Raw genomic sequence first — 120,631 nt, 5'->3', positions numbered from 1 at the left:
CTTCACTTGTTAAACCTACAGCAGCAGGTGCTGTGGATCGTAGCACAACTTGTGTTGCTCTGAATATAATAAAGTTTGTAACCTTCAGCACATTTGTCTCTGTGTCCTTGCACTGAGCTCAGTGTACAAGACTCATACCGAAACTCTTCTGGGCAGCTTTTTTGCTTGTTATTAGTCATTTTGCCCATTTTGTATCCTAATCCAGGTAATGCTTTTAGTCTGTAGCCATTTCTCATTTCTGCTTAGAGTCTTATTACAGCTTAAAGCCATATGACCTGTTCACACAGATCTCTCAAAGTGTGCCATTTCATTCCGACAAAAGGTTTTAACTCGACGTCAAGATGTTTTTCAGGCAGACTTCTGGCTGACTCTTATAACTCTCCAACAAGAAATGGTGAGAACACTGGCATCCAATAGAGGCTGTGCTTCAGAGGAATCCTGATCCTTTATCATGACATATAGGTCAATAACTGTCAAGTTTTTATTTATTGATTTTCTCCCCTGCTGTGGAACATAAAGTCTTTGTCTTTGCAATGTGAAGGAATTGACACCAGAGGGCCCCTTTGAGCTGCAAACAAAGGGGAGTGAATTGCTGCTCACTGGTAGAATAAAACAGTTCAGAAACAAAATAAACACACAATAAACAACTTCTGCCACACATAAAAACAAACAAAAACAGCCTCTTAACTCATCAGCATTTGTCCAAGACACACGCCATCTACACCAATCTATCAGATCTGTCATTTCAACAGAGTGTGAATTCCTCTTATCTCTTTCAGAAGCACTTCCTCCTTCTGTAGAATGCCAGAGTACATTTATGAACATGCTTCCCCACTGTCTCCACCCATTTCTCAGTTACTATGAAATGACTCACCACACACACACAAACACACACCCACACATGCCTACACACTTGCGCTTTTATACTCCTGTGGACCCTTGTGATAAAATGCATTCCTTTACTTCTAATCTTATCCTTAATCATCACAACTACCATACTTCCCTTAAACTTAACATAAACATAATTCTAATGTCGATCCTAAAAAGCTTAAACCTTAAACAGTACTGACAAAAGTGAGGACATCCTGACTTTTCAAATATGTCCTCATTATGTATCTTTTTAATTAACACTGATTCTCAAAACGACAGACAATCACACACATTGATGTCACTATGTGAGCGAAGCTGTCAGAAAGGTTTCACTGCCGTTGTGCACTTGAATGTGTCTAGGTGAAACTATCGGGAGAAGTTAAATAAAAGGAAGAGGAAAAGAGGAACAGTATGCTCCTATGAAACACAGCTACTGTATCTGTTGGTGAATGCAAAACAAATACACACCCTCAGTTCCAAAAAGAGCAGAGACGCTGTGTACAGTGTTAATACAAACAGAGTGCAGTCATTTGCAAACAAACTGTGTTTACTGACGATGGTTTTACAAAGTAAAAGCTCATGCAGTAACATCCTTTATCCAATCATGTGTTCACAAAGCGGTAAACCTCGCTCCATCCTCGCTTGTGAACGACCGAGCCTTTCCAGGATGCCCCTTTCATACCCAATCATGATACTATCACCCGTTACCAATGAACCTCTTTACCTGTGGGATGTTCCAAACAGGTGTTTTTGGAGCATTCCACATCTTCCCCAGCCTTTAGCTGCTCCTGTCCCAACTTGTTTGAAAGGTGTTGCTGCATCAAATTCAGAATAAGCAAATATTTACTAAAATCAATGAAACTGATGAGGTCAAACATTAAATATATTGTCTTTGTGCTGTATTTAACTGAGTATATGTGGGGAAAAAAAGGATTAGCATGTTATCACCTTCTGTTTTATTTGTGTTTTACACAGCATCTCTGCATTTTAGGAATTAGGGTTGTATTTATGCAGGGGGTCTGTGACAGACTCTGTTTCAAACATATAACAGAATTACCCCTCCTCATCAACTACAGAAATGTTTTCTGTATATTTACGTACACATTGTGGTCATCTTATATAGTGACGCTTTCTTGCTGTAGACTTGAGTATGTGGGGATATGTAACTATATTACATTATTTCCAATATATGTAAAAATACATGCTATTTCCTTTGGTTTGCACATGGCCTCAGCTGAAAGACAGTGAGGCAAAGTGAACAAATGTGTCGTCCCACTTTCTGGTAGTAAATCTGTCTTCCTAATCTGCAGCCCATGACCTCAGTAATGAGCTCAGCTGCTCAGAGATCCTCTGTGGAGGATATCAGCTGAGGACCAGCATGATGATTCACTCAGTGGGCAGAGGGTCACTCTGGGTGAAAATCAGGAGAGGAGTACAGAAATGCAAAAATATCTTGCTCAAGATGACATATAAGTGCTCTTATACAGCTTTAACTGCATGGAAAGTTTCTGTTGTAAAAAGTCTGCTGAAGATCAACAAGTTCAACAACTCTTTAAGAAAACGTTTGAAATATCAGAGTTGCATAGTTTGCATCTGGTTAAATCCCTTAGGTTATGGGGAAACTGGGTCATTTGCAGGTGCTCCCATTGCAGTAGATAAAATCAAAATAGAAAATGAGAAATATATGAAAATATGTAAAAATATGTACACTATACCACAACATAATCAACAATAAGTAATAAACAGTGTGAAATATGTAAATGTAAATATGTAAACCATGTATATAATACTACAGTAAGTACATCAAGTAACAAGAATGATAAAATACTATTACTGATAATAGTAATACTAGAATAATAGCAATAATAATAATAATAATAATAATAATAATAATAATAATAATAATATATTCACTCCCCAGTTTATATTTGTGCAAGAAATATCATTTTAGAAAAAAAATAGTTGAATAAAAATAAAAATAGTTCAATAATAAATGCTTCTGCAGATTAAAAATGTCTCAAAAAAAAAAAAAAAACTAAACAAAAACACAGTTGCACAAAAAAATCTACTTAGTTACAGCAACATAAAAGTTCCTTTTACTGCCTCACAGTTCCTTGGTTTACGGGCGCAGGACAGAAGGGAACACAGGATGTGATGTAACGAACTCTTGTGCCCTAATCCAGCCCAGATGTCTAATGAACTAAACCAGAATCGGTGACTGCAGGAGGAATTGGGATTCTTTGATATGAATGAAACTGAGGAAAGGCTGCTGAGTGCTTCTCACTGCTCCTGGAGGCACAAAAGGGTTAAAAGACCTGGAGGAACTGGTCTTTTCCTTTCTTTGTTTGACTGTAATTAACTCATACATTTACCTTGTTTTGGGCCGTTGATGCTTTAGCCTCGTGTAGTTTATGAGTGTATCCAACTCTACTGGGTCATGTTAACAAATGGCAGAAACTACGTGTCGTGTATTCAAGCCTGCTGACGTGGATTTGGTCCCGATAGCCAGCCTCCACCTGCTCTCCTCAGAGACAGAAAGTATGACAGAGCTTTCTCATACGCTGCTTCTATATCCCTTCATTTTCTTCCCATTTCCCATCACTTTAGTTGTTAAAATCTGTTAAATCTTAAAATAGTTTGGCGGCCCATCGTGCTTTGGTTATGGTAATGAGCTGATATGGCTGTTGGAGGTCAATACCAAAGTAGCAATTCTGAGTTTTGTGGCAGTATTTGTTCAGATCTGCTCATTGGTTGGGGAAGAATAAAAGAAAGCACTGATCCCTGTGATGAGTGGGAAAGCCTCTGAATCACACGTTCATCATCTGAAGAGTCTAAAACCACCAAAGAGCCAGACAAATTATATTCTTTGTGGTGTATGAGTCATCTTTATAGGAGCTAAGGAGCATGGCTAATCACAATATAGCCTACATTATCCATAAAATCTAGTTATTTTATCTTTAATTTTTATCTTCCTTGTTTGTGTTTCCACTATGGGCCTTCTTTGCGTTACGAACACTTTGGAATTTGAAATTTGTGAGGCAGCTGCTGTATTGCAAGCAGCACTGTGAGGCTGTAAGGCCTACTTAGACACAGTGGTACTATGAGCTAAATACTAACACCAGCATGCTAACATGCACACAAAGTGACAAAGCTAGCAAGCTCATGTTCAGCTAGTATAATGTTAACCATGTTCACCAATCACCAGACCTATTAGTTTTTATTTTGTGTTAGCATGCTAACATTTGCTACTTATCAGTAAACACAAAGTACACCACTAGTGAGGCCATTATTTACTGTGAACTGTGGTGAACTGTATCCTCTTGTCACTGGACAACTGAACAGCCTTTTGGTGTTTTGGCAGATCCAAATCCATCATATTGAAATGATCCTCTCGTTTAAATCAGTCATGGTCTGAATTACCAGTGGAAATCTGTCCAAAGACAGTGAATGTTAATCGTTAATCGGTCCAGGACTGTCTTGTGTTCGTAGTTGTGTAATGTCAATGTTATCGTGAAATGCAAATTTACAATAGAAAAAAACAACAGCAGCCATGTGCACTTCGGTGCTTTGTGGCACTTGTGTCAACATGACTGATAACCATTTCCAGTCCAGGGTAAAGCCCACACACTTTCTGGCCATCAATACAAATGGATTTCACCCCTTTAAAGGTGTAGCCATAATGTATCGTATCAATATGACAGTATTTATAGGTGGAGTTCATGCAAGATCATCCATCACGTGGAGTACATGAGCTAAAATCTGCCAGGAATAGACCTGTGAACAGCCAGAGGTCAGAATATTAGCTTTGCTATCACTGACTTACAGTAGACAAACTATGAATAGCCTTACAGCCTTAGGTTTCACCCCTTGGTGAGCCAAATGCTATCAAGTCATGCGGCGTAATGTAAAATATAGCTGAGGACTGTCTCAACAGCCTGCCTTTCAGGCTGTGCAGGGGAACGATTCAGTTTGTACCCTTTGAAAACCAGTTTTACTCAGGTTGGCTCCAGGCTACAGGTCAAAACAGATGGGATTTTTCAAAGAAGGAAAAGAAACTAGAGGAGGGCTTAATGCTATGGTTGTCAGTTTATCAGGTACACCTAAAACTAAAGCAGTCTAAGGGGAAAGCAACAAATCCACTTTGATATGGTTATGTTTTGTCAGCCGATGTTCATCTCTGTCCTTTCAAAGGGCAGAGGCCTCTACTTTGACTACAAAGCAGCATGTTGTGTGTTGCATGTAAAAAGAGGCTTCAGTTCAGACCAACTCGGTCATGAAAAACTCATGACTGCACGCAAACACGCACAGATTCTGGTCCAACACAGTCTTTGTCTCACTGAGGACACAACAAAATGTCACGCTGTCACTGCACTGTGAGTAAAGGAGCTGAATGAGACGGTTGTGATCCTGATTACTATGGACCGCAGAGGAATGTGACAAGACAAGAATAATCTGTGCTGCCTCCCTCCGAGCCACCACACCCATGATCCCTTCACATGGTTAAAAAGAAACGTTTCTTAATCAGCTCCAGAAGATCACTCTCACCAGATACTCTGTGCTTGTTCAGAGCCTTTCGAATGAATCCTCAGTTCTTTAACACGACTTTCTCTCAACCTCGAACATGCTTCACACACAGACGCCATGTGTGAGACGTGTTTGACATTTCTCTTACAATAACCGGACTCCACGTGCAGACAAACCTCACCTTTACCCTTAAGGTCACACCTCGCCTGAGTAAAACTTGTCGGCCACGTACGGCCTACCTCTTAGACACGCATAAACGTGCAGGTTATTTTCTCTCTAATGAGATCATACATCAAATATCACTGGCCGAACAGGTAGATGCAGTCGTAGTAAGAGTCACAAAAGCTCAGACTTTAAGAAGAGGTCAAGGCGACAGTTTAAGCTCTAAGATAACTTAGTATACAGCATTTTGATCCCAATAGGCAGTTTGGAACAGCAGACATTTTCATTTTCATCTAGAAAAAGTCTGTATACAAACAAAAAGGTGATTTCTGTGATGGACACTATTCGAGCACAAGTAGCAGCTGGACAGTGCAAGTATTATATCATTTCCTGTTAGCAAAACCCCCCCCCAAAAAAAACAAGTATGTTGATTTCTTGTATGCTAACTGCAAAAACACTGCAAAAATACTGTATATGATCAGTATGGAGTGTAGAATTGGGACATGGCTGCTGTGTAAAGCCTCCTGGACTATCACACGGACTGAAGCTGTTGTTCGTTTTAGCAGTTACACCTGAGCTTTTCCTGCTGCGACAAAACTGAAAATGAGAAAAGCGTTGATTTCTAAAACGAACTTTCCCATCATCCCATTGATTGTTTAAATAACCAATGCATTATACAAATCCAAAACAGACAAGTATCCACGACACAAGATAACCAAGGACGAAAAGCAGCACGGTGCATTTCTACGTGATAATAATGTTTTTGTTGTGTAATTATCCAATGACTTGCTAACGAGAAAATCGCACTTTGTTACAATAACATAGGATCATTTTAATTAGTAGATGAAAACTTATTACCAAGACCTACTTTTTTAAACAGCTACACACACGAGAGCATTTAGAACAACTCATGTGTAGTCCACATATTAAAGTCATAATAAAGTCAGCCTTAACTCTCTGTTTCTCTCTGCCTACAGCTGGATACTCGTCTTATCTTTGTCTTCTCAGGAGGGCAAGGCCTCACTACTGTGGGATCTGTCAGGGAGGAGTGTGTGTCCGTGTGTCTGCGTGTGTGCGCACTTAAGGGTTTTTACTGCCAAGACTAAATTTACACAGCTGCTTGACAGTAGTCAGCACATTGAGCTAACTCTGAACCTACTGGTATCACTTTCAGGGAAATACTGACTTATTTTCAGTCCCAGGAGGAGAAACCTGTCCTCATCTAAAAATTGTCAGAATAAAGAAACTATGTTCACTTGTGCACCATTTAGGAACCAGTTCCACAGGCTGTCCAACTGCTTTGATAAGCAAAGTGTCTGTAAGTGTGACCACACGCACACTCAGTTGGCTGATACACACGTGGCACTCAAGACCAAACTGTGTCGCGACAGCTCTCATGTTGTGTTTCGTTCCACCCCCCCCGAGTACCGTCTGGTTTCAAAATTACAAGGGCCTTCCCATAAAACATTCGCCCAGGTGTTTCTCGCTTTCTTCCACTTCGTCTCATTTCCTGGTAGAAAGGTGCAGATTTAGCTCCAGGTAGTGACACTTCACTTTGGCTTTTTGCAGCTGAAAGTTGACCGGCTTGAACTTGTTTGTCAGGTTAAGGGAAAATGCAGACATGCTAACAAGAGCCATCAGTGATTTTGTCTGTGGACAGTTAAGGGTTAAAGAAAGCCTTCAGGAACATTTTCTGATCACTCATGTTTGTAGCGGTGATTGCTGTCTTGTCTTGCAGTAGAATTTAAAATATTTTGCAGGAATGCACTGGTTTTTCCTGTGTTCAAACCCATTTCCAGGCACCAATAAATTAGCTTTATTTTACTACTGTTCACTGCTTTGACATGCCCAAAGCTTAGGGACAGAAACTGAACGACTCATGCGTGAACATGTAAATACTAGCGCAGCACATTACTGAACGTAGTAAAACCAGTGCAACAAGATTTCAATAAATCTTGTAACCATGATACATTTCATGTGTCTCTTTCTAAGTCGCAATAATTCGTTAGGTATTTGTGTGACTGACAACTGATACGGATCAGTTTTTCACTCCTGTGCATCAAGCTGTAAACAATGTATTGCTGTCAGCTATGTCAACTATGCAGGAACAATTTCCAAACATGCATTTCACACCTGGGTAGTGACACTGCTCTTTGAGGTTACAGGTGACACCTTCATGTACTCAAACAGAGCTATATTCTTGGTTACAAACTCATCAATCAAGTGGCAATTTTTAAAATCCATGAATCCAAAAGGTTTAGCAAAAACACTTTCATTCAAGCTTATCAAAGGCTTTTGTATTTTAATATTTTTGTACTTATTATTGCCTAATTGTTATCTACTTTCTTTGAACTGCTAGTGGAAATAAAACCAGCAAATCAAATATTCAGTTCTGGGCAGCAGCAATAACCTCTCCCTCAATTTTCTTACAATGTATTGACTATTAAACTATTAAAGAAATACATTGATAACAAAAACAATCACAAGCGCTGGTCTTGAAGTGGTTTCTGGTGTACATAGAAGAAAGTTTCCCTTTCACACTTTTTCTGCTATCAGTAAAGGACATCACACACATCACTTGAGCACTGATAGATATTTATTAGAAAAAGAAAAGAAAAGCTTTTTTACAAGCCAAACAGTTGCGCTGAGAGACTGTGAGCTACTCAAGAAATTATCAGGTTTTATCTGGCATTAAATAACAAAAGCCACAATCGGCAAGTAAAGGAGGTGAAAACTATATACACACAAAAGTTGACAGTGTAACATCAAGAATTCATAAATAGGTTGAGGCCCCTTTCTGGACACGAAGCTGTTAAGAAGAAGGTCAATGGGGTGGGGTGACACTGGCTTAAAGATGAGTGGGTAAAAACAATGTAGAAGTGGTATCTCACCTTACAGACACAGCAGTTTACTGAAGCTGACCTGGGGCCTGGTGACTGATGCTGGGAGTGAGGGGAACATCTTGTCACAGGGTTAAAAGTCTACACTAGCAATGGTGACTCGTGTTTTGCATGCCTAGTCTACAAAGACAAATATACACCTGCCTGTTTGTACAAGTACTGCTAGTAAGACAGGGAAACATTACGGGGATCTAACCGGGGACTGAGAGACAAGCATGTACAGATGCTTCACCTGACTACCTCCCAGCCCCCTGCTCTACACTACTAATCTCATCAACTTCCAGAGGCTTTCCACCTTCTATCCAGCCATTCACTCTATTCTGTTCTCGGTGGCGGGTTTCATGCATCCAACCTTGCATGCCGTTCTTCCAATTGCTTGAGACATACAGCATACTTCTAAGACTGAAGTGGATTTTGTTTTGGCATGCATGTATTGGAGCAGAAATAACGCCGTCTCTACTCTACAACAGCAGGCTGTGCTTAACACGCAATCTGGTCACTAAGCCACTGAGCTGGTCTTCCCACGGCGGTGCTTCCGAACTTCCTCCATCAGGTCCTTTAGGTACTGAATTTCTCGGCTGATGGTCTCTGCCTTCTCCTTCAACTCATGATTCCTCTTCTCTAGCCCTTCAAGCTCTGTACCGAGCAACTCCTGCTCGACTCTCTTCTTCTGTCTATAGCGAGTAGCTGCTGTCTTGTTCTGCTCCATCTTCTTCAGTTTCTTCTCCACCACCTTGGGAGCACCAGACACCGATTTAACCCTGGAGGTACTGGCAGCGGGGGAGGAAGCGGCAGTGGGCTCTGGTTTGGAGTAGGGTTTGGTCCTGGAGGATCCAGCGGTGGAAGAGGGGGTGGGAGGTGAGGAGGGAAGGTGTGCAGGCGAGCTGACAACAGACTCGATGCCAGAATCACTGTCACAGTCACTTGCTGAAGGAGAGCTTTCAATCGACTGGTCAGTGAGAGATACGAGGGAGGGCTCATCCTTGTTGGCGAGCACCACCACAATGTGGCCAGAGGTGGGAAGAGAGAACACAATGGGGCTGGTGGTCTGAATGCTTCCACTGGGATCTGGAATGATGGCGGCTGTGAGGGATGTGGCAATTTTCTCTGCATCCAGGACATCCACTTCACTCCCCAGCTCCAATGTGCTGGTTGGGGAGGGGGGAGAAGGAGAGGGAACCGGGGAGGGAGGCTCAGACTTCATAACAACCGCCTGATCAGGAGCCACCTCTGTCTTCTTGGCCTCGGCTACCCCTGGGAGAGGGAGCTCCAGAGGGAGAGGGGGGATACTGGGCAGTGACAGACCCAGCCCCAGGCTATCGTGTGGAGTGGGCATGGCTGTGTCGAATGAATCTAGATCCAGATCCATGTGGGAGTCAAGGGAGGCCAGAAAATCTTCAGGGGAGCTGGGAGACTCATCAGAGGAGCAGGAGCCAATGAGGGAATCCAGGTCAAATTCACTCAGGTCGATTTTTTCTGACATCCAGTCCATCCCTGCAAAAGCATCCTCTGCAGACAGAGGAGATGTATTCATTAACATTTAACCAAAACAATGATGACAGATAAAATGAAGGAAAAAAAAAAAAAAAAAAGAGTCAGTCCAGAATCTGCTATCTATTCAACTATGATCTCAAGGACAAATGAATGTTTCAACTGCCACCCTGTATTGTAATGATAAATACTTGACACTGTATATCCAGAATACCAGAGCCTTGTGCTTAACAGATGCCAAGAGCCACAATGAGCCATCAGTGACTGAGGACACTGCAACAAAGGCATACACGTCATTGTGAAATACCACATTAAACAAAACCAGTCTGAGGCAGTTTCAACCACGGGCGTTAGAGCCACACCTGCCAGCTGCTATCCAATGAATGTTCCTCTTTACCCACCACACCCACCAATTACTCATTCGCGCCTTTAATTTTGGCATTGGAAGAGACATTTCCTCCATTCCCCATTTATAACTATAAGAATATGCATGTGGTGCTGTCTTCTACGATGTGTTCAACTTAATTTTAAACATCCACTGCATGCTGCCTGCAGGGCAACCATTTATACTTTACTAACACAAAAGCACCCATATAAAATATTTACAGCTTGCCTGAAAGCAATTAACATTCCTTACTTCAGCCCTCAGAAAAGTGGTGGAAACATTTTAGGGCTTGATGTTCTTCCTGCAAGAACTCACTGACACAAATGTGCCTCTACCCTGTGCTCAGTTTTACTTGGTACATGAGCAACATTTAAGTTACAGATTTTCCTTCCTATGTCCATCTTCATACAGTTTCTGCCCACCCCAATGGATTAATCTTGCCTTAATATTAATGCAAAGGAATTATAATTCACTCTCACCTTTACTATCGTCTGCTCCAACATGGGCGTCGAGCAGGTCGCTGGCACCCAGCCAGGGGAGTGACAGTGAGTCCACTCCGGCCTTGGTTCCCAGGAACGAGGACGAGGGAGGAGGAGAGGGAGGGGGGGAGGCAGAGGAGAGAGGGGAAGACGACAAGGTCTGATAGGGAGACAGGGAAGATGCGTAGGAGGAGAAAGAGAGAGGGGGCGAAGCTGGCACCTTCCCCTCTAGAGAGGAGGAGGGAGAAAGAGCTTCTTCTTCATCTTGGTCCAGAAGGGGCCCCATGGGGTCAGCCATCAGAAACGAGGGCCCTGTGGATAAGGACTTCCTCAATTAAAATACTTATTTAGCAATAAAATATGGATAGTTTCAACATATACTTTAGCCAAGGCTAATCATCTGGTGCACCACTAAATTTATCATGCTTAAGATCACAGACACACTGAAAGGTTCAATATAATGAGATCTGTGAAGTCAATGCCACAAAATAATCAAATTATGTTTGTCTCGAGATCAGCAAATGTTCTCAATTTCTGTTTATTCTTGATGTCAATGACAAGTCTAAGATTTGCCTCACTTCCAAGCTAGTTATCCAGACTGGGTGCTCTGTGTTTAGTAATGTTTGTGGCAGTGCTTTAGGAACATAACACCAACCTAAGTACAGGGCCTCCACGTCCTCCAAGGCCAGCTGGGAGAGTGTCATGGCTGCTGCTGGTCAGTGGTAGCCGTGAAAGGGTGAATAAAAACAAAGGAGAGTCTGGTGACGTTGGGAAGTCGAGCGGTTCGGTACTGCTGTCGACGGCAGCAAAGCTGAGGGTGGTTCTTGAGAGAGACCTGTATGGACACACAGATGTAAGATGTTATCGAGAGAAAATGAGGACTATATACACTTTGTGTGTTGATGTAAGCTGTCACTAGGCTAATGAATGGCTACCACAAAAGAAAACATCAATATCAAGGCTGAAGAACCATGGTTTAACCATAAGATAAGGGTGTAGGGACAAAGCAAATATATTGAAATTTAACAACAATATTGAGCCTCATGGCTGATAACACTTTGATGTGGGCCAAACTCGTCCGGGTATATGAAAAAAAAAATCCCCATAGTGGTTCAACTTCCTGGTAAAAGTACATATGACGTGACTACAACAGCCCGCGTGCAAACAATGCATTGGCACAACTTTCTAGTTTGCGCGCTGAGCTGTTGACGTCTCTCACACAGGGGGAGGGGGGGCTAATTTTAGCTAATCTGTTCCACTGAAGCGTCAAAACGGGGTTGATGGGAAACGCCCCGCCTTCCACCGGGGGATAATATTTCCTAATTTGGTCATGCTTTTGCTGGTAACCCCGCCCCCCCTCGCGAGTCACCGTCGAGACGTGGGAGGGCCGCCATTTTCACAACAGAGCCATCTGTGCGAGAGCTGAGCGTAGAGGACAGTGCGCGCCATTTTGGACACGCCACGTTGTCAGTGTTTAATACACACAAATACTACCAATGATGAAAAATAGTGAACAGCCTTGTTGTCGCTGTAAAACACAAGAACTTAAATAAGGAGTTTGGAAAAACTTTCACTGTTAACCGTTTACACGTCAACCGATAATGCTAACACAAAACCGCACAACACAGGCTCTCGCGCCAGCTGGGACGAACGTTAACTACTTCAGCTGATGGTCTGTAATTTGACACGACCATCAACACCAAACCAGGAACTATTTCTGCCTATCGGCATCCACTTGTAATTTCACCAGCAGTCTTGCATAGTAGTAGATAACATCTACACCCCTTAACTGTGTTCAACAAGTCTGTTAACTTTATCAACACTAGCCAGTGGGGTGGACATTATCGCCGGGTGAACCCAGGCGCACTCACGGATGGGTAACTATCAAAAATGTCAATAAAATACTTACGCCATTTTGCCAGAAATAGCCAGTGCACTTAGCCGTTGCACTGCCGGTTGTTGCCGCTGCAAGGATAGCCGCACGCCTTCACACTGCCATTTTAGCGCGGAAGAGCTTCCACGAAGAGTCGATAATCACTTGCACTATTTTGACAACGAAGAAAGGGCGGAGAGAGTCACACTATATATATAGTATATGGAGCCGAAGCACCACCGACTGCATTCCTCCGCGGTGTCACTCCGCGGGGGCGTTCGCTTTCTGTATAACAAGCAGCACGGATGAGAGGAGTTTCCGATTCAGGAAAAAAAAAAAAAATAAAAAATAAAAAATCTACCAGCAGCAACTGACAAAGCTCCCTCCTGCTCGGTAGCAGCAGTGGAGTAAAGCCAAAGACACTGCGATTACTCCGCTAGAGTCTTGTTCGTGATTGGTTAGATGTTTAGCATCTATACGGTTGACAAAATAGATCTATGTGGAGCTTCAAACACGAGCGCCTACGTCAAATGTAGGTCAAACACAGAATGTAAACATTAAGGAAGGAAGTAAGAGTTTTCGAGTACACAAATGTCAGCGACGGATGAGACAGTTTACAACAAATATTACATAGCACATAACGTTTTCGACTGTTAAAAAAATGATAATAATAATTTAGGTCTGTACTATGTTTCATATCGGATGCTTATTTGTTTTAGAAGTATATCCTGAATTGAAAATAGTCAAAACACTTAAATTTAGCCTGTTTTACTTCTTTTAAAAAAATCCTGCTTCCAGTTACACTTACTCACTCCAGTTACAAAGAAGATATATGATTTTGAACTGGTATTGATAAGAATTTTTAAAATCATGTTGATTAAGTGTTCTTGAATTTTTACCGCTGTCCCTGAAGCATAGGTATAGTATTCTAGTATTAGTTGTCAATATTTATCTGCATGAGCAACGCTCAGTGTCTGGTGAATTCATTGAAGCTGTCGGTTAAACTTGGTGAACCCGACTATAGTTCACTGAGGTGAGACCTGGACTGCCCCCTGGTGGTCAGCTGCAGGGATTTAAAACACATTTCATTCTCTTAAAATCTTAAGTCTTTACAAAACAAAGATTTAACAGAAAATTACCAATGAAAACTGAAAATTTGAATATAGAAATCATTTTAAAATAAGTTTGCACAAGTCCCAAACTAGATTAATTCAAGTCCAGTCAAAGTAGATTTGGATATCAGGTGTGTATATATGTCTTTAATGTGTATGTCTTAAAACAAACAAACAAACAAACAAACAAACAAACAAACAAACAAACAAACAAACAAGAACAGTTATCAGCAGAGAAGCATCTCTTTATTAAAACTGTAATATTTGGAGTGATACAGTCACATGATTTTGTCAGAGTCAGTATTGCTCTGTGATCCCTAACATTTTTAGTTTTTAAGAGTAAAATGAGGCCATTTAATTGGACACTGACAAACATATACACCACAATTCCCTGTTTACATCTTCTTCATACCTACTTTTTAACCATACATACCACAATGTCATATACTCTAACAGCCTTATTATAAAGGATATGTCAATATCTGGAAAAATAGCTGCAAATATAAGAGCATGAAATCAGGCGAGACAAGGCCTGTTAAAAACCATTTACTCTCCATCACAATGCTTACTGAACAATTCTTTGACTTGTATGAGCTCATCCAAAGCCTTGTTAAGGTCATCGGCTAGACAGCGGATTTTCTTTGCGAGCTTCGACTCATGGCCTTTCTTCAGCTTCTGACCATCCTTTCCTTTGGTGAAGTGGATATCCAAGCCGAGGGCGAAGCCTTGCATCAGCCCAGATGCCTTACTGTTGGCCTCTATGGCCTTGGCACTTCCTCCTCCTGTAGTGGCCAGCTGCACTACACGGGCCACTCTCACTGAACTCCTCCTGGCTTCACTCAGGACAGATAGATCGTGCTGCTTTAGCTGCTCCATGCCCTCATTGATGAACTTCAGGCAGTCCTGAATACCCACCATGACCCGCTCATACTCGTGAAAAGTTTTTTCGATTTTCTTCTTGTCCTGAGTGACATTCACCTGGAAGGATAAATTCCATAATCGTTTCAAGGGCAGCTTTAAGATCATGATGGTAAATTAAAAGAGTAAAAAAAAAAAATGCTACTCTTTGTAGATTTTTTTAATATGCTTAAGCATCTTTTGAATATTCTGATGCTATAAAAATGTCTTTGCAGAGAAATGATGGAAATTGGTGCAGTCTAAGTGGTGCTTTGAGCTCATTTGTCCTGAGCATTGCTGTCTGCCACAGTGCGTTTTTGATGCTACCACTGGGGGTGGTACACCCACTGTCTTTAGCCTAAATCATTTGCTATAATCAACACATTTTGATTTCTTTTCTCTTTGTGTACATCCTCTGTACTGTTTATTCTCTCTCTCACCGCACTTGCATGAATTTGTGTTTGTATGTATGCTTACAGGAACATTTAGCATGTACAACAGAACACAACAGGTTACATTAAATAAACACAAACAAACAAAAAGGGAGAAAAAGAGCGAAATTAAATAAAGCTGTTCCCTCCAAAAAAAACACCCTTCAGCCACCACACAGACAGACACCACAGACAGAGTCATACTTTCAGTGAGTGAAGTTTTTATCATGTCTGGTCACCTTGTTGGCGATGGCTGCTGATGCACCAGTGACGCCGCCGGCTGTGGCCACGCCAACCCCGACCACAGTCAGGGCCAGTGAGGCTCCCATTGTGAGCGGAGACAGAATCACCCCGGCAGCTGCTGCCACGCCTCCCGCCACGGTTGTAGCCCCTCCTGTGATGCCAGCAATCGTTGTACCCTTTGAAACCTTAAGATTGAAGGTGATTTGGAGACTTTAATCATAGATGTAGAAGCATACTCATGCATGATTGGTCTGAGTGAAATCACGACTGGCGAGCCAGAGTGAATTATTCTTTACATGGTTTAAATGTTGATTTACTGACTGAGTGCAACATACATGATTCCATCATGGTAAGTGGTCTTGTTACCTTGTCTAAGTTGTCAGCAATGCAGAGCAGCTCAGCAGTCTGTTCCCTCAGGAAGCCTCCATGCTCAGACAGCAGGAGGATGTAAACCTGCAGAGCTTTATAGAGGTGTTCAGCCTTAACTTTGATGATCCTGGAACGTATTGGAGAAGATTTTTTTAATCAGATTATTATAATTTAGTTTTAGGAAGCTGTCTAATCTAGTGTGAAACCAGACTGAATTTGACCCCAGTACTCAGATTAACTGGTGCTCATCCTTTGGACCAGTGCAGAGTTATGGCTTTTAAATGGTCTTTCTGAACCAGCAACACACAGAAAACTGTCTCATTTCATCAATTTGTGTTAGCCACACATCAGCGGTGTGGCTCCAGGGATGGGAATGTTGCTCGAACACTTTGGTCCTGACTGAAATATCTGAACATCTACTGAATGGACGGCCAAGGAATTTGGTTGAATGATCGACAGCGCCGAGAGGATGAATCCTAATGAGTTTGGTGAAGCCTTGACTTTTCCACTCGCATCATCAGCAGCTCAAAGTTTTCATCTATCTTATGAAATAGCTCAGCGTCTGCATAATGGATTGAATCCTGCAGGCGTTTGTGATCCGCTGACTTTGGCCCGGAGCCTCCATGAGGTTCACATTTGTGGTTTTTTGTGAGATATCTCATCAAGTATGGGATGGAGTGCCATGAAATTAAGCACAGATGTTCATGTTCCCCTCAGGAAGATCGCTCTGGTCATCCTTTGGTCTATGAGCAACTCCCTGCAACACTAAACATTCCTCAGATGCACTTCATGTTAAGGGTCAGTTAGCAAATCTTTGCATGCTAACATGCTAAAATGGCAAACATTGTATCTGCTAAACATCAGCATGGTGTTGGTGAAATATGAAAGATGTAGCAATTTACTCACTTTGTTTCTTTCTCCCCTCTAAGTTTGAGGTCTTTGCAGAGAGACTTCCAGGCTGCAGGTCAATAAAACAAGTTACCAAACACACCAAGAGCATCAAACATGATTCTTCTCAAACTGGTTTTCTGACTCACGTATCACATCCTCCCACCAATCCATCAAATAGCCGTCATCCTGGTAGAAGATGAGAGGTTCAGCTGCAAAGTCTATCATATTCTGTTGATATTATTTTAGTGAAATACCACAATGGTTGTAAAATAGTTACCAGGACTTCATATTGGTCGTCAGGCAGTTCTTTTGGAGGTTTACGAGGCAGCAGAGGAGGTTGTGCTCTACAGGTGTCATCAACGGCTTTTTCAGCCGTCACCTGAGAAAATGTGGGACAGTTTTATTAAATGACGTGTTGTTATGAGTCATCAGTCATCTCACAGGGTGGAGGCAGTCTGACGGCTTATTTTCATTCTGTTCACGTTTTACCGGCGTCATTATTCAGCAAAATTTGTAATTCCACTTGATCCCTGATCCACTCTTCACAAAGAGTTTTTACTTTTGAAGTGCACTTAAATGCAGGACTTTTACTTTTGGTGGAGTTTCAATCCCACATGAACAAATGTTCTTTTCTGTGGTCATATGCGTTTGGATAAGTTTCATGCCACTGGTTGGCTGGTTAAAAACACTAAGGGGAATATTTGTAATTTCAGGGTTTCTTGCTGTGCCCACAGTAGTCTACAATTAGCTTACCACTAACAAACAAGTAGTCACACTTCTGCAAAATCAGACGGGCATTTTTTCATTAACTTTAACTTCTTTTCCTTCAAGAGCAGATTACTTTGTCTCACGACAATTTTCAAATAAAACAGAAAATGTTACCTTTACTATTTCCAGAACTCCATCTCCAGCTGGACTCTGTTTAACAGTCCACTTCTTTGGTGGCAGCGGTGGAGGAGCTGAGCAGGCCGGACCTCCCTGAGTTTGAATGGAGATAAACACCCTACGTGAAAAGAGCCTGAGCACCTGCAGAGTGTTAAAGTGTGTTATAATATAAGACACATGGTGAGTCTTGGCCCAGTGTGAGTGACACATTATTGGGTGTCTATTTGAATGTGTGATGTTTTATATGGAAGTTTTGAATTATGCATCATGAAGTCTGGACTGAATATTAAACGAATGTGACATGGATGCAACACACAGCTAATGACAAAATGATGCCATTAGTCTCAATTTTAATTATGAATTCCATGAGAATACAGGTAGAAATATCAGCTCAATTAAAATTAAAACTATGAGCATGTGACCACAGACTATGATGAACCCTTCGTACGACAGTTTGAGCTGACGTGCAGATTTGATCTCATTGCTGAAATACTGAGCACCAACCTTTGCAGATTTGGTGGGAGACTGAGGAGTGGAGCTACATTTTAACAGCTCGCCGTCCTCACTTTTGTCTGGATTGGAAATCTGTCTCCTTGGCAAAGGCACTGGCTGCAGAAAGAGAGGGGGCGTCACTCGAGCACTTCAGTACAAACATTTAAATACAGAAGCTGCCTGGAGTACTTGACGTTCGGTAACATATTAGAATAAGTTAAGCCAATCACAGGACTGCGTGAGGACAGTTCATGAGTGCATGCATATGTCTAATTACACATGGGCCTAACTGGAGTCAAATGCATCTCTGTGCTGTGAGGGAAGCATAAATATGACCCAGACAAAACACTGTCAGTCTGCATTCCTCACCTGAATGCTGCCTGCTGAGGCTGAATTCAAGACAACTGAACCGTTAACTGATCTTCCCAAACACGCCAGAATTTATTGTTGATACACTCATGTCTTATTCGCTGGGTTCCCTTTCATTCTTCTTCTTTGGATAAGCGTCAGGATTTTAAAGTAAAAATAAAGGGCTATTTCATAACGGGCATGTGGTGTGTTTTTTTCTCACAGAAAGGTTAAACGGTTAAAAGCACATTAATTCCATCTCCATCATTAAACAAATTCTGAGTCTGTAAATATGAAAATATTTTTCAGAGCTGAACTGTGAGTCCAGTCTCAGTCTTCAAGATTGCACATCACACTTGTGTAGTTTGCATATTGAACCCTGATTTGCTCCAAATTAGTTATGATATCACATGCTGATACCAACCACTTACACTAAACTTCCAGCTGAACACAGAAACTTCCCTCCTCAAACTGATGGAAATTTTCAAATGTCACTGATTGCTGCTTCCCTCCACTGTTTTTATCATCATAAAACAGAAATCTCAAAGAACAAATCCACACTATCAGCACGGCAACACGCCACAAACAAACTCTTTCGACGTGCATTCACTCGGAATTTGTTCAAACATTCCTGTGGTTTAATACTTTATATTAAATAGCAAATTCTTGTTAAAGTTGATTTAATGATGTAATTTCTTACCCGGGACATCGTGTGACTTTCTCTGCTGTAACCGAGTTGTTCTGATCGCACTCTTCTGCTGCATTCACTTTCATTTTCACCATCTACTTATGCTGATCCCAGAATCTTAACAGGTCAGACGTGAAATTGATTGACATCTTATGACACAAACGACTTACATTCACTGCTATTCAAGCGTCTTCATTCTTGTTGACAACGCACCGGTTAAAAGCTCTGCTGTTGGAATGAAAGTTATTCTCTGAAGTCAAAACAACAAACATTTTACCGCGTGTTGATTTAATAGTTAAATCTGTTATTCTGGAAAGAGTCGCGCAAGCTGAGACCATGGCTAAACTCACACAAAGCCACCCATGTTAAAATGAACTGGTGCATGTAGATTTATTGCTGTTACACCCAGAATGAAACCAACAAAGCCAGCCTGTGATCCTTGATATTGAAAAATGTTTCTGCTCATTCATTCAGTTTTAGTACAAATTGGACGATCCTGATTGGACTTGTGACTGGATGACAACAACAGTGCAGCATAAAAAATATCAGTAAATTATGATTATGGAGAAATTGTGTAATGATTTCAAGTTTTAAAATGTTTACTGTGTCTGAATCTGTTCTTGGCAAATGTAACGTAGGTTACATTTTCCACAGGAGAACATGTGTTGTAATATGAAGCATATGAGCAGTTTCACTACAATATCAGGGACAGACCATCTGAATAAGCTGCACTTTCTCTCATAAAATAACTAGTGACTAATGATGAGTTATGAGTCATCTTCAGATGAGAAGTTTTACATGTTAACTAATGAAGCAGTGAAATATTTTCAGAATGGACACATTGTGGAGTGACATTCTCTCTTTCTCCCGGGAAAAACAGTGTCGTTCAGACATTCCCTGAATGCGAAAGTGTCAGAAAGACGTGAAGTGGAATCAACTTCCAGTACATAATCTGGTCCATGAATCCACTTTGATCCACAAAACGCTGGCCTGGCCTTTCCACTGTGGCTGCAGTGTCTTTGCGTTTCGATGCGCTTCATTTCTGCTCAACAATCCTGCCAAAGTATTCCTTCTGGAACTGCTGGAACTCCTTCTCTGTGAACAAAGACTCCGGCTCCTTGCTCTTCTTGGTGGGTCGGTCTGGGCGGTTCCTGGACTGTCTCCCGGAATTGTGGTTCAGGATCTGGGTGAGACAGAGAGCAAGTCAACACTGTATGGTAAGTTCAAAGAAAGAAAAGCCAGCTGAGCAAAAATTTCTAATAATGAATCACAAATGAATTATCGTGTTTCTGTAGTTTAAAATTTTTGACCCATTTTTTCAGATCAGTAAGGTAAAAATTCTGATTTTGGTGGGAAATGGTGAGATCCTTCTTCAAGTGTACTTAACAATTTGATAGAAAAATGGCATTACTTTATAAGCAATGCATTGCAACTGGACATGAAGTATTGCATAGGGTCATACATACTGATGACAGCTGCAACAGGGGAGTGATCTCTGCCTTTCTTACCTTTGAAGTGTCAGAATCTGTTGCTTTATAGCCAGTTTCCATGAAGTACTTGAGGTTCGCACTCATGTGGCTCTTCCCCTGCTTCTTCCTGAACTCCTCTACAATGAACACCGAAGATTAGAGACCAAAGGTGTAACAGATGTAGCAAAACTGACACCAGAGGGCTACTAATAGTGAAATGACATCACAACCACTGATATTGCTGAGATAAAAATGAGTGAAGTTATAGCAGTCTTTTATTTTTCTCTTACTGCGCACATAAAAGAGGTGGTGATTGGGGGGTGATTTAGAGTCCATATTTTAATGCTGGGCTACTGAAAGGCTGATAACTGTATAATAGAGCCATCTAGTGGTTCTGATATACACAGAGAGTAAGATCAGACCTAACCTATGCTCTACAGCATAGACAATCAGTCAGTTTTATGTCGTTTTAATACAGACTCCACTCTAAAATGAGTCACCCCTGGTCAGTTCCAATGATTGTGTACACTATGTTCAATACCTACATATACATTAACCGTCCCAAAATAAAGGTGCACATTGCTGAAATAACACACGTGAATTCTACTTCAGATGATGTATTTTCCTGAACGCTGGTGCTGACTCACCCACTGCAGACCTGATCCTCTTGTCTTTGACTGTAGCTTTGCTCTTGCCGGGACCCTGGCGACCCTGCAGCCGCTTCACCTGCTTGGTGACTCCCTGTCGCTTTGTGCTCACCAGCTTCATCACCGTGGCCGAGCTGGGTGTCTGCTGCTGCGGCTTCTTCTTCGTCTTTTTACTGGCATCTGGCAGGGTGCACAGGGCAGAGACAAGGGCAGAAAACAACCACGATGAGAGATAAGTCCTGCCCTCATAAAAGAGACTGCACATTAAGTAACCAATGTCCTATTTTAAGATAACAACAGTGATGGGGTGTAATTAAATAGGCCTGTTATCGCCAAGTTGTAACGACGAAACAACACTCAAAATCACTAACATTGGTCGGGGCTGACAGAAGGCACTGATGTTCAATGCTAATGTTAGCATTAGCTAACTGGCTGTTAACTGTAGCTTAGCTAGCAGCGAGGCAGACTGACCTTTGATATCATCGCTCAGCAGCTCCAGTCCTCTCCTGATCAACGACGCCGACATACTGATTTAATAATGTGAGGCTTGGTTGAACTGACTACAAGCTTACATGGATAAGAACTTCGACTGTGAACAGCAACGTGCGGGTGTATCAACATCCGGTGAGCCACTCTAGTGCACCATTTCAAAGCAACCGGGTGGAAAACAGTCGAAGTTCCTACATGGCAACTTGTAGCTCTTACGCCTTGTCTGCTATGTTTTCATCACTATCACTACTACTACTACTACAAACAGAACAAACGTCTTTATGTACATAAGGTGCCTCCACACTAGAATATGTTCACACAGAAGAAAAAATAAATGTTTTATATGCAGTAAGAAATTAGTCAGATTAAACTCTGTAAAAATACAGATTGAGGCAGTGCACCAAACTAGGGAGGCATGAGAATAATTACGTTGTCCAAAACTGTGCTCAATATATGAATGAGTTTAAATACCCAGTGCAGGTTGCAAACAGAAATGTCCTAATTGTGCCTTACAAAGTAATCACATTACTGTCACTAGTCACCGCCTACATTCACTTCCAGCTGTTGCCCAGGAAAAAAGTGAGGCCGGGTTGGTCTCTCTCTCTCTCTCTCTCTCTCTCTCTCTCTCTCTCTCTCTCTCTCTCGACCTTTGGCACATTAGTCTCTCTCAGCTGATTAAAGAACCGTAAACTCTGCAGCCTGTCTGCCTCCCAGAGTTAACCATGGCGCTTCAAGCGAGAGCTGTGCTCACCACCAAATTGCTTGCGGAGGCTATGAAAGTCCAGGGGAAAGTGCGCATCCTGGACGCGTCCTGGTATTTACCCAAACTGCGGCGCAACGCCAAGAGCGAGTTCAAGAAGCGGCACATCCCGGGCGCAGCTTTCTTTGACATAGACCAGTGCTGCGATAAAACGTCTCCTCTGGACCACATGCTGCCGTCAGAGGAGTTTTTTGCAGATTATGTCGGAAATTTGGGAATAGAGAACGACACGCACGTCGTGGTGTACGACGGCAGCGAGTTCGGTGCGTTCTCTGCGCCCCGCGTATGGTGGATGTTCCGGGTGTTCGGCCACAGTGCGGTGTCGCTGCTCAACGGGGGGCTCAGGAACTGGGAGCTGGAGGGACGACCGATGGGCGACCAGTTTATCAGACCAACACCGACCGAGTTTAAGGCCTCCCTGAAGCGCTCCTGGGTCAAGACCTATCAGGATGTCCTGGATAACCTGGACACCAAAGCCTTCCAGGTGGTGGACACCAGGCCCGCAAGAAGGTTCAAAGGAGTGGACCCGGAACCCAGAGACAGTGAGTAGTCTGCAACCAAGTCTTGCTGCTGGAGCCAAAGCAAACGCACAGTTTCAAAAATAATGCTCAAATAGATAAAAATCGACAAATAAAAACAAGGACAACAAAGCTGAACAAACATAATCATAGAATGAATACAAATGCGGAAAAATATATACACAACAAATATGCACAAAAAGCAACAATGAACAACATGCACCATCTTTGTAATATCTCTGTACATATAGATGTCTATACAATGACTAGAATAAATATTTATTTGAATTATGGATACACAGGAAGATTATTTAGGTGGTAGATGACAAGTAAGGTTCACCTTAACTTGGCTTTCATCTTTTCTGACAGCAGAAGGTTATAAGATAATAAAAGAATTTCAGATGAGCCGTCATTCTCTCAGCAAATGTGGCCTCAGCCTTGGACCCAGAGTACGACGGTACCTCTGTTCTCCGGTCTTATAGGGACAAAATCATTGATGATGACGCTGATGATTAAGACGTTTGGTTTGAGGTTTGACTAACACAGTCGTGGTACATCACCTCCAGAAAATTCACACCTAGGTCAGCTCGTTCAAGTCTGTGCTAACAGGCATGTCGTCAAACGCAGTCATGTTGTGTGTGAAGCTGTTGATTTCAGGAAAAACATGCAGAGTTGAATTTTCCCTAAAGTAAAGGTTGACTCTGTGATAAGTCATGCAGCTCAATGTGCTTCCAGTAAGTAACATACAGCATTCGCTTACTCAGACTTACACGAGCTGCCACCTCTGACGAAATGAGTCACAATCATTTTCAAAAAACTTCTGAAAACTGTGAACTAATGCGGAGAGGTAATTATGACAGTAACTTTTCATTATATGGTGAGATATGGTGAATTTTTATCTTAACTTGCCCATGTTTAACTAAAAATCTTTAGTGGCTGCACCTAGAAGAATTGCCCAAAGCCTGACTGATAGCCTGCGTTAAAGCCTCATTGATGGGACACTGTTCATTCACAGATCAGATCTTCCTCTGGCCGTCAGTCATGTGATGTGCTGGCACGTCCGTCTGTCGGTTTTTGCTGATTTCCTGAGGATATTGATGGTAAATCAGTGTGATTTAAAGGAGCGGTGGACTCCAGGTCACAGCTGCTACTGCTCGACAACAATTCAAATGATATTAATGAGGATATTTGATGTTGTGGCACATGTGCGCTCAATCACATATACAAAGATCAATGTTCAGCTCAATGATCTAACTGTTGCGTAACTGTTGCAATGATTCATCCATCAGTTTTTAACCGTAAAATGAATCACCAATTAGTCATTTTTTTTTTAAAGAAGAAAGCAAAAATACGCTGATTCCAGCTTCCTAAATGTGAATATTTTCTGGTATGACAGTAAACTGAATATCTTTGGGTTGTGGACAAAACAAGACATTCAATGACGTCATCTTGAGCTTTGGGAAACAGTGATCAACTTCGCACATTTTATAGTGCAAACAACCAATTAATCGAGAAAATAATCAACAGATTAACTGAAGTTAACACAGAAAAAAAACGTATCTGGTAAATGAGTCAATAAGTTTGTCAACTAATTGTTTTAAATCTTCACTGTGTGGATGCTTTGCCAAACATTCATACACACTTGGGGTCTTTAGAGCCTGTTAAGTAACACGTTAAGATACAAATTAAAATTTCATTGCTATTGCAAACATTTGTAATATCCCCAAAACACATTTTACCTTGTATTTCTTTCCATATACATGATAAAATAATGACATATTGTGCATTGTGACACAGGGACTACTGTGACTGCTTGATGACTGACATGTAACCAAACACAAATTGGTCAGCACAGTAATTGGAAATCACAGTCATTGTGTCGCGGGGCGTCGTTGTGAACCTGACACCTGAATAAATACTCTTCTTCATCCTATCCTATCCTGCGATTCCACGCTATCTATGGAAAACAGATGGGTTATATTAAGAAACAACCTAATGAACAGAGATATAACTATTGTGACAGTACGGGTTCAGCATGGCGCAGACAGACAGGGGAAAGAAAATCTGGTCCACTGAGTCCACGACTTCAGTGTACGCAGGCTTCTTGCAGAGTTTACTCCGGACAAACACACACGGGCAGGCAGCAGCCTAAACCACACAATAACACAAACACATCAGGAGAGCGCACGTACAGAACATGCGCCCATAACGATGGATTATATCTACAGTCACTGACCCATATGCGCACACACACACACACACACACACACACACACACACACACACAGAGCTGAGAGACAGTAGCTGGTAGAGTGAATGGTTTAGCTTTTAGATGTTGTCCATCCTTAGGTCGATCTTTACAGATAGCAGTCAGTATTCAGTGATAAGATGCCTATAGTACGTGCCTTATCTTATTCCATTACATTCCCACCCCGACCCACCCACCCAATCCCCACACATGTATCTGCATCCATACTGTATGTACAGTACACACAATAATGCACACAGAGAAACACTTTGATGTGCTGTTAGCAGTGAACTTTGACCTCTGTTTCTGTTGAAAAGATATGTTTGCTATGCAGTGTGTACTTTAGATTTAGATTGGAATTCTTGTCTTAGTAAAAAAAGATTTTTTGGGAACAGCGTGGGAAGACATGGTGCAACCTTTGCTCCACCACGCTGGCGAAATGGTTTGTGTCCACGTTCTCTTTGCTGTAGCCCAGACTCGACCCCCTCAGCATCTGCCATGTTTATCTGCTTTGTACTCGTGTTTATGATCACAGTGATGCTTTGCTAACTTTATCTCATCTGTTTGCACAAGTATTATCCCTTTCCACTGGTGAAATAATGCTGAGTATCTGATAGTAGAGTGTGGCTGGAGTGATGTAACACTTCCTGTGCCCTCTGACCTCTTAGTCTGTCTCATGCCTGCATCACTCACAGCTGCAAGATGTGTTTGAGAAATTCCCCAGAAACTCCAGAGAGTGGACAAAACAAAACAACAAAAGCCTTTCTGTCCTTGTGTGTCACTGTCTTTCTGTTCTCTCTTTCTGATTGGCAGACACAGAGCCAGGCCACATTCCCGGCTCCATCAGCATGCCCTTCCAGTCCTTCCTGTCCCAGTCGGGTCACTTCCTGCCCAAGGAGCAACTCCAGGCTCTGTTCGCCCGGGCTGGCGTGGACCTCAGCCGCCCAATTTGTGTCTTGTGTGGCTCAGCCGTGACTGCGTGTCACGCGGCGCTGGCGGCCCATGAATGCGGGCATCCTGGGGTGTGGGTGTACGACGGCGGCTGGTCGGAGTGGTACACCCGCGCTGTGCCTGAACTCATCATATCTGACGGACGAGGGAAACATTTGTGAAGCATTGTTGAGGAGGTAAAACTGGATCGGACTGGTACCGGATGACAAGAAGAGAAGGATGTTTGCTTGTTTTTGTGTGCTAAAGTTTAAAGGAATAGTTTGACATTTTGGGAAATACTTCCTGCTTATGCTACTTATTTGCTTTTTTGGTGAGAGTTCGATGAGAAGGTTGACACTGCTCTCATATCTGTATTCTAAATATGAAGCCACAGCTGGTTCGCCCGGCTTACCATAAAGACTGGAACCAGGGGAGAACATCTAGCCTGAAGCCATAGAGCACCTTTAAATTGTAGAAATTTTAACCTTATATTTTGTTTGATTCATCGGTGCACAAAAAGAAATGTAAAAACCACGAGTTGTGTTTGTCAGAGCCAGGCTAGCGGTTTTCCCCTGCCCCCAGTCTTAATGCTAAGCTAAGCTAACAGCCTGCTGTCATATTTAGTGTATGAGAGTGGTATCGATCGATCTTCTCATTTACTTCTCTGCAAAAAATGAATAAGAAGATCTGTAAAACTGTTCCTTCAACACTGAAAGAAAACAATGCAGAGTTAAATCATAAGGGCCGTTTCTGTCATTCCGGAGGACGTGACTAAAGCAATATGCGAACACTAAACTTGACTTTTTAGTCAGTTTTGAAGCTAAAAAAGTTTGTTTACAGCTGCAGTGCTTACGTTGGAATAAAACAGAGCTGCACTTTGAATCACAGTGAGTCTGTTGAAATCTCATGCAGGCTCCGTCTACTCCTCATGAAGCATGCTGTATGTGAGTATGAAGCTCTGACTGACTGTCAGACTTCTGACAGTTTCTCTCTCGCTCTCTCTCTCTCTCTCTCTCTCTCTCTCTCTCTCTCTCTTCACTCTAATATGTAATCATTTCCATTATGGGAATTTGCGTTTTGTCAATATGGGAACAAACACTTTGAGTCCGATAAATGCATGAAATAAAATAGAATAACAGCCAAGTTTTATTGCTTTTTAGATTATTTGTTTTCAGACTCCCCCAGATTTGATCCCGCAACCTGCTCCACAGCAATTTCAATACGCTACGTCAAAAGCTTTCTTTTTTTTATCTTTGGCAACTTTTTACAGGCTCAGACAGTGTTATGACAACAAATAATATTAGCCTACATTTTATATTACTAATAACTCAACATGCTGGTTATCCACCTCTTCTTATTCACTTTACCTTCTGCCTTAAAATAACGGTGAGCGGTGCCACCATTGAAATCATCTTGCATTGTGTTAAAAGAATGAGCAACAACACACATATTAACACTTGGTGTTTTTGCTTCGTCATTTAAGAAAAGAGAAGCTGTAAATATAAGGAAACCAAGGGATCCAAGTGATTTAAGCTGAAAATAAGTCAGGTTAACATGGCCTGAAATAAACGGGAAGTGTACCCTGTGAAGCCTTCCTCTTTTTGTTAGTGGTCACTTGTTTCTGAAAGGTGATTTCTGAGAACTATACAGCTAAACGTCCTCTTCTACGGATGTTGTATGAATAATACAAAGAGGAGTGAGTCAAAGTCTTTTCCAGCCAGAGGGAGTTGTCGTCTTGACTTGCCCCTAACTGGTGAGTGTGTTGATCTGATAAAGAAATAATTTCTGTTATCTTGCTGTGAACACGAGGTCCACTGAGGCAGATCGACCCACAGGGTAAGTCCACTGCCAAAAATGCTTCTATTTGATCCCTTTTTTTCTTAATTGAGCCATTTTTTGAAAATAATTTCAAGATTTCGAGAGTACCATGTGTACGCTCATTAGAATTGTGAAACAATATGAGAACAAGATATGAATGTCTTTCCATTTTTTAACAACAAAATCATTTAATGTCTGAATTTCAGCTGATACGAACACACAGAAACAGTGTCCACATGAGGCCAGCAAAGAATTTACTCAGCACAGGCCTGCAATACTGTTGGGAGTGTCTCAGAGATCTGTCCTCACCTGTGAGGTGTTAGTTTCTGGAAGTTTTAAGGTTCGTAAAAATGCTGCCTGTGATGTCTGGTCGGTCTTGCAAAAAACTAATAATCATTTAGATATTAATCATCCTCTGCTGCCCTGCCTGATGAACAAATGGTTTGCTAACTTTTTCAGTTTCGGAATTAAGTCAAACCAAAGCTTGTGTGAATCTGAATCAGGACACCGTGGAGTATTTTAAACACTCATGAACGAAGATATTTAGATCATAATGGATCAGTGTCTGCGGCTGCACACAAACAGAGATGTGAGAGCTGCTGTTGACAGAGCAGAAGTTTCATTTGTGTATGCTGGTTTCCAAAAAGTTGAAGTTCTCTCCACATGGAGAACTCAACATGATTGGCCGATACTACTCAGACCACAAATGGACAGCTAATGAAAACCAGAAGGCTTCTGATATCAAATTTTTGCCCCTTTCCCACAGATTCTGCATTCATATGCTGATATCTGTTTATAGACGCTATATTTACAGTGTCTGTTTTTAAAAAAAACACCGGGGGGCGCCAACGTAAAACAAATGTAATTGTATACACCGTTGGAGATGCTACAAGCAGAATCTTCTATAAACCACTTAAACCATCAGACAGAAATGTGCATGGAAAAATTAACTTGACGAAGTGTTCAAACCTGCACCTGAGTCTGACCTTGAAGGCTAATCACTGAAATGAAGCCCACAGTGTTTCACAGGGCGAGAGTTAAACAGCACGGACAAAAAGGAAAAACAAAAACAGACAAGAATAAATAGAATTTTGCAAGAGTTAAGAAAGTACAGCCCTAAAACAAAAATCAGTAACATACAATAAATACACAGAACGGATAAAAAAAGTATTAACACCAATGACTTAAACTTAAGGCAACAAATGACGAGACCTTGGATAAAAAAACAGGCTAAAAAGACATGTCTTGAGGTTTAATGATCACAGCAACAAGCCATGTGCACTCTCTTGGCTGAGAAGTAGTCCTGCACATGCCCCCCTGTTAAAGCACATGCAGTCTTTACAGCTTTTGTACAGATTAATCAAACTGGATGTAACTTGTCAACTAGGAGCAGTTTAGAGGTGCTGTAGGCAGATTTCAGCCAGAGCCAGACAAGCTGTTTCCAGTCTTTATGCTAAGGGCGGCTAACCATCTGTTGGTTATAGCTTCATATAGACCATATGAATATGTGAGTTAAATCAATCTGATCAAACTCTTGGCAGGAAAACAAATGACGGAAAAGCAGAAATGAAATTAAGGGTCCTTGAGTTTGTATTAGATGTGTTAGGGATCTGGGGTGTTTTGAGGGTTGTTTAAGGCCATTTTAAGGTCTAGTCTGGGAAAGCATACACTAGTTACTTCTCACAATCACATTTTGAAGAGTCAACAATTAACCAAACCTCAGTTTCTACTGCGCCTGAAACTACTGTTAAACAGCAATAAAAAAAAAAAGGGGAATAGAAAATAAAAAGCAGGCCAACAAAAAAAAAAGAGACCCTAAAAGGGATTTCCACCCTGTTGTTTCACGCTTGTTCTTGAAACATGGATAGCATATCACAGAGATCGTGCTGTGAGGGAAACCACGAACCACAGCCATTTTTTTTTTTTCTTCACTCTGAAACCGTTCCAATGCGTCACTTTAGGTGTTGAGGCCAGAGTGTAGTTTTTGAAGGGAAACAAAAGTTTTCAGTACACTGTGACAAGTCTACAGCCATGAACGCGACAGATCAATCCTTTTGAATGTACAAGGACAATCGCAGAAAGGGGAGAGATTGCCACAGAAAGACTCTGGATACGTAAGTTCTTGTACAGGTTTATTTTGGTCAAGAGCTATTTTCTGTTACAGCTCTGGCTTGTTTCTCGCTGTCATGAATGAATGAGTCTGTGACAGGAAATTATGCTCTAGCATAAGTGGGTATGATGACAAAGATGATAAAGTGAGCTGTGTCTGTTCAGGATGTATTTGTGATAAATGGTCTTACTGTGACGATGAAGATGATGACATTTTGCCACTAAGATAATGACCGCAGGACCTTTCTGAGAACCTTTGATTTTAACTTTTTTTTTCAAAGTGAGACATGAGTTAGCAAAATAATGATGTTTGAGAAGACCATTTGAACTCAAGGTCCTCTTTCCTCAAGCTTTCAATGGCCACTCATGGTACATTAATGAAATATGTCGATAACAGCTAATCTTTGGTGTAGTCAAGTTTGTCATTGGGGAAATTATTTAACCAAATGTTACAAAAGACAATTTAGAGGGTAAGATACAGTCATGGCTGTGAGGAGTTTCATCCCAGAAACCATCTAAAACATCTGGTGTTATGTTTTTAAAGGTTGTTTGGCATGAAATTCTTCACTCTGTGTACTGCATCAAAGTAAGAACCAGGGATTTATGAGGCTCACAGATAAACTGTGGCACCCTGCCTTACATACACTCTTACCATGCCGTAAAAATAGGGACCTGAACAAGGGAGAAAAAAAGAGAGACAGTTATGTGGGTGAACACGACTTTGCTACGTGGGGAGGTGAAAGAAGGTGAAGAAAGTGAGAGACAGAAGGTTAAGCTGTGGGTGTGAGGAGAGAGAAACTCTTCACGTTCTTCTGCTGAATAAACAAGAGTCTACAGCCACACCAGCAGCTCTGTGAGGCTGTGCTTTGAGCTAAATGCTAATGTTGCCAACCAGTACCAATAAAGTACTGGACAAATTCTGACCAGATGCTGGCAGTGGAGGAAAAGTCAGGACATCAAAGTCATTACATTTCATCCAGGACCAGAGAAAAATGTAATGAGATACATCTTCTAAATGATGAATTGTTTACAATCCAGTCCAGTAAATGTTGAACAAATAACCTGACAAGCCCACACACTTATTCTACTCATCAGCCATGATGCTGCTGCTGTTTCAGGTCGTGCTGCTTACTCCTACATGCTACATGCTGTTGTTGCAAGTTCATTTCTCACACCATCACCCCACACTTCCAGTTACGGCTTTATAACCAAACCAACAATGGCATTTTTGTGTACACCATTCTTTACACTTGTGCACTGGTGATTGCACCTCAAGCCACCTTTTCATCATGCTGCTCAAGTTTGCTGCTGATGCGTCATCAAGGATAAGAACCTCAAGCTCAATGTCTGGAAGACAATGCAGATGGTCATGGAAACAGACACGTCCGCATCCCCTATTACTCAACAGCAACACAGCTGGTTGATGACAAGGTGGTGGAGTCTGTTAAGTTTCTGGGCACCACAATCACCACCAGTGACTTGACACTATCATCAAGCGAGCTCATCAGAGGATGTTCTTCCTCAGCCTGCTCCAAAAGATGAACATCTCCCCAAAAGTTAGCACCCAGTTCTACAGAGCCACTCTCGGACACTCTCTCAGATATGTTCGCTGATGTTTGCTGGTGTTCTGCATGATGCCAGGGCCAGACAGCAGGCAGGAGGGCAGTGGTAGATCCATCAAACCCGGCTCGCTGCCTCTTCAAGCTTCCCAGCGGCCGCAGGTTCGGCCCCATCAGGACCAAAACCACCAAACACCTGAACGTCCTGACTCCTTCCCTCAACCTCTGGCTGCCTCATCGTGTCATATCAATATCAGTGAGGACACTCATTGTGTCCTCATTGATATTGATATGACACAATGGGGGTCCTTTTCAATTGGAGCCCTCATTTGACCGTGGCCTTACCTTCAGATACAAGACAAATGTTTTTTTTAGGCTGGTTTTGCTGGTTTATTTTCTGCCTGTCAGTATGACAGCTGTTAGAAGCTGTGATCTATGCAGTCCCTCCATCAGTATCAGTTTAAGAAATCATGAAAGGAAGAGGATTCTTGCTGGGTAGTATTTTTTTTTTTTTTAATTTTTTGAAACAACAGTAGCTTTCTGGGAAGAGAAGGGGGTTAGGAAGTGGTTTTCTGTGTGTTTTCTGTGTGCGTGTAGTTTGTGGTCATTTCTGTGCTTGTTTCTGTGTGAAACAGAGAAAGAAAAGAATGAAAGAAAGAGAGGAAAGAGAGAGAGAGAGAGAGAGAGAGAGAGAGAGAGAGAGAGAGAGTGTCAGCTCTTTCATTTCAGTTGGAGTAGATTAGGGGAAGTCCAAATGTCAGAAGAAGACCGATATCAACGACAAAGTATCTCGGCGAAAGCGGTTAGAAAGAGGTTGACTATCAAGTGGCTGACAACGTGAGACTAGGAGGAGTAGTTGATTTGAGAGTGTGATTCAAAGCGCTTCCCCGCTGAGGCCTTTCCCACTATCAGCTGCTGATCATGAAATGTGCAGACTCAAATCTCCAGCGTTCACTTGGGAAATGCTGGAAAAGTACAGACCCTCAGTAGGGGAAGTTGGTGGACTGTACAGCATGACTTCAAATCTCATGACATCAAGCTTGATTTGGTCACATTAAAGGGGGCTTGTAGCAGCTGCACTGCTGAGACTTCTGCACAGCAGCAGCAGAGAGATCACACATTTCTTAGTGTAAAAGCTTTATCTTTGGATTGGTATCATCTTCTGAACTATCAGCCCATCAGCCTTAAAAGACCCAGACAGTCACAATTGCGCAGACTGAGCGGAAGATTTTATTAAGTGAGAATCCACACAGTGATTTCAAATCATACAGTGGAAAATACTCATTTCTGAAACTTCAAGCAAAGCTCTGGTGAGCAGTTTAATCACTGTTATGCATCGGTTCATACGGTACGTTAACCTGTGATTAACCATGCAAACAATATTGCTGCTTGATGCTTTGTCAGATGATAACTGACCTGAAGCTGACCTAACTGTCAGTTAAACCGAAAACAGACTCTAAAAAATAGATCATCTTTCTTTCTCAATGCATCCTCATATTTGGTTGTGATTGCTGTGGTTGCATCGCACATATTTCCAGTTGATATGATTAGTGTTCTCTCATCACATGAAGTCTGATATCATTAAAGCAGAGTTAATCCTGCTTGTCCTCTGTGGGACAAAAAGCCACAACAAGCTCCCTCCATCATTTCCTTCCATCCTTGCCAACAAGTGGAGTATCCCCCAAGTTTATCTCGGCCAGCTTGTCTGAAAGTATCCATCTAAATGCAGCCTTTGTGATGTGATCTGGCCATGATAAAGTGGCCCCTGGTTTATTTTAATGATGATATTTTTGCTTTTTCTGTACAATTTCAGGCTTGTGATCTTGTTAGGCCATAAGATGCCACACCGCCTTCTCAAGCAGCCATATGTCTCAATCCTTTTCATATCGGTTTTGGTATCCAGAGCTGTAGTGTATAATAGGATGGCTTGACGCATGTGTTATACAGATGGACTTTTTGTCATAGAAAGCACCAGTTTGTGATTGATACCAATTTTAAACCTTTTGAGTCTTACAAGCAGCACCTGTTAGTGGTATACAATGCAGTGGTATACTGTGGCTTTAAGAGGATGAAGCGAGATCAGCTTCCTTTTTCTCACCTTTTTCAAAAAGTTTTTTTTAAAGAAAACAATTATATAAATAACCTCACGCCTTATTCATCTTCCTGATTGCAGTTATTTATTTAGTTTGCCTCCTATAAAGCACATAATTGCGAGGGCACACTTCACACACATTTTGACTCCCTCACTGACGATAAGTTAATAATGATGATTGCCGAGAACATGACCTGCGATCTGATTAATGCCATTTGAAGAACAGGAAGTGTCGTTAGCAGGAAGTGCACCTGTCAGAATAATGGAACATCTGAGTTCTCAGAAACACTTTGACCTTTATTAAACCACAAAAACAGTTGACCGTGGTGTCAGCAAGAACTAGTGCCGTCCCCTGCTCCTGGGGACGAAAAAAGAAAACGTATGCATATAAATGTCGTGTGTGCACTGCAAAAAACGAAAATGTATGTTTAAGAGAAAGGTATTCTTACAAATATAAAAGGTTTAAAAATCCATTAGAAAAATATTTTTCTGTTGCTGCACAGAGAGAAAGTTTTTGAATCTGGGGCTGTGGGTGTTTGTGGGTCGGTGTGCAGCGGGCTGTAATAACCACATAACACAAATCATACCCAACACACACAGACACACAGACACGCACACACACACACACACACACACACACACACACACACACACACACACATTTCTATTTTTCATCCTGTTTTTGACTGAATTTAAATGTCAGTGTGTTCACATGTAGAAGCAGCAGCGATTCATCACGTATCAACTGAGCTTTTGCCACAAAGGGCAAATGTGGAAAGAACAGGCATCAAATTTCTGATATTAAACACTGTGCTTGTAAAGTGTAAATGCATACAATATACTGGGGAAATGATGGGCTGAAGGGAAGTAAAGCGAGGTAAACAATTAACCTGTGCAGGTGTTAAAAACTGTAGCATTAACACTGAAATAGCCAGAATCCGCTCGTGTTAGGATCACGTTTTTTGTTCTTTTGCAACTGAAATCCTGTATCAGCTTCTATTAATAGAAACAGGTGCACAACAGGTATTGCCATTAGAATAAGCCCTTACTTTTTAGTTGGGAGAAGATACAAGAGGAAACTGCTCAGAGGTGTGAAAGTTCGCCTTGAACTCAATTTCCACACCTTTCACGCTTGAAGTGTTAGTCGGGAGCGGGGGTGGATTCAAACTGAGAGAAGACTCAACCGATCTTGATTTGTGATTACATTTCTTAGTACTGACCTTCAGAGAGAGCAGATGTTATCTTTTTTGTCGTTCCTCTTTACAGGGTGGCGGTTTGCCTAATCGAGGAAAACTTTCATTTGTCTGGTGTTTTTTCACAGGCCATCAAACGGAATGAAAGCAGCATTTTGCAACAGATCCTGAGCAGCTTCGCCAACAGGTAAGAGCCTGAAGTCTGTATTTCATGCTCATTTCTATGATTAAGTCTGTTAATGTCTAAGAGGTGGCATATGATGCACTGGTAGGAGTCATTTGCTTAAATTATGCAGTATTCCCCCATTTTTTACGCTGGTATGATGACTGCATGTCTATAAAGCCCACTATTGAAAGTGTTTTGCCAAAGGTTGTTGCAGAGCTAAACACTCAGATCTAATCAACTTACTACTAACAGATTATTCGTGTATCAGCTGCTGTGACTGGCACCACTGTTGGTTCTCTTTTACATGTCTAAAGAAACTTTCAAATAGCATACAAGTCCAGTTTAGTTTATTTAACATTATGAAGGAGCCTATTAAATCATTAAGACAACCACAAATATGTCAAGAATGATGCAATTAAGTCCAAGATATAGTTCTGTTATGGTCTTTGACCGACTCGTCAGCAGTTGCATCAGGTCAAAGTTGTGGTGAAGTAGTGAGTGTTGATACTTAGTTAATGCTTTGGCAGCATTTAATGCAACAAATTAACCCCAAAGGTCATTTGAAAATGTCCAACTTTTGCATCCCCCAGTGACGATATCACCCAAACAATTCGTATGCTATCGCTTATGTGAAAAAATAGAATAATCACATCAACTGCACACAAAGTAAGTGGAGCAAAAAAAAAGACCTGATTTCAAAGATTTCTGCATTCGGCCGAGGCTGGATTACCAAACAGGCAGAGAGGACGACTGCTCCAGGGTCCCAAATGTCACAAGAGCTCCTGGTTCACTGCATATCAATATCAGCTGAGCTGGGTCCCCATGGGTCAACGCAGTAGGATGAGACTAACAGTCAATTTGGCCAAATTGCTGAAGGCCATGCTCTTACTGAAGACGGTGGACTGTGAGATGTAGTGAAGCCAGTAAATGGAACTTGAGCTTAACTGAGCATCCACTAAAAATCTTTTTTTTTTTTTCTCTCACCTTGTAACAACCATAGAGGGCAGCAAAACACTGCTTATCGGGGAAGGGTTGATGAAGTAAAAGATAAAAGATGTAAATAAAAAGGTAAAATGAGATGTGATGCTGATCTTGATCAATGATGTCTGAGTTAACAGGGACTTTCTGGTAAAGCTTTATAATGCAGCACACTGTTTAATGTTTAGCTTCCCACAATTTACAGTGTAATTTGGTCTTTTGTCATGGCATTTGTGACAGTCATTACATAGGCAGTCATAGATGTGCCTACAATAGACTGGATGATTTAGAAAAACAGCAAGTTGAGCAATGTGTCTTGTGAAAACGTGCTCATAGCAGCTATATTCGTCCAGCGTGGCAGCAGCTCGTGACGTGTTGGCTTGAGCAGAAAATAAACTCATCTTTCTCAACAGCTGGTTTGCATTGTTATCTAAGGAGGAAAAACACAGTTCCACGTCACATATTGCATTATCACCGTTTCATTTATTTATGTATTTTGCAAAATAAATCTGTTACATTCTGACAGGCGTTTTATCAGGATGTGTAAGTGGAACCATAGCGAACAAGCACAGGGCAGGATCTGAAACATTTCTATTTTTGTTTCTGTTTTTTGATCACCTGTTGGCATCTCAACTGTTTCTGCCACGTTTGCGGTCAGGGTACTTAGCAGAAATGAACTCTCAAAAATAGCACAAAAATAAGGAAGCAGAGGTGCGTACATGTCGTGATCCCTCTGCCACTTTCATTTCACCACAGCATGAGAAGAAGGAGAAAGTAGTGGTTTAAAACCCAGAAGCCAGAACAAACACAAACCCCAACCCCCCCCTGGTCATCCAGCTGCGGAAACCAACCATTCCGGTGGTTTGAGATCTCCCAAAGAAGAAGCCTGATGACACAAGAAATGGGGAGAAATAAGAGAACCCATCTGCTGTTTCTTCTTCTTGCTCTGCTTCATGTCTGCACCATCACAAAAGCAGATTGCCCCAGCCTCCCAGTTAAAGGTTTTGTTTTGTTTTTTTTTTAAAGATTTTTGATGATTTTTACTTTAATATTGTCTAACTTGAAAATGACACAGTTTCATCCTTTGCATTTCGTCTCATCTGCACAGGTCTCACCTGCTACAGTGACTACAATCGTATCATCACTTGCGTGTGGAACAGCACCGTTGTGGCTGACCGTGCAGATGCTGCCTGCACAATATATGCTGAAAGGGTGCATCAGTACGAGCAAGAAAAACTTGACAAATGTGTCGTAGAAGCATATCTACAGTTATTACATATACAAATAACATTATGAGTGCAGCAATGTGAAATTTACATGAAATTTGTTTTTACAGTTACAATCCATACCACAGTTCCTGTAACCTGCAGCCCATTGACGTCTCCAGACCAGCGATACAGAAGTGCTCCATGATCTTCAGGACCGAGCAGAGGGTGAGTCTGAGAAGCTGAGATGTTGGACTGTCCTTTAAGCATTCAACACTTAAAATTTCTGTTACCTACTTCATTTAATGAAGTACTGTTATTTGTTCCAAAGTTTTCTGACACTTCTAGTGCATTTATATCTACATTTGAGGCTGTACATTTGAGCTGGAGCTTTTAATCAGAGCATCTTATGAGTTCAACTGTCCAGCAGATTATCACCTTTACTACCAAACATGTATCATCATGTTCAAAGCCTGTATACTAAATTTTTAAATAGCAATTTTCTTTTTCTTTAAATCTCCCCAGTTTCTGGACAACCATGTGTTGAACATTAGCGTGAACTGTAACCCTGTGAAGCAAAGTTTGAGCATTTCTTACAAGCCGAGTTGTCACAGTGAGTACAATAAATATATCGCCTGGTTGTGACTGACCTTGTGAGCTGCCCATGATGACCCTGAAACAAATTATGTGTGCATGGTTTTGCAGTAAAACTGAACCCTCCACCAAGACCAGAAATCAACTTTACCAGCTTTTCCTGGTCACCTCAAGTCACCAAGCCGAGAGTCGGACTTTTCCACACCCAACTGCTATGGAAACAACAGGGCCAGTCATGGAGTGTGTGTATATATATTTTTATCTATGCAAATATGTGAATGCATAAGTGTGTGAGTGTGCCTTTGTTAGAGATGAGAGAGACCTTGAATGTTAAAGGATTTGTACAAACAATTCATGCTGTGTGGTTGTTGGAAATCCAGGAAAAAGTACCTGAACGAACATGAAAATAAGCCAATTAAACATCCACTCATTTGTTTCTTCCTGATCAGGATCCCTCTGTGTGGCAAAGAATAATAGACAAGCATTGTGAGTGGGACTGCAGAGCAGAGATAGCTACAAATCTGCTGATACCAGGCGAGAGGTATGAGGCACGTGTTCGAGCGGAGACTGCTGACAGTGACTTGGGGTCAATCTGGAGTGACTGGAGCCCCACTGCAACATGGGTCTCACCCATTGGAGAAGCAAAACCAACACCAACACCAACACCAACACCAATACCACCACCTTCAGGTAAAGGAGTACATTTTTATGTACTCTTGCATAAAAATGACCATTTTAATGTGCTTTTAATTCCCTGTGATTGTGCATTAGAATAATTGCACAAGAATCACAATGGAATAAATACATACCACTTAGCTAACGTGACATATTCTGTCCTGTGTTTGCCAGATGTTACTCGGGGTGTTCTGGGCACACTTGCATGCGTGGTGCTGTTCGCCTTGTTGCTCATACTCTTTAGGACTAACAAAACCACCTGGTAAGCAGACACAACCACAAAGTACTCCTCCAAGACATATGTGCCACTTGGGAGACAAAAATATGTTTGCTTAAGAACAGTGTATTTTTTCTGGGAACTTTTAGGATTTACATCACAAAGACAATCAGAGGTCCACCCTTACCAAACCCAGAAAAGTCCAGTGTGAACTTCCAGGTGAGCTAATGAAATCGTATTTTTCTTCATGTTGCTGCAGACTAATCTTAATAAAAACACTGCATTATTTTATCTTTCACTACTTGCGGGCAGCAGAACAAGCTGTAAAACAAAACACTGATGCATTATTACAGTGACCAAAGCAGACAATTTAGACATTTAGCAGACACAAGGCATCATTAGCATTTAGATGAAGTCTTGACTTGGCCACCATACGAATGTAAGTCCAACCATTACTCTTCTTTTATCTTTGTTTTGCTGTCCTCCTGATTTTTTTGGCCATATTTTGTCAAAGTGGTACATAACATGACCAGGGGTGTGATCTTAAATGATTAAAAGGTGTTTCTCATTTCATCTTGACTTTAAAAATAGCAATACGTGTTAAAAAAGGCCAAGCACAACATGACAGAAAACAATAGCACCATGCACAGCCTGTGTAGGGTGTGAAACCAGATAGAAAAAAAATTACTCATTAGTCACAAGACACATCTTCCTTTTCATCCAAAAGGTTAAACTATGTCACTGTAGCAGCAGAGACACAAACACTTTCAGTGCTATTTATTATAAACAGTACTTGCCTGGAAGTTTCATGCAGCTTTACAATCTTATATTCTTCTGTATTTTTAACTGTTCCTATTCCTCCCCTTGCTCCTCCACCTTTGACCTCTTCTCCTCCAGAACTGGTTGAGTCCTCACTTCACCAGCGAATCCTTTCATTCTTTCTTGAGACCGGTGGATACCATCTCTGTCGAGGTAACCTCCGTTGTGGATGCCGTTGCACCCAGCGGGCCAGAGGCGGCACTGCAAGAGAAGATGAAAAGCAAGAGCAGCTATGACACAACCAGTTCCAACTTCTCCAACCCCAGTTACTCTCAGATGTCGCCTCCTCCTCCTCTTCCTCCTGTCTCCTTGCTCACTGCGGGGAATCTGGAGGCCTGTGGTACTGATACACCGTATGGACCAGTTGGTAGTCATGGTGAGGGAAAAAGCGCAGAACAGGTTGAGGATGAAGTGAGAGCAAAAGAGGAGGCGCTCCTACAGCTACTCTCCAAACGTAGCAACAACAGTGAGTCTATGCTGGTAATTTCAGATTATGAGATGGCTGAGAAGCCCCAGATCGAGCGCCTCAGGCTCCAGAGTCTAGATTCAGGTGTGTGCAGTGGTGAAGAGGTCAGTCAAGAGAGCCTGGAGGCAGATAGCATCAATGGGACTGATTGCCAAGATGACGGTCCTGAGGGCAAGGGGGAGAGGGAGGGAGGGAATGAAAAAGAAGTAAATTTTCACAAGCTGTTTGGAGGTATGTTTGACAAAGGGTCCATTCAGGTTTGTTCCGGTTACGAGCAAGTCCAGAAGCTGCAGGCTGACGGCGCTGAGCTCCCAAGCCTGGATTCAGGCATTAGCAGCGGGAGCGAGGAGCAGCTGAGTCAGGAGGAGAGCCTGGAGGATATTGATAAGCCCACTGAATCCACTAGCCTCCTGTTTCCTTCTCCTTCTCCTGCTCCTCCTTCCAGCGCATTAGCATGCTCCTCGCCCTCTTTCACACCACTGCCCTTGAACTTCTGGGCGGCAGGTTTGAGTGCAGCTCTGCCTCCTCCTCCAAGTCAAGCACTGGAGAGGATTGCACTAATGTCAACGATCAGGTCAGTGGAGCCCTCTGGTGACGGATACATGCCAGTAAGACAGGAACAGAGCTAAAAACAGGAGTTTCTTCAGTAGAAGCTGTACAGTGTAGTATGTAGCATGTGCAGGATTCATGCCAGCCTGATAGAGTCAGTTCACACACTTGTTCTCAGTAGTGTGTAACATCATATGGTCATTCTTCTAACCCAAAGATGGGTTGATTTTAATGAATGTATTTTTTCTATATGGCCTTATTATACATATTTATCACAATTATTTATCTTGTAATGTCTAATACTCATCTGCGTAGTGAGTTGCTTTGAGTGATGACAAATGGCGCAAGTTAATAAAAACCAAGCAAATCACGATAAGAAACAAAAAGAGAAATGCAAGAGGTCTAAAGCCACTCTTAATGTTTCCACCTTGTCCATTTCTTATACATTAAAAAAGTAAAAAAAAAAAAGAAAAAAAAAGTGTATATTTTATCTTGCTCATTGTGACAATCCCCAGGGAGAAATATGTAATAGGCAATGTCTACCAGTGTTCAGCTTGCAGGGTTTTCATGTTGAAGTGTTGCCGGTGACACAGTGTGCTAAATGTCTTGATGAGTTCCAGTACTATAGCTCTGGAGACATTTTTCACTTGTTCAATGTGGGCCAATGCATGCAGATATTCACATGTACGAAAGCATGGCGTCCAGGTTACTAATCTGTAAGCAAAATAACGTGACCAGCGGCAGCCATCCCTGCTCTTAAAGAGCAGCTTTACCGCTGCCTATAGAAATAAGAGTAGTATATCAGATGTTTAAAGCTATACTTAACTGTAATGTAATGTCACTTTTCTCAAATTTTAGGATTTGGTGTTGTAAATTTAGCTAAGACCACTGAGAGTATAGTCTGGCTACACTGTATTCGTCCTTGCTAAATGCATTTCCTACCTCATAAAGCATTTGCAAGCGTTTCTTTCATTTACACCAGCTTGCAGTCTTCTTTCTTCTCCTGTTTTGTTGGTGCATCAACTCTTAGTGGCCTCCTCAGTCAACATGTTTTTGAGTCTCTCCTGTTCTTATGTGTGTTTTCCTCTCGTGTGATAGGACATACAGACAATGCAGTGACCTGCTCATCGAAACATTCCTCCATATCACCAGTCATATGCAAAGTAAATGCAAATGTATGGCAGCTCTATCAAAAACTACTGACTGTGCATATGAACAGGTTGCTGACCTTTTGTACAATCTATGTTTGGACTTATCTTGTTATAGGAATATGTTTTTTAAAGGGGAAAAAAGTTTTGCGGAAGAACAGTTAGCACCCAGTGGCCATGACACTGGTTTTGTTGTTGTTTTCTCTGTATTCTGTATGCAATGATATAATAACTAAAATGAGAGATGTTTTGTAAGAAGTTTAAGTGGTGAAATTTCTGTTGAAATAAATGTGAGTATTTTGGGGCACAGGTAGTTTTGCTTGGATTTCTTTGTCACAAGTTCACTTCAACACAATGTCCTCACTGAAAGCTGAAAACTGTCAATGTGACGGATCGCCTGATGAAGGCATTAGGAGGGATTGAATTTTAGCAGACAGTTATATAAACAACTTACATGCTTACAACTCCAGTTTTGAAAAGGAGAACTCTGCATCTGAGGTAAAAATATTGAATCTTTCTTGTAAACTCAGACTCCTTCAATACACAGATCTCCCCTCAGTCTTCCTCTCTGTGCACTTCATGGCCCAATGGGATTCCCTTGTGCAGGGGAGTTGACTGAGAGCATCACTGTTGCTATAGGTAATGATGACATCAGCACACCTGTACCAACCTGACTCACCGCTGCTCCTTTAAGATGAGAAAGTGCTCTACAACATGCACACTTAGTTATGATCACGCCACCAGTTTTGACGTTGTGCATGTATTTTGGCTTTATTCCACCCTCATCAATGGCATAGAGATAACTTAACCTATCTTGAAGCAACGTGCAGATCCAAACGAGCTTTGGGAAATATTGACTGACTTTACCTTTACCTTTGGACTTACAAACAAAGGGAACCGCTTGCTTCTGTTGGAGCAACATGTCTGGCTACGTGCTTACCAGAGATGCTGAATAAAATCTGTTAAATTGGAAATTCAGACACCAGCGAGCCTCCATGGACAGTGAGATGATTTCAGAGAGAACAAAGGACAAGGAGTGATGTAATGGCGCTCGGGCACGGCTCGAAGAAGTCAGTTTCATGTGAGCAAGGGGTCACTCCAGCTTCCCTGAGCAATGGGGTCAGTAATGCTAATACTGAAATAGCCACATATGTAGTCTGATGTTTCTCCCTCAGTACGTTCAGATTAGTGTGAGTCAAACCTGCAGAGTTGTCAGAGTACACTAGTGTTGAATAAATGCACCTTTTTGAAAATGTAGTAAATAGAGGATTTGTTTTGGTTTTGAATGTTTGCTCTGGCTGTGAACTAAAAGTTGTGTTCATATGGCTTTGGGCTCATGATGGTTTCACAGACTGAAAAGCCAATTAATACAGATGTAGGAATGAAACATATATAAAACATATGATCGAAAAAGATGCTGTGTCTGTCTTAAAGGATTATGGGTGCAGCTTAAAAGAGCTTTCAGTTTCCTGCACTTAAAAGCACTTCCCCTCATGTGTTTATCACACATGGTTTAGTCTATTTCTATGCCTTTTAATACACGATGTGAGAATGGGCTGAAAGGGGAGCTCAGCTGATTTCACACATCACAGTCTTTTTACAGGCCATGGGGATCTGCTAGTGTTTAAAAGCTTGAAAAAACCTCTGGGCATGTGGAGGTAGAAAAACGTCAGCCTCTGTAGATTGAGTTACATTGTTAGTAATGGAGGTTTTTGACAGGGAAGAAGAATGCATGGAATTAAACAAACAGACTCGATCTATACTCTCAATATATAGATATATTATACAGACTTTTGTTCATTTTCAACCACATTGTTTTTAAATGATGAGCTTTCTAACAGTGAAGAAACTGCATGTTGCGACACACTGCTGGTTTGCTTGTCAGAGAACAGGATGAAAGTGACTTTGCACAACCCAATACGTGCTATTTTGCTAATAATGCAGTCATTATCATGGCTCAGTTATGCTCTGAAACAGGCATTTAAGACCTGTTGAGACACTAATAGTAGAGAAAGTGGAAACACAAATGCTTTCTTTAAAGACAAAAAAATATTTTTGTGGCGTACATGCTATTGTTTTTGCTAAAGGGAAAATCACAACAGCAGTAAGTAATGGTTAAGTCAGAAATCAGGGAAGGAATCAGATATATAAAACTAATGGGAAGAAGAATACGACTAAAACGTTAGCTGCTTTGTCGTGGCCAATGAGAAATGTTAAAGCATTCCTTAAATGTAAAGTTACTGTCAGCTGTTTAGATCATGTTGGGAAACATTTCACTAGGGGAGAGAGACAGAAAAACCATAATAGATGTGTGGCTAATTATGATCTACAGGGAACTAATTTCAGTGCCTCACATGCTCTGATGTGCCTTCATTCAGACACGGTAGTCAATCAGACTTTATTTGTATTGCATTTTTCATACAAAGCAATGTAACACAAAGTACTATACATGATAAAAACACACACAAAAAAGAAAACATTTCCCACCCAACACATCCAAACTATGCTGACAAGAAATGAAGAAACACTATGAGAACTTTTCATGAATCTGCAATGAGGAAACAGCTGAGGTGGGATAAAAAATGAAAAAATCCATAATAACCAAGTAAAATTAGATAAATGATAATAACAGATTCATAAGATATATTATATAAATACTGAAATAGTCACTATAAATAATGTGATTTAAACCAGACGTGCAAGGTGGGAAAGTAAGAGGAAAATAAAGATAAAAATAATGAACGAGAGAATCAAATAATAAAACAGCTAAGAGGAGATGTGATGATGTAAAATACATAAAAGACATTAAAAAGTAGGTTTTGAAGAGGGAAACAATCAAGAAGATAAAAATTGAGTAAAAGGGACAAACCGAGTAAATCAGGCTAAAACAATTGAATAAAGAGAAATAAATAAAATGAGTAACGTTCAATGAAAGGCCGCTACAGACTGGATTTTTCTCCATTTAAGAAAGTCAAAGTTTTGTCTTTTGTCCACAGGTTGGAGCTGGTGGACAAGCCGTGGCTCCACCCACAAGGAAGAGTCGGTCCTGCAAGTGTCTCCTGGCCTTCATCATCGTCATCATCCTCATAGCTGCATTAGCCACACTGGCCTGGTACTTCCTGGGTAGGGAGCTTTTATTAATCTATTGATCAGTTTTTAGACATGATAGCGGCATTCTGTACAGATATTCATGTTTCCCAGAGGATCAATCCTACTGACTCTCTTGGACCCCTGACTTTTCCTCTAGAGCCACCAGCAGATGTACATTTTTGGCTTTTAAAGAAATATCTTTGGTGGGTTTCCAGGTTTTTTGGTACAGATCTGTATTCAGGGTCCCCAGAGGATGAATCCTGATGAAGATGATGACTTTTATTCCCAACAGCTTGAGTTGTTTCTTGTTTCCTGCTAATTAGCAAATGTTGGTATGCTAGAACGCTAGATTAAGATGGTTAGCATGGTAAATATTAAACCTGCTAAACATGTTAACATGTCTTTGCGAGCATTTTAGCATGTTTTAGCATTTAGCTAAAAGCACTGCTGCGCCTAAGCAGCCTCACAGAGCTGCTGCATGACTGCAGGCTCTTAAGTTTTGTTTATTTATGCTGCGATGATCCTCATACCTCCCTCTGTAACAGAATACAGGGTTTGGGTGTTGGAGGATCGAGTCCAGCAGCAGTACATAGCCAACCTGTCCATCCTCAACCGGAACTTCTCTGCTGATCTGTCCTCTCACAACAACCGTGCATTCAAGAAAGAGGCCAAGGGAGTACAGAAGCTGGTGAGCAGGGACCCTGAGCTCCCCTGATGCTGATGCACACTACAATAACTTGGTTCACATCCTCAGGGACCCAGAGTGCTGCTTGTTTTTCCATGTTGTTTTCGCAACGCAATTTAAAAACTATCTGACAACAAAGAAAACCAACAGCACTCCTGAAACTGTAAGGAGAGAATCTGAGGGAGTAACTGCCATGCTGGAGTATGTCCATTAGCGCTTTAAGGTATACTATGCAGGATTTTCCTAAAAAAAATAATCTATAGGTACAAAAGCAATCCATCTTAATCATGTTATGATGTATCTAGCAGCAGAGATTCTGCCTTCTGCCTGCATTTTTTCATTTTCTATTTATTTTGCTGTGGTTGGGACGTTTTTGGGCTGCAGCCTTCGGGCAGTGGGTATGTAGCCTCCAGCCAACAACAGCAGGCAGGTGAGGTCTGGTCCTTATAGAAAGGTAGCGACCAGGTGCCAGACCGTAAGCAACATGCATCCAAGAGGAAAATGGCAGTCACAGCACAGACAAAAGGCAAATATAGTAGCGAAAGGTGAAGAGGTGAAGAGTGACATGGGGCTTGTTTTATGTTGGACTGTTAGCTTATTTAGCTTTCTAAATATCATTTTTTTCCATTACAACAAATGTGACTTTCCTTCAATAGTAGCTTGCTGTGTCCATACAAGCAGTGCACTTCTGGTTGCACTCCTGCCTAATGAACCTGAATACACCTGTGGTTGTATACTCACATGAGAACAGGTGATATTATCTTCTTCTGTCTTTCAGGTAGAGAAGATAATGAAGGGCTCAAGTCTTTCTCGCTACTTCAACTACACCACTGTCTTCGCTTTTGGGTATGTGGATCTTTTTCACACACAATACAGAATAATAAATGGGGAGAATAGTAGCAAGACTGGAGTGACAGAAGTTGTTTACAGTAAATATTCATGTCTGCTAACATCTTGTGCTTATAGTGGATACTTTTATTTGATGGAGAAGAGCAAGAAACACCTGTTCAAACATAAGACAGCTCACTCTGTTACCACATGTTGAGGCTGCTCAATATTCAAAAAACTGCAGTTGCTCAAAAGGCCACTTGAGGCTTGCTCCAAAAGCAACCCAATCTCCATAGACCCCTATATTAAAATGCCTTTATAGCAAAAATAAACATGTTTACAGGCTTGTAAAAGACACTGTTTTGGTCTTTGTAGCTAACCAGATAGAGGACTGCTTCAAACACTGCTTTTATGAATGATAATAATCATTTGCCTCACGTATTTATTTTATTGTCTTTCACTGCTGTGTGAATTTTGGTCTGGGCTTTGCTCGCTGCAGGGAGGGGAGTGTCGTGGCTCACTTCTGGATAGTGATGTCTGTGCCAGGCAGCCATGTTGGGAGGGTCACGCTGGAGAAGGTCACCAGGAGCCTGGAGAAAGGCCTGAGGTGGTACAGAGGAGGGTCACAGGATGAGGAGACGGCCTATTTCAATGGATACCTCCTCCACCTCCCCTCGCTGTCTGTCCGTGGTGAGAGTGAGACAGGAGCACACAACAATGTGTGTGTGCATGTGTGACAAATACTAAATGTATGTGAGGAAAATGAAAACATGAGACACAGGGTACGATTTGTTTTACTTTAATTTCACTTCTGCCTTTTTGTTCTGCTCCCTACAGAAACCGACTCCAGAGTTATAGAGCTTTTGAAAGCCTCATTTGGTATCACACTTTGCTTGTTCATGATTTCTTATTCTGCGTGAATCTATTAGTTTTGATTGAACTGTAATTAGCATGCACCACAAAGTGTATTTCTCTGAAAACACTGAATAAAAGCAAATGCTTTTTCACTTGTAAAATGCATTTATGGTTGTTCCATTATGGGATTACTCCAAAAATAAAAGTCAGAGTTGCAAGTGTAACACAATAGACAGTATCATCTAGTAAGAGACATTGAAAAATTCCTTGTGTTGGTCGTTGGTCTAAAGCAGCAACATGTAGAGAAATCCAAATGGTCATTTGCTGTTGAGCATTTCATTCAATTCAGTAGCTCCAAACATAAAATCAAGGTAAAGCACGTCACTGCAGCATGATGCCGTCATTCATGTCCTTCCAGCTTTGACAAATCAATGTTGTAACCTGAATCTGGCAAAAATTACTTCAACACAAATCCAATGTAAGACCAGCTCGGCTTCTAACTCAAGTTTCTTTCTTTTTTTTTTTTGGCATCCTTTCCCCAAGACTGTTACCGCTACCAAAAGGTTGTATCCCGTAGCCCTGTGGCTCTCCGTGGCCCCGACACGCAGCGCTCCTCTTGCCTGTGGCACCTCCAGGCCGCCCACGGCTCCCAGCTGGAGCTCCACATGGAGTGGCTCCTGCCGGAATGTCGAGACAGGCTGCTGGTGTACAACTCCCTCACCCCCACAGATACTCACCTCATCACATCGTGAGTTGCATCCAGCCAGTCGTATATATATTTACAGTGACATAGCAGGTCAATATTGTCCCCCTGCTGAACATGATATCAGTCAGTCCTCCTCAAAACAGAGACTGTCAGTCATTGTGTCGGTTGTGATTAAATATTTACCGTTTTTATTCATCAGACGCTTCATTTAAGACATGAACCATGCTCCCACTGTATCTGTTTGTTTCCCTCTGGCCTCCCAGTGTGTATGGCTGCAGCAGACATGAGCGTGTGGTGCGTGTGCTGTCTACAGGCGAGTGGATGACGGTGGTTTGGAAACAGGGTCTGTACAACTACAAGGACCCCTTCTCTCTGTCTGCACAGGCCTGGGACCACCAAGGTAAGAGCAGCTTTTTTTTATTGATGGACTAAAGCTGGAGGAAAGGTGCTGGAGGGAATCGTTAGATTGCTAGACAGAGACAAAGACAAGACAAAGAGTCTGCAGTGCACAGTGGTGCTTTGAGCTAAATGCTAACACTACCATGCTCTTGATGACAGTCCAAAGATGCTGATGTTTGGCAGGTACAGTGGTTAGCATTTTCCACCATTTAGCATTCAGCTAAAAGTACCAAAGTGCTAGTTCCTCTTGGACAAAGTGAAATCTGAACCTCATGATGGGACTAGAGGAGAAATTAAATAGATAGATAGATATCACCAGAGTTATTGGAGTTCCTTCTGAGGGGGCATGAATGCATTTACCAAATTTCATGGCAATCCATCCAATAGATGTGGAGTGAAGCGTGAATTTCTGGACCGAATTTCATCCAGTGGATGAGTGAGATGTTTCACAGGATCAGTTTTGACCTGCTGCTGTGTGAGAGCAGAAATAAATGGACTGCCAAAATCTGTAGGCTTCACAAAAACACATAGACTGAACATAAAAACATTGGTAGAAAGTTAATGGAAAGCACAAGGAATAAACTTTCTTGATAATGATAGTAAAATTAAGATAAAAAGATAAAAATAGAATAAAGAGAATTTCATAAAATGGAAAGTAAAACACACAGAATGCATAGAATCAAGTGAATTTAAGTCAGTTTAGCTAAGATTTTAAAAGGCGTGTTGCAGTGAATAAGTGCGAGGCAGAGTGCAAAGGTTCCAGGGGAAGTCACAGCTAGTTCAAGGCTAAATTGAAGAGATAAGTTTAGTGACATTGACGGGGCTTTTTTCTTTTTTCAGTCTTGACATTCAGCAGAGGTGTAAAACTTTCCACTCAGCCAGACGCTTTTTTTTTTTTATTATTTAAGTGTTTTCTCAGCAGCTGCGCCCACTTAAGTTTAACCAGACTTAGTTAATGACATTTATTCTGCCAAAAAATGCAGCCTAGTAAAGCATCCCCAACATAGCCTATTAAAAACCACTTTGGACCTGATCAGGCGAGGCTGGATCCAGTCCTGCAGGCTCTGTTTTCCAGTAGCAGGTGGCATTCTGTCAAAGCCTGGATGCCACAGTAAATCATCCTTTGTCCTCTCAGTTTTCATCTTAAGTTCTGGAGTTGAAAATTCATTGATCCCACAGCACACAATGGTTTTATATTATGGATTCAAACACTCTCTTTTTCAGAGTGTAACTCCACTATAGAGCTCAGGGCAGTACAAGGGGTCCAGGGGACACTGAGGACACCTTTCTTCCCCAGCTACTACCCCCCTGACACCAACTGTACCTGGAGCTTTACTGTAAGACACTCATTATTGTGATTTATTAATTCCTTATCAACCCCTCATATTAATGATAAATGCATGTTTGCATGTGCACTTCAGTGCCATTTCTGTTTATTTTCTCGTGTGATTTCAGATGCCCAGTCTGGGAATGGGCTTGTCTCTGGAATTTGAGGGCTACGAGCTGAGCAGAGCCAGCTACAACCAGGTCTGCACCCAGGGACAGTGGATCATCCAGAACCGCAGGTAGGCTGTCCTGTAGTGAGTCTAGCTGGTCTGAACTGAGGGTGTCTTGGTCTTGATGGTCAGATTAAGCTGCAGAGTGAATGGATCTAACTTGCCGTCCAAGCCTCACTAAGCGGCTGACTTTTCTTTCTACAAAAAACAAAACAAAACACAAACTTTTGAATTTCAGATTGCTTTTATTTCCCAAAATGTCTGATGTGCAAATATTTTTTTTTAAAACTCTTTTTTTTTATCTGCCCTGTACATACGTGCTAGACTTTCAATAGTGAACAACTGAAAAGTCTGCACACCACAATTTATAAATAGAAAACCTTTATATCTGCACAGGTGTCTTAGGTCAAACCCTACTTTCTTCAGTCAGCTTACCGTCAGACACCAAACCAGATGCAGGCGGCAGCAATAAATAGAAGATATATTCATCAACAGACATGACACTGCTGCTACGATTAAGAGCTGAGTGGGCAGGAAAGGTTGTGTGCTGATGTCAATCTGTCACCTGTGTGTGGTTTGGTATCTGACAGGAAGCGTCTTTGCACGTAAAAGCTATCCACGCAGGTCACGATGTGCAGACTTTTCAGTTCATTTCGTACTGGATAAAAACACAAATGGACCAAATTACACAGTAAAAAAAAAAAAAAATGCTCATATCATCACATTATTCTATTCTGTACTGAACGACAGGGGGCAGCAGCGTTCCACATGAGCTTCCTGTTGAAACGCCCATACAAATGTTTTATTTTTTTTATTTCAATTTAGAGGCATTTTACATTTTTATTTCTATCAAATCTGACAAATCTTGTGTTTTTCTAACCAGTATTTAACCAGGATAGCTTTGTCATGAGTGCCTTAGACAAACTGAGAGTCAAACTCTTGTTACTGTCCCTGCAGGGAAACATTTCCACATTTTATTGTCTCTGTCCTTCTCTCAGACTGTGTGGCACCAGGGGCCTGCAGCCATACAATGAACGCCTCTTCCTGCTCTCCATGACGGCCACTGTTGTCATGACATCAGAGGTGTCACTCACAGGACCGGGCCTTCTGCTGCACTACAGTGTCTTCAACCTATCAGACCGTACGATGTGCATGCAGTAGAGACATTTGGAGAACTTAACTGCCAAGCAATGCTTCTGCAGTGTTCCCCTTATGTTTATGAACAGATCTGTGAAGTGCATATGTTCATGTGTGTGTCGCAGCTTGTCCAGGCCAGTTTCTGTGCACCATGAATGGGCTGTGTGTTCCTGCCTGTGATGGAATCAAGGATTGTCCCAACGGACTTGACGAGAGGAACTGTGGTATATGTTTATCTTTTAAATGAAGTCACACATAATTTGTTGCATCTTATGTTGGAACAGGAAATTGGCACATTATGCGGGAAGAAGGAAAAAAAAAAACCCCCGAATAGGTCAGACCACCAGACAAAGTCAGTGAAGCCCAAAGCATTTACATGTTGATGAATTCACTCTCAAATAACGTTGAGCTTGTCACAGATTTTGCAAAACCTCATCAGCATGCTGCTCACGTTAGCTGGCGGGTCTAAAAGTCAGAGGATGATGCTGATCTGATCTGATGGGCCTGTTCTTTCTAATTCTTCCGAATCCATTTCGATGCCAGACAGTATCTCACAATTTGAAACTTGTGAGATTTGGCAGCTTGTCAAGATACGATGCTATTACTGGTTTGGCTTTTTAGCTCTGGGCACTGGTAGGTCATGGATTAGCCATTCATTGGATACTATTTAATAGGGACTAACAGCATTTATTGTGTGATAGAAACAAATCAGAAAGTTTAAGATTTTTACATTTTGTTTGCATGCTTTGGTAAGTGGGCGTATGATAAGAAATTATGTATCATAAAAGCATAGATTGTATATAACAACAAGGGTAAAAACACTTTTATTTCAATATACTGTTTCATGACAAAACATACTCCTTTCCCCATTTCACCTAATTAAGACAATGAAATGTGTGTAAATGAAAAGCAGACTATTACGATGTCCTTCTGTTTTTATACAAGAATCTGCTACTTTAGTTCACATGACTGAATGCTATTGAGTATGGGGACTCACATGCAAGCTAGTACATTTCCTTGTATGTGTGTGTGTGTGTGTGTGTGTGTGTGTGTGTGTGTGTGTGTGTTCCAGTGTGTGTGGCACAGTTCCAGTGCCCAGAGGACAGTCAGTGTGTGGACTACTACAAGGTGTGCGACCAACACCCAGACTGCCCTGAAGCAACGGACGAGATGAACTGCACTGATGGTAACAAGCTGAAATCTACACATGTGCACGCACACACCGTCGTGTATACATAACCATAACCAAAACCACTACTTGCTGAAATATCACCCTAACCTTAAGCCCAGTCTTCATCCTAAAATTTAATGACTTACATTGTTGGGACCTGCATTTTGTCCCCATAAAGAAGGCGAGTCCCCACAATGTGACTGTGTAAACAGATTTATGTCCCCACGACGTAAGAAACAATTATACAATCACAAACACATCGCATCACAGTTATTATTTAACAGCAGCAAAGCAAAGACTTAAACATGTGTGTGTGTCCAGGCGTGCAGTGTACAGACATGACCTATGTGTGCGCTGATGGAACCTGTCTGAAGAAGCCGAATCCAGAGTGTGACTTTGTCTCGGACTGCCCCGACGCCTCTGATGAGAAACAGTGCGGTGAGAAGATAAACACATCCAGTTTTTATGTTTTTAATCTCACTTTGATTCAGTTAGTGACATATTTTGACTTGATACTTTAAAATTTTGTGCTCTCTTGGACAGGTTTCTCAAGATCTGCTTAAGCTTAAAGTCAACCTGCTTTTTTAATAAAAATGAAATGCATCCATATTTGCACGTGTGTTTTTAATACAGTATTCCTGTGTGCGCGTGTGTGTGTTCAGACTGTGGCCTCCGGCAGTTCTCCAGTCGTATTGTAGGGGGGACCAATGCCACGGAGGGGGAATGGCCATGGCAGGCCAGCCTGCAGGTGCGGGGTACCCACATCTGTGGGGGGGCGCTAATCTCCAGCCAGTGGGTGGTGTCTGCTGCCCACTGTTTCTATGACGACAAGTAAGTGCAGGAGGAGAGGGGAGGAAGTGGTGATCGAGGTGTTAGTATGTTCAAAACAAAATTTCAGCACTTTTTAGGCTTGCTCAATTTTGTTTCCTCTGCACGTTTTTAGAGTCGGTCCTGCTGTTGTGTCCCGGCTCTCCAGGGTTTAGCAGCCTGTTTGACTCAAAGCCAGTGCATTTATGTATTTATAGACGCTTGTGTCTTTCAAAGCCAGAATCAGCTGGCTGGACCACAGCCAAAACTATAGCTGCAACATCCTGAGGATTAACAATTCCTCTCTCTTAATGTTCCTTGCGTGATGATTAAAAGCTTGTGCAGCATTCAGTGAGTGTGCATGGGGAAGATTTTGCTCTAAAATAGAAACTGGGCTTGTTGGCAAGTAATGGCAACAGTCAACAACTGCAACTATGTGTAAAAATCAATATATCATGTGTTATTTTAGTTTGTGCAACAGAAAGAAATAAAAATCTTCTTTATCGCCCCTGTAACGCATAGCTCTCTTTTTCTCCTCCTGCAGTCTCTACTCCCCCTCGGTGTGGACGGTCTACTTGGGCAAACTCCTGCTGAACCGCAGCAGCCCGACCGAAGAAGTGGTGCGAGTTCAGCGGATCCACCTTCACCAATACTACGATGACGATACCCAGGACTATGACCTGGCCCTGCTGAAGCTGGACCGGTCAGCCTCCATGCTGCTGGCCGGGCATGCTCGACCCGCCTGCCTGCCTCCGCCCACCCATCAGCTGGACCCGGGCCTGCTCTGCTGGGTCACCGGCTGGGGGGCTCTCCGTGAGGGGGGTGAGGAGGGAGAGAGGGAAGGGGGGTGTATGCTACCCATCATCACAGGGTGCATGTTTAAAAATAGTGGGAAAAAAGTTCCAAAAAATCTACTCTTTAAAATTAATTTGAATTATTGATGGTGTCTGGCATCAAGTAAACATGGAGTGCATTAAAGAACAGGATTGAGTTGCACCAGCTTTTCATAAATCCATCACCACATTTGTGTGTTAAGTCCTCCCTGAGATCTTCTTATCGAACTAGCTAGCTTCAAACTAGTGATAATTGCTAAATCAGGCTGCACATTAACAACTTCAGGAAGACAGCAAAGACTTTCATGACATAAATCGACTTCTATAGTGCATGTGGTCAAATCAAAAGCTATCAACTCTGTAAACAGGAAGTCACTGCAGCATCCTAACATGCAGCATAACTGCCAAAAATAAAGAGGGAGCTTGAAAGATAAGGTGATCTAGAAGACTGAGCAGCCAATTATTGTTGTATTCATACTGACTCTGTTTTAGGTGAGTCCATGCAGTTTAGTTACTCAGACAAAAGCAAGGCAAAACTAGAACAAGCCATTAGGAGAGCTCAATGGCTGAGCCGTGTCACCAGGCAATCTGGCAAAGAATGGTGAGGAGAACTTGGTTTTTATCCTGTGGCTGGTGATTGGGGGATTGGCTGCAGCTGTGGTGGCTGAATGGCAGGAGGATCAGGTGTAGGTGAGCCAGGATTGAGGAGGAACCACCCAGTCCACACGCACACACATGACAGACACAAGGAGATGACTCGAAAGACACAAAGGGAAAGAGGAAAAACAGGGAAACACAAGGATGGGGAGGAGGAGGAGGAGGCAGAGGCGTCCTAACAGTTTGCACTCTTAGAGTTTTACAGTTTTAAGACATCCAACATAGAAAAACACAATGTTAAAATGAAGTAATTGTTTTTCTTTTCTATCCAATTAATCATCGCATGGCACCTCAGATTTGTCTTCTGACCCCTTGAATAGGTTACAGCTCAATACAAATACACAAACTATTTGGAAGGACTTGCAGTTTGTTTCAGGACTACATGTAAAGAACTTTGTTATTCATTCATCCTATTCTAATTTGCATTTAACCTGAGGCTTTGCTGTGTGTGACTCAGAGAAACACATCATAATGCAAGAGACACTTTCAAATGAAACAATGCAGTTTTATAAACATGAACCATTTTAAGATGGACTTTTATTTCGTTTTTGACTTGCAGGTTTATTTCATAAAGGCTGATGTTCAGGTGCAGTACTTGTTTTGCTTTAAAGTTGTCTTGTCAGTTACAGGATGAGCAGTTTTTCCACTGGCTTATGTACCAAACAGTAAAACGTAGTGACCTGTTTTCACAGGAAGTGATTTTAGATATCTTGCGCAGTCTTTGAAAAACCCTGTATCGTTAGTGATGCTTTGACCTAACGGCCAACGTGTGGGGAATCTTTGTGGGGATGGTAATGTAGAGGAAAGCAGGTGCGCTATTACTGTATGATAACTGAGCGAAAACACATCAGATTAACTCATTTAAATTAAAGAGGCAGTAGCGTAGTGGCGTAGGTGGAAGTGTGTGGGTTGTGGTTTCTGGTGAAAGATGAAGCAAGGCTGCTTGAGAAAAGGTGTTTGAAATCATCTACCAGCACCCACAGATTCATAAAGATTCAAAAGATGTACACGGCTTTGTAACTTTTGAGAGAAAAAGCTTTGGCAATTGTGTGTATATTACAGTGTGGTTAAACCACTAAAGTGTTTTCTTTTCACTCTAGGGATGAACATTTTACCAGCTCTTTTGTTCACTGCTGATGGGAGACAGTGTGCACATAAAAGTGCAAATACAGCCATGTGGGCTATTTTCAGGCTGGTTATTGTCGTGTCTTAATTATCAATGTTTAATGATTTCTGCTGAAGCTGAGGAGTTTATATGACGACAGACTGCAACATATTTCACTCGGGTTTGTGTGCTTTGGTGATGTCTACAGTTGACATCCAGTGTGTGAATCAAAACTGAGTAGTGAAGATGTCAGTTTTAGCTCTCTGTAGGCTTAAGAAGTGTTCTTCTTTTTCAATGTTCAAATGTCAAAACGAGAAGAAGGGGGAGGTGAATGCCGACTTTTGGCTTTATCTTGAAAATATCACTTATGCAGACAGAAAAGACTGAAAAGAGGTTGTTTACTGGTTCCCCTTTTACCTCTCCAGGCCGTGCTAGTAATGTGCTGCAGAAGGTGGATGTTCGCCTGGTCAGCGAGGAAGCCTGTGTTCGCTCCTATGGCCATCTGGTCACTCCCAGAATGCTTTGCGCCGGTTACCGCAGTGGAGACAAAGATGCCTGTCAGGTACACAGAAACATACATGCAAAACCAGAAGATATTTAAAACTGCACTATAATCAATAGTTTTATATCAACAATGGACTGAAGCACTACGTGAAATAAAAGGTGACACTCACGGTGAATCATCACCTGACTCCACAGTCCCCTCAGCTATACAGAGACTTTTAGCATCTTTGAACTCATTGTTTTGGTTTTACTGTCTTGGTTGACTCTGGCTGCTGCAGGGGGCAGCTCTTTAAACCCACTGTATGTGACTTGACCAGCATCAAACAGCAGACAATGTTCACGACTCGCTGGTGAATATAGCAGAGCATTTAGCAGCTAAGGAGCCCGCAAACCAGAGCTGTAAGTGCAGTGAATCTCAGACTTGCATTTGTTGGGACGGACAGAAACATGATTCCAAATGCTAATGCTGCTTTGTGTCTGCTGGATGTGTGTTGCTTGCCAGCACATTCAGCATGACAGCTTTATCAGGTGTCAGTGTTGTGTTTAGAGCTACAGTTGCACTGCCCCCAAGTGGCAAAAAAAGAACTAAAGCGAATTCATTCAGGTTTTAAACACATTTCCAAAGACATTATACAGATATTAAACATCCTGTTAAGTCCCCGTGATATTTTATAGCTGACATAAATATCAGTTTGTACTGTATGGTTTCAGTATACGTAAATGTTGTACGTCTCCAAAACATACCCTGCTAGCAGATGCATCTTAATGTAAATACATACAGTATGTGTATATATGTTGGGTGCATCCTGACAGACCTCAGGATGGGGAATTTGTGTTAGTACTGGCCATAAAATGTGTTTAATGGCCAGATGTCCAGGCACCAAGTGATGTCATAATTAAGCCACCACTGTTGGTCATCAGTATTGTTAATCATTGTGCCCATTTTGTGCTGCAGAGACATTAAACATGTAACATTGCTTGTCTCTGTCAGGGAGACTCTGGCGGTCCCTTGGTTTGCCAGGAGCCGTCGGGCCGCTGGTTTCTGGCCGGGGTGGTGAGCTGGGGCAAAGGCTGCGGGCGCCCAGACTACTATGGCGTCTACACTCGCGTCACCAGGCTCACGGACTGGATCAAGCAGGTCATCAGCAGCCCCTGAGACACTGGCCATCTTCATCATCCTTACATCAATGTCCTCATAACCCAACACTGGGTGCAAATGAGGATGATATCCACATGAGGATAAAAAGTGCTGGCAGATGGTTGGAAATTGCCTCTCAGCCAGACAGTAAGGTGCTAAAGCATTAAAGGATTTTTTTTTCCAAAGTCATGGGGTAATAAAGCTAATATAAATCAAACTTATTTATGTGGCACCTTTCAGAATTGACATTGTAAAGTATCCAACATGCAGTAAAAAGAGACAAAGTAGAGAAAATGAAATGAAACGCTAGTCAGAACAGTAATGGGACGCAAATAAAGTAAGATCTTTTTGTTTTTTTTAGAAGCGATTAAGAGGAGCTCAGTTTTCAGAAGTAACTGAAATGTGAAAATAGTGCACAATACAATAAATCTGACATCCTTTGCAAAAGAGCATGTCATCCCTTGTTTGATCTGCACAGACACAGCGGAGCCTTCAGCTAAACGCTAACATCAGTCTGCTAAAATCTACAAAATGACGACAACAAAGCAGGTATGATGTTTGTCATGTTCACCATCTTATTTGCAGATAAGTGCTAAACACAAAGTACAATTGAGGCTGATGAGAATAGCTCACCGCCGATTCACACACCCACTGCTAGCATGGCTAAAGGCTACTCCATGTGCACGGTGCATGGGACTGTGGCTGACACCTCCCTCATGTGGAAAGCCGTGCAACCACAGTCGAGTCAGTACTTCATCCTTTGGCATCTTATTCATGAGATACTGCTTCAAGGTGGAAGTTTAATATTCTCATTCACAAGCTGCTTTTGAAAGTGTGAGGGGTTATTTACGGGCTCTGTGAATCGCTGTGTCCGAAGAGAGACGGTTTTTCTTTTCAGCTGACTTAGAATGAACAACAACAACATTCACAAAGGGACTGGGAGCAGGTGCCAGGGCCTGGCATCACTCTGCGTCTGGATGTTCATGAGTCATTGTGACTTGTAAACAAAACTGGCTGCTCCAGCGTTTGTCCTCAGAAACTGGATTTGATTCTGCTGAAAGACAAGCAAGGTCCTCAGGAGACAAAGAAACACATATCTATCTATCTATCTATCTATCTATCTATCTATCTATCTATCTATCTATCCTCCTCTTTGTCTCATTAACTTGCCCTCTCCCTCACTCATCCATTTACTCTAAAAATGAGCCCTAATCCTCTGGGGATATTTCAATATTTGGAAGTTCCCATTTTCAGTATAATTGGTATTTTATTAGGCTGTAAACCATAATGACAGTTCTGCTCTATGAGGCATAACAGCAGTGTTAAAACTGGCCTCTGGGGGCCACATGAGCCATCCATCATGGCAGTTGGCTATACAGTAATGTTCAATGCTTTCAGATGACCTTTGCTGTTTTCTGTGGAGCATGTTTTATGGGATGTTTTGACTCATTTTGGCATTTACGGACTAAAATAGAACATGTATTTTAAGGATTTGTCTAGTGTTATTTGTAAATGCATTACAGGATTTCTGGCTCTTTAAAGTTTTGAAGGTTCTTCCCTTTGGCCACCATTAAGGGGCATCATTCAACACAAAAGCGTGCGTTAATGCGCAAATAAGATCAGACTTCATTGATTGTCTTGCTGAAATAAGCAAGGCCTTCCCTGTAAAAGACGCCTATTTGGCAGCATATGTTACTCCAAAACGTGTATGTCGTTCAGCATTAATGGCGCCTTTACAAATGTGCAGGTTAGCCATGTCACGTGCACTAATGCATCCCCATAACATCGCGGCTGCTGGCTTTTAAACTGTGCGCTGATAACATGAATACAAGGACAGACAATGAGCTCAAGACCAGAGAAGGCAGCAACGTTTCTGCGTCTGGTTTATATACTGTTTCCCCTTTGCATGGCAGAGTTTCAGCTTCATTTGTGGCTGCAGTGATGAACTGTGTTCACAGACGATGGTTTTTGGAAGTGTTCCTGAGCCCGGACAGTGATGTTCACGACAGAATCGAGTCTGTTTTCAATGCAGTGCCGTCTGAGGGCCAGAAGATCATGGCCAGCCAATCTTGGTTTTCAGCCTTGTTCCTTCTTCAGATTCTGAATCTTTTAATAACATTATGTTCTGTAGCCAGTGAATAGTTTGCTATTTTACATTGAGAAACATTATTCTTAAATTGTTGCACTATTTCCAGCTCAGTCTGTCACAGAGTACTTCAGAAAGACTGACTTCTCTGAGATTCTATTTTAATACGCAGTCATGTTACTAACCTGTTGCCAGTTCGCCTGATTCATTGTGAAACGTTCCATCGGATGTTTTCGCTTTTGAAATGTGTTGCTAACATCAAATTTTAAATGAGGACATTTTTTTTTCCAAAAAAGAAAGACATTTCTCAGTTTCAAACATTTGATATGCTGTCTTTGTGCTATTTCAGATTAAATGTGGGGTTTTAATTGCTTTGCAAATCATTACATTCTGTTTCTTTTTATGTTGTACACAGTGTCCTTTTTGGAGTTATATGCAGTTTAAAAATAACGAACAACACACAGGAACATTGTCAGAGAAGAAATTAAAAATGCCAGAGGATGGTCCCATGTCGAGTCTGCAAATATAGTCCAAAACCACTGAGATAGACAAGAAGAAAACTTTTTCATCTAAGCTTCAGTGTCAGTTGTTGGTGCTTTGTTTTTTAGATCAGGTATACCAAACTGGGCCACTGAGCTAAAGTTGTAGCATGCATCAAAATAAAAATAAAAAAATCCACACTTTTCTGCAGAGAACATCAAGCACATGTCCTCAGAGGTTTTAAAATCAAGTTGTCTGTTTACCCACTAAAATGTGATGCTTTTCTTAAAACATGTCACTATCCACTATGAAAGATCATATGTTATTTCCCTGGGAGGAAACCTTTAAGCTCACATTGTTTTCTTGCATAATGAGCTGGTTCCCACTCATCCTTGGAGGAGTTGAGGGTTTTAAGGTCATTAATCGGCAACAGTGTGGAGGAGAGTGCCAGACAGAAGGTGTACGTGTGATTGCAGCTCCCTTAGCCTCTTATTCCTCAGTCAGTTAATCAATCATGTGGCAAAAAAATTCAACAATCCATCCATAATGTAATGTAGTCCACCCCAACAATCCATCTCTATATTTATTGGGGGAGTAGAGGCATAAATGAGTGCGGTGCAACGCAGAGGAGTGCACCAGAATCGTGCAGAGGAGATAGCCAGGCGGAAAAGGCCGGCAGACTTGGCGTGGGATGTTGATTAAATTATGGACATTGGCCATCTTGCTGCTCTTATGTTTTGCTTTGCCTATGAAAACAGTTAGCAGGACAGATGGAGCCGTTCTCATTCCAGCCAAACAGAGCAGCATAATGTATGCCTTGCCTCAACTCAAATCTTATTAGACATTGACCACAATATTTACTTAAGGTATAGAGGAACATGCACGCTGAAACGTCATCCACATGAAGACTGGGATGTATACGTTAGGAATCATACTGAGCCACATGTCCTAAAGTTCTCTGTGTTTGCATCAAGTCTAAAACAAAGAGCAATAAAACTGATATGCTGGAGGCATTTTTTGTGTTGGATTTCACTTTTTTCATTGTTTTGTTAACACAGCCAGATACAGTTATCGGCATTAATCAAGTAACAGCAATCAAAATTAAGAAGAAAATCCTGAAAAAATGACATCAGAGCTTACAATAGATGCCAGCTATGGACAGAACAAATCTCCATGCATTGTTTTTGAACTCTGGACTGAAAAGTTGAGGAATACTTGGAAGCTTTGAATGGCTGGACTCAACTTCTCTTCCAGTTTGAGCCGGCAAAACTGTTCATGACCAAAAAAAAATTACATCAGCTGGGAAATGAGAGCACAGAAGCGATTTCCAGATGAAGCTGAGGGTTGATGATTGGAAAAAACGAGCTGTGGCCGATTTTTCTCGGCCAGATGACGTCCACGGGTGCTTCTCTGGTCACTCGGCTGTTTGGGAAGTTAATGAGGTGACTTACAGCCGCTTTAATGCATGAATAGATTGAGGCATCGATTCTAAAACTTTAAGAAAAATAAGAAGCTTTGAGAAGTGATTTTAAAGATGTCACTGATTCAGCAGCCTCAGATCGTCAGGCAGGGAGCTCCACAGCTGAGAGGCCCAGACTGCAAAAGCCTGGTCACCTTTAGTCTGGAGCCAGGACAGCAGAGCCCTGCCTGAGGATCTGAGGCTGTGCTGTGCTCACAGGGGAGCAGCAATTCAGCAATATAACTGGGAGCTGAACCGTGAAGAGCTTTAAAGGTAAAATCTTAAAATCAATCCTGAAACTCACTGATAACCAGTGAAGAGAGGCTAAAACAGGGCCGATATGATCTTATCTTCTTGTATTTGTTAAAAGCTGAGCAGCTGTGCTTTGTACCAGCTGAAGCCATGAATTTTTGGTTTCACCCTGAATACGATGAATCACAATAATCTAACCAAGATTATATAAAAGCATGTATGACCTTCTTGAGATCAGGCTAAGAGAGAAAAGGCCTGATGTCTGAGATGCTGTTCGGCTGAGGAAAACATAATTAAACAACTTTTGTAATTTGTTCCTGAAATGAAAGGCCACTGTCAGATATTACACCCTGATTTCCGGCTGCAGCTTTGATATATGCAGAGGGGGAAGATGCTTTTGCAACACTGGGGCCAGGAAGAATGATTTCAGATTTGTTTTCATTTAGCTGGAGAGAAATCTTCGGACAACCAGCACTTTATGTCTGACAGAGACAGACACAATCCACATTAAAATGATCCTGAATTGTGTGGTTATGTATGATTGGCAGGATTCATGCACAGAACCACAGGGGGGCAAGGATGGAGCCCTGGGGAACCACAGAAGATGAGGCATCAACAGCCACTGCTGAAAAGGTAAGACTGATAAGATTAAAACCAGTCTACCGCAGTATTCATGATGCCAAGGACACTTTGTCTCTTTAAACATGAGAGACCCATCAAACACAAACATCTCGTGAGGAGGTTCCCAGCTGGCAAAATTTGATTCCCAAACACATAATTTTTTGGTCGAATGTAAGCTTTTCTGACATAAAACCCACATTATTGTTATGCTCCTAGAACGTTCTGTGAAGGCTATTGGATGGTTTTGTGTTAGCTGGGTAATGCACCATCGTGGTGCCTTCACTGCTTTGTAAATGAACGCACCATTTACAGGATGTGACACAGTATAACCTATGTGGGACTCAACTCTGAGCTTGGGAAGCTGATGCCACTGCGGAGACTGTAGCTTTAGCATGTAGCATAAGACACAGAGACTGATAGACAGAAGTGAATGATGATTATGTTGCTTTTTAATTTGAATTTGGGTTTGATAACGAGGTTAATGATCCCTTGTAGCTGAAATATCTTGCGAATCGTTGCTTGGTTCTGTCATATAGAGAGAAGTGCTGAGAGACTGCACTTGAATTAAACACTCAGAAATATGAAAAGGTATGAAAATGCCCTAAAATGGTATTAAACTATTTAGCAATTCCTAACAGCCTCTTGACCTCAAAGCAGGGACTGAATAGTTCTCACTCACTGACACAAACACTCACTGACACATCTTTAATTTACGCAACTGAACAGACATATGTGACTCTTAACAGCAGGCCGAAGTACACAAACACACCGAGGTGCTTCAGGGCAAATTCATACCTGACATTTTAATAATCTGTCTGAATAAATGAACATTCTCACAAATTATTCACCCATGCTCTGTTAAACGTCCAGTACATGAACTGTGTGTTGGCCTTAACTGGATCAAAATGTGTGTGTACGTGTGTGTGTGCAGGTTTTAATATCTAGCAACCTTGTGTTCAGAAACTTCCTGTTAGAGGTTAACACGTCAAATGTGTCCTCATAAACAGGGTCAGACCACAACATAGATTCTGCTCAGTCTTTCCAATAACATTGCAGGCATAGCTATGGCTTGTGTGTGTATGTGTGTGTGTGTGTGTGTGTGTGTGTGTGTGTGTGTGCGTGTGTGTGGTAATAACTTTGTCCACAGCAACATGAAATCCACTTAATCTCCATCCAGTAGTTTACTTGCTGTCCTCAGGGCTGCTAGATTAAAACATCTTCACTGCACTCACTGAACCGTGAATACTGGCCTTGCAGTAGTGTAAGCACTGTCCTCGTGCACAATAGGATTTACAAACCAATTTTTCACAGTTATGGAAAAAGTTAGTAGATGCCATGGATGCCGACTGAGATGCATTGCATTTATCATCATAACTGGAAGAAAAACAGTGCTACTGCTGCAGGCGAGTAGAAAGCGGCATTCACCGCTAAATTAGTTTGGAATCATTTTTATTATCAAGTTACTCATTACATATACAAACCTTCATAGTAACAAAATAAGAGTGATAACAGCATCATCCTGGAAGTCAAGACCTTGGGCCAATGTGCAATAAGAGCAGCAAAACAGTACTGTAATAATCCAAAGCCCTTCTCCAAACTCATAAAACAAGAGACTTCTCATTACTTGGCCCTTTTAACTTGGGGCAACTTTCAGACTTTCAAAAGAAAGTTTAACATACATAATATTAAGATGATTAATTTTAAGTAACCTCATTACTAAGCTTGAGGAAGTAAGTTCATTGAAGTTCAGACACTGGGTTCAAACATCAGCTCTTTCATTTTGATGAGGTTATATGGAGCGGCTTTTATTTTTACCTCTTTTTTTCAACTCAGTTCTGAAGCTATTCTGCGATAATTCCTGTCCTAGAATGTTTGCTGGAAAGTTTGCATCCTTTTGCATATCAGCGCTAATGAGCAGAGGAGCAGCACTGTGAGAGGGGTGGCAGTCTGCTCCCAGCTTTGTTACAGTTAGCACTGTTTTCAGTCTCATCAGCGAAATGTGAGAGAGGCGTTCACTCATTTAAGACACTTGTGAGACAAGACACTTAACAAATATGCATCATTTAACTTAGTCACATGACTTAACATGACATGTTTTCCAAAGAATCCGGTGACTGTAGTTTTTCGTTAGTTTCATTAGTTCCATAATGACTTGACTTATACTGAATGACTTGATTTATAATAAATAACAAAATGCTTAGGTTCAAATAAATAGCTGTGCCAACACTTTCTCAGGAGAAGGAAGTTATTCTTACAATCACACAAATAAATATTACATACTTAAAAGTCATATTTCTAAATTATTTAACAATCCAGACCAGTTTCATCAAAGTAAACAACGTTTCTTGCTGCAGAATAGATTTCACGTCCTGTATTTGCAAAAAAAATAAAATAAAAAAAACCCTTGTAAACTGTGAGTGATGAGAGAATAAAGGACTGGACAAGTGGAGCACTGAGAAACAGTGTGATTAATTATTCATATAAAACAGTTTGACAACAGACTACTGCCTAGCGTCACCCAGTGGTCTCTGTTTGCTTATTTTAATGTTATCAAATGAACACACAGGGAGCTTTTCCATTGTTTATTCCTGTGGAGCGGCTGTTATACGACCTCCTCAGCTGCTTTTAGGGAGGACACATGGATTAACTAGTCACCCAACATACTGTTGCAAAGCTGAGCATACACCGGCTTAAAAACGTTGAAGAACGCTGCTGTTATTGCACTGCTCTTCTGGCTTACGCTGAACATGCTGAACAGAGAGCTCCCGTAAAGGGCACTTTACAAGCATCTTTGAATTGGCTGCAGTCCTCTGAAGCAATGATGGCCAAATTTGACTGTGTCTCTCTGGGTACATCTCTGCTGAATCTTTTGCAGTTGTGGCTCCATGTCATGCTGTTGGTGGTCACCTCGGGACTTTCTGTTTGCTAAGTAGCTTTTATAATGTTCATAAGAGGCTCATGGTTTTAAGTGAATGTCTTTGTCAATGCATTTAGCCCAGTAATAGCAGCGGTAATACAGTAATACTGGTGTACTGTCTGAGATGTACCCAGCCCTGGAGCAAAAACGAGTTGTTGTGCGCCCCCTCCTGTCACTCTCTGTTCATGCTAATATTAACTTCCTGCCAATAATTCAGCATCTGGTGCAGCTGAGTCTGACATAAGTTTGAGAGGAATCCTGAAGCACTGGACCGGTGGAAACTTCATCTCATGGTGCTTGCAGGATAAATGGAAAGGGGGTCACCAAAGACTTCATCTGTGGACAAATGTGTGTAACAAATTCCATGGCAATCCATCTGAAACCTGAGAAGATATAACACTCTGGACCAAAGTGTTGGACAAGTAGTGATGGACTGACATTGCAATCCATAGAGCCAAACTGTGGAAGTGGATAAAAACAGCTGCCTGCACACATAACTTTCTCTGGACTGAAGGTTAATAGCCCTGTCCTGAACTTACAGCTGTGAAATCCCAGCAGTTATTCTGCCTTATTCAGTTATTTTGTCTTTTTTCTTAAATAAAACCCAACAACTAAGTCAGGGATAGGCAGAGATCTCTGACTGGTAGGAAGGCATTGTCCAAAATCAATCTTACACACAAGCAGCTCATCTGGAGCAAATGGAACGAAAGCAAAACAACAGGTCAAATCTGACGGTGATGGAAAAGAGCAAACATGGATCAGACCGCACAGCTTTCATTTGACCTTTGTACTCAAAATTCTGAAATGCAGATGCACTATATGTACTTAATCTTAGTTATTCCAAAAAAATCTTTGAGAAACTTTGAGAAAACAAAGGTAATGAAAGTACGAAATCCTTTAAATGTACAATTATTTCAAATAAAACTTTAACAGCTACAAAATTTGTGTCATATTTAGGTTTAGTGCATTTAACATTGTTGTAATCTCAGAGCGCTTTTGACCTGCTGCCCTGATGAAAATGCCATGGAGCGTGTTTTCTTTTTTTTTCTTTCTCTGTTCTGTTTCATTTTTCTCCTTCCTCCATCTCTCCATTGCTCCCCTGGGCTCCTCTCCCTCTCATTTCTTGCGATGATGGGTTAAACAGCTGAAGGCTGTGCGTGTTTTCGTTGTGGTTTAGATTTATCTTGGGAGTAGTGGTTAGACTGGGAGAGAAGGAGGCCGTGGGAGGAGGGTGTTGAGTGTGAGCAGAGGTCCAGCAGGAAATATGGAGAGAGAAGGAGAAACAAAAGAATGACCAAACACAGACAGATGGATAAGGCAAGAGGCAGGACTCTGAAGCACACATTTTTCCACAGGCTATGTATAATGCCTATGCTAATACAGAGCTGAGGTCTGCCCCCTGCCCCTGCTCGCCTCCAACAACTTTCTGCAACTCAGTAGAATTTTTATAGAAGTTTAATTCTATCAGTCTTTCTGAAGTACTCTGAAGTTTGATTTGTCCTTTCTGAGCTACTGTAGAAACACGGTGGACTCTGTGGAAGAGGACCCACTCCTGCTGTAGATATAAAGAGCTCATTCTCAGCTAACGACATGCAAAAATTCTTATTTGTGTACGATTTGAGGGGATCCAAACCTGTCAATCCACCAGTTTTTCCCAATAAATCTGACATATTTTTAACCTTTCTAAAAAAAAGGAGGGGTTGCTGTTCCTGACATGAGGCATAACCACATATTTAATGTGTATGCTACATCCCCCTCCAGTACAGCAGATGGCAGTATGTAGACCATTAGCTGTAACATCTAGTGATGAATAGTCATCAAAAGAACTATCTCAACAAATCAGAGGAAGCAACATGCACCACCAGTGCATTTATACTATCTCTCCCATCTGATTTCATAATCACACCCTGCTACCATTTTTCTACAGTAGCCCAGAATGACAAAAAAGTGGCTTTAGAGAGCCTTTTGTGTTTTATGTTTTTAGCTGCCACCATGTTGGAGGTTGTGACCAGGGGCGTTCAGCTGGTTGCAATGGGCAACCTCACCGCTAGATCCTACAAACTTGAAGGGGTCAAGAAACTTCATCTGCATGTCTCTAACTATGCATCAGGGCTACGGAGAAGCCACATGGAGGCCGCAAGAACAGTGACTGGTCAGCTTTGAATGCCTGTTTTTTTTGTCTGTAAGCTTCTGGTGCATGTGGAGATTGTTGAGGATGAAGACAGCATTCAGACAGTTGAGGAAAACCTTGCTAATGTTCTCCTTTTCAGAAACAAATGGACAAGTCATTTCAAAACTATGCTCTTAAAACCTGTGGTAGAGCTGTTGTGAACCCCTTGTGTCAAGCATAAATCCAGCTTCTAACTTTATAGAACATGTTGTGGTCTTTGTTAAAATGATGTAGTGTTCAAGTTTCATTAGCAAGCACAGTATAAACATACCTATTTATACTGTTAACAGCTCAGAAACATGTTACAGCTCTCCAGAAAGTCAATTAAATACACATGTAAAGAAGCAGGAAATCTTCAGAAACACTTCATCGCAACTGGACATGAAAGACACTGAAGACGGTTCAGCTGTCTCCTTGAAATTGCTTTCATATACAGTAAATTATAGGGCAATACAAATCATGCAGCGTCATGGTTGGTCTGAACGTGCCTTAACGTGAAAAAGTAAAATAACACCTTAAACCTCCAGCCGCTGAAGCTCTTTTTATCAGGCTTCTGGCCTTTTGGCCTTCTTCAGTTCAGTCTTTCAGCATTTTCCTCATGTGGAATAATAACCTCTAACTACTAGGTGGCTGAAACTTTAGATTCAACCTTCCAGCCCTGAAATGGGACACAGCTAGAGTTCTTCCTGCTGTGTCTCGCAAATTCAAAACAAGGCAAGATTTCTCAAAAGCTTTTGGTGTGGGGAAAACCTTGTCAAAGCACTGTGACATTTTCACTCTTGAAACGAAAACTTAAAAAGAGGCGGCCCAGCCCCTGGAATAGGACACCGCTTGTGTGTATATATATGTCCAAGTTAATGGGGATCAGGTGGGTCCATTTGCCTGCTGACTGTTACAGGATCATCATGATGGGTGCCATATTTGGATTTTTAAGAAAGGAAAGATAGAAAAAAGGGGAAGAGAAAAGGGAAAACAGGAGCATAACAGGGTTAGCATACTGTATGTGAGTGCATGTGTGTTTTAGTAAGCATCAATATACTGAGAGCAAAGAGAGAAGACAGGCCAGTTGAGAGAACAGAGGGAATGAATACTTTGCTTGAAAGTACTGAAGTGTTTGTATGAGGTTTTGAACAGGACAAAGGAAAACACAGACACACACACACAAAATAAAATGCATAACCAAAGCTTCAAAAATCACAGTAAATCGCAACATAAAACAAGCAAAGAGGCGCACACGAACATGGATGAGTCATCCTGAAATGTATTCTGCAGTTTTCTCTGTGTGCAGCAGTGAAAGATAGAAATGTGAGGGGAGAAGAGGAAGAGAGACAGCAGGAGAAAGAGTGAGAGATAATAAAAAACAGACCAAGATAGAGAAACCTCATTTTCTGACTTTGTGAACGAAAGCACAAAGAGCACTGATTAGTCTGACCCACATCCACTCCCTCAGAAACTGACGTTTAATCACAGCTCTGTAGGGCTGCAGCTTATGGCAACTGCCAGCAGTTTACCTCTATAAAGGGGAAGCAAGCGGAGGAAGAGGAGGAAAGGGACACAATAATTTGGGTCAGTTGGAAAGTTTAGTTTTTTTTTTTTTGTAGCATCGCAGCATTTTCAGATTGTTCTCTAAAAGCTTAACTGTTCTGAGTAATGGTTTTTGTTTTCAATGCTCAACTGGTCATTGACACATAGAAACTGATTCCATGACCTTTCCTGGCATGCAAATGTTTCTTCATCCCCAGTTTCAACAAAACATGAGACCAGCATTTCAAGATGCTTTCACTTCATGCTTTCAGTTGCATAATGCAGACGTGACCTTTACATAAGCATGTAAGTCTCCACAGTCATTTATGCAATGTGACACTTGCACCATTTGAAAATCATATTTTTAACTTCTGACAGTTTGACTCCAGTTAACACAAAATGCTTATGTACTGTTAGTGTACCTCTTCCATACTGGATTAGGAGAGAATATGAATGGTGGGCGGTTGAGGAGTAGAAGTACAGGGAAAAGCACAGAGCTAAAGGAACAGTAACATGAGGAGGTGACAGCACAGCGAAAGGTAGGGCAAAAAAAAAAAAAAAAAAATGGAGGAAATCTGAGAGAAAGAGGGACAGAGGGCGAGCTAGAGGAAAAGAATCAGTTACTTTGAAAAAAAAAAAAAAAAAGAGATGAGGAATATAAAAGGAGGATATGGGAATGAAACAGACAGACTGAAAATGACCCCAAAGCCAAAGGATGGAAAACTCCACATAGGCAAGCTCCAATCAAATAGACAGCATGACGGGGAGATGAAAAGAAGGAAATGATGTGAGGGGGTGGGGGTGGAGAGCAAGGGGGGACAGGAGATGACAGAAGGAAGGAAGAGGAGAAAATTGGATTGAACGAGTGAGGAAGATATTAGAGTGAAAAAGAGATGGAAGAAGGAGAACAGTGGGTGTAAAAAGACAGTTGGAGGGAGGCAGCAAGTCAGAGACAGATGATGGGACATTACACTCTATAATATGCAGTAAGATCTCAGAATAGTCAGATATAAGAAAGAAAATGCTTTGAGGGCAGCCTGTCATTGCGTCCAGATAAAATCACATTACTGATTATATTTTGATAAAAAAAAAAAAAAGAAGGTCAAGCTCAGCATCATATTTAGTGTCTCCTATAAGAGAAATTTGTTTTGGCTGAAAGGTGCAATGTGTAAGTTATGGCCACAGATTTAGTTTAAAAAATTAAAAAATGGTGAAGAACTACATTATCAACAGAACAAGAAAATGTAACAGTTCTGACATTTTATCAAAGATTTCTATACATTGTGTTGCAGAGATGGCTACTGAAGCTAGCATGCTAACCAGCTAGTCCCTGCCCATCCTTTCAAGTAACATCACTTTGTATCTGAAGAGGCAATAGTCCAATAGTATAGGCTCCTCTTGGCCTCTTTAGTCTAGAATAAACTCAAAAAATGTCAGGAATGGAAATATTGTTGCACTTCTTTCTCTTATTAAACAGAGAAATACAACCGCACCGCTTCTGAAGTCAAGTTTCTCTCATTTACCGAACAAAGATGAGCTTAATTGCCTTGTTAACTGAAACAGACTTCAATTAAACTCGACAGAAACAACATAAAACTCACCAAAACCGCCTTGGTTTGTCTTTCTGCTGTTCCAACAATCGACACCAACCTGGTGCTCGGAGGCTCAGACGGGGCAGACTCCAGTCAGCTAATGGGGCCACTAGCTGCTAACTGCGCTAACTAGCTAGCAGCAACAAGTAGCTACAACCAAAGATAGCTACAGCAAAGAGCATAATGAGCAACAGTTAGATACGCTGCCCCCTATTTGTTTGGAGGGACCTTCGAGGAGGCTTACATGCTGTGTGTTTAAGGGAATTGTTGCATTGAAGTAGTAAAAACCTAAAATCCTAGTTTTACTCAGCTGTACACTGATCAGAAATCACTCTCCTGCCATGGCCATCTATGCCTTTACTCTACATTTACTTCACTATGCTGAAGTCAGTCAGCCGTCTAATGGCACTTTGCTATCAGTCTTTTATGGAGTGACTGAATGTCTCCGCCTTAATGCCTCCTTTCAAATGTTATGGAGTGTTTAGGTAAGGGAAGGTTTTCTTTGCCTTAACTGATTGGTCTGCTTTCTGTCTGACAGCATTATCATTAAAGTGCTGTTTATCAGCTGCAGGAAGTAAAGCACTTCAGACTTTATCTTGCACACACAGGTGAAATGTTGCCCCCTCTGGCATGTTGTAAACAAGATGCCAATATGCTCAAATGAAGTGAGATTTTGACTGCAACCACACTGACTTACCAGTTTATTGGGTGTTTCTGTGCAGCTGAATCCAATACAACAGCTGTATCTGTTGTGAATCGTACATGATTTGGCTTGTGTTGGCACCTTGTCTGAGAGGAGTTGATTCAAGTCTGTGATCATTTCTGAGGCTATTTTTAGTAGTGCTGTTGTACCAGACTGCATTTTATTAAAAGGTGTTTCTAATATTTTGTTCACCTTTTTATATACATGAAAAATGTTCAAAAACTGCAGTCCAGAACAATAAAGTACAACCTTTTGCATCAAGCTTCACAAAGAAAGGATTTATTGATTTTTTTCTGGGCTTATTTGATTACATTAGATTGTACAGAAGCTAATAAAAAGCACATTACACTACTCTTGGTTAGCCACTGCTGATATTAACATAAAAACACACTCCGAACTAAATCAGCACATTTACTGCTATACTCTCTGTGTTTCTATTCTGTCCTAAAACTGCTCACATGCATATAAATCTAGATTGTCATCTATAAAAACAAATTGTAAAACTCTCTAATCCCCTGCAGCAAGTTTTTAATGCGAGCCTCAAGGACTGAGCGCCATTGTAATACCTGCTAATTTCTGCACAGCCTCTATTGCACTTTTAATATTTAAACGTGCTCATGCAGTTTCGTAATGGAAAATCATGATACAACATGTACAATATATGAATCCTCTTAAAATGGACATAATTCTCCAACCTAAACATAAAACATGTAACAGGAACTTAAACATAGAAGAGATTGTATGTGAAGAGACTACAGTGTTTGAGAATGATCTCGCATTGCTCACTAAGGAAGGGCGCCAAAGCATGCAGCTTGATTTCAGCTCTGTTTTACATTCCCACTGCGATACATACTCCTACATAAATAGCAGTTTAATGAAGTGAAAAGTTATAAGTGAGGTATATCCAATTTTGCATCCAAATTTGGCGTGATATTACTGATTCTAAGCAGAGCAATCTGCAGAAGGTTGCTCCAAGGTTTATGTGTCTGACTCATAAACACAGAGTTACTGGAGAAAGGGAGGGCTATGAAGCATTTCCCTTTCCTCAGAGCATGTTACAGTTAATGAATTGGAAACTAGCTGTGAAAAATAGAGAAATATGAGATAAATGGTGACAGAGACTAAATGAGAAGCAGCATCTGTGGCAGATAGCCATATTTTAAAGCCTTTAATTGTGACTTTTCATTGAAAGCAAAAATCACCTAAATTAATGACCTTAAGTGTTTGCAATGTTTTATTCTCATCAGCATGGGAGTGATGGCTGTGAACTCTTTGAAAGGCACACTAGGATTTTTGATTGATGCATTTCTGGCCTCCCAAAATCTGCTGAAGATAATCAGATTTTACGGATAACAATATAAAAATGCACAACTGAAAAAATTGTGCATATCTTCCAGTATTGATTTGAAGATCCTTTGAAGTTATACCTGGCTCGCGGTAATATTGCCCATATTCCAGACTTTGATCCAGTGCAGCAGGTTGTTCATGCAGTCCTGCATGGGAGAGATGGGCTGGCCGTACCTGACTTGATCTCAGAACATCCAAAAATATATTTTTTTTCACAGAACCGAATTGTATTTCAACTTAAGAGACATTATTTCACCTCAGCTATGTGAGCTTATTAAGCAGCTCAACGTACAGACAGACAGGAGACAGTCTGGAACTCAGAGTCATGGAGACAAGTAAACTAAACAAAATAAAACTTAGTGTATACAGTTAGGGCCAGAGCTGCGTCTGTCGCAGTACAGCAGAGTCGCAGACTGAAGCTCTGATGTAGCTGTGAAAGTGTTTGTTCAAGAGAAGAAGTCACAGATGGCGTAAGATGTATATTCAAAGGGTTGGAACCATATTGCCCTGCAAAACACATCTGCAAAAGTTGAATCACATTCAGTCACAATAGTACCAAGGACTTGCACCCACAGTATGGTGAAGGTTAAGGAGAGATCATTGTGACAGTAAAGCTATGACTGTAAACTATGATTACGCAAACAAAATACTTCATTCTTAACTTTGCACTCTGCTGAATGAAGGGCACATATCTCCCTGCTTTGGCAATAAACATTAGCATAACAAACTCAAGTTGTGTGCAGCAATATCATCCAGTATGAATGCAATTACTGCCTGGGCTGGAAGGGAAGGGAAGGGAAATAAATATAGGAGAGACAAACAGAAAAAGTGAAACAGAGAAAGACATAATAACAATAATGACAGACAGAAATTGTATAAGTACTAATTGTATAAGTGATTAGACATTACAGATCCTCCAATCTTTATGCTTCATGTGTGTGAATCTGTGTTCATTTCTGTGTATTAAAGATATGCTTTGCAGGAATTGCTACTGTTTGTAAACACAGCAGTGAAACTGTGCTCAACTCAGCTCAACGCCACCAGAAGAACGCTGCTTTTGCATAGCTTCCTGTTGAATGCGGGTTGCTTAAGGTGCGGCACCTGGTCGCTATAGACCTGACCTCACCTGCACGCTGCTTCACACCTACTGTCCAAAGGCCGCATCCAAAAAGTGTCCTGACCACAGCAAAACAAGAAGAAAATGTGAAAATACAGGCAGAGGGCAGAACCTCTGCAGATAAATACACCATCACACACCTCTAGTGGGTCGTCAGTGATGGTTGAGAGGGATTACTTTTGTATGAGACGATATATTGTCTCATAGGAAAATCCTGCTTATTATACCTTTAAAACCTTCCTCCTAAAAGCCTTCCATCCACTCCTGTTTCTACAACAGCCTGGGATCAAGCTCTCAAGAAGAAAATATATTTTTATGTTGCAGTCTTTGTGTAAAACACACACACATACACACACAATTTTAGAAGGGGTCAGTCTAAAGTTGAGTGAATTAAAAATAGGAATGAAGTGTTTTTGTGTGTGTTAGACCTATAACTGCACTCTCACATGTGCTCCTCCTCTCTAATTAGCGTAGCTCTTAGCTTTTAAATAATTTATTACTCTCAACTCTCCCCCATACACAAATACACACATACAGAGAACAAGCGAGACACTGCCGACACAAACAGCACAAAAACGCTGATCCTCGTCTAAATTCTGTCATCACACACACACACACACACACACACACACACACACACACACACACACACACACACACACACACTTCAAACTCCCCCAGCCTCTCTCACCATCTGTCTCATCTACTTCCATGTCGAGTTTCCACAGATGGGACCGAAAGGTGTCACGCAGCACTGGGAGATGATACAACTCCACAATGATAAAAAATGCTGGTAAAGATGCTGAGAGACAAAGAGGAGCAGAGAGACAAAGACACACACAGAACAAAAGGCGATGTGACAGAGAGACAGGCAGCATTATAAAAGTTTTCTATTCATGCAACATGGTACCAGATGGAGTGTGAATACTTTGACATGTGGAGTCGCTTGCAGCAGCCTCACTTACATCACTCTGCAATGTATCGTTACAATACCTCCGGTGAATATTTCTCCACGGTGATTTTAACTACTCTAGCTCACAGCAGCACTGTGCAAGATGTTAAAGGAAAGGAAGCCCTGTTTTGATCAACCTCTATGTGTTTCACAAAGTTCATATTAAACCTGCATTCAATTCTAATTTATCCTGTTTTATTGTGTCATTCTGATGCACCAAACCTGAAACCTAAAACAAATCCTTCTTCAGTGCAGTAGATGGTTTAATCTTCAGAAACAGTTGCATTATTGATGTAGGTGAAGGAGTATGAGCAATCTCCTCAGAGAATAGTAATGAAAGAAAACCAAATTAAGTTTTGAAGTCAGAGTAAATATTGTTTTTCTACATCTTCTCCCCTCTTTTGTTAAGCAATGGTAATTTAATCCTTCTTAAAGATGTCTGTGAAGATTTATCCAAGTGATGGTTATCCGAGCAGGGTTGAATTTAAGGCAGCTGGACTTGACACCTATCAAGGCTGCTGATGACACGTGGGTCATTTGTGCTCCTGGCTGTATAATGGCAGTCACAGGATCACCTGAGGCCAAACATGAGCAACAGTCGCTGGATTTGTCACACATGAGGGCAGCTGTGATTGGTTGTTAAATCATCTGGGAAGGGATGAAAGGACAGTATTCAGGTGGTGGATAAGTGGTGTCATAGACCTCCTCCTCTGTTGAGAGATGCCCTCTCTATCTTTAAGTAAATAGCCTCCTTCACTCTCCTTTCATACCATCTGTCCTTCCAGTCCAAAATATATACCTTGTTGTCCCTTATTTAAAACGATGTAAACTGTTGAGTCTTGACCTGAGGAGTTGGCCCAGTGTTGATCCATGCATTTGTTTAATGGTTGTTTAGTTTATATACAAGTCTGTCCTAACTGCGTTGGACTGAAGCCTCAAGACTGCTTTTCCTGTGTTTGGGTGTGTGGTCTTTTGGGTATTCTGCCTTCCTGTGTTGCTGCGTTTGAAGCACACAGCGATGCAGTGTTTGTCCACCACTCCTTGGAACACTTCTATGAGTTTGGTGTGAAGCATATATGTTCAAATTGAGTTTCAGTTCTTTAAGTTTTTCATTGTTTTTATCACCTTCAGCCCAGTTTTGGCTAATCTGAGTTTATCTACTCATCCAGCAGACATGGAGCAATGTTGGCATTCATATAGAGTCATATTTACCCTTTGAATGTAAGTTCAATATTAACTCTCCTTTTCGCTCTGTTTTGCCCTCCACTAAGTCCTGGGGGAAATATCGAGCTTCATCTGCTAAATGTTCCACTATGTCCACCAGCTAATTGCTATCTTTGTCTGCCAAACAGTGTGCAGTGGCTTTTAGAGCTTTTTTTTTTTCTGAACACAGCAGCCTGCTGTGGCTGCAAACAACTCTGAAGAGAACAATGAGAGTGAACCAAATCACTAAAGCTGTGGGCTGGAAAACCAAAACTATCAGCGAAAAGACATTGAAATGCTCCACAGAAGTGAGAGAAACTGTAGAGTTGGATGATAAATGACTGTTTTTCACTACAAGCGTTTTCTTTCTCATATATGCTGTCATTTGTTCCATTGTTTATATAAAACTAATGATTATAACAGCATTAAATTCATCCAATATTGACACAACTCTATTTTGCTAATGAGACATCATCTATTCATCCTATTTGCCAAATTAATTTCTGGAGTCAGTACGCTAAGTTCCTCTCCTGGCATTGATTAAACCCTTAAAAACTAATTTCTGTTCATCGAAACTACATCTTTAGAAGTAGCATCCCACGAAAAAAAATCCTCTAATGCCTTAAAATAGCTTAAACTGTAACTGTACACCTTTGCATTTACTATGCAGGGATCTATGAATGTGCAAATAGTCCCTGTCTCCATCTCCGAACACCCCACCGCTGCCCGCCTGCAGCTGGAGCACACCTGCTCACCTTCAACTCTGCTCATCAATCACACAAACCTCTGCTTGTTGTCTGTTTTGGTAGCTACAGTACGCTACACGGTGACAGGTGGTAACTTATAGGAGTAATTCAAACATACATGTTCAATCCAGAAACTGATTTCAAGGAAGACTGAAGTGTGCAGGGTCGCCTACAAGTCAGTGTATCACCTGATATAAAAAGCCCCACCCTGTGAGTTGATGGGATTGGCTCCTTCAGCATGTGACGTAGGAAACCCTGGCTGTCATTGGTCCACTGCAGTTCCAGCTCCTGATATGTCGTGTAGCATATAAAAGCCATCCCACGCACATGTTAACAATGTTAAAAAGTTGATTTTCATTGGAGCGGGTCTTTTACACTTGAAAGACACCCCCTGACGACAGCTCCTGATTTACTCTCTCTGCTCTTACAATGAACTGATCAGCTCAACAAACTCCAGATCTGATGAACAAAGACATGGAAAGTCACATCCGCTGCCAAGTTGTGCAACGCCCCGATCCTGCCAGGCCTGCTGTTAATGATAAATATGCATACATACACTGTATAGCTGGAAGCCCATGAGTAGAAGGGAAACTTGGAGGAAGTGTGGACTAACTTGGAACATATGGAAGACGAATGCACTAAAGACAGAGATTACAAATGAAATGAAGAGCATTTCATGTCAAACAGGCATCCTCTGTTCACAAAATGTACAGTGATACTTGCTTTGAAGATATCAAGATAGCTGGTTAAACTTACAAGCCCGCCAGGCTGAATCAGGACTGGAGGAGTGATGGAGTGATACCAGCCTCCCCTTTCTCAGTAATGCGGTGTGCTGGTGTGCTTTTTAAGCAAAGCGCTCAGCACTGTGTTCTAATTTTTCTGATGTTTTTTATCTGTTGCCATTTTGAATCATCCTCTGTAGAGTCACAGCACACAGCAAAGCCTCTGAAGTTCACAGACTTTTGAGTTGCTGTTGAATTTCTGAAGTGAATGCTGCAGCTTATGTAAGAATTAACTAGAAACCACTTTTTGTTTCCAGAAATTAAAAAAGGATTCTGAATTTTTGTCTTTTCCACGAGCTCCATCCCCAGGTTGATGTTTGCCCTTGTAGTGAAATGTTTCCCTAACTAGCGCCACCATCATTTTCTCCGTTATAAGGTACAAACTTTGGTTTTTGACCGAGTACTAGCAGTTTAGTGCTAGCAAATGTTAGCACACTAACACACTAAACAAAGATGGTGAACATACTAAACATTGCCTGCTATACATCATCATGTCATTGTCATTTTGAGCCTATTAGCATTTAGCTTAAAGCGGAGCCGTTCCTACCGCCTAACAAGGCTGCTGGCATGGCTGCAAATTCTTCCATCCAACATTTTCAGTTTGTTCAGTTTCTCTCCCATGAACCATTTATATGAGTTGCCCTTTGCGATGTTAAGCTATTTGATGCACCATTAACGACAGAAAACAAAAATTCAATCTGTCCATCATCTGTTTCCCAGCAGGACTGAAAATCACCAAGAGCACTGAAATGTTCCTGTCAATACATGTTCCGCTGTAATGGAGGTGTTTCTCTCTATCAAACCCCGATGTAAATGGTGCAAAAGCCCCAACAGCAGCAGTGCAGCTGCTCAGGGGTCTGCAGCTGAAGACTGTGTTGGAAAGCATGAATGTGTAACTATGAAGATGAATCAGTGCTGAAAAAGAGAGTGTGTATGTGAAAGAGCTCTGCCAAAGCCCAGAGTGTCTCCTCGGTCACGTCTTGTGGGGAGAGCATGAGCCACTCCCTTCACATCACAGGTTTGGACAAACACAAAGTAAAACAAACAGCATAAAAATCACATTTACAGGCTCTGCAAACTTGCTCGGCTGTGAAGGACAAGCTCCTCACTCCGTGCCCTCGTTTTTTTTGGGTTGTTTTCTACACTTTATTGTTCATTGGTCTAAATTTTATGGATTTTAAGCTTTCTTCGTGTGAATGTGTGTGGCTTTACGCTTTCCGGCACCCAAGTTTCCAGTTTGGCACAAATCAAGAACTGAACTCTTGAACTTGTGTGCTGCCAAAGTAAACGTCTAAATAAAGAAGAATATTTTAATGATGAAATTGAACTGAGGTTACAACTGCTGCTTTGGCATGCAGTGTTTGGTTGAATTAAATTTTATTTTACAGAACAGAGTTATTTGGGAGGAAATATAACTTACACTTATATTGCCCACTCAGGGTCAAAGAGCAACACACACACACACACACACACACACACACAGTCCCACACAGTCAGTATAATCATTGCATAGGTCAGTCGAATGGTGTCATTATGTTTATTTGAAGGATAATTTCTGCTTACGAGTTCTCCTTCAAGGTCTCCACCTCACAGAATCTAATGCAGGTCTGACACTCTGTCTGTGCATGTTCATCACTGTGTGTGTGTCTAATTCAAACCAGCTGCTTTCATCCACTGCTGTTGAGGTGTAGAGTTACTACAACTCTGCACAACACATTACACTTATCACCACATTCTTGACCTTAATCTTAACATTGGTCTAAACCAAATCTTGACCCTTCACCCAAATCCAACTCTTGAACATAGTCTGGTTAACTCACCACTGGCCCCTACTGATCCCCAACCTAAAGCAACCTATGAGTATTACAGGCCCAGAAATTCAGACTCGACCTCACTTGAAATCGGCATGAATTTCAAATTGTGACCTGAACAGTGTATCAAGTGCTGCAAAACTCAATGAACCTCAACCCAAAGCTAGATTTTCACTACAAGCCTGGAAAAAAGAAATGGTACAACCAAACCTGTGGGGGAAAAATACCAAATATTAATGCAGAATAAAACAAATTTACCAAAACCTGACCAACTGAAGCCCCCAGGGTATCAAGAAGAATATGAACTGGAACCAAAATCAGTTCAGCCAAATTGTGTTTGCGCTGAGGATCAAAGCCCTTCCCTGCACAACCAGTTAGAGCCCTATTACATGGTTTAGGCATGTACTGTAATGTTACATATTACCCTAAACTCCAATGATGAGATAAGAAATAAAATAAACCTTTATTAATCCCACAGCAGGAACATTTGCAGTGTTACAGCAGCAGCACAGTGTAATAGTATGAAGCATCAGTAAAAAAGCAAGATATATTATTTAAGTAAATAAGTAAAAGCGGTTGAATTCATATTACTGCACATAGGAAATACTCATACTGCCCATTTACTGTGTCGCTATAAAAGTGTTGCATAAATGGAGGCCCTTAAATCTAAGAGGTTGGTAATAGCATAGCTAATATGCATGCTTGGATGTTTTTCTTCATCGTTCAAGCTTTGCTGAGACATTTTGTCTTCACTACAGAAATACATCCTCCTACCACACACTGAGATCCCACTCTTCTTCATGTGTTTGCCTTTTCACCTCTGTGGCGTCTGGTTGGCTGACTGCTCACCAAGCCGAGCAGGCCGACAGGAAACAGGATACGCAGAACACAGCCAAAACCCAGAGTGAAAGGAGAAAAGTCTGGGTGACGGATGGCTAGACAGAGGAGAGGGCTGTGAAAGGGGGGTAAACATGGATCGTGAGAAATTTGGCAGAATAACAGAAAGGGATAAACTAATACATACACCAGTGTGAAGAGAAAAATGCCTGTTGCTCTCTTGCTGCAATTTCTTGAGCAGAACAGAAGAGAAAGACACATGATGGCAGAGTTTTGGTCAGTGTCTACCCTCCACCAACCCATGACATCATCCATAAGTGTGTTATGTGGATCGGGTCGCCGTTTCCAGGTTAATGAACTGGTACTGAAGCGCACTGGTACTGAAGGCAGTGAGTTGGTGAAATGCAGCTGGCAACAAATGGTCTTTATGAGGCAGTGTAAGTGGGCTTGCCATGTAATTAGCCGTTTTTACCATCACAGCCATCCTTCCATATGGGTTTCAACCAATCAGAGAGCTGCTAAGTACAAGTGGGCTCCAGGCCAAGACCACTAAAAAGAAGAGAGCGACTTTGTTCCAGTTTGACTTCACACAAGTCTGCTTGTCCCGAGGAATTCCCCCACGGTTGATTTACACTTTATCCTCAACAGGTATTTGAGCCTCCAAAATTCTATTTTTGGCTGACTGAATTCCCCAGATTGGCTTTCAACAAACCTCTTAGATTGTGAGAGGAAGCTGCTGCCTTCAACTTTGAGGTTTTTGGTTTAGGCCATGGATATAACAAGAAAACTGCCATGTTTTGAGTTGGCGCCCCAATCATTCCACTGCAAGATGTTCACTGGGCGCTTGAGCCGAAAAGTTTTTCAGACTTTCTGGGGCCCACAGAGCACCAGAGTCCCCCTCTAACTGTGCTGCGCAAGATCAAGTGTGCTAGAAACTACAAAGGCTTCCTCTGGACGAGCCAGCAGACTTCCTGGTGGTCTCTGCACACTTTAAATAATCTTATGATAGAGCTTGCTGAGACTTTAAGTTCTATTGGACCAAATGGAGTCATTTCTGATCATACGAGTCATTCAGGGTGAATTTAATGCTCAGAAAAAGGTTTTCTTTGCAGTTTTTACTGTCATATTGTAACATAATGTGTGTGTCATGTGAGCTTACAACACCAAGTATAACCACAAAACTGCCTCACAGTCCAGAGCTGTTCTTATGGGCTTGATTTTGGCTGAGAAAGGGAAAGAGAAGTATAATCATTTGATGCTCCAATGCACTGAGGTCTATCTAGGCTACTGACAGCAGAGGAGCTGTGTGCTCCTCCTGTTTTACTAAGACTTCTATGTGCTCTGTGTATTTGATCTCTCTCATGCATGGTTTGCCATCCCACGCCATAGATGGTTCTCTACCTAAACATACTAAACAGTGAGCTTGGATTCAAACACCTCCTTTTCATACAAATATATGAATCAATAAACCAATCACAGCTGTCTCTTAGGTCAAAGTTGTTTTTCATTTTAATAAATATATGGAGGGTGCTCTATGCTGCTGGTTTTTGTATTTAAGTATTGTCTGCATTGCATGTTCCCGCTGGCAGACTGGGCCTCTGGGCACCCAGGACACCCAGCTGTTGGATCCAGCAGTGTCTGCTGGATTCATCAGAACTACATCTGGAAAAGAGCACCGTGTCTTTGGAGTGATTTGTTCCTCGAACTCACCAGAACCCACAGAGGGGATGCTAAGGACAGTGAGTGAAAGAATTACTTTAATTAAGAAAAATAAATTCTGTGTGAGAGGAACAAAGACTGATCTGTATCTGTTCAACTTCATCCCAGTCACTGTACAAGCACATTGTTCTTAGGCTTTGTTTTATCTTTGGGCCGCGCAGAGAATCAGATGAAAGTTGAGATGGCAGTTTCTTTTAAATGACAGCAATATAACAGAAGCTTTTACAGCCTGATTTAAGAACCACAGTGCAAGTTTATGAGAGGTGATAGAGTGTAGTTATTTTTGGCACACAGACTTGGAAGGTATGGGACACGCTGAAGGAAAAGCAGTGGTTACTGTCCAGAATCTGAGTCATGCGCACAGTAAAGTGGAGAGGAAAGAGAGAGCTGACCTGGATTTCTTTTTGGGTGGTGCCAGTTACTTCATGCTGCATTTAGCTCTCTGTTACAAAACTTCTGGAAAGAGATACAGCAGCTTCTTAAGTAAGAGTGATGGATGTTGAGTTGAGGGAAGGATGAAGGGGGAGTACAGGAGATGATCACAGGAGGAAAAAGCAAGAAAGGGGACATAATGGGGGAGAAAGACTGTCTTTTGATGTTCTTTGATGAGGGAGGGAATAAAGGTGTGTGTGTGTGTGTGTGTGTGTGTGTGTGTGTGTGTGTGTGTGTGTGTGTGTGTGTGTGTATAGGGAGAGAGAGAGGGAGGGAGAGAGTGTGTATGGGAGAGAGGGAGAGTGAGTGAGAGAGGTTGCTCCTTGGTAGTTCCTCCTCTCAGCCTGACACCAGCAGTTGGTTCTTTCTCCTCCTCCGCTGTGGTGAAACTCCATCAGGTAAGAGACCAGACACTCTGACACGATGTGACAACGACTTTATGACAATCCGTCTCACGGCCGACACGACTCTGCATAATAATCCTCCGGAGCTTCAAGAAATCAAAAAAAAAAAAGTTGAAGAAGAAACACCCGGCGGCGCGTTTGCGTGCTTGCAGAGACGTGCAGCATTGAAGAAGTTATTCACAAGTCGCCAACTCAGCAGCAGCTTTTTAAAAAGTTACCCCTAACATCGCCGTGCACGTTGATCGAGCATGGCGTGTGTGTGTGTGTATGCGCGCGCTGTGCGTTCTGAGTTGTGTGTGTGTGTGATTTATCCGGACTGCAGCTGCATGCCAAACTGATGCTCTGGCGTTGTAGACGTGGCTTCTTAAATGGATTCATTATGACTGTTGCATGTGTGTTGTGGTTTGGGTTACTATCAGGCGGTGTGTGTCACGTCATTAGCAGCGTGTGCTTTCATCATGGCGCAAACTGTGCGCGCGGCGCTGATGAGGTCCCGGTGTTGTGAGGGTGGGGAGGGGTGAGGGCTGATGAGGGAGCACGAGGTTATGATATAATAAATTTGGCATCAACTTGGCTCCTGTCACACAGCAGTGCCATATCAGCAAATGTAAGGTTACCAAACACCTACACACACTTTATGAAGTCAAATGGTTTCACGATGGAGTCTGTTTCTAAGAATGGTGACATGTCTTTCCATGTCTGTTGTTAAGGTGTATTTTAACCAGCAGTCTGGAGTTGGAACCCCCCAACATTAGTCTGACCCACTTGGAACCATGCACCTAGATGTGGTCATTTGGACTAAATAGAAAGCAGGTATTTTTGTATGGAAAGTAATGGCTTGTGTGGAAAATAAACCAACTAACCAGCAGGTTAATGCGTCATAACACATCTGTGCTGTCTAGCCTCAAATCACAGCATAATAGTGGGCTTAATCAGATCTCAAAGTGATCAGTGTTTGGGATCATTTTACATGATCAGGTTAGAAGAAAAACTGCAAAATTTTTTGTCCTATCAGCAGAATAACATGTTGCATTGTTTGTTTCTGCAAAGCACGCATGTGTTAAATGTTTACGTTTCATACGTACCATATCAATGTCTCAATAGCTATCAAAGTGTCGTAGTTCAGACTACTGGTACATGTAATCAGTGATCATGGCGATGGTCCTGGCAGGACAGCTAGGCAGCATGACTGCCAAGCAGCAGACCACTGTTCGAGCCATGTCTGTGGCTACAAAACCAGCTATTTTTAATGACACAGCATGATATTTTCCAGCCATGTTTACGGCGACGAAAACGGATATTTTGAATAAGAAGTTGGGACATTATTACAGTCCTGTTTGTGGCAGTGAGACTGGGTATTTTTAACAAGAGGTCAGAACATTTTCCAGCCATGTCTGTATTTTAAGCTAAAACAGGATCTTTTTCTAACCCGTACCTAGTGTTTTGTTTTTGCCAAAACTTTGCCAGGCCTTAACTACAGCATGCTCACAATATAAAGTTGAAAATAGAAACATAAAGTTTGATCATAAAAAATGGAAACTTTCAACATGTCTGTGGTTTGAAGTCAAGTTCAGTGAAAAGATTTATTCTGGTGTTCGGGTTGAAACATGGAGTTGGTGTTTCACAACAGCCAGGCCTCATTCCCTGATCATCAAATACCAACGCTTCGTCCCCTCTGCGTCTCATACAGACGTACACGATAGCCTTTAATGAATGTATGAGCTCAGCTAACCTCAGTGTAAACCCATCCACAGCATTAGTAGATGCCCACAGCAACAGCGATGTTTTCATTCCAGCAATGCACAAAACCTTTTTACCCAGAAACCCTCTCTAACTCATGGTTTATGCTGTGAAACGGTCGCAGTTTGGTCAGGGTTTCGGCGTCAAGACTACTTGGTTAGGTTTGACCCATCCATCCACCCCACCTTCCTCCGTTTGTGGACATTCCTCACTCTGAGTGTCTAATATTGCCACGGATGGGTTCGCAGTGAAGTTTCATACAAATGCGAAAGCGCACCTTGGGGATCTGCATGAGATGCAGAGGGGCATGATGAAACATCAGTATTTGATGCTCTGGGAATGAGATCAGGCTGGAATGTGAAAAAAGTTATGCCAATCCATCTACTAAAGGAAAGGGTTATTTTTATCTTACTAGATGTTGAGATGTTTCACTGGAATTTTTTTTATCTTTTGGTGGCGCTAAATGAAAATAACCGAAGTGATCTGGATCATCCTCTGGAGAACATGAATGCCTATAAAATGTGTCATGACACCGAGTAGTTGTTGAGGTATTTCGGAATCCCTCCTTCCGTCATTTGCAGACTTTCTTGCTCTCTATACTTTGTCAGCTTTTGCAGTACCATCACTGACCACTGGGGCAACATAGCAGGAGGGCTTACGTTTTACATTTATCATGTTTAAATGTATGAACCATATAATTTTTTCTACATTCAACAGCTGCAGTGCTGCTCAGAGACATTTTACTGTAATGTGTTATACTGATGCAGTCTTTGCTCATACATCAGTATTGTAGAATTAAAACTTGCTGCCACCAGGGTGGTTGGCTCTGACGCACAATGATGCTGTGTGTTTCCCTTGAGGCCTGCTGCATTCAAGCAATTCAGGATTTACTGTAAAGATGAGCCACCCACTATCCAATGTGAGCAGTTCCAAGCTGCTACAACCAACCTGTTCTTATGTTTTTTCTTTTCTTTACGACACAAACTCAACTGCAGCATTTGGATATTTTGTTAAGAAATTGAAGCTGCTCAGGTTTTGCAGCCATTGCAAATAATCAGTGGTGTGTGGATCAAGTAAATGAAAAAATGTAGTGTTCATTCATATTGTGTGAGCATAAATGCATCCCTTGAAATCTGGCTCACTTATAGTGAAGCAGATTCAGAAAATAACTGTTATAATTATATTTCACTATCAGTAGTTGGATAAAAATATTGTGGCAGAGCTCCAGTCACTTCATTTTCTCACGGTCATGCTCCATCTGTCATCTCAAATCCAGTTAACATTCATCCGTCACTGCAAACCCCTGCGGGAATCTCCCTGTTATCGCTCATCTCTCTCTCTCTCCTGTTGATGTTTTTCTTAGTTTTCTCTCTCATCCGCCTTTTGTTTTTGTTCTCTCCTCTCCATCTTGCTTTTCAGAGGATTTGTGTTACACATGTGCAGATTTCAGAGGCTAAACATGAGGACGGATGGCAGGAAGAAAGAAAAGTGGGAGGACGAGATAGAAAGTGGGGAACTGAGATATGCTGGAGACCGAAAAAGATAAAAGAAGGGCGTGATAGCAAAAGATGGAGGACGCACAATAGAAAGACTGCTGGGATCTACCCTGAGACTGTTATTTCTCATTGTTTTGGTTGTATTGTTACTCATTCCGCTCTCATCAATTTGGTCTCCCACAGGACTGAGCAGCTGTTTTCACCACATAAGCACTGATAAACCCACTGTGTTCTACCTCCCTCAGCACCAAGCAGCAGACAGACAAGGTCAGAGAGTAGCCTGTGAACACAGTGGAGCGTCTAACATCTGAAAACATTCTTTGGAGTTGGTGAAAAACAAAATCAAGATAAAAGTAAAGTGTATTGGGTTTACATTTGTCATGTGACCAGAAATTCCTCTGAAGTAAATGTGGAAATAGGGAACAGTTTGTACAATTTGATGTTGTTATAGTCTAATGCTAGTCTACATATGTGTATTAAAAGACTACACTTAAACCTGCATCAACTGATTTTTTGGGCCCAGTGGAAACAAGCTGTGAACATGACACTGACATGTCCTGACCTAGCTGATGTAGTGAGTGTTAGCAGCTGGCTAGTTACACATCCAGCAGATACAGAACAACATTATTTGTAGTTATGTTTCTGGCCAGCTGGCAAATGTAAGTCCAACATTCACTTTAGCTCAGTTTTGGTCTCTAACTCTGGGGGGTGGCTCTTGAAGCTTCTAAATGCTTCACTTTGGTCACCAGCTGGTTTCTAACTTTGTCTGTTTCTTGGTCAAATGTCGGCAGGTGGTGCACAAAGGGTTTTTAAAGCTGTTTCGTTGTGATCAGATCGCCTGCTGTGATCAGAAACAAAGCCCAGAAGCAGGTCAGATGGAACCAAAGCAATGAGCGGAAAGATGTTATAATGTAAAGTTCTATTGAACTGGGGGAAAAAGCAGAATTAGTTGAACACCAATATTACCTAGTTGCTCTTTTGACTTTCTCATTATTTGGCAGCCATCACTCCTTCACAAAGTGATTACATGTTAGCATGTACAAGGCATACCTGTCCCATCTCCGCTACCTTCCCTTTGTCCTGTACCCGAGCATGAACGCCACTTGATGCTGATTGGCTGGAATAGTGTTGCGTGGCTCAGTCTGAACCCCCTTGTTTGTTTCACATTTACAGAGCCAGGGCTGTGAATAAAAACATATATTTTTTCAGCAGCCACACACAGAACGGACAGCTTGCGGACTGCGAGGAGATATTTGCTGAATTTGACAAAAAGTGTATTGGATTAAAATTGCTGACTCCAACCTTATTTAATACTTTTTGAGCCAGTTGGGTTTCGTGCCACATCATTTTCTTTTGTGTGGTTGGAGACTCCAGCCCCCCTCCTGGACTACCCATCCTAGAACCATATGCACTCAGTTTACCATGAGGAATTCTGGGTAAAATCATCAAACAAGCACCATATGTTTTGTGTTATGTTATTTTACATAGCCACACAGAACTACAGAAAGGTCTTTGTGACCTTCACTCAAAAAAGTCTTGTTACTGCTGAACACAACTGAAAGTTTTCAGGGTAGTCAAATAAGTAAATGTACTTTTCCGTCTTTTGTGGCGTATCTGAATGTGTATGTAGAGAAATGTGAGTGTGGATCTGGATTAAGAGGAGAGGTGTGCCAAGGGTGACAGATTCAGCAGCACATATTGTCCTTGGAAATGTGCATGAAAGTGTTTCTTGCTCTGAGTTCAGGCAGAGAGAATCAAATGGCCTCTGATGTTTTCACATTCAATGGAGCCCAGGTGTACATACTGTACGTGTGTACATATGGAAGGTCGCATAACTCCCTCCTTCTTTTCTTTCAAATCTGTTCAAATAGCTAGGATTATATTTCTTAATCCAAGTCCTCTGGATCCCATATGACAGCTCTAAGGTCACAAGACAATCTCCCATCTGTGGCGTTGGCCTTCATGCCTCAGTTTTCGTTGTCCTTGAAAGTTAAAGGGAAAATACCCCCTCAGATTCTGTATGTACATTGTGATGTGTCATCAATCTCTGTTCAGTGTGTGCCAGGAATTACTGAAGGCTGAATGGTAGTAATTTTATTTTATGGTGTTTGAGCTTCCACTTGCACTGTCGCTGTCTAATTAGTGGTTTCCTACATTTCCCAGAAACCTTCTGAGCCAGAGGTGAGGTGTGAAGGACTTGTGTTTTAGCTAATAAGGTTGTGAACACTGGGACATATCCATGACTTTGGCTGCACTCTGCACTTTTGCTGCAAAAAATGCTATCTCGACACATTTTTAACTATACAGTGAATTTCTCCTTGTGTGATTCTTAAATCTAAAGAGGTTCACGTGTTGATTCTTAAGCAAAGCCGACCCCTGAGAAAATAACCCTCGGACTCGACTGTTATTGTCAGGACATATTTTGACACTTGGCCAGTTATTCACAGGAATGTGAAAAAACACACCAACCAGACAACAAAACTGGCGCCAAAAATGTTGGTTTTGGGTCAATGGTTTAACAGTCAGTTTATCTTTTTGGACATCCTCTCGCAGAAGGGATTATGCAGGAGCCTCATTCTGAAAATAATGAATTATGTGACAAGCTTTAGAGTTACGTGGATCCATAAGTGTCATTAGTCTTTCTTGTGGATATTCACTTAAACAAACATCAAACTCTGCTGTTCTCTCTCTTTCCTCTCTGTTTCATTCCACTCCCAGGTTATGACAGCCATGTTGGCGGTGTGTGTGAGGCTCCTTTTGCTCCTCCCTCTGGTTTGCTGCGTCCCCTCCCCCTCCAGACCTCCTTCCAGACTCTGCAGGCGGTGCTGCGACCACACGGAGCCGCCAGCAGCCACAGCCCAATATCAGATGCCTGAGGTCCGCACTGTCATCAACATGACCATCCTCAAAGGTACCAGAGCCTGGATTAGCCTCTGAGTACTGCTGACTTGAAGTTGGCTGGTACTTCCTGTCTGTTTGGCAGTTGCTCAGTTTTCCGTTTCCAGTTTGTCTTCTGAGTCTCGCAGGATGTAACATCAGAGGGCAGCGTTTGTTATTTATTTGTGTCTTTTAGGTTCTGCGCTTTTAGCAAAAGTAATGTTTGCAATTGCGTGTTCATTCACAGAAAACCATCCATCCTTGAAAATCTGTGATACTATCTTTGTTTCAAGCTACATTTCCTTAATCAGATCAGAGCTTCTGCTTTTCCAGATGGCTCTGTGTCTGTCAAGGCCACTATTTAATCAGAAGAGTAATCATGTATATTGTAATGGAACAGTGCTGCTGAAGTGTACCCATGCATTGATGGATGAGTAGAGACAAAAATAAGAGTGTCTTTGAAAAGGAATTTAGACACTGCACTGATAGAAACAACCTGGAACCACTTAAAGAAATCAAACTTGGTTCAACATTTCTTGAAAGAAACAGCCAAGTAACAGCGACTTAATTAGCTTTGACAGTCTCTGTCACAGAAAGTGCATATCAACACATGAGTTTGTCAGCCACGAAGTGAAGAAGCTGAAGTAGATCCCAAAAAGTTATATCGGACTGAAACAGTCATTGGTTCACCAGAAGACAAAACCACATCATTTTGTCTGTTTGTAGTCTGTCATAGGAGCATATCACCATGTCAGTATAATCACAATAACACAGATACAGGTCACGTATGAGAGTGGAAGAATGTGAAACAGGCTTTTCTCCTCACTTCATTTGGCTTTACTAAACATCTTCATGGGTCCAAAGTTTTGGGCTTGATCTGGAACGGACCTCTGGAAAACATTCACGTTTAGACCTGATTCAAGCCGCATTAGACTCAGACTAACCCACCAACCACCAATACTGGCAGCAGCATGATGATCTGGACTGGATTTCCAAGCAAGCAACTGCCCCCAGACCATCAGGGTGCTCTGAAGGCAGGCAAATGTGTTCTGTATAAACCATTCAAACACAATAGAAACTGGAATGCAAAGGACCTTAAGGTGACCCCAAACCTAATCTACGGTCAAAATCTGGTTTCTGGGGCTATGAGGGGCCTTAGTAGGAGCATTTTTCCTGGAAACTCATGGTGAGTTAATCTGGCCCTGACCTGGACCAGAAGGCAGGCAGGCAATTTTCCCTTTCTGTTTTGCCTCAAAAAACAGATTGACAAACAAAGAAAAAGCAAAAGCTGCTTCAGTAGAATGAGACCCAACAAGATTAAACTGAATGTCATTTTTACCCGGCCTGACTCAAGTCCTTGGGGCAGGTCTTAGGATACTAGGTGGACCCGTGAAGACCACCACACGTTCCACAAGCTTGACTCACAGTGAGTCCATACAGTCAAGTCTGTGGCAGCTTCTTGAGAAGATAATTGTGTGTTTGTGCTTTTGTGTGGCCTTATTTGTATATGTTTGTATGTGTTGTAGGCCGGGTGAAACAGAAAGAGACAGAAAAATGTGACAAGAGAAAAAAAAGCAGTAAAAATACAAGGATTTTCTAATATCCACGAACCACACAATTACAGCTGGAGAGGGATTTGCGAGAACATGTGTGTCTAATATCAGAGCCTGAGCAGCCAACTCCACCAGAGCAGTCCAAAGGATGTGTCATCACTCTGCTGTTTTATCTGCTGGTCCTTTGATAGCTGGACATGCCAAGCCTGTTCTGACCTGCGATCAACCCTGAACCAGTCCAACTGCTGAACTGTAAAAAGAAAAACCCTCTTTCGTCTTTCTCGTCTCTCACAAACAAAAACATGCAGAAACAATGCACGAACACACCTACTGTAGGTTCAGACAATTAAAAGCTCCTTTGTACTGTAGAAGAACCCATAAGTTTTCCACTGAGGAAATCCAAGTTCTGAACAGTTTGCATCATACAGTGTCTTCGCCACTCAATGAATACTTTCCACTGGGCCACATACTTTATTAATGGACAATATCAAAAATTTCTGAGTGACACCATGTCGACGTGCAGTATGCAGTTATAATAAGGTTGTAGCAACTGCACACCAAAGCTGTAGTCACATCTCCACTGAGCATGAAATGATTCAGTTCTCTTTTAGGCCTATTTTTTTGCTCAAGCTTGGATAACTTGAATGAACAAAATGAAAAAGAGCTTCTAATCTAAAAAAAAAAAAAAAAAGGATATAGCGGATCGCTTTTTGAGAGCTGTCAACCCCAGAGTCTTAGGAGTTGCATTTATGGCTCAAATTGTTGCTCTACTGTACAAACAATGTAATGAAACAGTAAACAGTGCGACTGAATTGCAGCTGTGCAGTGAGGGAGGTCTCTTCGGGCTCTTTCACCTGGCGCTGAACCTGCTTATGTGGCAGGAAACATGCATGCATACACAAATACACAGGAACATATGAGTAGTCACCCACTCATGTGCAAAAGCACACACTACGCTTTGGCTGAATCTAGTTGTGCTCTTGCGATACACACAAATAATACACACAAACACGTCCCCCTTCTCCTTCTCTGTGCTGTACTGGTTCGCTGACTGCTTTGTGTGTGTGCTTTGTATGATTGCATGTTGTGTATGTGTGTGTTGTTGGGTTTGCTCCCACAAAGCTGTTGTGATTGGATTTAAACAGCGTGACCCACAATCAGTTCGTCAGCCAATCTCAAATTTAGAGAGCCAAGTTTCTCAAAAGAGACCAGAACCCTCAGTCACGGACAAAGGTGATTCTTCACCCACATATTTTTAACATCACATCTACGGCTGCAGGATTAAATCTAAATCTACAAACTTAAGATATTCAGAAGGTTCCTCTTGGCTTAAGTTCAGTTCAAACACGAAATGCATAGTGGTAAATTCTGTTTAAGGTTTTACCTTTGTGGTCTGTAAGCCTAAAATGACAACATATGTTAATCAGGAGGGGCCTCCAGGTCTCATCTTATATGGATTCTTCAGATGTCAGTTCAGCACGTTTTTCCTTATTATCCCCTTAGATTCTAAAATATAGTGATTTGCTATAATGCTTTTTGTGATTTTTTGTCAGTTTTTAGCACGAGCCCCTTGCAGAACAGTTAATTCTTTGAGTGATGTTTAGTGACCAGAGTAAGATGTTAGTCTCAGTGGATCCCAACTGGTGGACCACAGTTTACTTTTGGACTGCATATGCATTATATGGATCATGGGTGAGTGTATCAACATCGTAGGAGCTCTGAACTTCGAAGTGTAGTGAATATTCACAGTGATTTTATTTTGAAGCACCGTTGGGATTAGTTGTGTAGTTGGATCAGTTGGTGTTAACGTTTTTGCACTTTTAATGTTGGTTGTTAAGAAAAATGCCTGGAATTTATCAAACATCCCAAACTGATATGGGTATGAACATCCAAAAGTAGATTATTCTGTAATACTGAAACAGAAAGAAAGTCTCATGTGGCCATGAGGTTGTTATTTGATTTCAGGAGACGGGAACAGTCCCTTATATGTCCATGTCGTGTTGAAGTGCTGCTAAGCTGCTGTTTGTGGAAACTGCTGTAACTCTCTTCAGGGCCTTTTGTGTGTGGACACTGGTCACAGCTGGACTGATCACTGAGCATCTGTCCAGAGGATCACTGGGATTTATGTCAGATCTCCTGAAAGTGTTGGTCATGGTGAGTGAGGCCAGCGCTGTGGCTTCTTCCTGTGTGGCTTACTCAGCCCTGAGGTGTTTAACTCATGACCACATTAAGACCTGCAGACAAAAATCTAGAAAACAGTCAAAACAGCAAGATTTCTTTAGAACCTCATAGATCTATTATATTCATATTTCTATGTGTTTTGAAGATTAACAGCCTTGGTGTGTTGAATTTCATCCAGATCTTTTTAGAGGAGCATGTGACCCTTCTGCTGAATGTAAAAATCGCTAAAACTGTCAACGTTTCCTCCAATTATTAAAGGATATATTGTGTCTCAGTTTATTGGCTTCTGTTTATCATCCAGTGAGTGTTTGCTTAGCTCACAGGCCTTTGTTATTACAGCTGCTTCAGAGCGATATGGTGATGAAGTCCTCCATGCAGTGTCACTTTATTTCATAGCAAAGAGGTTTTTGTACACTTGGAACAAAAGGAGGACTCAAAATGTTCACTTAACCACTGACATTCCAGTCGGGAGCGGTGACAGAAGGACGTACAGAAGCTCATTAATCATTTTCAGAGCTTGGCGTCAAGTGCAGTATAATTTTAAAATCCAGACCAGTGCTGGGTTGTTGTTGCAGAATGGGATGAAGCAAGGAAGCAGGATATAAACACATGAGAGTTAACGCATCTAACTACAATTTTAACATGGTTAACGGCACATGAAATAGGGGATAGGAATGAAATGGTTTTGAGGTTGGTATGTAACAAATTAAAGCAAATCCTCGAATAAACAAGTGGAGAAATGTAACAAATTCAGATGGTTGATGGTTTGAAAATGATGTCACTCATATGCTATGACCACAGTCTCCAGATCCCAAACCAACTGAAGATGCATGTTAGACTGAACTCCTTATCACATCCATCACAATAACATCCATCCAGTACAGTTTTGGAAACTTGGAGAATCTGCCAAGGAGCCATGAGGCTATTTTCGCAGCTCATGGTGGCTCAAGGACTTACTAAGACACTTTATTCCTTTAATTTGTCCCCTGACTGTGTGTGTGTATGTATTGTATATGCATTTGTATGCATGTAAATGTACCCTTAATCTGATTTCATTCCCAGAGCAGGGCGGCGTAGTATAATGAGCAAAATTGTCTGGAAATGGAGGAGGGTGGGGTGGACGGATGAGTCAAACAAACACAACTTTGACCCAGGAGAGCGGGGTCCACATTATGTGGAAACCAAAAGTGAAACCAAATGAAAGAGATGTCTCCAGTCTGTTGATCATGGAGTATTATCTTCAGCAGTGGAAGGAGAAAGGAGAAGGAAGGAAGGAAGGAAGGAGAAAAGTGTTTGTTGAGGGAAAGCCAGCATTTAAACACGGTATTTTCTTTTCCCCAGCCTGCTGCTCTTTTTTTGATGCCCTTTGGCATTACAACGTCTTTCCTAGTAAATTCTATTATTGCAGTTCCTACTGGTCTTCAGTAGAGGTCAATAAAGATCATAGATTATATAAAAATCTCAGCATTGACTCAGCATTTAATACTCCTGCCACCTGAACATTCAGACAGAGCCTCAGTGCAAGTATCTGTCAGAGCATTTTGTCTCACAGTCCTCAAGGAGCACACAATAAAGATGAACACTGGTTTAACAGAGTTGCTTCAGATTTATAAGTGAGATTCAGAATGTCAGATGTGAAAGCCGTGCTGCAATTTGTTTCCATTTCTGGATTTGTAACCACTATGAAAGACAGAAAAAGCTTAATGGCATTGTGTGCATGTCAGAATGAATGATCTGTTTTGAAGCCAGAGCTTTGATCAAGTCTTGGACCTGTTTTTTACTCGGAGCTGAACTTTGGTAAGTCACAAGTTCGCATCTGTAAATCAGGGATTTTCTTCGTTAAAAACCTGTATGGTACAGCCAGTTGGGGATAAAACCTTGTAATCTGGATCAGCTTTGACTGTTAGTGGGTACAATGAGGACTAATTTTCATCTCAACTGACAAAAAGGAGGTAGTTATTAAAATGAGCAGCATCATACATCATCCTGTGTTTCCTCTCGTCCACCCAGGTGATAAAGGAGACAAAGGCGACAAGGGCACACCTGGTAAACCTGGCTTAGAGGGACCTCCTGGCTTCCGAGGACCCGTTGGCCTTAAAGGCAGCAAAGGTCAGGCGGGTGCCCCTGGAGACGCCTGCAAGATCCCTCACTCTTCCTTCTCGGTGGGACGTCGCAAGTCCCTGCACAGCGTGGACTACTACCAGGCGCTGGTGTTCGACACGGTGTTCGTCAACATCCACGAGCACTTCAACATGTTCAAGGGCAAGTTCTACTGCTACGTGCCGGGGATCTACTTCTTCAACATTAACATCCACACCTGGAACTTCAAGGAGACCTACCTCCACCTGATGCACAACGACAAGGAGCAGGTGATCCTGTACGCTCAGCCCAGTGAGAGGTCCATCATGCAGAGCCAGAGTGTCATGCTGGATCTGGCGCTGAATGACGAGGTCTGGGTTCGGCTCTACAAGAGGGAGCGGGAGAACGCGGTCTACAGTGACGATGTGGATGTTTACATCACCTTCAACGGATACCTGGTGGCACCCAGCATCCAGTGAAAATGGAACAGAAGGAATGATGAGACGAGTGGCAGAATCTCTGGGAATATTGGGTATTTTTTTTTTTGCCATGGATATTGCTTCAAGTCCAAGACTTAACAGAGAACATTACAGGTTTGGTGCTTATTAAAGATTCCTTTCAGCCTGGAGAGGAACTTGCTGTGCTTTCTTAAATATGGACTGCCCAAAAACTATTAGAATCAAATGGAACAATAAAAAAAAAGAGAAAAGCAGCAGAGCACACAATTAGGAAGGAATGTGGAATTACTTCCTTTGCACTAGAAATCCACTTTTGTTCAAAGTTAATCATTTTTTCCTACTTCTGTGCTGTGCTAGTTTACCTCTTCGGTCACTTCTTTCAGGGACTTTGTGTAGAAACACAAGTTGTACCACTTACCAGGAATCATAAATCTGTGCAATCAGGTATGTGTTTGTTCTATGGTGCTCCTTAACAGGAATTGATATCTTTGAAAAATTCCGTTGTGCCTCATAGGGGAAACTTCGCTTTAAAGGGTTAGTTCACCCAAAACGCACAAACACACTTACCTCTGATTGTGTCGAACATGCTAATAGTTGTTAAGCTTTATGAACGGATCTTTAAGGTATGTTTTTGTGAAACCTTATTTTGCCATTCTGATACAATAATGTTACACAGTGATAGATTTAGGTACAGGAAGGACGTTTTCCACCTGACGTGCCCCCACTGTAGAGCTCGGTAGAGGTTTTCACAGTCTACTCCATTCTGAGGAGCTGGGACTCAACCAGGTCTAATTTATATTCAGGTGGGTGGGTGAGAGTCTCTTTTAAGCTTTTAAGCTCTTGGTCAGTGCATCTATATGCTTGATATATGTATAATGTACAGTATGTATTTAGAGGATCTGAATGATAGTGTATTCAGTAGCAGCACTATTATGCAGAACATTGTAATCATAGTGGATAAAAATATTTTGGGAAATTGGTATCCTGTTTAAAATACAGCTATTAAGTCAGTTATTTTTTTGGATTTGACTCTGTTAAGACTGAGTAAATGAATGCAGGACACAGATTCAGATAGTTTGAATTAAGAAAAGGATTTAAGGATTTCAGGGCTGGCAGTGGCCAGACTTGGCAGAAAAATACATGAGAGATGATCCTGAGACACAAGGAGAGCAAATTTTAGTCACTCAGACAAAGGCAACACTAAAACTAAAGCAAGAACAAGGCATGAGGAGAACTAAACGCCAAGATGAGTTACCAGGCTTTTATCTGTGGCTGGTGATTGATGGATTGGCTGCAGCTGTGGTGGCTGATTGGCAGTAGGATCAGGTGTATGTGAGCCATGATTGAGGAGGAGCCACCCAGTCCAGACACACACACACACACACACACACACACACACACACACACACACACACACACAAAATGAGACTTTTATTTATTGGTGCAGGAGGTTAAAATTAAGACTTTTCAATTATTTATATAGATTTGTGTTTTACTTTAAAATTAGTGTCTATGACTTTACATTACATAAAATTACTGTAGCTGCTCTTTTCAACCACGGCTGCTTGTTAATTAACAGCACATCATGCTGCTGCCGGTGTTGCTGACCACATTTTGGATCAAGTCCAGTTACTCTCTGGTCTGCTGGTCTGATTTTTACTGTGCTCGAGCCCCCTTTAGATCTGGTCTCTCTTTTTTGGAAATGAACATTGGGTGAGGGTAAAATTTCCATGGTACTGTCAACATTTTTCACTGGGACCGTTTTCAACAGTTAAGGGGAAAACCTTTCTTTTTTGCATTTTTGGTGAACTGACCCTTTAAACAAAAGTGTATCTCGACATATCAAAACACATAAAGGTGCTTCATTGATAAATTGGATGATTAAATATCATGTATTCTCAGAAAGAGACTTCAAACTGCAGAGCAGTTCATGTAAATAGCTGTATTATAACTGTCATTATAGCCTAAATCTGTGCTACCACTCGTGCTGTTGGGGCTGGACTGTGTATGTGTGTTTTTATTTGTAAACATTTCTTTTTTTTCTAAATTTCACATTAAATCAGGAGCCTGTGTATTCAATTAAGATGTCAAATGTCACTTTTTTTGTAGCACAACGCACATCATCATATGTCACCTTTCTAATTCTTTGCAAATGACACCATCCAGCTCAGGGTTTGGATCTGAATTAAGCCACTCAATCCTTTGAGGGAAATTGTATTAGAGATATAACCCCAAAAATTGGCCAACTGTCTAAAATAAACAAACAAACAAGCAAACAAAAACCCATCTCAAACTCTCAGAGACAGCGGATGGTTCAGCAGCATGCCAGCTCCATCTGTTTGGCCATATCTCTCCCATTAGCTGTAATGCCGTCCTCAGGGAGGCTTTGCTAGAGGAAAAGCAGACTGCAGCATTGTAAATACTTTAAGCCTTGAGTGGAGATCTGAAAAGCTCTATTGGGAAACAAAGCAGGACATCTGAACAGTTTCCTGTATCGTCAGCCCAGACTTGTGGAGGCTGTTCCAACATGCACAGTAGACAAACTGTTGGTTACTGGATGACTTCATTCATTTTAGGTGTGCTATTTGGTCTAGTTTAGCTTTAGCTTAAAACGAAGGGGTCAAGAATGAGGGAACGTAAATTGACAGAATGAAAATTTCAGCAGGTGATGAAAGAAAACCGTACACATCAAAAGCAATTAAATGCAGCAGTGGAGTCAAAAAGGGTGGAAACAACAAAAACGCATTAAGGCCACATAAACAAAATAAATTAAAGCTGAACAAATGACAAAAAAAAAAATGGAAAACTGGATAATAATAGCACTTAGAAAACAAGTGCATGCCCAAAGCTTTTAAATATATTTGTGCTCACTTTGTTGCCCATTAAAAATAACAACATGCTGCACTTTAGTTAAGTACCATCACAGCCAGTTGCAGCGATTAGCCCAATTAACTCAACTTTTATAAGACTGCTGAAAACAACAGGCCAGTTTAGGCCGTTTCTCCAAATCCTATTCAACAATAAACAATCAAGAGCCATAAATTCTCTTTCAATTATCCCCGCTGAGTGTAAAACTCCAATGTGAATAGCAGGATATGAGCACAGTCATGGCAGCAAGCAAGCACTGCAGTGCTCAGCCTGCACACAGGGATTCTTGGTGATGCACAGGTACCATAGTGTGTGTGTGTTTGTGTGTGTGTGTCTATATATGTATATATGCAGATGCCATTACCCAAAGCAAACTTGACAGGAACAGGAGGTACATGTAATCAAAAGTTTGAATTGCATCCCTTCCAAACACTACACTTAAATATAAGAAATGACAGGTAAGAAATGAGATGCAAAGAAGTGCGACCATTCATGTAAACGAATGCTATTCATGCTATTTTGACCAGTATGTTAGACCTTAGAGTGACACATACCCGATTTCTGTCAGCTGCAGGTTCAGTGGTCTCTACTTTTTTGTCCACTGACACCTTCAGCAAGGCGATGCTTATCCATGACCGCTGAGTTCAATTGCTAAATAATTTCCTCGTTTCAGTTCAAGTTGAATTAACTATCCATTCAGAACTGGAAATCATTTTCCGTTTTGGTTGTAGTATGTTTTTTTTCCTGTCAGATTAAGAATTTCCGAGTTGTCCAGAGTAGTACACATGGCAGCCACTTTGTGCACACCTGTACGATCTCATGCAGTCCAGTACAACAGCCCTGCTTCAACATCTCCCTTTGCTAAGCTCTTAAAGTTCAGTTTAATATCTGACAATGGCACCAAACACTGAACACACTAAAAGACACTGGGTTAAAATGGACTCAGTGTGGGGTCAGTGTAGCACTGCTGAAATACTGGGTTAAAAAGTAGAAATGGGTAGAAAAACACCCAACAGAAGGGGTTTTTTGTTGTTCATCTAGTAACCCAACAGTGATATAAAAATAAAACCAGCACTGGGTTAGAACAGCCTATAGCTACTACTAACAAAGATCTGACAGAGCATTTCATAAATAGTCAATTATAATATAACAAAATTGTACTTTTGTACAGTACTTAAATATGGAAGAATGAATATACTTATTTTGTTGGCAGGGCTGTTGTATTGGGATGCATTAGATGGTACAGGGGTACCTAATAAAGTGGCCACTGGGTGCTGATGCCTTCCTCTTCTTCTTCTTTGGGTTCTGACAGGTTGTAGGCCTCGCTGGAGGCTTCAGCTGCACTTGTGCAACATCGACTGTATGCCAACAACCTTGAGCCAAAATCGCCCAGTTCCTCCAGTCCAGACTCCTGACTTCTTTAAGGTGGTTCTCACAATGTTAACACAGGACGAAAAGTCCAACACCTTTCATTCTGACAGATCTGCTGGAACAAAGGCTGAGAGGCCAAAAGCTGGAGACAGACTACACCTGGATAACAAGCGCCACGTCTAAAGCAGGGTACAGAAAAAAGACCAGAAGATGTCGGGAGTAGTAAAAAAAGAAAAAACGAGCATAACCTCTGATCTTTTCTAACGATCCAAAACTAACACGCTAATAATATTCCACTGTAAAGATTTACAGCTCAGCAGATACAGAAACAGTGTGAATACCATGTATGCACCATGAGGTCTTTTGCTTCCCAGTGCCTCTGTAGTTCAGCAGTTATGTAACTGATCAAGAAGAAGGGAAATTGGAGGGTGGGGCTGGCATGGTTGAGGGAAGCTCATGATAAATGTTATGAGACTATGAAGACAGGTTAAAGACTGTTTTATTTAGGTTTGGGAGTTTGAAGGCTGAGCCCCGCGGCTAACAGCTGTTTTCAGGGCTGACTGAGCTGAAGCCTGTTTGCTCGTAGATTAGAAACAGGAAGCAGGGCAGAGAGCCGAGGCAGCGCTCTCCTAATTACAACCACATGACCTCTGACCAAACTCATCTGTCACAGGGAGACGGGACTGAGGGGTGGATGGAGTGAAAAAAGAGCAATGGGGGTAAGGAAGAGGAAGCAGGTAGGAGCAAATGAGCTGCTGGGAGCTTTATGGCAGGGAGAAATAATAAATGTGGAACTGAATGGAAATATGTACAGCAGATCAAAAGGCACGGCCCAGTTCCTGACAGTTCCTTGAAATCACAAAATTACAACTCCTTGAAAAGCAAAAACCCCAAGATATAAATCTCAAAAATCTACAGTTTCTAGATCCACAATCCACCGCTGCTGCATAAACAGAGCAGACAGGAAGGCATGCTGAGAGGGAGCCAACTAACCTTTCATATGCCCTCCAAAGTAAGCAACATCATTTCTGAGGGTTGGAGAGCTATACCCCTTTTAAAGCTGCAGTGTGTGTGTGTGTGTGTGTGTGTGTGTGTGTTACCTAATGGAGACACATTGAGGTCATTCTGAGTTTTATGCTGGCACCAGTCTGCAGCTGTTTTTTCTGTCTTTTCTGCCTCACAATTGACAGTAAGTGATATTTTCTTGGCGTTGTGGTTTGAACTGAAAGAAATGTTAAATCGTGAGATTATCCGGTGACAGTTCTCAGTGACTTCCAAACGGGTTGCGCACCTTATCTTTATTCAATCAGGTAGTGTCAATGAGGTCAAGATCTTTTTGTAAGACAGAAGTGCAGAAGACAAAAGTACAGATACAAGACACACAGCGGACACAGACAGTCACACACCTACAAACAACAGCAGAAAAATGTGATGTCTCTAAAAAGGTCTAAAATTAAAAGTTCAAATTCAGAGAATAGGATGACACCGTTTTGGTTTGATTATTCCATTTATTTTATTTTTGAGCACAGTACTGGAAAACTGTCTCCCCAGCTCAGCCTTTACTGATGGGTTATCAGGGGTTAGCCAGTACTGGAGACTTCTCTCATGAACTGCACCTTAAGATCTGAGAAGAGATGTGATATATTGAAGCAGCTTTATGGGAGACATTTACACACGAAAATGACGAGTCTGTCATTCTCTTCTTATTGCCTGCAAGGGTTAGCTTACTTTGTCATATAAAATCCCTAAAAAGCTGCGACTAAAATAAAACAGAATGTGATCATTTGCTAATTCTTTTTGAACATATACTTAATTGAATACTATATCAAGACAATATATTTAATGTTTGACCTCATCAACTTTTATAAATATATGCTTTTTCTCAATTTGATGCAGCAACACCTGTCAATCAAGTTGTGACAGGAGCAACTAAAGACTGGGAAAGATGTGGAACGCTCCAAAAACACCTGTTTGGAACATTCCACAGGTAAACAGGCTCTTTGCTAACAGGTGATAGTATCATGATTGGGTATGAAAGGGGCATCCTGGAGAGGCTCAGTCGTCCACAGGCAAGGATGGAGTGAGGTTCACCACTTTGTGAACACATGATTGGATGAAGGATGTTAGTACATAAAAACGAAGCCACCACCATGTGCCAATACTGCAGTTCCTCAAATGAGGCTATGGAGCCACTTAAGGCTGGCTCCATAGACCCCCATGTTAAAATGCTCGACTTTACAGGAGAAATAAACATGTTTACAGCCCTGTACAAAAAAAAAAACCAAACATGTTTGATCTCTAAAGCTAATTTCCCCATTCACGACAACAGTACAGTGGTGAATTCTTACATAAGTCGTTCACTGCAATACAGGACACAGTGATAAACTGCATCAAGTTGTACCTGCATACAGTAACACATCATTAAACATGCACGATGCACTTTGAGAGTCCCTTCAGACTTTTCCTAATGTATTTTGATGTCGTACAGCGACAGCCATGATGCAGAAGGACAAACATTACAAAGACTCAAATTCACTTTCACATGCTTATGGCAGTTCCTAATATATAAAATATTTGTGTTTTTGTGCAATCAAAGAAGTAACGCTTAACATTCACTTCAAGGTTAAGAATGAAGCTTAATCAGAAGACTGCAATCAAAGTGTCTTAGTCCTTTAAAGGCGATAGTGAATGATGTGATCTAACTGCTGTGTCCTTTTCACATTTTCCATCGCAGTGTGACTCTCTGTCTCTCCCTCATCACTCACTCTTCTCCGTTTCCCTTGTAAAAGCCTCACTACCTAATAATTGGGTAATGGCTCTTTGGAGAGCGGTGCCAGAGTGCTGCTGGGTGAGTCAAATATGCGGGAGGGGAGGAGGTACATGGCACTGCCAGACACTCCTCCATGCTCTGTTGGCTTTATTTTATCTTGCGGTGAAGGTCGCGAGTTGAGCGAAGACGAGCGGATTCAGTTCTGCGCAAACGAGCCGAAATCTCGTCTTGAGCCAGCAGAGCAAGCCGGTCAATGGAGGACAGAGGCAGCGAGAGTCATTCAGAGCATGAATTAAACTTTTAATGACAAAATCTGGAGTCTATTCATGTTCATTTCTGCTGCTGCAAAGTTGGTGCTGTTTGGCGCTTGCGTGAGCGATGTTGGATATTATTTTTCTAAAGAACGCAATGATGGCATTCAGCGTTTCGCTCTCTCTTTTCCTCGGATTATCTGTTGATGACATTTGGCTTTTTGTAAGTTCCTTACCATAATACTGTAGGCTGTGCTTTATAATCTGTAAGACACTATCACGAAACTGCAGTATTGCAGAGTGCTGAAGCCTCACAGCTCCACCAACAACCCAGTTTCAAATAATTTATCAAATTGGAAAACTTTTTTTTTCTTTTTTGAGTCCCTTGTCACATCTAATAAGGTTTAGTTTTCAAGCTTTGCAAGTAAATAAAGGTAAAAATACCATGTCTGGCATGTCAGAAAGGTTTTGCCCTTCCTCACCTGGTTTAACAGCATCTACAGCACCCCATAAAACACCGAAGTTTTGTCTTCGGCCTTACTGATTACTTCTTGCATGTCATGCAGGCTGTGAAAGTCGGGGTCAAGGTGTGATCTCACTTAATCTGTGAACACGAAAATGTTGTGCCGTCTGATCCCAGAGCTCTGCTGATCAACAGCTGCACAACACTGCACTGCATGACGGCATTCCTGTAAAATCCCATTTTAAACTTCAATGAAAACAATACTTAAGTTTTCTGGAGGACATAAGTTTCTCCTCAGGCAGATGTAAAGCTAGAGAAGGAAAACGCCTCGTCGCTCTGATTTATCTTTCTATCAGAAGCTAATTCAGTTTGGTTTTCTGAGCCAGAGAAGACAGCTGATGGTGCAATCCTGGAGGGGACGGATAAGGTTTCTTCTCTGATCCAAGCCCTGATCTGCCCCGATGCTCTCTCTGGGCTAAAAGAACAAAATGCAGACTCCTAAGCACAGGCCCCAGGTCAGAGCTCTTATCTGCTCCCTGCACAGTGTGCGGTGTCGAGCTGGGAAAGAGCTGATTCTCTGGCCAGCACTTTAAGACATTTTCTGTGTCAGAGTCTGCGCAAGGGGGTGAATGTGTGTGCTGCCAAAGTGCTACCGTATATGTGGGTCATATGAGGGTAATTATGCCTCATCAAAAGCCTCATTTGTGAAGCACCAAGAGACGACAGCGGAGACCCCCACATGATGTTCTCCTCTCATGTTCTTAATCCTGTATGAACCTGCCATGTCTGTCAGGTGTAGCCCTGGTGGAAATTACCCGCCTGAGGTCATCTGATGACAGTCCAGTGTGAATCTGCAGCTCAGTGACTCGAGGCATTTGACTCTTGTGCAAGTATTTCTCTTCTTCTTAATATTTCGATTGGAAGATGATGGAAGCTGTAGTGTAAATACACAAAGCTCATCCAGGTGTTGAGCATAGTTAGCGTTCAGAGACACAGCATCAAATCAGACCATTCATTTTCTGTCCCCTGTCCAGCTCTGTGTCACTGCAGCAAAAGGCTGAAACAATTTAGCCCCAAGGTCGTCTTCCTGGGGCATCCCAAGCCAGATGGGAAATATAATTCCTTTAGCATGTTCAGGCTCTGCCCCGGGTCTCCTCTTGTTGGCCGTGCCCTGAATGCCTCCACAGAGGCATCCTGGAGGCATTCTGATCAAATGCCCGAATCACCACAAATGGTGAATTTCAATGCGAAGAAGCAGCAGTTAAACTCTGAGCTCCCTCAAGATGCCTGAGCTCCTCACCTTATATCAATGAATTAGTAAATCTGAGTGTTCATCCTGTGAATGTGATGCAGTTCAGTTCTGTCACAGTCACGTCGGTGAGAGCTGAGATTCAGACCACACTTATGAGCAGAGCTGCCTCTTTGGAGAGATTCGCCTTCAAGGCAAGGCAAGGCAAGGCAAATTTATTTGTATAGCACAATTCATACACCAGGCAATTCAAAGTGCTTTACAGAAGCATAAAAATACATTAAAATCATACATTTCAATGAAAGAAAGAAAGAAAGAGATTAGAAGAGAATAGAAGAATAAAAATAAAATACAATTAAAGGAAAAATACATTAAAATCATACATTTCAAAGAAAGAAAGAAAGAAAGAAAGAAAGAAAGAGATTAGAAGAGAATAGAAAAATAAAAATAAAATACAATTAAAGGAAGCCAGTAAAAGACAATAATTTAGTGTTTAAGACAATAATCTAGCATTTAAAATGATTACTTTAAGTAAAAGCTGTAGCGAATAATAATGTTTTCAACTCTGATTTAAATGAACTGACAGTTGGTGCAGACCTCAGGTGTGCAGGGAGAGTGTTCCACAGGTGAGGAGCATAATAACTGAAAGCTGCTTCACTTTGTTTGGTTCTCATTCTGGGAACACACAATAGACCTGTCCCTGATGACCTGAGAGGTCTGGATACTTCATATGGAGTTAATAAATCTACAATATATTTTGGTCCTAGACCATTTAATGCTTTGTAGACCAACAGTAAGATTTTGAAGTCTATTCTTTGATTCACAGGAAGCCAATGTAGTGATCTGAGGACTGGTGTAATATGGTCCATTTTTCTGGTGTTTGTAAGGACTCGTGCAGCAGCATTTTGAATCAGCTGTAGTTGCCTAATTGATTTTTTGTTTAGGCCAGTAAAGACTCCATTGCAATAGTCCAACCTACTGAAAATAAATGCATGAACCAGTTTTTCCATGTCTTCTTTGGACAGACATCCCTTAATTCTGGTTATATTTTTCAGGTGGTAGTAGGCTGATTTGGTAATGAGCTTTAACTGGCTGTTAAAATTCAGGTCAGAATCAATAATTACACATTCAGGCTGATGCATAAGCTTAACATACATGTAAATAAATGGCAAATATTTCTTGATCATATTATTGGTTCTTAAATCTGATGAGCTCATGTTTTGTTGGTACTATCAGCCATGTTTTCACGCATTATGGGATTATCTGGGAAGATGATGATAACAGAAACTGCTTCCTCTTTTAGTTTTGTAGCAGAAACAGCTGACTTATGTTCAGATCAGAACTTACTGCTTAGAAAAAGGCAACATCCACCTCACCCAAGTGTAAAAACGAACTTATTTTTTCCTAATTTTGCCATTTGCATCAAGCTTTTCAAATGCGATATTTCAAAATGCATATAAAAACCTTGGTGTAAACAAGGCTAGTGATTGGAAACCAAGACTTAAACAGCTGATGTCATTCAGCTAAGCAAGCATGACTTCACTGTGACTGTGCTCCACATGTGAGGCGTTTATTCCCACATCCCGAGGTCTCCGGTAATGTCAGTGAAATTTAGCAAGGATTATGAATCGGTTGGGCTTTTTTACTGTATCTATATCATAGTCAAGGAATATTAAATCAAAACAAGGCTTTTACAAAGTGCTTTATAGAGATTAATGCATTCATACACACACTATATATGAAAAGCTACAAATAAAGCTTCACATAAAGCTACAGTAAGCAGCTTTTCTCTGTCAGGCAAACCAGTGAGCTTCAGCTGGAGAAAAGCCATCTAGGTCTCCAGGCGATGAATTTTGCTTCATGTCTGTCATGGCCAGGCAATTTATGATCATGGCAGACATCTAGCAAACTGTCAGCGCGCGCTGTTGCTGTAGGGGTGAAAGGTGGCAATGAATATGAGGACACACAGCTGGAGAGGAATATTTTATTTAGAACATGGGGGCAAAGCCATAGAGTTCTTGTTCATGTCAAGCACAAATTAGAATGTAGACGCCCAGATGACTTTCCACCGGCTAATCATCATCATGACATGTAGTATATGGTTATTCCCACCCTGGTCCCCTTCTTTCTCAATCACACGCTCGTCCCTCATCTCGATCAACTGTCTCTTTGGAAATGGCAACCAGCCTGAAGGTTATTGCTTTCAGAAAAGCAGCAGCGACTGAAGAAAAGCAGAGGGCGAGTCTGATGTAAAAGTAAGGCAACATTAGCTCTGTGATCAAACTCAAACCCCTACTGATGAAGAGATTTGGTCCTCGTTTCTTCTGCATCAACTACCCCTGGAAACTTCAGTCTTGCTGTTTCAACCGCTGCCTTTTCCTGCATTAGTGAGCGGACTCCAGTGAATTCGGCAGGTTTATCCGTTAAAAATGGGTTCAATTTGTGGTGTATCCCAGGCGCTGCCAGGGAGTTAATAAAAGCTATTTAAATCTGTGTCACACAATTGCAATTTTCAATTGTCTGGTAGAAAAGGTTTAAAGCCTTGATTGTTTCAGGTGCGTGGCATTGTGCATGCTGGCTCACTGTCATGGCTCAACAGCCTCCATTTGTCTACATTTGAATGGAACATCATTACTGGTGTTACATACACCTGTGTCTGCAGAAGCAACACATTTTTCAAAATTTCTGTAAGTTCACCACATAAACGATAATTCTAGAAATCTAGAAAATTCGCTCCTTGTGAGTCGGTACGTTGTGAAAAATTAAAGCAAGACAGAGAGTTTGCAGCCATGCTAGCAGCTCTGTGAGGCCATACGTAGGCACATCAGTGGTGTAGTGTGCTGGCATGCTAACAATTACTGATTAGCACTAAACACACACAGCTAAGTCTGATGGGAGTGTCATTAGTTTTGCAGGTATATGCTCAAAGAGCAATGAACTGATGGACAAACAGACATTTTGACCTGATGATGGAGCTACTAGATTTCATGGTAATCCATTTAAAAAGTTGTCACAATATATAGAGTCAAATGAAAAATGTTAACCCGCTGAAGAAAAGTCAGGGCATCACAGGAGTCAGTAGGTTACGGTGTCTGGAAACCATGAATGTCTGTACAAGATTTACTGCCAATCCATCAAGTTGATGTTGAGATACTTCACTATTTGATTTGAACACTGGCCTCCCGTTGAGAGGAGGAGGATCACCAGAAGTCATTACAATTTATCATCGAGGAACCTTGAATATCTGAAGGAAATTTTATGGCAATCTGTCAAACAGTTTTCAAGATATTTCACCTGAATGTGAACCTCATGGTGGTGCTCAAGGAACCAGAGCATCCCTGGAGGATGTCCACATTTCATGCCAGCCACACAACAAGCATTGAAATAAATCTGTCTGGACCAGAGTGGTGGACCCACTGACCAACAGACTAAAATTTCTATACAGTCATGCCGCTAATGTGGCTAAACACAGCAGGCTCTCATAAAGATGATATTTGAGCACTTCTGTTCATCGCTCCTACAGACGTCAGAGTCTACAGTCAACATTTTACAGAGATGAGGTCACAGTGCCCTCAGATGCAACATGTCTTTGTACATTCAAAGTTTCCTTCAAATGAGGGACTTCTGAGCTCATCCAGATCAGCTTTGCCTCAACAACCATTAGTCAACAACCATTAGTCACCCTGTCTGACTTCCTGCTCCATCTCCTGGTTGGAGTAACTCAGTCTGCTCTGGCTGTGGTGCAGGACAACAGACAGCCAGCCACATCCACCATGCTGCCCAAATGTCCCGCTGAGGCTGTCACAAAGCTGAAGCACCCACAACAATGACACACGCGCGCGCGCGCGCGCACACACACACACACACACACACACACACACACACACACACACACACACATAAACAAGCCTGCAGGTACTCATTTAGTTGTGCACACACTAACACACACATCCACACACAAAATGACGGGCTGTCTGCCTCCATTTTTTTTGTTTGCAAATTACAGAGTGGTTCGCCCTAGTTAGCCTGACCCCACCCCATGCTTTTCTGAGAAGCAGCTTTACTCAAACACACACACACACACAACCACGCACACACACACAACCACGCAATACAGGAGCAATACCCATCCATTCAGCCCGAGGCCTTCTATAATCTCTGCCATCCAGCTCTGCAGCAGCTATCCAGAGTTTTCCATCTGCAGGAGGTTTATATGAGTTATTATCATTAATGCTGACATACAGGGCCTCTGGCTCGCACCAGCATCATTTTTCTTTCATTTCTGTGTCATTTCTGCTGAATATCAAGGTAAACTGTAGAGATGTGCAGGAAAGGCACTGCATGAAGGAGGGAACCACCAACAAAATCAGTTTATTTGGCAACATACTATGGAGTAAGTGTAAAGGCAAAGATCCACTGAAGGCTGTGTGGCATGTATTAGAAGTCATTATTCAAAGGGATGAATGTGGAAGTGAATACCTTCTAGAGGACTAAATGGGATTGCAGTGTGGGACTGGCCAGCAGTGTGAGAAATTAGAGGAGTTAAGAGTTGAACTTAACTTTAAAAAATGAGGTCAACAAAGATGCAACGGTGAGAAATTATTTCCTTTTCCAGAGTCAGTGAATAAATGCTGAGAAGATCATTAGTATGGCACAAAAGCACTTTTTGTATTTGTATAACTGTTGACTCCATGATTACAAATACAAATTGAATGCTGTTTGTCACAAGGTGGTTTACTTATTGACACCATGCATGCTAACAAGCAATCTGCTTATTATGGTTTTGAGAATTTAGATACCCGCAGCCACAAGCGAGAGCATGAGTGTAAACAATCAGTCTTGGTTTTATTCAGTCCAATTCATTATATTAAATTCTCACTGTTTGTACAGAAGCTGCTGCACTCAGATCCCACTTGTGTTCTCAATGGACCAACACAGCAAGACACTCATCAAAATGCAGAGCAAATTACAACCTGACATTTCATCCTGTTAATGCCTGCTATGTTATGTTGGTGTCATGTTAAGAATTTAAGGTGGCACATTTTTATCGTGCAGCAATGTGCAAAATCAGCTGTCCACAATTCATTAACGTTACTGTGAAAATTACTTTACTATTACTAGTTACTCACTGAAATCATGTTGCATCTTCTATAATCATCACAAAATAGAAGATGAGATGAAGAAGCAGCCTGCGTATGGTATGTGTTTGCATGCCATTGACAGCTGCATGGTTCACACACAAACTCTGAACAAAATGAGGTGATTCCTGACTGCAGGCTCACAGAAACTAGCAAGCCATGAGGATATGTAAATGAGGCAATTTTGGTGTTGCAAGGAGAATATTCTTCCCAATTTAGTGGATGCTAGCTTTCTCCTCTCTGTATGTCATACCAAATCAAACAAAAGGCACACGTTTGGAACAGCATGGCCTCACCTCTGCCTCTCAGGAGGAAACGCCCCACCTGACGTTATAGGGCTTTTTTCAATTCACACCTAGCCTGTTTCAGCCAGTACCATAACAAAGAAGGCTGACCTACACAGTATCCTTCATTTAAGGAAACCACATAATAATCTTGGACTCAATTGCATCACAAAATAGGTCATTAAAAACTAATTAATCCTAACACATTACTTTAGAAAGCATCAAACAAAAGAAACTTCCAACAGAAGGAAAACCCTTGACTTGGTTCAGCCCAGTGATGTCAGCCATGACATCACCAATGCCATAAAACCAGGAAATGCTGGGTGGCCCCTCCCAAAAAATTATCCTGCACCGAAGTCTGAACAAAGGGACCAACAATATTCAAACCTGCAACAAAAGAACTCCCTGATCAAACAGCAAACAGTCTGACTCCCCAAACGTCAAAGCACCACGGTATTGGTAACTGTGATCTTTGTTTTTTTTCACTCAGCTGCTCCCCATTGGGCTTCACCACAGCGGATCATCTGCTAGACCAAACGTCATGCAACCCAGCATGGAAATCCGTATATTTGATTTGGCAGATGCTTTATATGCTGGATGACATCCCTGATGCAGCCCTCTACATTTATCTGGACTTGGGGCTGGCAATCAGGCCAATGGGGAGCAACCCAGGGTTCAGTGTCTTTCCCAAAGGCACTTTGACATGTGGACAGGAGGAGATGGGCATCAGTAGACGATCCGCTCAACCTCAAAATCCGCTCAAAATGTAACCCATTGCATTACTCAGACATTACTCAAACCAAGAAAAGCAGGCACTGTCATGTGTTTCTAAGTAATGTTTTATCATCCAACAGTGTTCATGAAGCATACACATTACACGTTTAAAGCATGTTAAAGCCTTGAATGACAACAGAAAGCTGTAAAAGCTATTTTCATGAAGGAACTCCTGAACAAACGAAGCAAAAAAACAGCTTTTTCCTGCTGTTGCCTGCAGTAGCATCCCCACACTGTGACAACAAGTCAAAGCGACTTTTTTCAAAGCGCGTAGCATCTCACTTTGCAAACTCATGCTGCAGCAGGAGACGCTCGCAAAGACACACGACCGAAGACGAGGAAGAGGAAAGGAGTAAGAGTAAGAAACAACTGGAAGGAACTGCCATAATTATAACAAATGTAAAGTGCATTCGTCACACAACAACTGTGCCTTTGGGTGTCACATTCTAGTCAGTTTTAGACTAATTAGTATGAAATGCAGGCGGTTTACTGAGCATCTTGGTGACATTTCAACTCTGGTGAGTTGAAAATGAAGCTGGTTTCTATGTGGTATCCAAGAGGAAAGACAGTTCAAAATCCTTTTTTTAATTCTACTCTAAAACATTAATAACTCGAGGCAAAAGTTTGGAACCATGACACTTTCACATTGTTAACTGTATTCTTTAGTTTAAAGAAAGTCATTTTTGTGATTATTACCATATTTTGTGTTGCAGACAGAATCTGTCCTCGCAGTGTCACAGCAAAATATCACAATGTCCTCTCAGATATTGTGTTGCTGTATTATAGCAAATAACAGATTTACAATGTACAATGTGGCAAAAATGTTACATGCTGCGCTTCTCTGATCTAGCAGACAGTTCATCATCTGTCCTGCAGAGAAAATACTGTTTCTGTTTCCATTTTGGAGCCATTTCCTCCTTTATAATTGAATTTTGCAGTACAGCACATTCAATTTTCTATCCCAGTTCCCCATACATTGCTTGGTTACCATAAATTTGGAGAGAAGCTTTTTAATTAAATGGTCATTAGCTGCTGAGATAGCAATGTAAGCCATCAGGAATTAGGAAAAACACAAAGAGGATATTACAAGGTGAGAGGATTCATTTTATCGATTTCTGCTGAGTGGAAACCGATGTACCAGATGCAGACTACTGAATAAATATGAAAGAGGTCAAAAGTCATCCGAAGCTTATAAGGACATCCCTTAAAAGAGTGGAAATCGTGTTTATGAACATTGTTAATTTTTCTTTTTGACTGACAAATTTAGTTTTTTTTAATCTTTTGCAAAAAAAAAAACAACAAAAAAAACATCAGGGCGTGCAAATGTGCAGAAATGGATTTTTACATTTTCACATGACAGAGAGCAGAACTGGTGTGAAAATGTGCCTTTTATTTGTATGTTGACAGATACTGTAACAATCTCTGTAAATTATGACTCAAATATCAATTTTAATAACACACTTCCGTTGCCTTCTGCGATTATGCAAATGATACCTGCAAAGGAGCTTGCTGTCAGTCATCCCCTGAAAAGAGAGCTAAGTCTCAGCACACAAAGCAGCCCTGCTGAATACTGTATGGTGGATTATGGCTTTGGACTGATGAGGATGTCTGTCAGCGGTCTGTACGATGGAGCTCTGATGGAGCTTTTAAAACTAAACAGCCCCCTGAGATTTAAAGATGGCAACTTTGATTTATACAGTAGCCCACACCTCATGACGTGCCACACAAACAGGGATCTGTTAAGAAATGCGTAGGTACAGAGAGAACGTAATAGTGGTGTTGCTGTTCCTTGAAACTTGCTGCAACAGGAGGTAAAAAGCATGATACCTCTGATCATATACCAGAACTTAAATCAGAAGGATTCTGGGTCATAGTCAGCACTAAACAGTCATCATAATTATTATACTTCAATGCCGTGCTCTATAATACAGTAGAACTGGATGAAAACTGAATCTTAAATCAGGTCAGTGGAAACTTAATGACCCATTTAACCTGCTTTATTCATGCAGGGTGTAAAGACGATGTATTGGAAAGATAGAGAAAAACAATAAAAAATGTACGCAGAATTTCTAAAGGGGGGAGAAACATTTAATTTTCAGGTGCATTAGTTGTCTTTTTAAGTTATTCTATGAATTTAGAAGAACAGAAGTTGATATATGCTAACTTGTTAGCAATCACTTACCACACCCAGCAGGAGCAACATTAGTGTTCATTTGTAGTCATGTTTCTGGCCACCAGATGAGTGTAAGTCCAATATTTACTCTTCTTTTAGCTCTTTGTTTTTGGTCTCCACTACTGTAATTGGTCATTAGCTGCTAAATGCTCCACTATGTTCACCAGCTGGCTTCAGGTGCTAACTCTGTGTGCTGTGCAGGCAGAGCATAGTGAGTTATTAGAACGTTAGAAAGAAAGAAGTTGGAAATGCTGTGAGAGTGAATCAAAAAGAGTGAAAACGTGGACCGGAAAACCAAAACAGTGAGCTGAAATATGCTAAAATGGCTCATCTAGCTAAAAGAACTGCAGAGTTGCTTAATCATTCTCTATGGGTGCATCTGTGAGTGACCCCTTTCATATAAAACATGATAAAATATTTATTGTAGCAGCTTCAAGAAGCAGAAGTTCTCTGTTCTTTATATCCCTGTAATATTCCTGTGATGATAACCAAAGCATCTGGTGCACTTTAAAGGCTTTATGCTGAACAGTGCATAGAATACCTTTGCCTACTTTCTTAATGTCAGTAAATAATTTGACATATTGTAATTCATGATGTTTCTCTGTCACTCGTTATTGTATTAATATCTGTTGCCTTTATTGAACTTTGTCCAAACATAACACGAGAATGCTGGAAAGGACAAAAAACATGCTTAAGATTTTGCTATTGGAAGACCTTTTCAAGTAATCTAGCTGTGAAGTTGCCCCATGTGGCTGTAGAGAAAAGGTCACAGGCAAGGTTGGGTAACAACTGGAAAAATCAAGCAGCTGCCTCGGATCTTTGTCCGTGTGGCAATTACTTTGTGGTGATGTCATTAATTCTACATTTGTTTAGTAATATGCACCACAAAAACACAATCAAACTGAAATTGTTTTGCATTTTCACCCAAATTTGAGGCCCTGAGTAAAAAATCTTGTTTTAATACTGGTAATATTACACTTGATATTCTGTTTACATGGTGCATGTCTGCAAACCAATTTGGGTTCACTCAAATTACCCCAAACTCATTGTCATACAGCCAATCTGGGATATAAGAGTGTTCTGGCAGAGAAACACTAAACAGTTTCTGGGACTCTGGGCAAAGTGGGCCAGGGGATTGTGTGTGTGTGTGTGGGCAGGTGGCTTCAGGGCACACACAGGGTAGGTAATTCAACAATTCATTGGTCAACACCTTGACAATATATTTAATTTTGTTTACAGTGTGCAAATTGAATATTTTGGCCCGGGGATGGTATGAAAGCAAAACTCATTGTATTGTATTTGTTCAGTGTTTGATTTCAATAACTGGGCAACAGGTGTCACTGCTGACTTTATTCCACTTTCTTTTCATTTTCTTACATGTGTAAACTTGTCTACATACTTATTTCAGGGCTCATTGTGGAACAAATACAGTCTAAAAGGCTGCAAATCCAACAAGATCAGGTTTCATCCTTTAAAACCCCTTAACATTCTGATGGCCCACCAGCACACGGGTGGGCCATCTTGTTGTTTATTTTTCTTCCCATCTATTGACACTGGCATTACATTTATGTTTGTACTAGTATTATACTCTTAGAGAGCTAAGATTCATGTGAATCGATTGATGTAAACCACTTCAAGATACAATCACAACAGGAGGAACAATAAACACTAACAGCAGACAAACAACCGGAGGCAACTCACCAGTAAGGTCTCTCAGTGATCCACAGAGCAATAACACTCCAACAAAAGGAGTCTGGGAACATCAGCAAAGGTCCAGACGATCCACTGTAGTGAAACTATTTAGTCCAACACATGATAATAATCCACAGAAAGATGTTTCCTCCTTTCAAATTAACAGGCAATGTGCTTGTCTTCCGCTTGTCTTCAGTGTTTTTCTGGCTCTCAAGGATCAAAGATTCAGTGATCAAGGATTTGAGTGATAATAGCAATATTCACACAATTTGAAGTGATAAACATAATAAATGGCCTCAATATAAAGATATATAGCCAAAATACAAGTATAAATACCTTAAATATGAATATAGATGGACAAAATGTAGATTTCATGAATATCACACCATATACAATCATCTGCAAGCATCTATTTGCAAAAAAACATTCAGGCGCTTCTACTTCAGTGTGTTCAAACTTCTACTACTAAATGCCAGTAGCACTTACAATGATTCTGACTGCTGGGGATAAAAGTTCAGAGTGTTACCTTTCAAAAGATACCAAAACCATGCATGTACTCCAAATGGTTCAAGAACAACTATCGGTGTATTTTGCTTTGGAGGGGCGTTTTAGGCTCATCTTTAAGGGTTGAACCTGCAGTGTGGAACTTCTGTCTCCCCCTTCTGGCAGTGAGAGTAATTACACAAACACTGTAGCGTGCTCATGACGACATACACTTCGCCATACTCCTAGTTTCTGTAGCTACTCCATTGCTATGGTTGCTCCCCTCTTTAGCTCTGCAAACCGGTCATTGGTGGTTGATGTGAAGTGCATCTGTACTGGTGCAGGAGCACGTCAGGCTTAATGACAGGCTTAACCAGCCTTGTGCGAACTCGTTCAGCAAGGCCTTGAATGTAACAGACAATCATTTATATGTAAGATTCCTTTAGTCCATTATTTATTGTTCACAACTCAAAAATTTGGTCTGATGGTTGCGTTAGAGGGAAGGCTGAGGCAGTGACCGAAAACATCAGGATTCAGCCTCAGGGAAGTACGAATATCCACAGCAACATTTATGGAAACTTGGCCGTTAGTGCTTTTTTCAGTTTTTGTCATGAACCACATTGTAAGGAAATCTTGACCTCATTGTCTGTGGGGGTTATCAGAATTATGAAGCTCTGGGAAACATGAACATCAACTGAGAGGTCACTAACATCACTATCCTCAGTCCATGTCTCTAATCGGGCAAAAATACAGCCAGTTTATCTATTAAATGCTATCTGTTATGTTTTTCACCATCAACATGCAGCAGTAATAATCACATCTGTTTCAGCCAGTGTGCATATTCATGCATCTCACTGCCTGCCTGCACCTTTGTATATTTTATGGCTGTATGGTGCATGCAGCTGCTTGCGTTTACTCGATGTGTGAGTGTCTTCAGATATTTCAAGACCTTTTCTTTCGTGCCTCATTGTCTCCACAAAAACAACGGCAGTACATTCCTTGGTCTGTGTGACTGGGCAGGGAGCTGTTGCACCCCGGTCCACTGTGGCTGATCTGGCACGTAAACTCGACATTTACTGGATGCTTGGACATAAAGTCGCTCCCTCCTCCCGGCTGGATGGTGGTGTCATGTCCTCAAATTGCACTACTTTTGTCCATTTTGTTTGGAGAGATGGACCGCTGCAGTTGAACCTGTGGATGTTTCAGTGAATGTGTTATTTCATTTTTTTCATTATTTTTTATACACTGCACAGTATTTTGGTTAACGGTCACATCCACAGAAACAGTTTACTCAGTTATTCCTCACCATATGGTTGTAGTTAGAATCTTGGTACAGATGTGTCCCTGGACCACATTACAGTTTTAGAGCCACCTTGGCTTATTTTTTACAACTTAATATCAGTAACTAGAGGCAAGGCTGCATTACCAACCAGGCAAGGTGGGAAATGGGATCCCTGCACCCTCCAGGGACCATAAAAAGCCCAGGTTCACTGCATGTAAAAGGGAATTTGTAGCACTCCAAGGAATAGTTTGACATTTACAGGCCTTTTGGACCAAGTGGATGCTAAATATTAGCTTAGCATAAAAGACTGGAAGCAGGGGGAAACAGCTAGCATGACTGTCCAAACTTAAAAAAAAAAAACACCCCACCAAAGACCTCTAAAGCTAAAAAAAAAAAGAAGTAGTAAGAGCACATTGTCCATGCAAGAGCACAACTTTTTACATTTTGTTTGGTTGACAGAGCTAGGCTAGCTGTTTCCCTGTGTCCAGTCTTTGTGCTTGGCTAAGCTAGCCTAGCTGACTGCAGTTTCATATTTATCAGAGACATGTTAGTCATATAGATCTTCACATCAAACTTTTGGCAACAAAGCAAATACTCTAAATTCATTTCCAAAAATGTTTAACAATTGCTAACTATACTATACTTTATAATTATATCTTGCCTTCTAGAGGACCCCTGTCATGATTTTGATTACATTTGGCTCATATGGTGCATATTTCTAAATATAATTATGCACCATATGGTTGTTTAATCAAATTGTCTCAAACTAGCTCACAAACTCAGGGGCACATTTGTTTATTTCAGCATAGGAGAGCTGAAATACTAGGTAATAACATGGTAAATACACTAATCAGCAACTATGTGGGGCGTCAGAAGGAGTCAAACGACAGCTTTTAGCCTGAGGGCCATGTAACAGGTTAATCCTGCCACAACTAGAAGTCCTGTTTCGGCACTACTAATCTGGGCCAAGTTTCCTGAAAGTGATAACACATGTTCAGTCCTGCAATGTTGGATTAAACTTGAATCAGCAAGGCCTGACAGCACAACTGTTCCTCCTGAATTTATAATTTAGAGTTGTGCTTTGTGGTTGGAAGTACAGCATTAGTGTAGTAAAACATTTCCCTTTCCATCAGGAGTTTTGAACATTAAAAGTCTTCTGTTACAATTAATCTAAAGCAATATGGAGCGTACAGAGTGATGCATCCTAATGAGCTGTAATGATGTGTGCTGCAGTGCTGCCCTCTAGTGAGATGAGGACTAGATGATGCAAATCTCCGCAATCTAACAACACTGCAGAACATCTGCACACGCACACGCACGCACACTTCAGCACCAACACCTCAGCAAATGCCTCAAAGTCAGAAATGAACAGGCAACACTGGTAAAATTTTAAAATTAATTTATTATATGTCTTTGTCATAGAACTCATTACTTTTTGTTCATGGTTAACATACAGCCATTCATATAGAGAACAAATGAGTTTTTTTATTCATCATTTTCAATTAACTTAGAAATTTACACTCTTCTTTGTGACCCCACAGAGGAGAAAAATATCCTTTTTTCAAAAGTATCTTTTCTCATTTGTTTTTTTTTTCCCCTGAGGGAAAAAGCCCTCTGCCTCCTCCTCCTCCTCCTCCTCCTCCTCCTCTTCATCTCCTGTTCTCCCTCTTTCATTTGGATGAATGGATGTAGAGGCGAGGGAACACCTGAACACACTGGCACAATGATGAACACAGGCGAAGGGCTGATGTGCACTGGGAGCTGAACGCCGAGCCACTAAACAACACATCCCATCTCCTCTCTCTCTCTCTCACACACACACACACACATTCAGTAAGCTACAGCACATACACACTCTCTCACACAAACACACACTCTCCCGCACATCGATTACAGAGACCATCAAACCATTTCAAAATAATAACACAAAATAATAAATGACCCCAGAAACAAATTGAAGCCCCAACAATGATATAAAAAATAAAACTATGCGACCATATACAATCATTATCAGTGCATGGGGACAGAGGGAGGCAGGCGAATCAGGTTGCGTTATTGTACAATGTCACAATATGCAATAGGGTACACTCATATGTAGCCACTGTGTAAAAACTGAAAGGAAAAAACATGATTTGCTTGCTTTGTTCCCTCCTGACAGCTTTTGCAAACATGTTACAAATGCTTGAAAAGGAGCGACTGGTTTGCGTCTTTACCGGCTACTTCAGAACGCCTCTGAAAGCTATTCAGGTAGGAGTGTGTTTGTATGTTAGATGTTTGCAGCGGTGGATTAAGATGGACCCGACCACTTTCTACTAATCGCTGCAATCTCATTTAGGTCAACTGACAAAGCACAGACAAAGTGCTGCAACCCGCTCGCTTTCACCGGGATATTATCCAATAAAAAAAAATAAAAAAAACACCCAAACCGAGTCATCTAACCTACTTTCATTATCTCTCTCACAGTGTAAACCCTATTTTTATTTATTTTTTTTAACACAACAAAGGCGGTGTAAAGAGTGGAGGGCCAAATCTGGCATCGTAGCGGGAGGGTGGAGAGGATTAGATGGATATGGACCTGGCAACCGGCCCTGTTGGTTAATTGGCTGCAGACAGCACTCTGCCCCGGGGACATGAGACCGGGTGGCAGCACCACGCCGAGTGCCAGTCATCTGCCTAGGCAGTATTGTTGGTGTGTGTGTGTGTGTGTGTGTGTGTGTGTGTGTGTGTGTCTAAGCAATGTGGTGTGTTTTGTCGGTTAGTCATTTGTCCTTTTTCAAGGACAAGATGGACGGAAGGCGGAGGAAGTGTTTGTGTGATATGTGACAGGACAAGCAGGATGCCTCCTAGTGGTCACTGTGTGAGGGCAGGCCAGTATGTATGTGTGTGTGTGTGTGTGTGTGTGTATGTGTCTGTGTGTGTGGATAAGGCTTCACTAAGCAGCAGCAATCAGCCAGACTGTCATAATTGTCTTATTTACAGTAGCCTTTAGTCTGGATCAACATGTTTCTGCTAAAATGTCTGTGGTTTTGTCCTCCATATTTCTTTCCATCAGAATTCCTGGGTTTTTAATTAGCAGGTCTCTCATTTTTGGAGAAAATGTAATGCATGACCCAATTTGAACCTCCAAGTTTTGCACATTCAGTCTCTGGCTTATTTTCTGATGCTGTTTACTGAAGCCGTCCCACAGCAAACATCACTGACTAAATCAGTTATGATGAGACCCGGCGATAATAAGCAAAATCATAACCCTGTTTAACGTACATTACATTGCCTGACTAGCTAACAGTTACATCTTTTACAAATAAAGAGATACATCCCCCATATATATATTTATGTACTCATAAAAAAACAAACAAAAATAAAACTACATCCCTCCAATAAGGTGCAATTCATAGTTATACAGGCAGAAGTACTATCTGTATTTCGGCATGCAACTCAAATAAAAAGCTTTTTTTTTTTTTTTTTTTTTTCTGACATCTTTGTCCATTTGGAGGAACAAAAACAAATAAACAAAAAAAACATTATATTGTTGGTAAAAGAGGGGGAAAAAAGCAGAGCACAAAAAGCATCAAACCAGCACCACTTTGCAGTCAGACAGACGCAGAACATTAAACAAAAGATGAGGGCAAAACTGGCATTTTTCTTTTTTCCTGTATGCTGGGCTCCTCTTAGGTCGGGGCTCTGGCCCAAACCGGTTCTGAGTGGCTGAGTGACGACAAAAATGGTTTTTGGTCACACAATGGCGAGCCTTCATAGCGATCACATAACAGCGAGGGCACAAACAGAGCGGCTACAGTACTCTGACTGTTTGACCAGAGGACATGGCCACAATCAGACCACAGTAAAAAACAGAGGCTGTACTGTGTGTGTATCTTTGTGTGCATGGACGTGTGTGTGTGTGTGTGTGTGTGTGTGTGTGTGTGTGCGTGCTGCAAGTGCTATCTGCCATGTGGGAAGGTAGGAAAATGAGTTATGATTAAAATATTCAAAAGAGAAAACAAACACTTAAAAATACTCAAACATAAACGCAACTGAAGTGGTTATGGGATGCTGTTAATGTCACAAGGAAAAGATGATGTCATCAAAACGACAGAAAACAAGATGGCGGCCTCAGTATGAAGTCCCCTTTGCAGCATCAAAGGAGGTAAAAGACCTGTGAGGTGAAGTGGAAGTCTGGCAGTAGGCTGAGACAGTGCTCATGAGCTCACACACACACACACACACACACACACACACACACATTCATTCATTCGCAAAACCGCCTTAAAAAGACATTAAACATCAAGCTGCCAAGTGGATGAAGTTACCAAAAAAAGCACAAAAACAAAGTTAAATAGAAAAACAGAGGGTCAGAAAGTCCATCATTCCTCCCTCCGTTCCTCAGGCTTCCACCAAAAACAATGTTAAAACTTTGAGAAGGAAACACATCGATTGACTTCACACAAAGCGAAAGTGCAAAATAAAACCAACGAAAAGAAAAAGGGGAAAGACTGTAAGTGTGGAAAGTCTGTGATTGTAAAGATCCATCACTCCCTCTTTCCATCGGTCTCCATTTCTGATTGCGGGGAATTCAAAACCCTCCGGAGGCTCGCTCTCGCTTTCCCTCCATTTGCCTTTTCCCGACCCCGCCACCCTCTATTTCTGCCTGTCTCAGTTCAGGTCGGGCCGTGAAGGGACAGCGAGTTTCTGAGCGCTGCGGGTCGGCTCACGTTACAAAAATGATCGCACGCAAAAAGGAACAAACACACACCGCATGGACAAAAGTATGTGGACACATGAAAATTACACCCATATGTGATCGCTGCACATCTCATTCTGGAATCATGGCCATTAATCTGCTGCTGTAACAGCCTCCACTGCTCTGAGAAGGCTTTCCACGAGATTTTAGAACCCAGCTGCAGCAAATTTCTCCCATTCAGCTCAAAGAGCATTAATGAATTCACCCTGAAGTTGTTAGATCAGGGGTCCGTGAGGGCCAGTCAGGTTCTTCCACACCAAAGAGAGACAAGGTTAGAAAAGGGTCACCTGCATCCGTGTACCAATCAGGATCTAGCAACGTTTGCTTCAAAATGTGAAGGCAGGTGCAGGTGTTATGGCCAAACCGCATCCACACAGTCCTGATAAAGCACATTAAGAGTTGCTGAGTATTAAAAGAAGAGCTTCGTTTTGGGAAATGCGTTTGTTTGCTTCCTTGT

The 120,631-nt window shown here is 41.5% G+C and overlaps 7 protein-coding genes across 12 annotated transcripts; 4 read left to right on the top strand and 3 right to left on the bottom strand.

Annotated features, from left to right (window-relative positions):
* Positions 1–8,134: 8,134 nt before the first annotated feature.
* On the bottom strand, positions 8,135–13,088 carry atf4a (activating transcription factor 4a). Its single transcript, XM_076728394.1, has 4 exons — positions 12,721–13,088; positions 11,467–11,646; positions 10,812–11,123; positions 8,135–9,965 (listed from the first exon to the last, which is right to left on the bottom strand). The coding sequence occupies exons 2-4, from the start codon at positions 11,513–11,515 to the stop codon at positions 8,956–8,958; spliced, it is 1,371 nt and encodes a 456-aa protein (XP_076584509.1). The 5' UTR covers positions 11,516–11,646; positions 12,721–13,088; the 3' UTR covers positions 8,135–8,955.
* Positions 13,089–14,030: 942 nt separating this feature from the next.
* LOC143319548 (apolipoprotein L6-like) lies at positions 14,031–19,125 on the bottom strand. Of its 2 annotated transcripts, XM_076728615.1 has the most exons (9): positions 19,053–19,125; positions 18,017–18,121; positions 17,510–17,605; positions 16,905–17,006; positions 16,774–16,813; positions 16,643–16,694; positions 15,734–15,863; positions 15,364–15,552; positions 14,031–14,774 (listed from the first exon to the last, which is right to left on the bottom strand). In XM_076728615.1, the coding sequence occupies exons 1-9, from the start codon at positions 19,059–19,061 to the stop codon at positions 14,343–14,345; spliced, it is 1,155 nt and encodes a 384-aa protein (XP_076584730.1). In that variant the 5' UTR covers positions 19,062–19,125; the 3' UTR covers positions 14,031–14,342. The 2 variants fall into 2 exon arrangements, with proteins under 2 accessions (XP_076584730.1, XP_076584729.1); XM_076728614.1 differs by lacking the exon at positions 18,017–18,121 and having other exon boundaries at positions 19,053–19,091.
* A 171-nt stretch (positions 19,126–19,296) lies between these two features.
* rps19bp1 (ribosomal protein S19 binding protein 1) lies at positions 19,297–21,815 on the bottom strand. Its single transcript, XM_076727514.1, has 4 exons — positions 21,628–21,815; positions 21,157–21,336; positions 20,549–20,646; positions 19,297–20,223 (listed from the first exon to the last, which is right to left on the bottom strand). Exons 1-4 carry the CDS (start codon positions 21,680–21,682, stop codon positions 20,077–20,079), a joined length of 480 nt encoding a protein of 159 aa, XP_076583629.1. The 5' UTR covers positions 21,683–21,815; the 3' UTR covers positions 19,297–20,076.
* A 504-nt stretch (positions 21,816–22,319) lies between these two features.
* LOC143319893 (3-mercaptopyruvate sulfurtransferase-like) lies at positions 22,320–27,924 on the top strand. 2 transcript variants are annotated; one of them, XM_076729152.1, is made up of 4 exons: positions 22,326–22,947; positions 25,985–26,298; positions 27,014–27,045; positions 27,911–27,924. In XM_076729152.1, exons 1-2 carry the CDS (start codon positions 22,368–22,370, stop codon positions 26,281–26,283), a joined length of 879 nt encoding a protein of 292 aa, XP_076585267.1. In that variant the 5' UTR covers positions 22,326–22,367; the 3' UTR covers positions 26,284–26,298; positions 27,014–27,045; positions 27,911–27,924. The 2 variants fall into 2 exon arrangements, with proteins under 2 accessions (XP_076585266.1, XP_076585267.1); XM_076729151.1 differs by lacking the exon at positions 27,911–27,924 and having other exon boundaries at positions 22,320–22,947; positions 25,985–27,504.
* LOC143319892 (uncharacterized) lies at positions 27,743–41,986 on the top strand. Of its 4 annotated transcripts, none has more exons than XM_076729150.1 (11): positions 27,743–27,854; positions 35,001–35,059; positions 36,773–37,017; positions 37,125–37,236; positions 37,353–37,449; positions 37,747–37,834; positions 37,927–38,057; positions 38,265–38,505; positions 38,665–38,752; positions 38,857–38,926; positions 39,605–41,986. In XM_076729150.1, exons 3-11 carry the CDS (start codon positions 36,906–36,908, stop codon positions 40,619–40,621), a joined length of 1,956 nt encoding a protein of 651 aa, XP_076585265.1. In that variant the 5' UTR covers positions 27,743–27,854; positions 35,001–35,059; positions 36,773–36,905; the 3' UTR covers positions 40,622–41,986. The 4 variants fall into 4 exon arrangements, with proteins under 4 accessions (XP_076585265.1, XP_076585262.1, XP_076585264.1 ...); XM_076729147.1 differs by having other exon boundaries at positions 27,743–27,937; XM_076729149.1 differs by lacking the exon at positions 27,743–27,854 and adding an exon at positions 29,761–30,033.
* Positions 41,987–42,733: 747 nt separating this feature from the next.
* Positions 42,734–57,118, top strand: tmprss6 (transmembrane serine protease 6). Its single transcript, XM_076729018.1, has 18 exons — positions 42,734–42,808; positions 44,686–44,812; positions 45,325–45,467; positions 46,243–46,310; positions 46,792–46,982; positions 47,130–47,171; positions 47,691–47,895; positions 48,117–48,253; positions 49,477–49,589; positions 49,708–49,817; positions 50,747–50,889; positions 51,011–51,109; positions 51,958–52,071; positions 52,378–52,494; positions 52,719–52,887; positions 53,408–53,685; positions 55,884–56,020; positions 56,954–57,118. The coding sequence occupies exons 1-18, from the start codon at positions 42,734–42,736 to the stop codon at positions 57,116–57,118; spliced, it is 2,433 nt and encodes an 810-aa protein (XP_076585133.1).
* A 24,957-nt stretch (positions 57,119–82,075) lies between these two features.
* Positions 82,076–96,711, top strand: c1qtnf6b (C1q and TNF related 6b). The gene is made up of 3 exons (XM_076729154.1): positions 82,076–82,248; positions 88,209–88,401; positions 94,112–96,711. Exons 2-3 carry the CDS (start codon positions 88,212–88,214, stop codon positions 94,657–94,659), a joined length of 738 nt encoding a protein of 245 aa, XP_076585269.1. The 5' UTR covers positions 82,076–82,248; positions 88,209–88,211; the 3' UTR covers positions 94,660–96,711.
* Positions 96,712–120,631: the final 23,920 nt, after the last annotated feature.

This window comes from Chaetodon auriga, chromosome 4 (genome assembly GCF_051107435.1).
Source record: "Chaetodon auriga isolate fChaAug3 chromosome 4, fChaAug3.hap1, whole genome shotgun sequence".
Taxonomy (NCBI): domain Eukaryota; kingdom Metazoa; phylum Chordata; class Actinopteri; order Chaetodontiformes; family Chaetodontidae; genus Chaetodon; species Chaetodon auriga.
This window is presented reverse-complemented; position numbering and strand designations above follow the sequence as displayed.

Coding starts and splice junctions, on each gene's coding strand:
- atf4a (XM_076728394.1), bottom strand. CDS start 11,515: ATGACACTCTCCCAGCTGGCCTTGGAGGACGTGGAGGCCCTGTACTTA. Junction 11,124..11,466: donor CGTGGAGGCCCTGTACTTAG/GTTGGTGTTATG, acceptor CCTTATCCACAG/GGCCCTCGTTTCTGATGGCT. Junction 9,966..10,811: donor TGGAGCAGACGATAGTAAAG/GTGAGAGTGAAT, acceptor CTCTGTCTGCAG/AGGATGCTTTTGCAGGGATG.
- LOC143319548 (XM_076728615.1), bottom strand. Junction 17,007..17,509: donor GAGTTCTGGAAATAGTAAAG/GTAACATTTTCT, acceptor ACATTTTCTCAG/GTGACGGCTGAAAAAGCCGT. Junction 15,864..16,642: donor AGAGGGGAGAAAGAAACAAA/GTGAGTAAATTG, acceptor AATACGTTCCAG/GATCATCAAAGTTAAGGCTG.
- rps19bp1 (XM_076727514.1), bottom strand. CDS start 21,682: ATGTCGGCGTCGTTGATCAGGAGAGGACTGGAGCTGCTGAGCGATGAT. Junction 21,337..21,627: donor GCTGAGCGATGATATCAAAG/GTCAGTCTGCCT, acceptor GCACCCTGCCAG/ATGCCAGTAAAAAGACGAAG. Junction 20,224..20,548: donor CAGATTCTGACACTTCAAAG/GTAAGAAAGGCA, acceptor TGTCTCACCCAG/ATCCTGAACCACAATTCCGG.
- LOC143319893 (XM_076729152.1), top strand. CDS start 22,368: ATGGCGCTTCAAGCGAGAGCTGTGCTCACCACCAAATTGCTTGCGGAG. Junction 22,948..25,984: donor GGACCCGGAACCCAGAGACA/GTGAGTAGTCTG, acceptor TCTGATTGGCAG/ACACAGAGCCAGGCCACATT.
- LOC143319892 (XM_076729150.1), top strand. CDS start 36,906: ATGACACAAGAAATGGGGAGAAATAAGAGAACCCATCTGCTGTTTCTT. Junction 37,835..37,926: donor TTACAAGCCGAGTTGTCACA/GTGAGTACAATA, acceptor ATGGTTTTGCAG/TAAAACTGAACCCTCCACCA. Junction 38,927..39,604: donor AGTCCAGTGTGAACTTCCAG/GTGAGCTAATGA, acceptor CTTCTCCTCCAG/AACTGGTTGAGTCCTCACTT.
- tmprss6 (XM_076729018.1), top strand. CDS start 42,734: ATGGCGCTCGGGCACGGCTCGAAGAAGTCAGTTTCATGTGAGCAAGGG. Junction 44,813..45,324: donor ACTGGCCTGGTACTTCCTGG/GTAGGGAGCTTT, acceptor CCTCTGTAACAG/AATACAGGGTTTGGGTGTTG. Junction 52,495..52,718: donor CTCTGATGAGAAACAGTGCG/GTGAGAAGATAA, acceptor GTGTGTGTTCAG/ACTGTGGCCTCCGGCAGTTC.
- c1qtnf6b (XM_076729154.1), top strand. CDS start 88,212: ATGACAGCCATGTTGGCGGTGTGTGTGAGGCTCCTTTTGCTCCTCCCT. Junction 88,402..94,111: donor CAACATGACCATCCTCAAAG/GTACCAGAGCCT, acceptor TCGTCCACCCAG/GTGATAAAGGAGACAAAGGC.